The 144,179-nt window shown below is 37.3% G+C and overlaps 1 protein-coding gene across 1 annotated transcript; it reads right to left on the minus strand.

Moving 5' to 3' along the window:
* Window positions 1-41,184: 41,184 nt before the first annotated feature.
* Window positions 41,185-103,645, minus strand: LOC120780403 (mucin-5AC-like). Its single transcript, XM_040112688.1, has 3 exons — window positions 103,383-103,645; window positions 102,959-103,208; window positions 41,185-41,802 (listed from the first exon to the last, which is right to left on the minus strand). Exons 1-3 carry the CDS (start codon window positions 103,643-103,645, stop codon window positions 41,185-41,187), a joined length of 1,131 nt encoding a protein of 376 aa, XP_039968622.1.
* Window positions 103,646-144,179: the final 40,534 nt, after the last annotated feature.

Below are 144,179 nucleotides of genomic sequence, written 5' to 3' on the forward strand. Positions count from 1 at the left end.
TGAACATGCGCAAGGTGTGCGTGAAGATGGTTCCAAAAGTGCTCACTGACGTCCAGAAATTGAGGCGAGCAGGAGTGTGCCAAGAAAATTTGAACATGTGTGGAAGTGACCCCCAATTTTTGAATAACGTAATCACAGGTGACAAGTCATGGATCTTTGAGTATGATCCCAAGACAAAGAGGCATTCTTCCGAGTGACACCCGCCCGCTTTTGAGACGACAGACGGGATCTAAATAGTATGAACCGGAGAATCCCTATATGCTGTAAAAAGCGCTTAAATGCAAGGAAAAATTCAACACCGAAACGTATATAAAGAAGCTGTGTCCAAATTCAAGCCAACGGCATTCTCTTTGGAAATTGCGTCATTTACATGTACACTCTCCGAAATTATTAGATTCTTAAAAGAACTTAATGGTCGCCAAGACCGGAAAATATTATCCCAGAAATGCTATTTGAGTGACCCAATATTGCGGTAGAGGTGTTAATTCTTGTTGTTTTGCAGAAAACTTATTTCAACCTAATTGTCCAAAGCACAAATTTAAGCTGTCAACCGTACCCGACATAGCCAATGTTACGCTCGAATTTTTAAAGATTTTACCTTCTGAAATTATTAAATTCATAAAAGAACTTAATCCAAAAAAGTCGCCATGATCGAATAATATTACCCCAAAAATGATATTTGAATGACCAAATATTGCGGTAGAGATGCTATCTTTGCTCTTCAATTCAATTCTTAATTTTGGATACTGTCCAGTTTCATAGAAAAAGTCGCAGATTATCTAGATAGATAAACATAGGAAAGACCTAACACAGCCGTCTTCATACAAACCAATCGGTTTTCTACCCTGTCTTTCTAAAATATTTGAAAAAGTATGACTATCAAAGATGTATCCTTTCTTCCATGAACATAATAAAATACCATTGCACGAATTCGGGTTTCGTGAAAAACATAGTACCATAGAACTAATAAATAGAATTACTAACGAAATAAGTAAATAATGTGAGAATCATCTATGTAGACGTAGTTCAGGCGTTTGATAAGGTGTGACATCAAGGCCTATTAAAAATTGATAAAAACATTCTACCTTTAGAATTGTATAAAATTTCATATCTGATGAACGACCGATTCGGCTAGGGCACCACAGGAAAGTGTTTTAGGCTCAACTCTATACATCATATATACAGCAGATCTTCTGACAGTTAACACACAAAATAGTTAATACATGTACTGTCCTATCTTCTGATCACTGTCCTGTTTTAATAAAAATAAGTGAATAACCCATATTCGTTGATCCAAAAGTGGGTTTAACATCTTATAAAACGAACTGTTCAAAATATAAAAAATGTGTGAATAGTCACATTAATGTTGAGTACAAATTAAATACAGGGAAAGCATAATAGAACTCAATGATATAATAACTAACCCAGCTGTCTTAGCAACACCAAACAAAAGCCTAGTTTCAGAAAAAAACAGTAATAATTGCTAATAGTAAAATAAAAAGTCTTGTAAACGAAAAAAACGCCTTCCATTCAGCTTCAATTGAAATTTTCTGTAAGTAACTCGAGACTTGTGTGTTGAAATTGGTCCCGAAATGACGAGGAAAATGCTTATTGTTTTGCAAATCACCTAGAAAAGGTATTTCAACCTAATTGTCTAATAAACAACATTAAGCTGTCAATCTTACCCAACACAGCTAATGAGTCGCTGAGTCTTTTAAGACTTCACCTTCTGAAATTATTAGAATCATAAAAGAACTTAATACAAAAAAGTCGTCAGGACATGATAGTATTACCGCCAAAATGCTGATTGAGTTACCAATATTGGGGTAGGGGTGCTTTATTTGCTCTTCAATGTAATGATGAGTTTCGGATACTATCAATTTTCATGGAAAAAGTCGCAGATTATCTTGCTACTAATGATCGTGAAAAACATAGCACGATAAGGCAAATATATAGAAAAGCATTTGAGAACAGAGAGCACTGTTTAGCTAGATATATAGTATTTCTAGACGTGGCTCAGGCTGTTGATAAGGTGTGGTATGAAGGCCTTTCATATATAATATAATATATGTATTGACTTCAACTTTTGCGGATAACACAGCTTTAGTGAGCCGTAACAAATGCTACATTATAGCATCAAGTATATTAGCGAAACACTTAAGTTCTGTCGAAGAATGGCTAGCCAACTGGCGTATAAATGTGAATGAACAAAAGTGTAAGCATGTTACATTTTTGCTAAGACCAAAAATGTGCCCGGCAGTAAAAATTAACAATATTTTAGTGTCCCAAGCGAACCAAGTAACTTATCTTGGTAATATTGATATAATACAAATTGACCACGGTTGTTGAAGTCAATGATGTCAACATCATCGGCGGACGCCAGCAGTTGCTACCTCTGTTGCTCGAAGCTTAGCGCCCAGTAATGGGCTACCCCCCTTTGCGTGATGTGCGTTTTAGTCACATTCAAATATTGTCATACACTTTGGGGCCTTGCTGTCTCGTACCAACTCGCATTAACAATTATTTTATCTGCACTTTCAGAAGGTCGTTCAAGAGCTCCCTCCCAGCATAAAATTTTTAGAGTCTGTCTTCAAGCTCAAACCACAAAAGCCACTCACCTGGCTCTATACTTCCAACATCGCTCGATGTCTGTCCGGGATCTTCCTGAACTTTTCCCATCTCATTTTCCAATGCGATGGTGGTGCAAGCGATAACTTCCGTGGAAAATCAGACATCATAATGAAACTTGGTACAAGAGTTTCTTGGCGCCCCAGGGATGATCGTATTGTTGATGGACTGAATCAAACCATTGCCTACTAAATGTTAAATATTAATCTAAATCTTACATGGCGTTTCAACTTCGCTTCAAATGAGAATAAATTACAAATAATGACCCAAGCTACCATATAGCTACCATACTACTGTGGGTAAAAATTTGTAAGACTTTTTATACTATCGCAACAATGTTGCTAAGGAGAGTATTATAGTTTTGTTCACATAACGGTTGTTTGTAAGTCCTAAAACTAAAAGAGTCAGATATAGGGTTATATATACCAAAGTGATCAGGGTGACGAGTAGAGTCGAAATCCGGATGTCTGTCTGTCCGTGCAAGCTGTAACTTGAGTAAAAATTGAGATATCATGATGAAACTTGGTACACGTATTTCTTGGCTCCATAAGAAGGTTAAGTTCGAAGATGGGCAAAATCAACCAACTGCCACGCCCACAAAATGGCGGAAACCGAAAACTTATAAAGTGTCATAACTAAGCCATAAATAAAGATATTAAAATGAACTTTGGCACAAAGGATTGCATTAAGGAGGGGCATATTTGGACGTAATTTTTTTGGAAAAGTGGGCGTGGCCCCGCCCCCTACTAAGTTTTTTGTACATATCTCGGAAACTACTATAGCTATGTCAACCAAACTCTATAGAGTCGTTTCCTTCAGGCATTTTCATATACACTTCAAAAATGGAAGAAATCGGATAATAACCACGTCCACCTTCCATACAAAGGTTAGGTTGAAAATCACTAAAAGTGCGTTAACCGACTAACAAAAAACGTCAGAAACACTAAATTTTACGGAAGAAGTGGCAGAACGAAGCTGCACCCAGGCTTTTTTTAAAAATTGAAAATGGGCGTGGCCTCGCCCACTTATGGACCCAAAACCATATAACAGGATCTACTAGACCGATTTCAATGAAATTCGGTATATAATATTTTCTTAACACCCTGATGACATGTACGAAATATGGGTGAAATCCGTTTACAACCACGCCTTCTTCCAATATAACGCTATTTTGAATTCCATCTGATGCCTTTTCTGTATAATACGAGTATATATGTAAATGACGTATAAGGAAATCTCGATTATGACTTTATCATGCGAGAGTATAAAATGTTCGGTGACACACGAACTTAGCTCTTCCTTACTTGTTAATTTAAACTTTGCGCGAAAACCCATTCGTCGATTTTTTTTCTATGTTGGTTTAACTGTCACTGAATCTGTGCCATCAAAATAATAATAAGTGTTTAGTATACTCTGATTGCTACTTTCCATTGGGGGTGTTTTTTTACGTGGCGGGTCCCAAACTTGTCGCACAACCATATGCAGAGGATGCTTCGCCTTCTCACTTTAGCTCGCCTTCAAACGGATGTTCTTAGGCTACCCAGAGGATATTTGGTCAAAGACCGGAAGTCTTGAGCTGCTTTAAGCATATGTAAAAGAATGGTTTCTGGCCACTCCCAAGTGAATGGCAATCAGAGAACTTGCCTCACTTGAGTGAACTTCTACACATGACTCCATCCTCCAACTCTTAAACTCAAACTCTTGCCAACAGGTGCTTCTTCGGACTGAGTAGGCAATTGAGAAGCAAAGTCCTCTCTCGACGAGCAAAAACCAAACTCTATATGTCACTCATAATTCCCGTCCTGCTATATGGTCCAGAGGCTTGGACGATGACAACAACTGATGAGTCGACGTTGCGAGTTTTCGAGAGAAAGGTTCTGCGAAAGATTTATGGTCCTTTGCGCATTGGCCACGGTGAATATCGCATTCGATGGAACGATGAGCTGTACGAGATATACGACGACATTGACATAGTTCAGCGAATTAAAAGACAGCGGCTACGCTGGCTAGGTCATGTTGTCCGGATGGACGAAAACACTTCAGCTTTGAGAGTATTCGACGCAGTACCCGCCGGGGGAAGCAGAGGAAGAGGAAGACCTCCTCTCCATTGGAAGGACCAAGTGGAGAGGGACCTGGCTTCGCTTGGAATATCCAATTGGCGCCACGTAGCGAAAAGAAGAAACGACTGGCGCGCTGTTCTTAACTCGGCTATAATCGCGTAAGCGGTGTCTACGCCAGTAAAGAAGAAGAAGTTTAGTATACTCGTGTCTTTCTGAAGTATATAAAGTACATTCGACGATTTTTATTATGAATGAAATTATTCTACAAGAAAAATATGGAAAGATGTTCCATTAAATTCTTTTGTGAGGAAACAAATTTCTGGTGCCGAAAGGTTCATAATGTTGGAAAAGGCCTTCGGTGATTATTTTATGGCAGACTACATGAAAATTTTAATGCGCTCTGTTCTCATACCGCTCTTAATTTTTTTCTACTGCTTCGCAAGAGCAGAGCACAGCACTTCATTTCTGACTATTGCTACAGCTATCCTTTTTTACCCAACAAAACTGAGAGCAGAGCAGAGCAAATACTTTTACATTGTTCTGCCATGGCCCCCGTCAAAGTGAGAGCGGTAGCAATAGCAAAATAGAATGTTACGGAATAAGCGTAGTTTTTCAACCGCGAAGTGAAGTAATAAATAATACAAAAAGTTAAAATTTGACAACATTTCAGCTGACATTTTTTGACGGGTCGCGTTAATATCAATAATACCATGTTTCAAAACTTAAACCAAATGCAGTTAGGTTTGAATCCGTAATAGGGGCTATTTTTATGCCCTTAATTAAGAAAAATCAGTTATTGTTAAGATTTTGAGATACTTCACTTTCAATTGATAAAGTTTCCAAGCCTACCTATATGGACAGACCGGCCCAGGTATATCATAAATGTAAACAAGATAACTGTTGGGTTATATATGTATATACAAATAAATATATAGGCATACATAAATAATCAGGCATATGAGGCAAGTTAAAACTCGAGTGACTGACGTCTGTTCGTTTGTCCTTGCAAGCGATAACTTTAGTAAATATTGAGATATCGTGATGAAACTAGCTACACTTTTTCCTTGGCACCCAAGATTGTTATGTGGTATATAGTAAGAAATCACTTTAAGGTGGTTTTAGGAATTCAATTTCAATATTATCCTATGTTACAGTGCAAAAATTATCTGAATTGGGCTAACCCTTATTTAAATTCCATCTGTTTCTTTCATTTTACTGTATACAAATCAAGCACAACTGAATATATAGGCATACAATTTTGTATGAATAGAGCGTTTAAGGTGAATCATTAACATTTGAAAGTGTTTGGCCGGCATAGATCCTTACGTATTCCGAATATAACTGAGCACTTTATACTCTTTCAGTTTTCAAGAATGTCAGCTCAGGAAATAATATCAGTTGTTGGCAAAACTTTATACCAACAAGTAAAAATACTTTTGCAATTCGCAGGAATCAAAGACGACGAAATTCCTTGAGCTGCTGGCAAAATTTTATATTAAACAAGTAAGGAAGGAATAAGTTCGGGTGCAACCGAAGAAAGGGCTTAGGGTGCGAACAGAGTGGCCGCTTGTTGCCGAGCCGAGCCGACTGACGCTTATTGCGAGAACCAATGCGAGAAAACTGGTATTATACAAATTAGTACAATTAAGCGCGAACAGGTCATAGTGGGCGCCGAGCTGGTCAGAGCGCAAAGCTGGTAGAATGCGAGAAAACAGTTCCAAAGCGTATTCCAGCGCCGACTTGGCAGGATATTTTCTTAAATCACTATATAAGTGATGAAATTCTCCAAATTCACTTCGTTTATCATTTATTGGATGTTTTCCAAATGATTTTTTATTGATAAAATACTTTAAAACAGTAGCCGAAGCTAAATACTCATCATCTGACGAATCCATATCTTTTCACTTCAATTTCACAAACACGAATGAACAACAAACCCAAATGCATACATAAAACACAAATAATAGATAAAATATCAGCGCTGATTCTCGCATCCACTATGCACACTCAAACTTGTTTCTCGCATGAACAAGTTCTCGCAATAAGCGTCAGTCGGCTCGGCTCGGCAACAAGCGGCCACTCTGTTCGCACCCTTAGGCCAGGTGCAACCGAACATGTTACGAGTATACTCTTGCAACTTGCAAGAATCAAAGTCAGGGAAATACTTTAAGGTGTAAAGCCAATCATATAGAGTAAAGTCACCCGGATGTTCGAAAATCTTGTTATTAGTTTTATAGGAATTAGGCCATATTTTAGCTGAAATTTATATATGTACATATTTTAGGCACAAATATCCACGGTTATGAGTAAAACACGCTCTCTTATTTTCATTAGGATAACTCACATATTGGCCGATATATGCGGTACAAAGTCACCCGGAAGTTCGAAAATCTTTTTTTTGACATATAGACATACACTAGAGAAGGATTATCCTTTAATATCAGTTATATATGTGGGAGTGGAACCTGTGGGTCAAAGGTCCACACGTAGCGGACGTGCCTTTTAAATGCACCTCTGACCAAAACTATACGAACATATGATCAATTCGAACTACACTCGAACAATATTCGAAATATACAGTCGAGCATAGTAGACAATAGTTGACTAGGACAGAAGTGCAGAAGTATTCAGAAGTGGCAGACAAGCCGCTGCCTGACAATTAAAGTTATGATAAGTTAAGTGAATTTAATAAAATATTAAATTAATAATAAGTTGTGGAAAATGTGAATTTAATAAACAAAACTAAAATGTAAAGTGAGTTTAATAAACTATTAAATTAATAAAGTTTATAAGTTTATAATCCAAAGACTACAAATGGGGACTCAACCGAGGTGTGAGCGTGTGTGAGCCGTGCCTAAAATTAAAAAAAAAAAAATAAAAAGTGCTGAAACGATTTAAATTCAGTGATGAGTAGTACATACATATATATGCAACATTCCGAGCATGTGTACATAATGTGTACATAAGTATGTAAGATGTGCAAACGGTATATGTAAGTTTCCAAGAAGTTCAACATTCCGAGAATCAGGCAACACATCAATTGGACGATCTTCGGAGAATTTTAAAGTGAAGCGATCTTCGAGCTAAGTAAGTTTTCAAGAAGTTCAACATTCCGAGAATCAGGCAACACATCTATTGGACGATCTTCGGAGAATTTTAAAGTGAAGCGATCTTCGAGCTAAGTAAGTTTTCAAGAAGTTCAACATTCCGAGAATCAGGCAACACATCTATTGGACGATCTTCGGAGAATTTTAAAGTGAAGCGACTGTCGAGCCAAGTAAGTTTCCAAGAAGTTCAACATTCCGAGAATCATGCAACACATCAATTGGACGATCTTCGGAGAATTTTAAAGTGAAGCGACTGTCGAGCCAAGTAAGTTTCCAAGAAGTTCAACATTCCGAGAATCATGCAACACATCAATTGGACGATCTTCGGAGAATTTTAAAGTGAAGCGACCGTTGAGCTAAGTGGTATGTATTACAAAATATAGTAATCCAAATTTTGAGAAAAGGAGAGAAGCTTTCTGGGAAGTGCAGAAGTATTCAGAAGTGGCAGACAAGCCGCTGCCTGACAATTAAAGTTATGATAAGTTAAGTGAATTTAAAAAAATATTAAATTAATAATAAGTTGTGGAAAATGTGAATTCAATAAACAAAACTAAAATGTAAAGTGAGTTTAATAAACTATTAAATTAATAAAGTTTATAAGTTTATAATCCAAAGACTACATATATATCATACATTCACCGGTATTTTCGGTCAAAAGTCAACTATTGGTATTGGGGTCCAAATATTTGGTACCTAGTAGCTTGAACAGTTTTTGTTGGATTTAAACAATTTTGATCGTAAGGTGGCACTCACAAAAGATATTATTCGTGCAAAGTTGCATGCCGTTATGTCAATTATTTCTTGATGTGTGTACGAAACTGAACGAATCAAGCGGAATTTAAAATTGGGATATATGGGAAGTAGGCGTGGTTGTTGTCCGATTTCGTCCATTTTCACAATGTGAAATAAGAATGTAAGAAAACTGCCACGTCCTGCATTTTATCGAAATTGTTTGGTCGGGTTCCGAGATATGTGATTTTACCAAAAAATGGGCGGTACCACGCCCATCGTCCAATTTTCACACCAGCTCCCATAAAGCTCTCTCATGCCTTCTTGGTAGTAAAGTTTAATGTCTCTGGCCTATTAAGTTATTGATTTATTGCGCTTTTAATAATTTTTTAACAGTACCGTTATATGGGGAGTGAGAGGGGTATTCGCCGATTTCGTCCATTTTCATAATGACAGTAGAAATTCTTATATGAGAAAATACTCAGCAAATGCGGTTGTTGTAGCTTAAGTCGTTGAGGAGATATGTACATTATACTTTTTAGAGGGCGGGGCTACGTCCTCTTTTTATATAATTTTGGCCCACAGGTGCCCCTGGCTACTACGATCCCCTGTAACAAAATGCACTTTATGCTTTATGCTTTTGGTTAATGGCGATTTGTAGGCGTCGCAGTTGTCAAATTACATACGTTAGGTGCACAAAACTAAAATACTCTGTAGAAACTGGCTGAAAGAGTATAATCATATGGGGTATTCCATATCAAATCGACTACTTTTGAACCCGACCCTTTTAGATTTTGCTGAAACTTATCCATCCTTTTCCACCCTTTGAAAAACATTTTTGAGAATTTTTTCAAAATTTTTTGTCCAACTTCAAAAAACAGTTATGAATTTTTCAAAAAAAGGCTTTTTTATTTTGAAATAGCCATAACTTTTGTAGAAATTGACTTTCGGGGAACTTTTTTTTTAATTTTTGTTTTTGAATGAACTTTTCGAAAAAATACACGAAAAAATTTAACACGATCAATTGTTTAAAATAATCGGTTTTTTTAAGTAAAATCGATTTACTTAAAAATACCATATCAGTTGAATACGGGGAGTGGTTAATGAATAATATGTGATTTTTGGTCAAATCACAAGCGTCAATCGATGAGATGGCGTATTATCGTGCAACAAACGCTAACATTTATCTTCGCGATATTCGGGCCGAACACGTCGAATGCGGTGCACCAAACGCTTTAAAACTCCAAGGTAGAGTACCACATTAACGTTTTTGCCGGGTGGAACAAGTTCTTTGTGGACAATACCCTTGGAATTATAAAAACAGATCAGCATTGTCTTCACTCTTGAAAACACCACGTTTCGTCACCTGTCACAATATTGTAAAGGAAGTTTTTGACATTTTTGACCTCTTTAATGATGTCCTTTGAATGTTGGATTCTGAGCAATTTTTGGTCGTCAGTCAATTTGTGTGGAACAAACCGTTAACACACCTTTCGTAAGCCCAAATGTTCGGTCAAAATGCGACAAATCGATGTTTTGGAGTTGTTGTTTCATTAACTGAAACATTCGGTAAAAGTTTTACCAATTTTAAAATAAAATTTAATGTTGGCTCTTTGTTCGAAGCTCATTTTCACACCGATAACACAAACATACTGACACTTAAAGCGCAATAACTTCACTTTCTGTCCCTGAAATTTTATGAAATTCTCACTGGGCAATTGATAAAGATGTCAGATTCTAATGCACCAATTGACATATAGATGGCGCCACCAGGGGACGCTAGATTCAAAAAGTTCTGTTTACCTTGGAACGCACCTTGTACATACATCATAGTTTAGCACTTAGTTAAGGAACTTTATAGGTATTCGGTTAATGCCGATTTCTGGGCGTGGCAATGGCCCGCCCCATCTATGAACTCGTAATTTTTTTGGTACTAAGAACCCTCCTACCAAGTTTTATAAAAATATGCATCCGAGAGATTAAATCAAAATTAACACAGTTTACTTAAATGTCGTATATTTATATTATTTTATTAGGTATATGAGCAAAAAATCAACATGTTAAGCAGAAATCTTTATAACAGATGTATTTGGCCTAGGAGAAATATTTATGTATTGCATGTACATATAAGGTACACAGTCAAGGGAATTTTGAAGATCTTTAGTTTAGGTACATGTGAGCTAGATGAAGTAAGGAACCGATGTTTTTGACAGAAAGTCATACTGTTTCCAGTATACGATAACTTTTGACTTTCATTTTGGTGGAAAACAGATAGAGATTAGCTTGAAAGAAACCTATAAAATTTAAAATTATGAATATATGTATTTGAAGTAGTCGGGGCGATAGTTACATTTCGCCCATTTAAGATAAGAAAATAATAGCATGTGCTTACTCACTTGCTTGGATTCCACGACACTTGCTGCGGTTGGGTATCTCACACTGGTTTCCACTCAACACTTCAGATTTCCGCAAAACACCTTTGATTACTTCAATAGAGCACTTTAAGTTTATTCCGCTGACTCCCTATTGACCTCAGTTAAACACTTAGAATTTAGTTAGTAAAAACCAATTGTAATTGTTGGGTAAACCACTTTTGAACGTATGTATGTAGTGAAAATATCAGAAAGCACTTTTGAACGTATGTAGGTATGTATTTGGGAAAATTATCAGCAAACACTTTGGAACATATGTATGGAAAAATATCAGCAAGCACTTTTGCACGTTTGTATTTAAATATCAGAAAACACTTTTGAACGTTTGTATATGAAAATATCAGCAAAGCACTTTTGACCGTTTGTGTTTAGGAAAAATAACTTGTAAAAAAGAACGCGTTGTTTTCAGCATTCGCTTCACTCTTGCGGACCGCCGGAGAATATGTTGTCGCTACGAACGGGAGACGGAAAAAGGGGCCGTTGCTCGTTACTGCTGATCTTTTTAAGGGCTGCTGAGTGGCGAATACGCTGTATAACGGCATAACGGTATGATGTTGTCATGTGTTTTGTCTTCATGTGTGATGTATTCGTGTGTGGTCTTCATGTGTGGATCGTGTTGGTGTCGTGAATTATCGTCCAGGGACGTGTGTTGAGGGGACCGCGCTAACTCATCTAGCCATCCCGGCCCCCCTAGGCGAATATTAGCCTAGCAGTCGCTGTAGTTGCTGCAGCGTGGCAACAACACTGCTGAGGCCAGTGGAGCGGGGGTATGACCACCGAGGCTGTCGACGCCGTGATGATGCCTCATTTCGCCTCGATATTGTTGGAGGAGGGGCTATTAGCTTCCTTTGCCGACCCGGACGACTGGTCTGCTGCGATCTGCCCGCAGAGCGTTGGCGCATGGCGGCCCATTTTGGGGTGCGATGCAGCATAGTGTGGTGTGGCCGGTTACACAGTTGGCAGAGGGTGACTGACGTACACTCCTGTGTGTGGTGTACCGTCGCCAAACAATTAAGGCAGTGTCCGTGAGCCAGATCAACCTTCTGGCGTTGTAAGGGCTGCATGCAACGGAAAATGCTGCAATGCTGTAACCGATGAGAGCGCCGACACAGGGGACATCGGCTGCGCGGAGGTTCCGCGGCTGGTGTTGAGGGGGGTGGTAGTGGTCGCGTACCACTACGAGGAGCAGTTGCAGGAGGCCTTGCCGCTGGGCTTCGTGGCGCTGAAGCTGCCCCAGGGCGTGGCACAGTAATGGTGGACCTCACTGTTGGCGTTGGCACGCTGGGCATATCCACATCCATATTGATCTGTATAGAGAAGTTATTATAATTACAAATTTGTTGCATGCAAATTTATATGACGATTGTGCCACGGTATGTGGCAAGAATGGGTCGTCATGTAGATCGACCATTGCGGTTAGATTCGTTAGTAGTTTCGATTAGATTTTATTTGCGGGTTCATCGATTAACTATTTGGTTTTAATTTTGTTTGCGGTATTTTCGATTAATTATTTGATTTTTTAAATTTTATTTGCGGGATTATCGGCGGTTTTTTCATTATATGCGATTTCGTTACTATATGGCAGAAAGTATAGTTTCACGAGCGGTCTTGTTAACATACCGCTTTGAGTGCGGAGATCAACAACTCGCACATGACCGTCAGAAGTTTTTCTATGCAACCAAGCCGCCATTCGGTAGGGCGTAGACAGTCATCATGGATGATGACACAATCTCCAAGCTTTGGCGCCTTTTCTGGACTCTTCCACCGGTACCTTTATGTATTCTTCCTTTCATCGGCGGCTGAAATCGTGATGGAGAAGTTTTATTCTCTCCCATTGATTTAATAAGGATAGCGACCCCACGCCTGACTCAGGTATGGCCAGAATGGGTACTCCTTTGTGAAAATGCCCTGGTGTAATGGGCTGTGAAGTCAGAGGGATCTTGCGAGAGGGTTGTGAGTGGCCGTGAATTGAGAACGGCTTCAATTCCCACTAACAGTGTGGTGAACTGTTCATAATTAAATTTGTAGTTTCCAGCTACTTTTTATACTCTCGCAACAATGTTGCTAACGAGAGTATTATAGTTTTGTTCACATAACGGTTGTTTGTAAGTCCTAAAACTAAAAGAGTCAGATATAGGGTTATATATACCAAAGTGATCAGGGCGACGAGTAGAGTCGAAATCCGGATGTCTGTCTGTCCGTCCGTCTGTCCGTCCGTCTGTCCGTCCGTTGTCCGTCCGTCCGTCCGTCTGTCCGTCCGTCCGTGCAAGCTGTAACTCTGAGTAAAAATTGAGATATCATGATGAAACTTTGGTACACGTATTCCTTGGCTCCATAAGAAGGTTAAGTTCGAAGATGGGCAAATCGGCCCACTGCCACGCCCACAAAATGGCGGAAACCGAAAACCTATAAAGTGTCATAACTAAGCCATAAATAAAGATATTAAAGTGAAATTTGGCACAAAGGATCGCATTAGGGAGGGGCATATTTGGACGCAATTGTTTTGGAAAAGTGGGCGTGGCCCCGCCCCCTACTAAGTTTTTTGTACATATCTCGGAAACTACTATAGCTATGTCAACCAAAGTCTACAGAGTCGTTTCCTTCAGGCATTTCCATGTACAGTTCAAAATGGAAGAAATCGGATAATAACCACGCCCACCTCCCATACAAAGGTTATGTTCAAAATCACTAAAAGTGCGATAACCGACTAACAAAAAACGTCAGAAACACTAAATTTTACGGAAGAAGTGGCAGAAGGAAGCTGCACCCAGGCTTTTTTAAAAATTGAAAATAGCGTGGCGCCGCCCACTTATGGACCAAGAACCATATCTCAGGAGCTACTAGACCGATTTCAATGAAATTCGGTATATAATATTTTCTTAACACCCTGATGACATGTACGAAATATGGGTGAAATCGGTTCGCAACCACGCCTTCTTCCAATATAAAGCTATTTTGAACTCCATCTGATGCCTTCTCTGTATAATACGAGTATAAACATTAGGAACCAATGATGATAGCGGAATAAAACTTTACAAAAATACGGTATTTGAAAAATATGTAAATGACGTATTATGAAATCTCGATTATCACTTTACCATGCGAGAGTATAAAATGTTCGGTGACACCCGAACTTAGCCCTTCCTTACTTGTTTGAAATGGGATTTAAAGCTTTTTGCTGCTGATTCACATAAACCACCCATATGAGGAGCGCTTGGGGGGATAAATTACAAGTTAATACCTTGGGAAGCATACCTTTGTACAATTTCTGGTGAGACTTGTTTGATAAAATCCACAAACTCCTTTTCAGTGGCTCTTTTGGCTCCAATGAAGGTTTTACCATTATCGCTCATCAGTTTTGATGGGAAGCCGCGTCGCATCGTTGTCAGATTCGTCCACAGCTCGAGGTGCACTGCTTTTGTCGTAAAACAGACAAAGACAGCCACATAGCCTTTCATTAGGGTGGGAGATCTTAGCATGGAAGCCTTTATTTGAAAAGGCCCAGCAAAATCGACACCTGTAACGGTGAAAGGCAGAGCGAAGTTGCAGCGTTCCGGTGGAAGTGCTGCCATAATCTGTGTTCGCAACTTCTGCTTGTGCATAGTGCAGATCTTGCACATGAAAATGCATTTCTTTATTTGGGGCTTAAGACGGGGAATATAGAACTCTTGACGGACTATATGCTGCAATAGGCGATGTTCCGCGTGAAGCATGAGTAAGTGGATATAATTGAGGAGTAATGTGGCAAGTTGGGATTTCTCTGCTATAATTAGAGGGTGGCGTTCGTTGTACGTCAGGCTTGAGTTAGCAAGTCTACCATTCGCACGAAGCAGACCTTTCGTGTCCAAGAATGGGTTAAGAACCAAGATTGAACTCCTTTTATCAATATGTTTTGATTCTCTTAATAACGAGATATCGCGGCTGAAGTAGCGCATTTGATGGATTGAGGTGATGATTGTCAGCACTGGCTACGTGTCGCCAAGTGGCTGACCCCACTAGGTCAAGTATTTGCGACGTACGATTAGAAATGTACGTTTTCCATGCATGTGGTGGTTTTTCCAACCAAGCTAGAACTATTTCAGAATCGGACCAGAGATGCAATCTGCATTTATTCATGTTTAAGTGGGTCTGCGCCACAGAAACCAATTTTGCGAGTAGTAGGACGCCACAGAGCTCAAGTCGAGGTAGACTTAGGGTTTTTAGAGGAGCTACCTTAGCTTAAGCTACTAATAAGTGGCATGTGATCGCGTTATCGCTTTGTGTGCGCACATATAAAGTGGCACAGTATGCCTTCTCAGAGGCGTCACAGAAGCCGTGTAATTCGACTTTGTGTTCGGGGTAATAGTTTACCCACCGTGGGATTTGTATCTGTGAGATATCGTTTAGATTGCTCGCGAACTGTGACCACTTTTCTAAACGAAGTGGTTTTACTTGTTCGTCCCAGTCGGTCCCATCCAGCCATAATTCTTGTTTCAAGATTTTCGCTTGTATCATAATTGGCGAAAGCCATCCTGCGGGGTCGAAAAGTTTCGCCACAGAGGATAAAATTTGTCTCTTTGTGATGGCGGATAATGCGGAAAAACGGGTCAGATATCGCATTCCATTGTATGCCCAGTGTTGTTGTTGTACTTTCCTTTTCAAATATAAGGAAATTAGTATCCAACAAATGGTCTTTAGGAATATTTTTTAAAATATTCGGGTGATTGGCTGTAATATATTTTAAAGGAAACCCTGCGGTATTCAGGGCATTTATAACCTGTGATAAGGATTCGTATGCTTGTGGAAGACTGTGACTTCCAGACAAAAACATACGTTTGCGTTTTTAACACCTGGGTTGCCAGAGGGAATTCTGACTTGGTGTTTTCTGCCAATTCGTGCAGTGTCCGAATGGCTAAGTATGGGGCACAGTTGACGCCAAAGGTAACTGTTTTTAACTTAAAGTCGCGTAGGGGACTAGTGGGGGATTTTCTGGAAATAATTCTTTGAAAATCTTGATCGTCTTTATGTACGACTATTTGTTTATACATTTTCTCGACGTCCCCGTTGAATACGTATTTGAAGATACGCCAATTTAAGATAAGCAGCATTAGGTCTGGCTGAAGCGTGGGTCCCGTATATAAAATGTCATTCAGGGAATTTCCTGAACTAGTGGATTTTGACGCATTGAACACAACTCGTACCTTTGTGCTTTTTTTGTCTGGCTTTACTACTGCATGACGTGGCAAATAAAACGAGTAGTATTTACTTTGTATGATTTTTTCGCCAGCGCTGGCTTCCTCCATATGGTCTAAAAGGAGGTATTCTTCTACGACCCTATCATATTCTGGTTTCAGCTCGCCTTTTTTAAGTAGGTTTTTTTCCATACTTAAAAACTGTTGGATAGCAGAGGTGCGGGAATGACCTAAGGCGGGTGTGCGGGGAAATTCTGGCCTTAGTGGTAGTCGTACGACGTACCGGCCATCATCCGATCGAGTAGTTGTGGTTTTGTAAAAATTCTCCCAATACCGATCTTCAGAGGTTGTGATTGATACGGGGGGGAGTTCTTCTAACTCCCAAAATTTTCTTAATTGCGAATTGAGGTATTCGTTGGAGATTTCCTCAACTTGAGAAACCTTTTGCCAATGCTTGCTATTTATATGATAGCTTGGAAGCATGTTTGTTAATTGCGGCAAGACAATAGCTTCTGCTTGTATGCGCTCATCCGCTTTGGGGGAAAAGAGGGTAATGGGGCAGATTTTATTTGAGTTTTGAACAACTCTTCCGCCCATTCCCGTGATTTCAAAATTGGACAGTTTTGTTGGCAACTGTAGCCTGTTTTGTGCCCTAGACGCTATGAAAGATCGTTGTGATCCTTGGTCTATTAGGGCTCTGAGTTTAAACAGCTCTCCTCGGTGTTCGATGGAGACGACTGCTGCAGGTGATAGTACTCTACTGTTGTTTTCGCTATGTAGCGTTTGGCTTTTTAACGCCTTTGAGCAGCATGGTGCTTCTTGGCTGTTTTCTGAATTTGTTGTTGCAACTAAACCTGTTGCTCTTTTTATGTTTGCGCTGTTTGGGGGTGAGCTGGAATAATTGGTAATGTGTAACATCGAAGATGTCTTTTATGGCAATAAACGCAATTAAATTTGCTTTCACAATCTTTAAGCATGTGTGGATGTGATAAGCAGTTTGTGCAAAGTCTTTTTGACCTTACAAAATTGTTTCGGTCAATTATATTTAATTTCTTAAATTTCTCGCAAGATTTAAGTTTATGTCCCCTGTGCACAGTTCGCATAACGTTTGTTTGTATTGTTCAGATGTGAACGTTTGATTTTTGAAGAAGTTTCTATTTGAATTGTTGTTGCTACTGGCTTGGGATCTTTGGAAGCTTCTATTAAGGTCATGGGAAATACCTTTTGCTTTAATTAAATTTTTATCAACTCTTTCTGCGATTTCATACAGGGTAGTTAGGATATCTTGCATTTGCTGCCACGTGGGGCATTTTTCCTCGATGAGAGAGATTGTTCCCATAGCAATAACGATTTTTCTGATAATGCGGCGGTGCATATATTTATCAAAATTGGGTCCCAATTGTCTGTGGGAATATTTTGTGTCGCTAAAACCGACAAACAGTTGGAAACAGTGGATTGAAGTTTCATATATTCTTCACTTGTTTCCTTTTGAATTTTGGGCAAGTTCATTAATATCGTTATTTGCTTATCTACCAGTATTCGTTCGTTTTCGTACCTTGATCTCAGAGCTTCCCAAGCCAAATGGAAATTGTCGTCATTTAATGCGAACTGTTTTACGATGACGCCTGCTTGACCTTTTGTTTTGTATATGAGGTGATACAACTTTTGAGCATTAGATAATTTCGAATGGTTTATGTAAACAGCTGTGAACATGTCCCGGAAGGACGGCCATCTGAACGGCAGGGCGCTAACTCATCTAGCCAGCATGTACAAAATTTGGTTGAAATCGGTTAAGTAGCTTCTGAGACATATAATTTTACCCAAAGAGGTGCAGTGTCAGGCCCATTAGTTTCCAATATAATCGGATCTATTTCTATCACGATATACTGTAGCAAAAAAAAAACATGTTGTATCCCAAATTGGAGCATGGTTATCTCTCTTTTTATTTTCTTGCAACCAGTTGCTACAGAGCATTATAGTTTTCCTCATCTAATGGTTGTACGTATCACCTAAAACTAAGCGAGTTAGATATAGGTTTATATATGTGGGAACAAGTGAAGATGATGTGTTATGCTTGACGTCCAATCGCAGAAGAAATTTATTTCTTATTCGTTATAACTTAAGAGCTAGTAAGAATATAATAATAAAAGGAATGAAGGATTGAAAACATATGATAGCCCTTAGGAGTTAGGTAGAGTTGTATTTTAGGAGTGCTGCACCGAAGATTAAATTTACGCCGTAATGATCCTTCGAGGTTGCCACAATACTCCCCTCCTAGACACTCTGTGGAGTGGCGATGAAAGCAGGTTTCAGGTTGTTTACTTCCACTAAAAAGTATTTGGGAAATCGTTGAATAATTTTCTATGGTCCTTTGTATGGAGGCGATAGCGATGGTCGCACCAGATCGTCTCAAATAAAAACTTGTTGGCAGGTTTTTAACCCGGAGTGAACGAATACTTTTTGTTTCGCGTGCCAAGCGGTGTCAACTGATCGCAGATCTCGCATACATGAGCGTAGTTGTTTGACAATATCAGCTTCGCTGTATGTTGGTTTGCTATCAATGAACAATTCTGAAGGTAGTCGTAGGTTCTCGCCATAAACTAGATCGGCTGGTGCTGAATCCAAGTCGTTTTTGTATGTGGATCGTAAGCCCAATAAAATCAGTGGTAAATATGAAGTCCACTCACCATTGTTATGGCATAGAAGTGCTGCTTTTAAAGTACGATGCCATCTTTCGACGAGACCATTTGCATGGGGATCGTAAGGCGTGGTTCGAAAATGACGTGTACCCAATAGCTTTAGTAATTTTTGAAACAGGGCGCTCTCGAACTGGCGTCCTAAGTCTGATGGTATGGTTACAGGTACACCAAACCGTGAAATCCAGCCGTTTGGTAGTGCTTTGGCAACAGTAGGAGCTGTTATATCTGGTATAGGTAAAGCTTCTGGAAATGAAGGACTAAGTCGATATAGATGTGCGCGAAACGAAGTGTGGAACATCTTTGACGCTGTAACAAACTTCGGTTGTGTCGTATAGTTTTATTCCGCTGACAATGCAAACAGCAGCGATCAAAATTTCTACTATCTCGCTGGACACCAGGCCAAACAAATCGCTCTGTTACCAATCGTGTAGTCCCCCTTATACCGGGATGTGAAAGATTGTGAGTTGACCGTAAAAACGTTTCTCTAAAGTTTCTGATTATGAACGGTCGAACAGGTCCAGTTGAGGTGTCGCAGCATAAGCTTCTTAAACTAAAGGGAAGAAAGAAATTTTGTAGGTTAAGAGAGTATTTTATTTCACCATTTAAAAGATTTCGAAGCTCCTCGTCATTGGACTGGTCCTCAGCCAAGTTATCATAGTTTAAAGTTTCTGCGGAAATTGATTCGTGACAGCAGGTCAGCTGTTACATTATCTTCGCCGCTTACATGACGAATGTCGGTGGTGATCGGAGCTATGAAGTCGAGTTGAAGTATTTGCCGATTAGAAGCTCGATCAAGCTTTTATTGAAATGCGTATATCAGCAGCTTATTGTCTGTGTAAATATGACAACGGCGATCTTCGACCATGTATTGAAAATGTCGTAATGCTAAGTATGCGGCAGTCAGCTCGCTGTCGTAAATACTGTATCTTCTCTCAGCACTAGTAAATCTACGAGAGAAAAATCCTAATGGTTGTAGACTACCATCCCCGAATTGATTTAATACTGCACCAGCAGCGAAATCTGATGCATCCACCCATAAGGAAAGTTCCGCGTTATGCGAGGGATGAGCGAGTAATGAGCGACTAATGCACAATTGACCAGTTGTTCCCTACAGGCAGCAAAACTGTCTGCGGCTTCCGCTTACAAGTAAGTGGTGTAGTATCGTTTCGTCTATTACCACGAACCATATCGAAAAGGCAGGCTTGTGTCTTAAGTGCATGTGGTATGAATCGACGATAGAAATTAAGCATCGCTAAAAAACGCTTTAAGTCTTTGACGATAACTGGTCGTTTAAAATTACTTAGAGCCTCAACGCGTTTTGGGAGTGGCCGAGTACCATCTTTAGTGATAGAATGCCCGAGGAATCTTAGTTCCGTGACGCCAAATTCCGATTTTTTAACGTTGATAGTTAGGTTATTTTCCCAGAGTCGTTGGAAAACTTGGCGCAAGTGGTTTTGATGCTCTTCTTCTGAAATGGATGCAATACACACATCATCAAGATAAACAAATACGAAGTTTAAAGCATGAAAGACTTCGTTAATAAGTCTTTTGAATGTCTGTGCTGCATTCCTCAAACCAAACGTCATATGCGTAAATTCGTAGAGTCCGAAGGGAGTCGTTATCACCGTTTTACAAATGTCTTCTTTGTTTATTGGCACTTGATGGAAGGTTTTTTTTAAATCGAGTTTAAAAAACACGCGTTTTCCGGCCAAGATATTGGAGAAATCGTGCAAAAATGGCAACGGATATCGATCAGGAACAGTTACTGCATTTAGTCCACGATAATCCCGCATGGTCTCCACGTTCTATCAGGCTTACGTACCATATGTAATGGGCTTGCCCAGTTACTACTGGATGGGGTCGTGGTCGTTCGAAGACCGGTTGACCAGTGGTAATAATTCGATGTTCTACCGATGATTTCGTTGGCGAATTTAGCGGATGAGAGCGTGTGATATCACTATACTCTGCGAGAATAAGTAGAATTCACGTTAAAAGATTTTATGCTGAATATCCATTTTTTTCAATTTCGCAAACCGTTCTTAATTCGGTTTTGCGATCGAGTAGACATCTATTTTTGAGACCGACCAAAATCTCGAAATGAGACAGAAAGTCAGCACCAGTAATTGCTTGAGAAATATCAGCGATAACGAAATTCCATAAAATTTCACGTCGTAAATTTAGATTAAGTTTCAGAATCGCCTCACCGAATACAGAGATCGGCGATCCATTTGCGGCAAACAATTTCATACCGTTAGGAGAAGCTCGGGCAGTGTTGTTGCATTTTGGTATAACGGAAACGTCCGCACCGATATCTATTAAAAAATTTAATTTTTCTGACGTATCGTATGTGCGTAAACGGTATGTCTTAAAGGTTTTAGACTGTTTCTTCTTCTTCTTAATTGGCGTAGACACCGCTTACGCGATTATAGCCGAGCTAACAACAGCGCGCCAGTCGTTTCTCCTTTTCGCTACGTGGCGCCAATTGGATATTCCAAGCGTAGCCAGGTCCTTCTCCACTTGGTCCTTCCAACGGAGTGGAGGTCTTCCTCTTCCTCTGCTTCCCCCGGCGGGTACAGCGTCGAATACTTTCAGAGCTGGAGTGTTTTCGTCCATTCGGACAACATGACCTAGCCAGCGTAGCCGCTGTCTTTTAATTCGCTGAACTATGTCAATGTCGTCGTATATCTCGTACAGCTCATCGTTCCATCGAATGCGATATTCGCCGTGGACAACGCGCAAAGGACCATAAATCTTTCGCAGAACTTTTCTCTCAAAAACTCGCAACGTCGACTCATCAGTTGTTGACAACGTCCAAGCCTCTGCACCATATAGCAGGACGGGAATTATGAGCGACTTATAGAGTTTGGCTTTTGTTCGTCGAGAGAGGACTTTACTTTTCAATTGCCTACTCAGTCCGAAGTAGCACCTGTTGGCAAGAGTTATCCTGCGTTGGATTTCTAGGCTGACATTGTTGGTGGTGTTTACGCTGGTTCCAAGATGAGACGAAATTATCTACGACTTCAAAGTTATGACTGTCAACAGTGACGTGAGAGCCAAGTCGCGAGTGCGACGACTGTTTGTTTGATGACAGGAGATATTTCGTTTTGCCCTCGTTCACTACCAGACCCATTTTCTGTGCTTCCTTGTCCAGCCTGGAGAAAGCAGAACTAACGGCGCGGATGTTGAGGCCGATGATACCAATATCGTCGGCGTACGCCAGCAGCTGTACACTCTTATAGAAGATGGTACCTTCTCTGTTTAGTTCTGCAGCTCGTACTATTTTTTCCAGAAGCAGGTTGAAGAAGTCGCACGATAGGGAGTCGCCTTGTCTGAAACCTCGTTTGGTATCGAACGGCTCGGAGAGGTCCTTCCCGATCCTGACGGAGCTTTTGGTGTTGCTCAACGTCAGTTTACACAGCCGTATTAGTTTTGCGGGGATACCAAATTCAGACATCGTGGCATAAAGGCAGCTCCTTTTCGTGCTGTCGAAAGCAGCTTTGAAATCGACGAAGGTCTTTTCCAAGATTTGGCGCATGGTGAATATCTGGACGGTTGATGATTTTCCAGGTCTGAAGCCACACTGATAAGGTCCAATCAGTTTGTTGACGGTGGGCTTTAATCTTTCACACAATACGCTCGATAGAACCTATATATGCGATGTTGAGGAGGCTAATCCCACGGTAGTTGGCGCAGATTGTGGGGTCTCCTTTTTTATGGATTGGGCATAGCAGCACTTAAATTCCAATCGTTGGGCATGCTTTCGTCCGACCATATTTTACAAAAAGCTGATGCATGCTCCTTATCAGTTCTTCGCCGCCGTGTTTGAATAGCTCGGCCGGCAATCCGTCGGCCCCTGCCGCTTTGTTGTTCTTCAGGCGGGCAATTGCTATTCGAACTTCTTCATGGTCGGGTAATGGTACGTCTGCTCCATCGTCATCGATTGGGGAATCGGGTTCGCCTTCTCCTGGTGTTGTGCGTTCACTGCCATTCAGCAGGCTGGAGAAGTGTTCCCTCCATAATTTAAGTATACTCTGGGCATCAGTGACTAGATCACCTTTGGGGGTTCTACAAGAGTATGCTCCGATCTTGAAACCTTCCAGCTTATCAAGCTCTTCATACTCACGCATTTCGGCCTCTTTCTTTTTCTGTCTGCAGATGCGTCTCGCTTCCTTCTTCAATTCTCGGTATCTATCCCATCCCGCACGTGTTGTGGTCGATCGTAACGTTGCGAGGTAGGCAGCCTGTTTTCTCTCCGCTGCGGCGCGGCACTCCTCGTCGTACCAGTTGTTCTTTTGCACTTTCCGAAAACCAAGGGTTTCGGATGCAACTGTACGTAAGGAGTTTGAAATGTCGTCCCACAGTTCCCTTATGCCGAGTTGTTGATGAGTGCTCTCAGAGAGCAGGAGTGCAAGCCGAGTAGATAATCGTTCGGCAGTCTGTTGTGATTGCAGCTTTTCGACGTCGAACCTTCCTTGTGTTTGTTGGCGTGCGTTTTTTGCTGCACAGAGGCGAGTGCGAATCTTGGCTGCAACAAGATAGTGGTCCGAGTCGATGTTAGGACCTCGGAGCGCACGCCCATCTAAAACACTGGAGACGTGTCTTCCGTCTATCACAACATGATCGATCTGGTTGGTAGTTTTTCGATCCGGAGACAGCCAGGTAGCTTGATGAATTTTTTGTGCTGGAATCTAGTACTACAGATAACCATATTTCGGGCCCCGGCGAAGTCGATCAGCCTCAACCCATTTGGGGATGTTTCCTCGTGGAGGCTGAATTTACCGACCGCAGTGCCAAATATACCTTCTTTGCCCACCCTGGCGTTGAAGTCGCCAAGCACGATTTTGACATCGTGGCGGGGGCGTCTCTCTGAGACTGTTTGCCTAGCTCTAAAACCGTAGCAGCCGAGCGACCCTATAAAGGTTTCTTCAACAAAACATAATTGCACGGCTCTCGGCATTTAGTAGCTTTCGCACCGAATTTACTATGGCACCAGCAAATCGGATTGTCCGATTTACCTAAAGACGCATGGGCTCCAAGTGACCTAGATCGAGACCGCGAACGAAAATTTGATCCTTTGTAATTGAAAAGCGTATACACTTGCCTAGTCAATTCTGCTATTTCAAGTTTCAAGCTCGAAACTTCAGAACTTCCAGACCCTCTTGTGCGTAGTTGTGTCGCATCTCAATAGTTTCGATAATGGAATCTGCTATCTTTAGTTTTTCTACGGTAGCGACGTTTGTAGCAATAATTATTATAATCGCTGCTTGAACATAGGGAGGAAGTCTGCTTACCCATAGATCGTGTAAAATGCTGTCATTCAGAGTCGTCCCGGCCGCGCGTTTCATGTCGTTTAATAACTCGCTGGGGCGTCGGTCGCCTAGAACCATATCTTTAAGAACACGTTGCAGTCGCCGCTGTTGACTGTCCGCAAAATGCTCTATGATCTTCTCCTGAATGTATCTGTATTTAAAACTTGTCTGTGCAGCGTATATGATGCAGCGAAGCTCTATCAGCTTGTTAGGCGGTACACATGCAAGAACGATGTCGAATTTCCTATTATCGTTGGAAATTGAAAAAGCGCTAAACCAAAAGTCCAGAGAATAAAAATCAGCTTCGATGTTGTTTTCGGTCATTGTTGGTAGTGGTAGACGTGGAATTGAATTTGGAAAATACCCAATATTGGCGCCGGAGTACCGGTTTCCAGAAACCACATAGCTATCGTTTAGCGCGATTGCTATAAAATTAATATGTTCAATTTACCTACGGGGTCATTAGATGTGGGAACAAGTGAAGATGATGTGTTATGCTTGACTTCCAATAGCAGAAGAGATTTATTTCTTATTCGTTATAACTTAAGAGCTAGTAAGAATATAATAATAAAAGGAATGAAGGATTGAAAACATATGATAGCGTTGCCTTTAGGAGTTAGGTAGAGTTGTATTTTAGGAGTACTGCGCCGAAGATTAAATTAACGCCGTAATGTTCCTTCGAGGTTGCCACATATACATATATATATATATGTATATAAATAATCAGGATGACGAGAAATGCAGATAAAGTATATCTATAGAGAAGGTCCAACAACGGACAAGCGTGTGAACTGTCAAAAGCTAACAAAATGCGATGAGCGTGTTTCACCACAGCTAGCTAAGAAGGAGAAATCTTAACAGTGGCGCGTGAACAGAGCTGAGGATTCAATGAAAATTATGCTCAGAAATTTACATTGCTATTACAGACGTATGTTGGCCCTTTGCACATAATTCTGTATGTTTACATGCAATCATATTAACTGATATGATTATCATTTTGCGTATTTTTATGAATAAATGCAAAACTGATAATATTCTAATTAAATTATGCTATTTCCAAAACAATAATTGTAGTCAATGTACGAAAAAGAACTATTTTTTAAATATTTCTTTTGTTTGATACTATAATATAATTTCATATGTGAATATGTTCGTATATATGCTATATATGTATATATATGACATACTATAGTAATATTGTAAAAACTTTAATATATTACAATAATATTCTATGTAAATTACATTTCTTCACTTAAAGTTTCATCTAGATATTAGCACATAGTTACGTATATACATATGTATGTAGGTAGAATTCAAATTCAAATCGTGATATTATCATTTATCAGTAAAAAGTGTGCGCGCACTGCTCTATATGTACATATGTACATATGCATATGTGTACGACATTGTGGACACACAAACCAGCATACAAATATGCGTACACATGTAAATATGTCACCAACAGAAACTACAATCATTGCTTTACACAAACAACAATGGTGGCAGCCAAATAGTCGATGACCAAATTTGTAGAAAAACATACAACAACAAGATTTTCATTCATGAACGCAAGCGCACTTTCAACAGGCAAACTTGCTTCATTCATAAAAACAAACACTATCACATCTCCCCGAACAAGCCTTTGCCTACAAACGTCTTTTCGCGACAATGGCAAAAGCTAAAAATCATAAATTTAACAATTTCTGATATTTGTATGAGAAGGAAAAAGTGACAACCCCGCGAATATAAGTATTCAAATATATATTATTATAATAAAATTGACAACATAGTTAATTTGTCGATTTTCAAGTCAAGAAATGTGTCAATGAAAATATTCAATATTCCTCTGATTTATGTGTACAGTGGATCCCGATTAAGTAGTACTCCGCTTATATGAAAATCATCCCTCTTAACTGCCTATATCTTGCTGCATCTCACGGTTTGTTTTTTAAAATACATAGAAATTATTATTTTAAGTACACTCGATTAAGTATCCGCACTCGCTTATGTGCCATATTATATTTTTATTTTTAACAAACCACAAACATCTGTATCTTTGATTGTGGCACATAACCGGGATTGACTGTATTTGTCAAGGAATGTAAAAAATATTGTTACGCGGCTTGCAAAAATCTGCGTCAATATGTATGCAAGCTCATACAGAAATATACATACATATTTACACAAGTTTGTCGGTAAAGCTGTTAGAGCGGCAAGGGAAGCGGTGACAATCGGCGATCGTCCGTTTGTGTTTTCGTCACAGCTCGGATTTTCTACCAACAACACAATGTTGTCGTCGCGTCATTCTTTCGACATATTGACTCTTTAACATGAAAGCAAAAAAAAATGTGGTGTCGTGGGACACCAGGTAGGAACGAAGTTCCTTCGGATAATGTAGAATCGATACAATTTGCAAAAGAAATTTTGTTTAATTTTATGTAGGCGGTCTTGATTTTTCTCTCAAATTTCGCTGATTAGTTTTTACTTAAGTACAGATAAGTATTAAGAAAATTTAGTATTTTAAGGAATAATGAATTACATAAAATAAAAAAATAATTCAAATTATAACAAAAAAACTCTGGTTTGAGTAACTAACCTGCGTCAAAAAATATGCAACAATTCAACTCCCCATAAACGTACTTAGTGCAAGCACAATTCTCAAGTGGTGAACACAATGACTGCGACAGACTGCAGCAGCACGACAGTGAACTGAAAATGTCGTTGTGCATCTTACTACATGAACATTCGTAAGAAGGCAGGAACATAACAATGGCCGGCATGTACACAAGACAACACAGCTGTCCATTTTGCATGTACACAATATCGTTGTGGCCATACTAATACCTTTCACTTCAATGAAATTTTAATATTTTGTTCAAAGTGAAATTTTTTATGCAAAAAATTAGTAAATAGGTAAATATTTTTGTTTTAAATTATCAATTGTTATTACAAATGATATAATAGAGCTATAATAGAGCTATTTTATGCTTTTATTTGTAAAATAAAGTCAAGTTTGTTAGAGCTGTGAATAATTTTACATTTTACATATTAGTGGCATCACCACTCAACCTCCTCTTTCTATCTTCCATTCTACTGTCAACTCTACTGTCGTCCTACTGCCGTTGGCAAATATAGGAAATATTGAAGTTAGCGGGAACGACAACTGTCGGCCTGCAGTCGTGTAGTCGTGCAGCTGTCAAAATAACAGTGTCCATAAGACGTTCGTATTTTAATATTTGACTGATGTAGTTTGCAGTCTGTCGCGCTCTATGTGTTCCGCACTTCACTCAAAACTAATTTGCATACACAATAATGTTACAGATTTTCATGCCTAATTATTTTGCAAAACCTAAAGGTAGGCTATAACTAGCGATCTTGCAGCCTTTTTCGTACGGGTTATTTCTTACGGGTTATCTCTTATTATCTTATTATTTCTTTGCTATCACTTTTTTTTCAGTTAGGTCCCGCAGCAAAATCCCTATCTTCTCCAAGCCGGCCGTAAGGAGCTTCGTTCCAAAACTATGAGCCTCGCCATTGGTTGTCCGCGTCAACGGAAATTTCGCATGAAGCATTGAATGTACATACATATTTACATACATTTGTTGCATGTAGACAAATTTACAAACATTATGCGTATGGTTCTTTTATATTTGTTTACATGCACACATAATTATACATTAGGGCGGGTCGATTTAAAAATCGCCCATTGCTCTATGAAAATCATATTCTAGGGATCAAAATAAGAAACTTTGCCGAAGGAACCATACCTCTAAAACGAATTTTGATGTCCCCCAATTTGGGTCGAACTTTTGGAAAGGGGCAAATTTTGAAAAATCGCACTTTGAGCCATTTAGAGTGCTCCAATCGAGTCCAAATGTATGACCGACCCCCACTAACTTTGGACGGCCGATCCACCCATGCTAGTGGCACACCCCCTGGAACTCCCCTGGGGGGTTCCCCATACAATCATTTCAAAAAATCACCATTTTTGGCCTTCACATGAAAAAATCAGCTAAATGGCTATGTTTTTTCTTTATTTTTATTTATTTATTTATAATAATATCTATTTTTTCTCTTGAGAAATTTATTTAGTCAGAACATATGTAAATGAAAAATTAATTTAAGTGAGTTATAGAAAAGAAACTAAAAAAATTATTGTTTGAAGTCTTTTTACTCTCAAGTCTGGGCAATTTCGCACGGCTCTCTAATGTCGTCGCCATAACAGCCTCTACATTTTCCGGTATAACCCGTTTGGAAACGCTAGCTAGCAATTGAACATGTGGTTCCGTTCCTTGTATGTGTGATGGAATTTTTGGATCATTAAACGGTGGATCATCTTGATTTAAATATTCTTTCAATGTACCGTACGGAATGCTTCGCGTGAATGGTGGCTCAAATACGATATTCATATCATTCAAATTGATAATTTCCGAATAACTTGTGCAATTAAAGTTTATATCTGGTTTTTTATAAACTCTAAGTTCCATTGGCTCGTCAACATCGGTTCGATAGCGTAGAATTTTCTTGATGGCACAGTCGCCCTTTTCTTTCCTATCATCAAACAACATTGATAACAAGATATTTTCCGAATGCGCATAATATGAATTATCACTAATTACTTGATTGACAATTGCGTAAGCGAGGTTCTAGAAATCGTGACCAACCAATGAACTTGAAAAATAATGCACTGTCGTACACGACAGAGCTGTAATACTTGATACTGAAGTACATTGGCACATAACATTTAATTATAAATTCAACCAGAATTCTTAAATTTGCATCTGGATTTTCCGTTGTCACATATAATCGCAATAATCTAGCGGCCTTGGTGAGCCACCGAGAATGTACAATTTTCCCTGGTTTGATGTTAGCCAGATCCACCGGAACCACGCCGCTAGAAATTGCATGGGCCATGTCGTATAAGTACTTCGAATCGGTGGAAAATTCTTTTTTTCTGGAGCAGGGGCATATTTTGCAACTCAATTTTCTGGAAGCCGTCCACACCTAAAAATATATAATAATAAAATAATTAAAAATGGTTGACTATTATAATAAATGAGTGATAGCAATAACTTACCGGAAGAGTTTCACAAGTTTCGATTTGACGGCTCAGTTTTCCGGTTGCCGATCTTGGTCCAGTGCTGTTTGATTTATCCAAAGCTTCAAACAAATGCCGAAACGGAAGTTCGTTGAAGTGTAGAAGGCAAACAAACCAATGCAATGGTCTTTTTAACAGCAATTCGAATCGTCGTATAATTCCACCGTGTGGGATAGTGTTTGTTGGCTCACCGTCAGTGCATATTCCAATTAATGTATCCAGTGATATATTTTTATCGTTGAAAAAAACACTTAATTTGGTTGTTTTGTATTCAGCGGTTTCATGTTCCAGTCTTACGTAACCAATCAATTCAGAATTGGGTTCTCTCAAAATAACAAGATGAGGTTCTTTTACCATCCTAGTATGATACTTCCCATCAATTTTATCTATCGTTAAAGTATCATCTTTTCTGCCATCGAATGAAAACGCTAACAAATTGGTATCACCTAACCGTTTGCGAATCACTTCTTGTCTGCATTTCTACCAAGTTTTTCCCAAATTCCAATCAACTTATCTTGTACTTGAATAGTGAATGATTTATGGGAAAACTTTTTTTGTTCTGTTTTAGCACGTTCGCTTAAGTAAAAATAATATCTCAAGATATCCAGATGGGTTGGTAAATTAAGATCAGTTAAATCAGTAGACACACCAAAACAGTAACATCATGCTTGGGTATATGACTCATTGGGTTTTCGATAGTTGTTAATGTAGTTGCTTCATCTTGCGGTATAGAGGATGGTGGATTCATTGTAAACTTTTTGATTTGGAATGGTCACTTCACTTATTTTTTTTTTTGAAATACCACAATGGTTATTGCTTTAGTTCTCCTCACTTTCAGAGGTAATAAGAATGAAATGGTAATTTCAATTATATTTCAAAATTTGCCCCTACTCAAAAGTTCGACCCAAATTGGGGGACATCAGAATTCGTTTCAGAGGTATGGTTCCTTCGGCAAAGTTTCTTATTTTGATCCCTAGAATATGATTTTCATAGAGCAATGGGCGATTTTTTTGCCTCCCCACAAATCGACCCGGCCTATTATACATATATGGGCAAATGTGTGACCGCTTGGTCTTTTAACATGATATCGAAAAGTTTAATGACCAAAGCAAATATTTACTTCATTATATAAATAATGTCGTACCAAACCTATATAAAATTCATATTTAGGTAGTAATACAAATCTTATTCATTTATATATGTATTTGCAAAGATTTTATGGAATTCATCATAAAATAGCTAAATTTTAAAATATATATGTACATACTTATGTACTTTCATAACAAATATATGTATACCGATCTATAAATTGTATGCAGCATCGGTTGCGCATATTAAAAAGGGAATCTGTAAGCGTACATGCTTAAATCGGAAATAGCATAATTTTTCTCATTTAACACTGAAAATGCTGAATTCTGCTATTTTCGTGTTCCCTGATGTTAAGTGGTGAAACGCGCTAATAATTTTGTGGTGAAACGCACTCATCCAAAACAGTAAATATCCCAAAATTGAAATATCCCAAAATTTTTGACATCGTTAACCTTCTCTATAAATATACGTTCTCTGGAGAAAAGTTGAAATCTGCGTTACAGTCTTTCTCTACGTCCGTCCGTGCAAGTTGTAACTTGAGTAAAAATTAGGATATCTTAACGAAACTAGGTGTGTCGGTTCCTTGGTACAAAAAAGTTTGTAAATGGGCGTAATCGGACCACTGCCACGGCTACAAATCGCCATTACATAAAAACTCCTACCTACAGTGTGAAAATGGATGAAATTGGAAGATAACCACCCTCACTTCCCATATAAAGGTATTGTTCGAAACTACTAAAAGCGCAATAAATCCGTAACTAATTACGCCCAGAGACACTAAGTTTTAGCTCTTATGAGTAGGCTTTATGAGAGCTGGTGTGAAAATTGGACGATGACCATATTTAGTACAAAGCATTCTATATCTCGGAACCCGACTAACTCTTTTCGAATAAATTAGGTATGCATAATTTTTCTAATATTCCTATGTTACAATGTGAAAATAGACGAAATCGAACTACAGCCACGCCTTCTTCTCATACTCGTACATATAACACAACTTAAAATTCCATTTGATTCTTTCACTTCCTAGTACACAAATTAAGAAGTAATTAATATGACGGAATAAATTATACAGTAATAATTCCCTTAAAGTAGGGCATCTCTTGACCAAAAATTGTCCAAATCCAACCAAAAGACCCTAGGTACCGAATATGTGGACCCCAGTGTCTGTAGTTGACTTTTGGCCGAAAATATTGGTCAATGTGTGAGATTTGTGATTAAAATTCAGGGGTAATCCTTCTCTGACAATGGTATGTCTGTATGTCAAAAATTGGTGGAATTGGGTCAATACGTCCCTATATACCTTATATAAAGATTTTCGAGCTTCGAGGTGACTGATTTGGTGATTGGATTTACATCTTAGAGTATTTCCCTGGCTTTGATTCTTGTAAGTTGCAAGAGCATTAAATGTTGAACTTAGCCCTTCCTTACTTGTTTAACCGTAGAACCGTGATATACATAGCTATACAACTTAATCACGTGTCTTGGGCACTAACTGTCCAATAATGTATTTTGTATGGAAATTTAGACACCTAAGACTTTGTTTTTTATAGAAACACCAATATTTCGCTTGTTTATGCAACTAATTTAATGAAACTTGTGTTTATTGCTCTAAACAAAGTGTTTTTATTGAAAAATCAAATAAAGTTTCAATTTCGAACTGTTCAATGGCCTGAAATTTCTCGCTGTCTATTTGTTGCATTTTGATTGGGTTTAGAATTTGTTGGAGTATTTTTCGCATCTTAATCATTGCCTGAGTCCGCATCAGCTTCGACATTGTATTTTTTAAAGTGGCGCTTTTTACACGTCCTTATTTAGTGTTTGATGTATGTCGGAATAAATCAATGGTCACAAACTGCTGTTGTTGACCATTATGAACTGCCAATGCAGAACCCGTTTAAAATTTATCATGTCCATTGCAATTTTAGTTGTTGAATACATTTTTGTTTTGCATGGGTTTTGTAATAGCTTCTGCGCTAGCTCCATAGAGAGTTCTTTTTAAAATATTTTGCGCTTTTTAGACTTATTAGTGTTACAGATAGGGTGACCAAGAACAAAAAGCTTGAACACTGCAAGTCCAGCAATCCAGAAAATCCACGTAGTATTTTGTCAAAAGTATCAAAACCCCCTTTATGCTCATTGTAATTATGAATGACATGTGGTTTTTTTGTTCCAGGATTTACATCTTCGCTGACATGAGCAGTTGAAAGCACTAGCACGTGGATGTAAATAGTTTTGGCAGTTGCGGCTTATTGCCTCTAATTGTGCCCATCAAGGTGGTGTTCCGCAAAAGCAAATCTTCCGCCAAGTTATAGCTTGTGAAAAAGTTGTCCATCGTAATATTCACACCCCACTCCAAATATCGGTTACTGAGTTTCCGGGAATGTATTGGCGGAAACTTCATCGGTTTCATGTTGAAAGTAACTGCTCATCAACTATCATTTCTTTACCTGGGACGAATAGTTCGTAGTATCTCAGCGTGAGCCCGGGAATCGTCAAAGCCTATAAAATGGATCCTTAGCATGACCTAATAATGGCAGTTCCGATAGCCGTTTTTAAGGTTTTGACCACCATAAGGATTGATTGTTCCTTCCCTGACCATAATTTTTTCTCCACGATTACTCTCAATAGCTGTATTTGCGCTGAGCATTATCATTTAGAATATCTTCGACCATCATCATCATCGCTATCATTAGCATTGAAATAATTTGAAATATTCTGATCTTCTTCCTCCGTCTATTCATGCCGTAAGTTGGCCAAATAAACCACCAATTCTTCACTAATTTCAAAAAATTATATTTGTCGTAACTAAAATGAACTGTTCACTTGAACATCTTAGAAATGCACAATAATCACCAAAACCGTTAGAAAATTACACTTCTTCATTCAAAATATATGAAGAAATATTATGGGCACTGAGTGTCCCAAGTCACGTATAGCTACTAACCATATGAAACGCCCTTACTTTCTTATTATAAGAGCTGTATATGTGGAGATCACCACTCTACTAATTATAATAAATACTCCTAATTTTTATTTGTTCTGTACATAATAGTTATTCGTACTATACTTCTTAAGTTTGCCATTTTATGTAATTTATCCTAAAACTTAAAGAATGTAAGAATGTTAGATCAAAAGCACCAAATTGAAATATAGTTCGTCAACGACCAGCTTAGTACCGCATCACCACCAAATTGGTGTCAGAAGAGTAAAAGTTTAAATAATGTAATGTGGAGATCACCACTTCTAGATTTTTGTGAATTGACTTGCAATACATCTAGAGGGTTTGATGTTTGGTTAGAATTAAAGACTGGTTCTTCATTGTAACTTGGTTTGAGGCGGTCGATTGAAATAACGATGTTTTTCCCTGTTATTTGGATTGGATTCTACAAATAAAATCATAAAATAGCTCTATTATAGCATTTTTAATAACAATTGATAATTTAAAGCAAAAATATTTACCTATTTACTTATTTTTTGCATAAAAAAATTTCACTTTGAACAAAATATTAAAATTTCATTGAAGTGAGAGGAATTAGTGTGACCACAACGAAATTGTGTACATACAAAATGGACAACTGCGTTGTTTTGTGTACATGCCGGCCATTGTGTTGTTGCTGCTTCTCACAAATGTACATGTAGTAAGATGCACAACGACGTCAGGAATAAAGGGATGTTAAACTTATTCCAGTGTGAGAGCGCCTCAAAATTAGCGTTTTTTATAACATTTTCCATTATGGCCAGATTGAACAAAATAACAATTTTTGGGCATTTATCAACCCAATACCCAACATTTAGTACGAATAAAAATTACTAAATAGTGGTTATTTATGGAGGATGGAGTCATGTGTAGAGGCTCAGGAGGATGGATTCATGTGTAGAAGTTCACGCAAGTGAGGAAAGTTCTCTGATCGCCATTCACTTGGGAGTGGCCAGAAACGATTCTTTTACACATGGCTCAAGCAGCTGACTACTTCCGGTCTTTGACCAAGTATCCTCTGGGTAGCCTAAGAACATCCGTTTGAAGGCGAGCTAAAGTAAGAAGGCGAAACATCCCCTGCATAGGGTTGTGCGCTGGGTTTGGGACCCGCCACTTAAAAAAACACTCCAATGAAAAACCAACAACAGCCTCGGATAAGAGACCCCCCTTTTGATGACGACCATGGCAAACGAAATAAGGACTACGAATTGAGGGCATGCACCTGAAATGTCCCGTCCCTTAATTGGGAAGGTGCCGCTGCCCAGCTGGTTGATGTCCTCGTAAAAACAAAGAGTGACATCACCGCCGTCCAAGAAATGCGATGGACGGGACAAGGACAGAGACGAGTAGGTCCTTGTGACATTTACTATTGTGGCCATACAAAGGAGCGCAAGTACCACACTTGAATTCGTGGTGGGAGAGAGACTCCGTCGCCGAGTACTATCTTTCACTGCGGTGAATGAACGTCTAGCCACAATCCGCATCAAAGCGAGGTTCTTCAACATATCGCTGATTTGCGCCCACGCCCCGACGGAAGAGAAGGACGATGTGACCAAAGATGCCTTTTATGAGTGCATGGAGCGCACTTATGAGAGCTACCCCCGCCACGATGTCAAAATCGTGCTTGGCGACTTTAACGCCAGGGTGGACAAAGAAGGTATCTTTGGCACTACGGTCAGTAAATTCAGCCTCCACGACGAAACATAACCAAATGGGTTGAGGCTGATTGACTTCGCCGGGGCCCGCAATATGGTTATCTGAAGTACTAGATTCCAGCATAAGAAGATTCATCAAGCTACCTGGCTGTCTCCGGATCGCTAAACTACCAACCAGATCGATAATGTTGTGATAGACGGAAGACACGTCTCCAGTGTTTTAGATGTGCGTGCGTTCCGAGGCCCTAACATCGACTCGGACCACTATCTTGTTGCAGTCAAGATTCTCACCCGCCTCTGTGCAGCAAAAAACGCACGCCAACAAACACAAGGAAGGTTCGACGTCGAGAAGCTGCAATCACAACAGACTGCCGAACGATTTTCTACTCGGCTTGCACTCTTGCTCTCTGAGAGCACTCGTCAACAACTCGGTATAAGGGAACTGTGGGACGGCATTTCAAACTGCTTACGTAAGCTGCAACCGAAACCATTGGTTTTCGGAAAGTGCAAAAGAACAGCTGGTACGACGAGGAGTGCCGTGTCTCAGCGGAGAGAAAGCAGGCTGCCTACCTCGCAACGTTACGATCGACCACTACACGTGCGGGATGGGATAGATACCGAGAGTTGAAGAGGGAACCGAGACGCATTTGTAGACAGAAGAAGAAAGAGGTCGAAATGCGTGAGTACGAAGAGCTTGATAAGCTGGCCGACAGGGGTAAATGCGGCGGCTTACAGAAGGTTTCAAGACCGGAGCATACTCTTGTAGAACCCCCAAAGGTGATCTAGTCACTGATGCATAGTGGGAGAAATGGTCACTCTAGCGGCGCTTTAGCGCAATTTTTAAACTCAGAATTCTCCAAATTTTGTCTGTTTTATTGAAAATTTATTTCCTAAAGGGGTCTTTTCTGTTTTCGTTTTTGTTTTGTTCCAAATATTCTTATATCTGTGAGCTTTCGCATTTAACACATAGATAAGTTTTACACTTACGTTTTCACTCCGGAAAGAAGATTCTCTGTACACAATGCGTTGTTTTTTAAAAAAATGGGATCACAATTTTATTTGATGAAATGACGAATGATACAATACCACTCTCCCTGGTCGAACACCAGTGGAGGCGTGAGACTTATGTTTACACAATTAGATAGCAGAGACACCTGTAACTTATGTTATTAGATGTGGATTGAACTGCTGCGCCGAAGGACGCCAGATGCAAACCACAGAGATGCCCTCCGCTGCGTGCGCCGAAGATCGCCAGATTTAAGGATGCCCTCCGCTGCGTGTCGAAGATCGCCAGATTGAAAAAGGATGATTTTGAAAATGTATAAAGTTGCGTAGATTGCGTGCCGAACACGAAAACGATATAAAATTGCTTTGATAGTGTGACGAATATGAAAATGTACAAAGTCGCGTGAATTGCGTGCCGAAGATGAAAAACTGATGTAAAATTGCTTTGATTGCGTGCCGAAGATGAAAAAACTGATATAAAATTGCTTTGATTGCGTGCCGAAGATGAAAAACGATAGATGGAAACTCGAAGCTGCGTATAGCAATGTCCGCCGATGTTATTCGCTCAAAAGTCGTGATCGAAAAGGGACGCTTCTTTTAGGACGAGCCCTTTTTTGCTCGTTGGGCTGTGGAGAGTTATGGTGGGTTGATGTACGGCGTTTTTTTTTTTTTTTTTTTTTTTTTTTTTTTTTTTGTTTTCGGAGGGGGAATCTTCTAAAGATACTGCCAAGGTGAGATTGGTAGCATGCACGATTCATATTGTTCGCTAGAGTACACCTCTTTCGGGATCACGCCCAGACAGTGTTAAAACACTATGCTGGACTTGCGAAACAGTATGCCTACGTACTAAACCCTTAACTCCGGCTTTGCTGTAAGCTTGTATTCGGACCTGCGGGACCGCCGTTAACGCTACTTCGCGGGACCAAGCTGGGCGATAACTGCCTCTTCAATACCTACCTCCAGGGTTATTCATGTGGTCTTATGTCTGCGCTGCCTTTCTTTTATTCTGAGTTCTTGGAGCGCTATTGCGCAGTCCACTCTTTCATTTTAACCACACCAGTTGTGATCGCAGCATGTGACTAACTATGCTGTCGGGCGTCATCCTTTCATTTGTTAAGTTTTCTATGGTCTCTCTCTCCACTGCAAACCTCGTGCAGAAGAAAAAGATGTGCTCTGCGTTTTCTGCGGCATTTCCACAGAACGAACAGTGTGTTTCGTCATCATGGCCAAATCTGTGCAGGTATTCCCTGAACCTGACCAGCCATGGCGATAAGAACTGCGTTAAGTAGGAAATCTGTCTCCCCGTGTTGTCTATCAATCCAGGCCGGCACATTCTTAATAAGCCTGTATGTCCATCTTCCTTTGTCTGCCGCGTCCCATTGCTTTTGCCACTCCTCGAGACTTGTCTTCACTCTCCTTTTTGCGCTCGTCAGCCGTTAGAGGCGCCCTATTCATGGCTTTTGTTTTACAGTGAACTCTACTTAACTCAGAGGCCATTATATCCGGTGGCATAAGGCCAGATATGATAGCGCTCGCCTCGTGCGACACCGTTCTAAACGCACAGGCAACTCTAAGGGCGCATAGCCTGGACACCAGATTTGGCCATATTGACACAGGTTTTTTGACGAAGGGGCTGTCCCCATATCGGAGCTGCATACATAAGCATTGATTGGCTAACTTTAGCCAGCAAAGCTCTCCTCCTTTGACTTGGGCCACCAATGTTTGCCATAATTCTCGAAAGGACCGCAGTCACTTTAGCCGCCTTTCCACAGGCCTTTTCAATTTGCGCCTTGAAATTGAGCCTCGTATCGATCATAACGCCAAGGTACCTCAGTGAATTTTTGCGTTACAACGTTAAATCCATCAATGTTCAGTGTGACTGTTTCTAGCCTTTTCCTGCTCGTGATGAGCACTGCCTCTGCTTTTTTCTCCTGCCAGCTGAAGCTTAGTACTCGTAAGCCAGTCTTTGATTTTCGACACGGTCTCATTGCATATGTTTTGTATCTGGAAGAGCTCTTTAGCAACGATCGTTACGGCAATGTCGTCCGCATAGCCAATTATCTGTGCTTCTTTTGGCAGCGGTAATCGTAACACCCCGTCGTACAGCACATTCCATAATAGTGGGCCTAGTACGGAGCCTTGTGGTACTCCACCTGTCACCATGTAGGTTTTTGGACCTGTATCGGTATCATACAGCAGTAGTCTGTCAGACAGATAGCTGCTAATTGTCCTCAGAAGATACCCCGGTGTGTTTCTTGCCTCTAATGCCCTCAGTATATGTGGCCAGGATGCAGAGTTGAAAGCGTTTATATTTTTGTACTGCTCACACACTATCGCCACCTCTACCTTTTCCTCAAAGATTGTTTGCTTCAGTAGATCTTGAGCAGCTTCACAGTGATTTAGATTAATTTGGACTACTTTCATTTTATCTTTTTGCACGCCGCTTGATATAGAGGACACTTCCAACTTCCTATCCGGTGACCTGTCTCCTTTTTCCCACTGCTTTTGCATGCTGCACTACGACGGGCTTTATCACATTCCTTTGCGAAATGCCCCTTTTCACCACACTTAGCACAGCATTTGCTTCGATCATCCTCGCTCGTGCATGCCCCTCGCCAGATGGCCTTATTCCAGACACCTGAAACACTTTCTGAGGTTCGGCTTTTCCGCTTATTCTGCAAACCGTCCATCAATCTTGATCTTATGGGCGTCAAGCAGCCGTTTTGAGTCCGCTGCGGGAAGGCTGATGACTGCCGTTTGCGTGCCCGCGTACGCCTGTCTCATGGTTTTGATTGCTTTTTCGTCAAAGGAATTTAGCTCTTTGATTTGTGATCGTATTGCCCACCGCTATGTCTTCTTTAGTGGTTATTTCGTCCAAGTCTCGGATCTCCACTGATACTTCGTGGGTTAGGGCTCTTATTTGTGCTTGGTCGCCCAAAACCTTGCATATCTCCTTTTCGTATGCTCCTGTGTTCATCTGGGCCTTCTTCATTTCTAGAAGTATTTCGCCTTTTGCCGTCTTCCGGATCCTCGAGACGTTTTCTCCAAGTTCTTTCAGAGCATCATCCTTTTTCACGGCTCTAAGCATATCGCTGTACGACATATTACCATTGCGGGCAATGATAATTGCATCGGGCCTCGGACGTGGAGCAGAAACCGTCTTCTTATTCTTGTTTTGTGTTTTTTTTGGTTTCACCTGTGTCCATTCATTTCCCTGTTCCTCTGCCTTCGGAATGTTTCCTTCATTCCTCTTCACACCAGTGGTCCTCTTTTTGGACTTCCTCTTCGGCTGGCTTTCTTTTGGGGTCTTTCGCGTCTGCAGCTCGTCCTCACCCGGGGCCTTTTTGGAGTTGAATCCACTCTGTGTGCCTCTCAAGGAACATTTCGCCTGGTAACTTTAATTTTGTTATACTCGCTTTGGGCGCGTTCATGGGCTTCGTGTGACAGAAGTTAGCAGATCCCGGATCTGATTGTTGATCGATCGCTGAGGCAGTTTCATTGCTTCCGTTAGCCTCTTGATCATATCCCCCAATTCAGCCATAATGTCCCCTTCTGGTTGCGCTGGTTCCGCTCGAAGCGTGCTGTCTTGCAGCGCTGGTGGCGACGATCTCCGCTCTTTCAGGCCTTTCCACGGTGAGCCCCTGTTTCGGTGATCGCATCAATCTTGGTGCGCGTCTAAAGGGATCAGCTCCGACGCAAAAACTACTCGGCGTTCTCCTGGATTGTTCCGCTTCTGGTGTGTTTGACAGGGCTTTGAGTGCCGTAGCTCATCAAAACAGTCTTGAACTACCGCTGCTTTTGTTTTTGTTTTCTTTGTTTAAAAAATTCTCCATTCGTTTGTTTTTATACAGCGCATCGTGTGTAGGGGGGCGGGCCGAAATAGACAGGAACGGGTGTACCCTCGGAAAACCATGCTCCTACCCCCAGAGCGTTCCTGAGGCCTGTCCTTATTCGCTTTACTCAGTCCTGGAAAACACGGACGGACCGGCGCTCGCCCGGGGCAACGCAGGCTACTACCCCTGCGCCCAATGCACACTCCCTGACCAGGGACCGAAGTGGCTGTTTACTGATACACCACGCAGCTGACACCTCGGCAGAGCAGGCTCACATCACCTTTTCCATCCTACCAGCGGAAGACATCGCTGTCAGGATAACCAAGGACTCCCAGTGCGCCGCGCTGTGTACCGGTCAAGTTGTAATATCAGCCGCACCTAACATGGTGAACAGACGCTGACCAGGAGGCCGCCCATTATGGGTCCGTCGCGCCTGGATTTGATTTTTGTCACTCATGTCCAAACATGATGAGGGGACACATATTTCTGTGTGGCGGTGTCGATTCGCCACAGTCACCAGGAGCTTCCAGCGGATCTGCTAGCTTTTGTGCCGCATCCTTCACTCCTGCCGCTCCTCGTCGGGGATTGCTTATTCGTTTTGACTTATTTCGCGACTAACCTGCTACTACAGGCCGTTCGGCTATCCGCGACCTGCCGACCCCCCCGGTAGCTTAGAGCTTAGCTAGAGCGCCCAAAGTTTGTGTGCGTCCGTTTGTACGCGCCGGAGGACTCGCCTTCAGTGCCGACCGGATCAGTAGCACCGACCACCCAAGCGGTCAATTAAAGCGCTATCGCAATGGTACAGCCCACACCCCCAGCCAATTGACTAGAAAAAGGTTACTCTATTGGCCGCCGGACGGACCGATGTCCCCGTAACGGTCCTGAGTCAACCGATGTGGCCCTGCACCGAATTGATCCGTGGGCTTAAAAAACTCGATACTACGACCGCTGGTCGGCCCAAGAAAACGCAGTCCCCAGTACTGGTTCAAACACCAGCACCCTTTTTGGACACCCCCTTCATCGGGGGACACCCCCTTCATCGGGAGACACCCCCTTCATCGGGGACACCCCCTTCATCGGGGACACCCCCTTCATCGGGGACACCCCCTTCATCGGGTACACCCCCTTCATCGGGCCACCCCCTTCATCGGGGACACCCCCTTCATCGGGACACCCCCTTCATCGGCGTGTATTGGTGTGTGTGTGTGGGTGTAGACTGCTGCTTCCAACGATGTTGACGATGAGTGTGGTCTCCAAATGTGGAGAGTGTGCCAGCGTTGCTTTTTGATCGACAGAGTTGCTTTATGCGTGGTGTGTTGTGGGGTGTAGTGCTGTATGAGGGCGGAAGGCTTAACTCATTTAGCCATCCCGGCCCCCCTAGGCGAATGTTCAGCCTAGCAATCGTTGGAGTTGTTGCAACGTTGCAACAACGTTGCTAAGTCCGGACTTGCGCCGATAGTGTGGCCGTTGACGATGGCGCCTGATGGGTACTGCGCTTCGCGGACGCCATAGACGGGGCTCAGGAGGTGGTGGCGGTCTTCGTCGTCGTGCCACACGGCTGGATTGCTGCGGTCTGCGAGTGGCAAGTGGCCGACCAACCTCACGTCTTGGGGTGCGGTGGAGCAGCGTGTGATGCTGCCTGCCACACATTTTGCACAATGCCCCAGAGTCACAGTCCTCCGTCGCGTGCGTGTGTGCCAAACAATTGTTGCAATGCCCATGCGCCTGTGCAACCTGCTGCCGCTGGATGGGTGACATGCCCTTGAAGAGCCCGCAGTGTTGCAGTCGATGGGGGCGGCGACAAAGGGGGCATCGTGTGCGATGCGGCTCCGCTGGTGGTGACGGTGTGGGTGCCACTGCTCGTGTGCCATTACGAGCTGCAGTTGACGGTGCTGATGCGGTGACTGCGCGAGGCGCCGGTGTTGGGGCAACCACTGGACGGGGCACACTGATGGCCGATCGCAATGTTGGCGTTGGAGTGGCCATGTTTTCTGCATCCATGTTTGCCTGTATGAAGAGAAAGTCGTGTTTAGTTGCAATTCATTTCTATATATTGAAATAGTGCGATTCGTAACCAACTTTATTTGGTTTGTCAGAACTTAGTAATCTACCCATTGTTTTGTAGCATCTTTATGATTTATCATATGTGCGATTGATTTTGGTTTTAGTTATTAGACGGATTTTTCAATTTCTGCGTGTCGGAATTATTGTACGGATTGTTTATTCTGTGCATTTTCGTTATTATCTGCGGTTGGTAAGAAGCATAGTTTAACGAGCGGTCTCGTTAGAGTTCCGTTTTGAGTACGGAGATCAACTACTCGGATATGACCGTCGGAGCCGCGATGAAGCTTCTCTATGCGACCAAGCCGCCATTCTGTAGGGGGGAGACAATCATCGTGTATTAGGACAAAGTCTCCAAGCTTTGGCGCCTTTTCGGGAGTTTTCCAGCGGTACCTTTTGTGAAGGTCCTTTATATACTCCTCCTTCCATCGGCGGCTGAAATCATGATGGAGAATTTTGATTCTTTCCCATCTATTTAGTAAGGAAAGCGACTCCACGCCTGGCTCAGGTATGGCCAGAATGGGTGCTCCTTTTAGAAAGTGCCCTGGTGTAAGAGCTGTTAGATCTGAGGGATCTTGCGAGAGTGTCGTCAATGGCCGTGAATTGAGAACGGCTTCAATACGAATTAATAATGTTGTGAATTCTTCAAAGTTAAATTTGTAGTTTCCAGCTACTTTTTTAAAGTGGGATTTAAAGCTTTTTACCGCTGATTCCCATAAACCACCCATATGAGGAGCGCTTGGAGGAATGAACTGCCAGTTAATGCCTTGGGGAGCGTACTTTTGTAAAATCTCAGGTGACACTTGTTTGATAAAGTCCACGAACTGTTTTTCAGTGGCTCTTTGAGCTCCTATAAATGTCTTGCCGTTGTCGCTCATGAGCTTTGACGGAAAACCACGTCGTCCGACGAAGCGAGCAAATGCCGCGAGGAAAGCCTCTTTTGTCAGATTAGTACACAGCTCTAGGTGTACTGCTTTTGTCGTAAAACAGACAAAGACAGCCACGTAGCCTTTCATCAGTGTGGGAGACCTTAGCATGGACGCCTTTATTTGAAAAGGCCCAGCAAAATCGACACCTGTGATTGTGAAGGGCAGAGCAAAGTTGCAGCGTTCCGGTGGAAGTGCTGCCATAATCTGTGTTCGCATCTTTTGTTTATGCATAGTGCAGATCTTGCACGAAAAAATGCATTTCTTTATCTGTGGCTTGAGTCTTGGGATATAAAACTCTTGGCGGACTATTTGTTGCATGAGGCGGTGTTCTGCATGTAATAATAGTACGTGGACATAATTGAGATATAATGTGGCAAGTTGCGATCTCTCTGGTATAACAATGGGATGGCGTTCGTTATACGTTAGGCTTGAATTGGCAAGCCGACCATTTGCACGAAGTAGACCCTTCGTATCTATGAATGGGTTTAGTACTAAGAGTGAGCTCTTTTTGTCAATCGGCTTCGATTCTCTTAGTAACGATATCTCTTGGCTGAAGTAGCGCGCTTGAGTAGATGCGATAAGAGCAACCTTTGCTTTTTGTAAGTCTAGGTGCGTCACTGTATCGCCTTGGGAATATGCTGTGCGTATTCCCTTAATTCTAAGTTTGAGTCGCTCGATGAATTTGAACATGTAAGCGATCACCCTGAGGGCCCGGGGTAAGATGAAAATCTCTCAAGGATGTCAGTATCATCCAATGTTGTGTGAAAGGAGTCGATCTTTCGACTTTCTGGGGCAATAATGTTGCGCATGGGCGATTGTGGCCAAGAATCGGGAGATTCTGTCAACCATCGGGGGCCATTCCACCAGAGGGTGGTGGTGGCAAGGTGCAGAGGTTTGCACCCTCTTGTACCTAGATCAGCAGGATTGTCAGCACTGGCTACGTGTCGCCAAGTAGCTGATCCCACTAGGTCAAGAATTTGAGACGTTCGATTGGAGATGTACGTCTTCCATGCATGTGGTGGTTTTTCCAACCAAGCTAATACAATCTCGGAATCGGACCAGAGATATAATTTATTTTTCGCCATATTCAGTTGGGTTTGCACTATGGATGCGAGTTTGGCAAGTAGTAATGCACCACATAGTTCTAGTCGTGGTAGACTTATGGTTTTTAGAGGAGCCACTTTTGCTTTTGCAACTAGTAAGTGGCTTGTAGTCGCCTCGTCACTTTGTGTGCGAACATATATAGTGGCGCAATACGCCTTTTCAGAGGCGTCACAAAAGCCGTGTAGTTCGACTTTGTGCTCTGGGATATAATTAACCCATCTTGGGATTTGTATTTGTGTGATATCTTTTAGATGTGCTCGCGAACTGGGACCACTTTTCTAAACGAAGTGGTTTTACTTGCTCGTCCCAGTCGGTACCATCTAGCCATAATTCTTGTATCAGGATTTTGGCTTGTATCATAATTGGCGATAGCCATCCTGCGGGGTCAAAAAGTTTTGCCACAGAGGAGAGAATTTGGCGTTTTGTAATGGCGGATAGTGCGGATATGGACTCAGTTGTGTATGAAAACTGGTCCGATATCGCATTCCATTGGATGCCCAGAGTTTTGTTGTACTCTCCTTTTCGAAAATAAGGAAATTAGTATCCAACAAATTTTCTTTTGGTATATTTTTTAATATAGTTGGGTGATTTGCCGTAATCTTTTTTAATGGAAACCCTGCGGATTTGAGGGCTTGGATCACTTGTGATAGTGATTCGTATGCTTGTGGAAGACTGTGACTTCCGGACAGAATATCGTCTACATACGTTTGTGATTTTAACACCTGTGTTGCCAGAGGAAATTCTGACTTGGTGTTTTCAGCCAATTCATGAAGTGTTCGAATGGCTAAGTATGGGGCACAGTTAACGCCAAAGGTCACTGTTTTTAGCTTTGAAGTCGCGTAGTGGACTACTGAGGGATTTTCGGAAAATAATTCGCTGAAAATCTGGATCGTCTTTATGTACGCCTATTTGTCTATACATTTTTCGACGTCCCCGTTAAATACGTATTTGAATATACGCCAGTTTAGAATGAGCAGCATTAAATCAGGTTGGAGCGTGGGTCCCGTAAACAGGATATCGTTTAGGGAATTCCCGAGCTAGTGGATCTTGAGGCGTTGAAGACAACTCTTACTTTAGTTGTTTTTTTATCTGGCTTTACTACTGCGTGATGTGGCAAGTAAAATGAGTAGTATTTGCCATTGATGTTTTTCTCGCAGGGGCTTACTTCCTCCATGTGATCTAAATGGAGGTATTCTTCCAACACACCATCATATTTTAGTTTTAGTTCACCTTTTTTAAGTAGGTTTCTTTCCATACTTTGAAACTGCTGTATTGCAGAGGTGCGAGAGTGACCTAAGGCGATTGTGTTGGGAAATTGGTGTTTAAGTGGTAGTCGTACGACATACCGACCATTATCTGATCTAGTAGTTGTGGCTTTGTAAAAGTCTTCACAATACTGATCTTCTGGGGTTTTGATTGAAATGGGGGGGGAGTTCTTCTATTTCCCAAAATTTTCTCAATTGGGAATTGAGGTACTCATTCGAGATTTCCTCAACTTGAGTTGTCATTGTTGTGACTGGTTCCGTAACTAGTCCACTTAGGATCCAACCGAAAATAGTCTTTTGTGCCAACAGTGTGTTTGAAATTTTCTCAATACCTTCGAGTATTATTTGAGGTATGAGATCGCTGCCTAATAGAAGGTCTATTTGAGCGGGGTGTTGCAGTTGGGATCTGCTAACTTAAGGTGTGAAACCTTTTCCCAATGCTTGCTATTTATATGATAGCTTGGTAACATATTGGTTAATTGCGGTAAGACTATAGCTTCTGCTTGTATTCTTATATCCGCTTGGGGGGAAAATAGGGTAATGGGGCAGATTTTATTAGAGTTTTGAACTACTCTTCCGCCCATTCCCGTAATTTCAAAGTTGGCTTGTCTTGTTGGCAGATTTAGCCTATTTTGTGCCCTAGACGCTATGAAAGATCGTTGTGATCCTCGGTCTATTAGGGCTCTTAGCTTAAACAGTTCTCCTCGATGTTCGATGGAGACGACTGCTGTGGGTAGTAGTACCCTACTTTGATTTTCGCTGTGTAGCGTTTGAGTTGTTAATGCCTTTGAGCAGCATGGTGCTTCTTGGCAATTTTGAGAATTTGGCACTTCGGGATTTGTTGTTGCAACTAAACCCGCGGCTCTTTTGATATTTGCGCTGTTTGGGGGTAAGCTGGAAAAATTATTAATATGAAGCATCGAATGGTGTCGTTTATGACAATAGACGCAGTTAAATTTGCTTTCGCATTCTTTGAGTGTATGCGCATGTGACAGACAGTTTGTACAAAGTCTTTTAGTTTTACGAAATTGTTGCGGTCGATAATATTCAATTTTTTAAATCTCGCAAGATTTGAGCTTATGCCCTCCTGTACATAGTTCACATGATCGATATTTATTCTGTTCAGATGAGAACGATTGCGTTTTGAAGAAGCTTCTATTTAAATTGTTGTTGCTATTGGCTTGGGGCTTGTGGAAGCTTCTATTGAAATCTTTTTGAATACCTTTTGGTTTACTTGTATTTATTTTTTTGTCTAAACCCTTTCTGCGATTTCGTACTGGGTAGTGAGAAAATCTTTCATTTGTTGCCACGCTGGGCATTTTTACGTGATGAGAGCGATTGCTCCCACAATAATAAAGACTTTTCTGGTAATGCTGCTGTGCATATATTTACCAGTATAGGGTCCCAGTTGTCTGTGGGAATATTTTGGGTCGATAAAATCGACAAACAATTGGAAACAGTGGATTGAAGTTTGATAAATTCTTCACTGGTTTCCTTTTGAATTTTTGGCAAGTTCATCAGAATTGTTATCTGCTTATCGACCAATATTCGTTCATTCTCGTATCTTGATTTTAAAGCTTCCCAAGCCAAATTAAAATTGTCGTCATTTAATGCGAACTGTTTTACTATGATGCCAGCTTGACCTTTCGTTTTGTATCGGAGGTGATACAATTTTGTGCATTAGATAATTTTGGGTGGTTTATGTAAACGGCTGTGAACATGTCCCGGAAGGACGGCCATTGTTCACAACCCCTTATGAAAAATTTCTGTGTCACATGCAGGCACCTTGAGGTGGATGCCTGAACTTGCTTCTTGACTTTGTACTTGTGGCATCTCTACTCGCGGAAGTGGGTAAGGTGCAATTGCTTTAATTAATTTCAATTGATCTGTAATCATTGCTTTCGTTTCTTCAAATTGGTCTAGAGGCAATTTTCGTATTTAAGCGTAAACCGAGGATTTAAAATTTTCTGGTAGATCTGAATCATCAGATTACTACTATTGCGTCATAAGAAACTTCCCGGAGACGTATCCAAAAATTGTCCAGATTTTTTTCCTTTTAATTTCTAATGCCGATTCAGAATTATCTTGAATTCGGCGAAGATGAAAATCGAGTGCAGTATTTTATAAAACTGTCCTCTCAGCAATAAATTTACTGGATACAATGTCTTTCCCCTTGTTTTTGTTTGTGTAACACCTGCTTTTGAGCGTGTAGCTTCTGCAGGTGTGCATGGACTTTTTTTCGTCCGAAAATCATTTTTGGAACTTTCAGAAGATGAGAAGATTTGGATTCTTTGGAATCTGCGTTCATTTAGAACAAATAAATGAACAAGGTTAAATAATTTTCTTTTTCCGTGTAAAATGATTGAATTTGAATCGAATTGCTGATTGCAAGCGAAATTTCTGGCTATAATAATATTAAAATTTTAAAAGTTTTTGTTTTATTTTATTTTGTCGATCGGAATAAATTAAATAACGCGTTCGTTTTAATTAATCTCGAAAAAGCATAAAAGTATTAACGAATTTATTTATTATTATTTAATTGCTAAAAATGCAATATTTATTTTATTAATTTGTTTAGTGTTTTTAAGTCTTATAGGGTATACCTATAGACGAATCCGTTTGTATGTATGTACTTGCAACTGAGTGCTCATATAAGAGATCAGTGTTTTTTGTACATACATATGTATACGCAATCCTGCTTGTATTTGCTTGTAAAGCACAAGGGGTATTGCCGAAAATGTGCCAATTTGGACTTTGAATGTGTAAATTAAATTGTTCGTAATTATTGTTTATTTACGTACTCGTAAATATATATTTTAATACTTTATACTTTTTCTACCGAACCGTTTAATAAGTATATAATATTTTTTAGGTACCCTCGTGAAATTATAATTTACGCTACGTACATATATAATTATGTGGAAGTGTATATGCAAACGTGCATATATTGTTTATTAGTGGAGCAGAGCGCGGATAAACGGATTTGAAAAATGAAATAAACTGTATGTGCACTTCGGCTTACAATGTGCACTCTCTTTATTTCCGGTAAGTACATATGTATATGTACGTATGTATGTATGCGATGTACGTATATGTTCTCAAACAGTTGAGTTTATAGTATATAAATGTACGTATGTTCAAAATGGTGCATATATGTATGTAAATATGTAGTTTCTTCCTATTCGGTTTTCTGTACCCTTTTCTTTTCTATATATACTTATATACAATATATAATTGTTTTTGTTTTTTGCCTTTTGGTTTGCTTACTTATTTGAGGCGATCCTGCTTATTGCTTGATCAAGCATAAGGGGTATCACCGGACATATTTATGTGCAAGTAAAAACTTGAAAAATTTTTTTTTTTTTTTTGTTTGTTTGTGGAAATTTTATGTTTTAAAACACGAAGGTAAGCATTAGTGGCCACTAAACAATCTTTATATATTATATTTCGATATAAATATACAGTACATTAATACATATGTATGTATATAAATACATATGTATAAATATATGTAAATAAATATATTAACTGTGATTCCAAACAGTATTATTTGCGGTATTTCGGTTTTAACCGAAAGTTAATTTGACCGCTTGGCAACCGGTGTCTTTTTATTTTTCTTTTGCAAAGGCAATAAAATAAAATGAGAATAACTTGATGAGTTATTCTATGCAAATAAAATACATTTGACGCAAAACCTTTTTTATGGTACAGAAATTGAAATAAAATACATATATAATAATAAAGGAATCGATACGACTCACTTTGTTATCCGTCATGGGATTTTGGGGATTACGTTGTATGTATGCGATGTACGTTGTGCCAAGTTTTTTCTTTCCGCGCCCGTTTTTTGTAACTGCTTAGTTTATTTATTTATTTATTTTTTTTTTTTTTCCGCACTGTATATGTGTATATGTAAGTGTGTTCTTATTTGATTTTACTTATGTATTTTTTTTTTTTCAATGTCACTGCACTTGTGCCTTTATTATACATACATATGTATATGTATATTGTATATACATCCTTTTCCTCTATGTTTTCTATAATTTCACTCTTTCACTACACTTGTTCACTTTGTCACCAATTGTAATTTTTTTGTAAATTTTAATATTTTTTTTTTTTTTTTTTTTTTTTGCTATTTATTTCACTATAGGGCCATTCAGGGTGGCTCTCGAAGGACCATAGATAAGTTTTACACTTACGTTTTCACTCCGGAAAGAAGATTCTCTGTACACAATGCGTTGTTTTTTAAAAAAATGGGATCACAATTTTATTTGATGAAATGACGAATGATACAATACCACTCTCCCTGGTCGAACACCAGTGGAGGCGTGAGACTTATGTTTACACAATTAGATAGGAGACACCTGTAACTTATGTTATTAGATGTGGATTGAACTGCTGCGCCGAAGGACGCCAGATGTAACAGGATGCCCTCCGCTGCGTGCCGAAGATCGCCAGATTTAAAAGGATGCCCTCCGCTGCGTGTCGAAGATCGCCAGATTTAAAAAGGATGATTTTTGAAAATGTATAAAGTTGCGTAGATTGCGTGCCGAACACGAAAACGATATAAAATTGCTTTGATAGTGTGACGAATATGAAAATGTACAAAGTCGCGTGAATTGCGTGCCGAAGATGAAAAACTGATATAAAATTGCTTTGATTGCCGAAAATGAAAAACGATAGATGGAAACTCGAAGCTGCGTATAGCAATGTCCGCCGATGTTATTCGCTCAAAAGTCGTGATCGAAAAGGGACGCTTCTTTTAGGACGAGCCCTTTTTTGCTCGTTGGGCTGTGGAGAGTTATGGTGGGTTGATGTACGGCGTGTATTGGTGTGTGTGTGTGGGTGTAGACTGCTGCTTCCAACGATGTTGACGATGAGTGTGGTCTCCAAATGTGGAGAGTGTGCCAGCGTTGCTTTTTGATCGACAGAGTTGCTTTATGCGTGGTGTGTTGTGGGGTGTAGTGCTGTATGAGGGCGGAAGGCTTAACTCATTTAGCCAACACATGTTTTAGCAAGTGCAATAATTACTATTTACTTATTTTAAGTGCAATTTTTGTTGAACTGAAAAACTTAAATATAAAATTTTTTAATAAGGTTTGTGACTTAATTATTATTATTTGGTATGTGTTAAATAAACAAAAGTCATTGTGGTCTGTTAATATATGTTTTAGATCTTTACAATGGAAAAAGAAATTGTCCTTTATCAAAGTGTTTTTATACACATGTTTTTATCCAATGTTCCGTAGAAAATAAGTGTGGTGGATTCGATGTGATTCGATTCAATGTTTGTATAATTTGTTAAAATATGTTGTGGTCTACGTCTTGTCCAAGGGCAAGATGAAATATCTCCTGTCATCAAACAAACAGTCGTCGCACTCGCGACTTGGCACTCACGTAAACACCAGCAACAATGTCAGCCTAGAAATCCAACGCAGGATAACTCTTGCCAACAGGTGCTACTTCGGACTAAGTAGGCAATCGAGAAGCAAAGTCCTCTCTCGACAAACAAAAACCAAACTCTATGAGTCACTCGTAATTCTCGTTCTGCTATATGGTGCAGAGTCTTGGACTGATGAGTCGACGTTGCGAGTTTTCGAGAGAAACGTTCTGCGAAAGATTTATGGTCCTTTTGCGCGTTAGCCACGGCGAATACCGCATTCGATGGAACGATGAGCTGTACGAGATATACGTCGACATCGACATAGTTCAGCGAATTAAAAGACAGCGGCTACGCTGGCTAGGTTATGTTGTTCGGATGGACGAAAACGCTCCAGCTCTGAAAGTATTCGACGCAGTACCCGCCGGGGGAAGCAGAGGAAGAGGAAGACCTCCACTCCGTTGGATGGACCAAGTGGAGAAGGACCTGGCTTCGCTTGAAATATTCAATTGGCGCCACATAGCGAAAAGAAGAAACGACTGGCGCGCTGTTGTTAACTCGGCTATAATCGCGTAAGCGGTGTCTACGTCAATTAAGAAGAAGAAGAAGAATTGCATTAAACAGCAAGGAGAGCAATTTTATCGCAATATTTGGGAACTCAGTTATCATTTTTGGAGTAATATTATCGTGTCCTGTTGCCTTTTCCGGATTTAGCTCTCTTATGATTCTAGTAACTTCAGAAGTAGATACGAGCGACTCGTTAGCGGTATTGGGCAAGGTTGGAAACTTAAAGTTGTTCTTTGGGCAATTGGGTTGAAATAACTTTTTTAGGTGATTTGCAAAGTAAGTTGCCTTATCCTCATCATTACGTGCCCAATTACCATTCAACTGTCTTAGAGGCATGTTGGAATCTACTGGTGGCTTGAAAAACTTTTGGGCTTTCCAAGTGGAGGTTTGCTTGCTAGAATTTGAACATAGTTTCTTCATATAATTTTCAGTGTTGCGTTGTTCCTTGCGTTTAAGCGCTTTTTTTTTACTTACGTACAGCAGATTTCAGTTGAAACAGAGTTGAAGGGGAGCGACTTAACTGCCATTCACGGCTAGCTCGCCTTTTCTCATTTAGAACTTTTTCTATTTCATTATTGGTGATCTTTCTAAAACGAACTGGTATATTTTTTCTTTTTGGTGTTGCCAAAACAGCTGCATTAGTTATTACATAATTTAATTCTCCTATACTTTCATCAATGTTTCTTTCTGTATTTATTTTGCAATCAATATTGATGAGGCTGCTGATATGTTTGCTATACTTAAACCAGTTAGTTTTATGAAATGTTAGAGAAACTTTTGGCTCTAATATCATGGGCTGTTCGGATAACTTATTAGTACAGGTGAATGATCAGATGATAAGTCTGTACATGTATCAGCTGTCGTAAGCTATCTATCTATATTTTTGACTTTAGCAAAATCTATTAAGTCTGGTATTTTTTTTTGTTTTGTATCACTGGGCCAGTATGTCGGCTTACTAGGAGATATTATATCCAGGTTATTATGCTTTCCAAAAAGGTTTTTAAATTCGCTATCTGTAATTGTAAAACGAGGTGGACTGTATATAGCCGTAAGGTTTAAGTCAGAACCCCGATTATTTAGGGATATTGTTGTAGCTTGTAACCGTGGTGTAGCATAAGATTCTAAAGCATATTGGCTTAAACGATTTCTAAACAACACTGCCGTGCCACCATACGCTTTTCCATCTGGATAATTTGTACCATGATTCTAAATTCCGGTATATTAAAATTATTTTTATTTATTAGATGAGTTTCTGATATAAGAATTACATCTATATTTTTTCAGTCAGAAATCTAATGATTTCTAATTTATGATGGTTAACACCGTTAGCATTCCATATACAGATATCACTGGTAAACACTGATTTTGTTACATGAACTTTGTTATGATTTTTATTTATGTTGGTGTACCCTCATTAAAAATATATAATGGTTTTGTTTCTATCACATCCAGTTTTCTTTTGACAGCTACATATTCATTTCTGACCTCATGTACGTTTCTTTAATTACATAACTGCATTTAGTCGACTGTCTAACTATTGTGTTTGCTAAGTTACATTTTATTTACATTAGTTATATCGTAAATATGAAACGAAAGTGTTTGAACAACCCGGACAACTTTTGTTACGTGTGTGGAGAATTAACTTTTACATCTCAGCGTCGAAATTTCACATCACTAATTGAACAGTGCTATTTAGACTATTTTGGTTTTCCTGTGAGGAATCAAGCCAAATCCTGGGTTCCACATAAATATTGTGTAACGTGTGTGAGGCTCCTTTTAGGTTGGGCTAAACAAGAACCTAGACATTTGTCATTTGCTATGCCAATGATTTGAACGGAACCAAAGGATCATATAAGTGATTGTTATTTTTATTTGACTCAAACAGAAGATATTACTACCAAATCCAAACGCACTATCCAGTATCCAAACTTGCCTTCGGCCTACCCATCCTACAAGGTTCTCTGTCGTGCACTTTACTTGAAATATTTCTTTTTATGTTTTCTTTTACCCCTACCACTGGTGGGGGGAAATAAAATATATATGTAAATAAAAAGAATGTTTTCTGCTGAGATTGTATTTCAAATCTAATTTTATTTTGATATTTTCCTTCCTTATACAAGTTTACACAACACTTGTTACTTAAGTATCGACTTACAACTTCCGGCACGTGTGACCGAAATGCACCAGAAAGTGCATGGTCAGCGTCTGCACTACCTGTTGTGCAGCATAAGTTCCACGCCACTTATAATTATTAAAGTTATAATTAAGTATAAATATTGAAATTCGGTTAAGCTAACTTCAGTTTGAAAACTCAAATAAAGCTACGCGGTAACGCTGCCCCAATGCAGCTGCGCTAAAAAAAATATATTTTTTTAGTTATTTAATAACTAAAAAGCTTAACTGACGCCCGAGCTAAAAAGTCATAAATAATAGAGAAAGAAAGGCTCCCTAGTAGCATAAAGCAAACTGGAAGCACTAGTTGCTAGCCAGCTCTATTCGCGAGTTTCTAAATACACGTGAAAAACAAGTAAGGAAGGGCTAAATTCGGGTGTCACCGAACATTTTATACTCTCGCATGATAAAGTGATAATCGAGATTTCATTATACGCCATTTACATATTTTTCAAATACCGTATTTTTGTAAAGTTTTATTCCGCTATCATCATTGGTTCCAAATGTATATGTATATTACACAGAGAAGGCATCAAATGGAATTCAAAATAGCGTTATGTTGGAAGAAAGCGTGGTTGTGAACCGATTTCACCTATATTTCGTGCATGTCATCAGGGTGTTAAGAACATATTATATACCGAATTTCATTGAAATCGGTATAGTAGTTCCTGAGATATGGTTTTTGGTCCATAAGTGGGCGAGGCCACGCCCATTTTCAATTTTGAAAAAAAGCCTGAGTGCAGCTTCCTTCTGCAATTTCTTCCGTAAAATTTAGTGTTTCTGACGTTTTTTGTTAGTCGGTTAACGCACTTTTAGTGATTTTGAACATAACCTTTGTATGGGAGGTGGGCGTGGTTATTATCCGATTTCTTCCATTTTTGAACTGTATATAGAAATACCTGAAGAAAACGACTCTGTAGACTTTGGTTGACATAGCTCTAGTAGTTTCCGAGATATGTACAAAAAACTTAGTAGGGGGCGGGGCCACGCCCACTTTTCCAAAAAAATTGCGTCCAAATATGCCCCTCCCTAATGCGATCCTTTGTGCCAAATTTCACTTTAATATCATTATCTATGGCTTAGTTATGACACTTTATTGGTTTTCGGTTTCCGCCATTTTGTGGGCGTGGCAGTGGACCGATTTTACCCATCTTCGAACTTGACCTTCTTATGGAGCCAAGGAATACGTGTACCAAGTTTCATCATGATATCTCAATACTTAATAAAGTTACAGCTTGCACGGACGGACGGACAGACGGACGGACAGACGGACGGACGGACAGACAGACATCCGGATTTCGACTCTACTCGTCATCCTGATCACTTTGGTATATATAACCCTATATCTGACTCTTTTAGTTTTAGGACTTACAAACAACCGTTATGTGAACAAAACTATAATACTCTCCTTAGCAACATTGTTGCGAGAGTATAACAAAAGACACACAAAGTGTTATCTGTTAATTAAGAAATCCATGACAATGTGCATAAAAACGCGGAGATATTATGAATAAAATTTAAAGCAAAACTAAAAACGACACATGTAACAAATACCAAACAACTAAAAGCGTGTAAAAGTGAAAGAACGAACAAAGCAATAATACAAACTTAATGATGTGTGAAAACTAAAAAATATCGAAAGACTGCTTAAGAAACTAAATCTGCAGAGAGTTAAAGAAAAAAACTTAGAATAACAAATTGAAGAGTGTGGCAAACTGCAACTTGCTAAGCTTAAAATACACTTAAGTTCAGGGATACAAATCATTTAATTTTTAATGAAAAAAAATTTAATTAACAAACTACAAAAATAATACAAAACACAAATTAATAGAATATAATAACAATAAAAACATAAATAAAAAGCGAGCAATTAATCATCGTTGAAGGTAGCAAGCGGTGTGCGTGAATTAAATATTAATGTGTGCGTGCAACAAAATACGCTTAAATGTAAATTAAATTTAATGCAACAAAATTTTGTGGAAGCAAAATCAACGCATATTGAGAGGCAGATATTTAAGAGGCGAATTGCAGCTCAGCAAGTGGAGATATCCGGCCCAGCAGCTAATAGGAATACTATTGGTAATAGCAGCGACAACAGAATTACCAACAATCCTGTAAGTGGAAGCAGCCTATAATAACTACTTAGAATTATATTAAGAATATTAATACATATATTATTATACAAGTATATACTAAGAATATTAAAAATATACAAATGGCGAACGCCAATAATTTAATCCGCCCTCCAATTCTTCCCCCAATTCGGCACCTAATACCCCTCAGACATCCCAAAATACACAATTGAGCATGGACGACCCGTCCAAGCTCATAGCTAGTATAGCTTCAGATATAGTAAAGACACAGGGACCGCAAGTGGTACATGCGGCATTACACCCAAATGCAATTGTAACCGACATTACGGACCAAACAATAGACATAGAGCATAGGAACAACTTAGGCGAATTGGACAGGATACCTGCCATCGTAAAATGTCTAAAAGAATTCTCTGGCAATCTAGGAGAATTCAACTCGTGGAAAAAAGCGTAGATAGAGATTTAGCTATATACGCACCTCATAAGGGGACACCGAAGTATTACGGAATTTTAAGCGTAATACGTAACAAAATCATAGGCAATGCCGATGCGGCATTGAAAGCATACAATACGCCACTTGATTGGAAATCAATTTCCAAATGTCTAATTACGCATTACGGTGACAATCGCGACTTGTCAATATTAGAATATCAAATGACCACATTGATCCAAGGAAATAAAACAGTTTCAGATTTTTATCAACAGGTGTATAGCCACCTTTCATTGATACTAAATAAATTGGGTTGTCTCGATATGGGCATGCTGACGCAAGCATATAGAGACAAAGCATTAGATACTTTTATAAGAGGGCTTAACGGAGATTTACCTAGACTATTAGGAATATGAGACCCGGCAGACCCGCCGCAGGCTCTTCATCTCTGTTTAAAACTACAGAACAAAAACTTTCGTATGAATCATGCGTACAATGGAAAACTAGTACAGACTCCACCCTTACCTCCAAGAAGGAATTTTCCACAGCCACAAAAGCACCAATTTTATCCCCAGATAGTTCATTTACCCCCAACCACAGCGGACAACTTGGCAACCAAGGCAACATCAATATAACAATTTTCACTACGATAATAACCCCTCAAGACCTTCGAAACCGCGGCCACGTCCAGAGCCCATGGACGTCGACCCGAGCATACACTCTCGTCACGTTAACTATGTAAACAGACAACAAGGAAGCGAGCACTTTGGCAAGAGGCTACAACAATTTCCGAATCAAGAGCGAAGGAAGGAGCAACGAACATTTTACATTAACACAACGTCACAGGAAGACGGGCAATTTGGTGAACCAAGCGATATCCATTTTTTAGAATAATTAGCTCTTCGCTCTCCTTCTTCGAAGTAAAGGCAGAGAGCGGCAGAATTTTAAAATTTTTAGTAGATACAGGTTCCAGTAAAAATTATGTTAAGCCAGAGCTGGCAAAAAAAAGAATCCAAAACGACAACCCCGTTTTTGCAAAATCTATTGCGGGAAATTTAGAAATCAGAGAACACACTTATGTTCAACTTTTTAACTTTAAAGATAAAATTATATTCTATCTAATGCCACTTCTTAAAACATTTGACGGTATTCTAGAGAATGATACCCTTCGGGAATTTAAAGCCATTATATATACTGGCGAAAATTACATGAATTTAAGTAACGGCTTTAAGGTTCACCTCAAACAGCTCCCCTCACAGCGAGTGAACGCAATTAATGTTGATGAGGGAAACCTCTCAGAAAATCAAATGCACACGATGGAAAACATCGTAAATAAATACCCAAATCTTTTTTCCGAACCTGACGAAAAGCTAACTTATACAACAAAAGTTGTCGGACAAATTCGGACAACATTCGATTCCCCTGTTTATACAAAATTCTATCCATATCTTGCAGCATTGAAACAGGAAGTGGAATCTCAAGTAGAAAAGCTTTTAAGCGACGGTATAATTAGACCATCTAGATCACCGTACAACTCCCCAGTGTGGATTGTACCAAAGTAGCCAGACGAGGCAGGAAATAAACAATACCGTATGGTCATTGATTATAGGAAATTAAACAAAGTAACGATCGCGGACAGATACCCCATTCCGGAAATTACAGAAGTAATTTTTCAACTAGGTAATAGCAATTTCTTCTCAGTTCTCGATCTTAAAAGTGGTTTTCACCAGATTCCACTAAAAAAATCTGATATAGGAAAAACTGCTTTCTCTATCAACAATGGGAAGTACGAATTTACTCGACTACCATTTGGCCTAAAAAATGCGCCATCTATTTTTCAACGCGCATTAGATGATATATTAAGAGAACACATAGGGAAATGTTGCGTGTATACCGACGATATAATTGTTTTTAGCAAAGCAGAAGAGGAACACTTCAAACATATATATAAGGTGTTTGAAACATTAGAAAACGCTAATATGAAAGTGCACTTAGGAAAATGTTAATTTTTCATAAAAGAAGTAGAATTCTTAGGATATGTAATCACACCGGTTGGCATAAGAACCAACCCAAAAAAAGTTGAAGCCATTTCAAACTTTCCACAACCACAAAATTTAAAACAACTTCGCAGCTTCCTCGGCATGTCAGGGTACTACCGGCGTTTTATAAGAGATTACGCCAAACTTGCAAAACCCCTAACATCTCTTTTAAGAGGGGAAGACGGTCGTACGTCAAGGAATAAATCTACTAACATAAAAATAAATTTGAATTAGGAAGCGATATAAGTTTTCATGAAAATAAAAAAATCCTTCACCTCAGAGGACATCATCCTCACGTAACCGGATTACAGCAAAGTATTTGAGCTGACCACGGATGCGTCCAACTTCGCCATAGGCGCAGTATTGTCTCAGTCAGATAGACCAATAGCATTTTTATCTATGACATTAAGCAAAGCGGAAGAGCACTATGCCGCAAACGAAAAAGAAATGTTAGCCATCATTTGGTCATTGAATTAATTTCGTAATTATCTGTATGGATAGGCCAGAGTAAAAATATTCACCGATCACCAACCATTAACTTATGCGTTAAGCAACAAGAATGCTAATAGCAAAATGAAACGCTGGAAGGCAATACTAGCAGAATACAGTTATGAAATGCACTATAAACCAGGTAGAACAAAACTCGTGGCCGACGCACTGTCAAGAATTTCACACCAAGAATCAAATTTGCATACGCTATCAATAGCGACAAATTCGGATGACAGCTCATCCCACAATTTAATATACTGCGTAGAAGCACTAATTAACGCGTTTAAAAACCAAATATTTTTAAATAAGGATGTAACGTCAACATATCAATTTGAAATCATATTTAATAAACTGCATCAAAATGGAGGAGCACATTATGGGCAAGATTCAAGAAATTTACCCCTTACACTTTGACAAATATAAGATTAGGTTTTCACAGTTCCAAGTGGAAGACATAACAAATGAGGAAGAGCAAGAAAATATTATTATAAATAATATTATAAATAATAATTATAACATAAGAGAGCGCATAGAAATTGCAAGCAGAATAAGATACAAATTTTAGAAAAATTCTATTTTCCAAGTATGGCGAATAAAATAAATAAGTTAATAAAAAAAATGCGTTACTTGTAAGGAGAACAAGTCCGATCGCCACCCATCAAAACCACAGCTACAAGCCACACCCATACCTAATTTCCCTGAACAAATAATCTACGTAGATATATTATTGATAGGCAAAAAGCTAGTTCTGACAGCAATGGACAAATTCTCAAAATACGCTATTGCGAAACCCATTAAATCAAAGGCAGCAGAGGATATTAGGCAACCTTTAAGGGACATTCTCTTCTTCCTTGTACCGGAAACATTGGTAATAGATAATGAAAGATCCTTTAACTCAGAGTCCATCAACTTTATGATAGAGAACGAATTTGGCACCAAAATATATCGCACCCCCCCAACCCCCTTACACAAGCTGCTCGAACGGTCAGGTTGAGCGCTTTCATTCTACTCTACAGGAGATTATGCGTTGTCTGCAAACAGAGAAAACACACCGATCGTTCCAAGAACTTTTGGAACAATCAATCAAAGAATATAACTACACTATTCATTCAACAACGGGAAAAAACCCATTTAAATCTTCTTCGGAAGACTGGTCAGTAGCGACCACAGGCTAATAGAAGAAGAAAGAAAAGAAACTCTTTCCTACCACAATAAAAACCGAACGCCACCCGAACAATATTTTGAAGGAGATGAAATTTTTGTTAAGATAAATAAGAGATTAGGACTAAGACTCATCTAGATTTAGAAAAGAAATTGTCGCGCAGAATTATAATACCACCGTTGAAACTAAAACAGGCAGGATTGTTCACAAAAACAACATAAAACAATGCTAAGAAGAAAAAATTACTTGCAGGTGGAAAAACCTCGAAATAGAGAACCTACAAATTTATCTCATCCTAATTATATTGGCACCCACTACAAAAACCCAACAATTTGACGTTCAGGACTTGACAAACAATAATGGATATCTACCAATTAAGACAGGAGAAGTAAGGACAATTAACCATTATGATAAAGTCCTACATTTTATCAACTTAACCAAATATGAGGAAACACTTTCACTTATTTCGGACAACATTAATACACTAAAGACAACTATCTACTTTTGAGGACAGACAATTGCTTGACACAACTCAAAAAAATTTCATTTTATTAGAAGCGAAGCTAGAAGGTTTACACCCACAATTTAAATCTAATCGAGGTCTCCTTAATATCACAGGGAAAGGATTAAAATACATAGCAAGTACCATGGACAGCGACGACGAAAAAGAAATTAGCGACGCACTTACACAATTGCATAAAAGCGAAAGAACAGATGCACAAAATATTAATAATTTATTATACTTTAGCAACCTTATTTCCGGACAAATAAGCAACGTTACGAATCATATAAATAAGCAGCAAATTATTGTGAGTAATTACATAAACGAACTTAAAGAAACAGCGCAGAATAGGATTAAGACTTTGGAAGACGACATTCAATTCATTAAACATACCTGTCAGGTTAACAACGATATATCACGTGGACGACATTGGACAGATAATTTTTTCAAGCAAATTAGGCATAATACCAACAGATATACTGACATCTACAGCAATAAATCTCATTACCGATTTCGAAAGCTGTAGCCACATAAAAACAGCAGCACTTTTCCAGGATAACACGATCATTATAACCGTCCTCATACCCCAATATTCCAACAGCATCCTATCCCAAATCAAAATTGAACCCCTTCCCAATATAAACAATAAATCATTAATTTTAGACAAATACGATGTACTAGTAGATGAAGATAATAATATGTACAATGTAGAAATTAAGGATATTTGGAGAAAAATTTAGTTAAAGAGAAGGATCAATGTTTAGCAAATATACTAAAGTTTGAAGAAGCAGCTTGTAAGCTCAGAATTTGTAATGAGCAATCTGTAAATGAAGTGCTACCAGGCATCCTAATATTTAAAAATTTTCAATCAAAAATTACACAAAATTGTAATAAACAAAATATAAAACAAAGAGGAACTTTTTTAATAAAATTTAAAAATTGCGAAATAAGCGTATTTAACATTATATTATATGAATCCTTTGTATTACCAAATGTTATAAATAAAATTAAAGAAAATACAAATTTTGCTAATAAAGAATTAAGACTGGAGACAATGTATGTGAAACAACTCCAGCATGAAAACAATATTGAATTTTTGATAAATAAAAGCGACAGTTCCTCAATAATTAGCTTAAGTTCTGATGTAATGATAATTGTAATAATTATAATCGTTATACCATTTTTATATAAAAATTGTCAAAAAGTATATTTGTCACCTGGATCTAGTGCAGAGGACGTAGTAAACGTGCGGAAAGGTCCTTTTTTGCAAATAACAACGGCACACCCTACGATCAACACCGATTGGGGACAATCGATTTAAGAGGGGAAGAGTTAACACAACACTTGTTACTTAAGTATCGACTTACAACTTCCAGCACGTGTGACCGAAATGCACCAGAAAGTGCATGGTCAGCGTCTGCACTACCTGTTGTGCAGCATAAGATTCGTGGAAGCGAATCACGCCACTTATAATTATTAAAGTTAGAATCAAGTATAAATATTGTAATTCTCTTAAGCTAACTTCAGTTTGAAAACTCAAATAAAGCTACGCGGTAACGCTGCCCCAATGCAGCTCCGCTAAAAAAAATATATTTTTTTAGTTATTTAATAATTAAAAAACTTAACTTAAAGATACATTTTTTAAAACTTTCTTAAATAATTAAATATGTGTGTATGTGTGTATGTTCGTATGTATTGCAGATTATTGTTTATGCTGCTTGATATGTTTTATGCTACATGGGGTTGTTTTCATGGGTACAATTTAATACATGTTTGTGTGTGTGTTTAATGTAATCTCATCTGTAAATTTATGACTTGTGTCCCCATGCATTTTTATTATTATTAGATGTGCATTGCATGTAAATGCATTATGTATATATGTATGTATATATGTATATTAATATATAATTAGATATTTATTTTTAGTAGAATTTCGGCTTTGCTGATAAGTAAGCAAGTTTAATGATATTTGAGGTGTCTAGGAACCTATTTTTCAGAGGACTAAACGAAAAAATTTTTTTTTTTATCCACCTTAAAATGCATTGATGTTTGACGATGAATATCTCGCAAACGCTTAACTTAATCGAAAAATCATAAGATACCATATTTATAGAGCAGTAAATTTCCTACAAAACTATGAGTTTCATCAATCATAATAATTTTCTTCATTGAGTTATAAAATTCATAAGAAATAAAAAAAATTCCCAAAAATAATCAATCTTTAACTGTTAATATCTTTTAAACGGTTGGGTTTACGAAAAAATCATAGGAAACCTTTTTTGTAGAGCATTAAATTTCCTACAAAATCTAAGGAACAAGATATTTTTTCAAATAGTTGGAAGCGAGATATAAATTTTTCTTTCTGATAATAAGAAAAAAAAGAAAACTGTATGTAGGAGGACCTTCCCGTTACAATTGAGAACTCATGCTTGGAGAGGCTTTCTTAGAGGTTTTTTTTTTGAATCACTCTAATGTAGAGTTTTCTTGAACGAGTGGGTTGGACGATACGGCTCACCTCAGAAGATAATCACAAACCAAGGAACTCAATTCGAATTAAAAATGTTTCAAGAGATTTTACTAACATTAGGTACTCAGCGTGAACGAACATCACCGTATCATCCACAAACAAATGGATTGATAGAAGGGTGGCATCGTTCATTTAAAAACGCCATACTAGCCACCGGAAAAGAATATTGGGTAGATAATTTAGGACTTACTCTTTTAGGACTACGAAATGCCGTTAAGGAAGAGTTAAAAGCGTTCGCAGCCGAAATGTTATTCGGAACCGCAACCCGATTACCAGGCAAGTTTTTTACTACAAAACCAAATATGCTGCCGAACTCTATTTTTGTTGAAAAATTACGACATCATCTTCAAAAAAAATTTTACAATCGAAATAAAAGGCAAAAAAATCGTTATTTCAATCGACCGCCTCAGGCCAAATTACAATATAGCAGATGAAGAACCAGTTGTTAATTCTAACCAAACATCAAACCCTCTAGATGTATTGCAAGTTAATTCACAAAAATCTGGAAGAGGGGTCACTCTACACTAATTATAATAATTACTCGTAATTTTTATTTGTTCTGTACATAATAGTTATTCGTATTATACTTCTTAAGTTTGCCATTTTATGTAATTTATCCTAAAACTTAACGAATGTAAGAACGTTAGATCAAAAGCACAAAATTGAAATATAGTTCGTCAACGACCATTAAAGTGTTAGCAACGACTCGCTTAGTACCGCATCACCACCAAATATACATACCTAAAATTTTGTCATCTTATATGTAAATTTATAGTATATCACTATGCTGAAAATCGGTCAAATTGCCCAAACCCCCGAAATTCAATATCAAAATTAAGAATGGGCGCTGAGTGCCCATCTCACGGTTTAAGGTTAATTTCGCTTAAAAGACCTCTTTGGATGACTGATTCCGTCTATCTGAAATAGGTGCCACGGATCACGTGTACTAAATATCATCAGGATAAGTAAATATTTATCGCTTACACGAACCGACACATGGACGGACGAAAAGGGACAAACAGTCGCTCGGAATCCATCTCGCCTTGTCATCCTGATCATTTATAACTGTAAATCTAATTCAATTAGTTTTAGATGTTACAAACTACCATTAGGGGAAACAAAATTATACTACTCTATAGCAACATGTTGGGAGAGTATTACAATTAAAGTCATAACAATACTAAATGTAATAAAACTATTGTTATTTACGCAATATTGATATGAGGTTCTTTATGTATATCGGGTTAATCTACATACATACATATATAAAGAGATGAACTCAAGGTCTTCGTAACCTTGTCTTGAATAGGAATTACGTGTAATATGTACTTATCAAATATAACAAAATCTAAATGTATACCAATCACAGTAATTTGGTTGGTTGATTATAAAAATACTTCTGATTTCTGCTCGATATAAGTTGTAAATAGTTATACACACCCCCACAACACATTTAGTGTAAACATTCCATTCGGCCATTTAATGCCATAGTATGAAGAATTAAAACCGTTAAAAAAATTAAGCTCAGCTATATTTGAAATCACTATAAGTGTGATAACGTCAAAGGAAATTTGGGTACAAAATTTTAGTTTAACTGACAGTCAAATTTAAAAAAAAAGACAACAAACGTGTGGCATGTATCTCTATAGTACATTTCATTCGCAACAATTTCTTTAAGGGAAATATGAACCTCTCTTTAAAGATAGATAAAGATTCTAATCCAATTTTATTATTCATTTTCAAGATAGTTACTTTTTTATCTATTAAAGGCAAACGAGGAAAACAAAAGACATTATTAAATGCAGCCTTTTGGTTATTCATCGGATGGATTACACATTATGTACCTTTTTGGACAATGGGCCGCATTCTCTACTTCCATCACTATTTTCCAGCTGTAATATTTAACTCAATGTTGGCAGGTAAAATCATGAAAATATTTGTTAACTTAAAAATACGTATATTTTTTACTCAGCTTGATTTAAATTCTTTCTAACAATTTATTGTTAGCTCGGAGTGTAAAAGTGTTTAAACTATTTTAATTTTTCGAAATTATGTTTTACATCGAAGACTCCCTCTTATATAGAATCCCAAAAAAAATCAAACTTGTGTTTCTGCTCAATACTTTGCATTAGACTTAGAAGTACTTATATTAAGTTATCGTCATGACAGAAAGTTACAAATGATATTGGATTAGCATATAACAAATGTAAAAGTGGTGTAGATACATTGATAGTTATGTTCTGTTACATTTGCAAAAGAAAAACAACAACAACACGTTGTATCTAGCAATATGATACACATATCGGCTAACCGAACATTTCATATTCGTCCAACTGCAAGAATCAAACACGGGAAATACCTTCAGGTGTTGGCAAAATTCTATTTCAAAAAAACTTCCAAAAGAATTCAATATTCATTTTTCGACAGAACTGAATGGTTTAAAATCAAATTTGGGGAAAATTTAGAATAGCATTCCCGGATTTCGGGGATAAAATAGGTATCAGTAGAAAGGGGACGTTCTCCAGATCACGAAAATATATATATATAGTTGCCGCTGACTTATAGTTTTAAAGATATTTGCATTTAAAGTTGAAAAATTGACAACTTTTACATTGATAATTTGTATATTGTGAGTAACTTTTTCACTTATATTATGCACTTTTCACGTACTACCACTTCACTATAACGTTTCTGCATATTAATTTTTTTAATATTTGTTGTAAATAAAGCTTTATTTTAATTATTTTATTTTAGTTACAATTCTCTGCATTTGCACAAGCGCGGCGCGAAAAAAAATAACCATGGCAACCCTTTTCTTATTGTGCAAATGCAGAGAATTGTAACTAAAATAAAATAATTAAAATAAAGCTTTATTTACAACAAATATTAAAAAAATTAATATGCAGAAACGTTATAGTGAAGTGCTAGTACGTGAAAAGTGCATAATATAAGTAAAAAAGTTACTCACAATATACAAATTATCAATGTAAAAGTTGTCAATTTTTCAACTTTAAATGCAAATATCTTTAAAACTATAAGTCAGCGGCAACTATATATATATATTTTCGTGATCTGGAGAACGTCACCTTCCCAGTGATACCCATTTTATTCCCGAAATCCGGGGATGCTATTCTAAATCCCAGCCTCAAATTTTTATCTTATTAACTTATAATACTTATTGGGGTTAACATTCCCTTGAAATTTTTATGTTACAGATTCAAAATGGGCGGAATCAGTCTACAACCACGGCTTCTTTATATAAAACATTTTTAAATTCCATCTGATTCTTTCACTTCACGGGATAAGACTTTTCAGAAGCAATTTCTGTAGAGTATGCCACCTTAAGATCAAAAATTGTTCAAATTCAACAAAAATTGTGTAAGCCCATAAGTACCGAATATGTGACTTCAGAACATATAGTGGACTTTTGGCAAAAAGTGTCGGTCTACATATGTGTAAAATGTGTGGAAACCGATAACAGGACAACACGTGGTGGACACACTTACTAATGACAACCAACTTAACAAAATATGAGCACAGTCATCAAACAGTCACTGCGCGAATTATACTTCATTTACAAAGAAATCAAATTGAATTACAACGAGGTGACGTTGATGGTAATCAAGAACAGACTGCTTTATTTTATTAAATTGACTTAAAATGAAGTTTATTCTAATTACAACTTGCTTATTAATATTATTAACTTATTTTTAACATATCATTGCTGAATAAGCATACTTTTATTACTTTCAATAATTCTTAGGGAATTTACTTGTTAAATTAATTTTTGATTACTTTATTTGTTTAACCAAATTGCAAAAGCCGGAAATGGTGTTAAGTTGTAATTTGCTTTAACAGTTCATTGTATTTGTCAAATGCATTATCAGGTGTTTTTACATACTGAGTCTTACATGTAACTACTCCCCCCTTTATAGTAGATTTCTGCCGCATTGTTTTATTTAATATTATTTTTATATATTTGTGTTTTTTGATAATGACAGTAGCTACTATGTAACATAATTGTAATTATGCTTAATATGTTGCAAATATGAGCTATTTTCGTATGTATTTTCGATTTAAAAATGTTTTCTATATTTGATTTATGTTCTTCTACTATTTCGTCAAAATTCTGACTATCTTTATATTTTATAGTTGCAATATTTTATTTTATATCTTTAACAAAATTTGAGAAACAAAAGTCATAAATAATTGAACAATTATTAAACCTTATTTCATAGTTTCCACTTATTAATGGTAGTTCTTGATTACGTGTATTATTAATTTTTAAAGTGTTTGCGCTTTTAACAAGAATTGTTTTTATATTAAATTATATTATTTCGAGTTCTTTACATTTTACAAGATTACAATTATTTCTTAATATACAATGTTTGCTTATTTTCATTTCTTCTAATGATTTACTATCTTCAGATATTATTGTTTCATTTTTGTAAGTAAATATTTCCTCTATTTTTGCATCTATTTCATTATTTTCTCCGTTTGGTATTGGTATAATTTTTCGTATTTTTACATTTTCAAATTTTTTTGGTATTTCTATTTCAAATACTAGAAATGTATTATTAACATTTACTGTTCCTAGTTGTAGATATTTTAGTTTATTATAATCGATATTATATTTTACAATTTTCCATATTTAGCGGATACAACGTTTTCTTGTATATGTTCTATTTTCCTTTTTAACAATTGAATTTTTGTGTATTGATCCAAATATATAGTTTGTTTATATTCATTATATACATACATATAAGCTTTTTTATCGAATTAAGTTCTTTTTCAATTTTTAATCTGTCATTTTTAACAATTTCTTTTAAATTTATTTTAATTTGTTCGTTAAATGAGTCATTCATTATGTATGTATATGTTGTCTGTCCTCTTCGTCCATTGTTCCAAAAAGCCATTTTGACATACTGCCAATTTCATTAATCAATCCTCTTTTATTTCTAACTCTAACTGGCATAAGTGTCAGTAGTTTATTCCTTATATCTAACAACTCTCTTTATAGTATTTCTTTATTCTCTAACTTCATCAAAATTATATTATCGATCATAGCATTAATAATATTTTCTAATTGCTGAATGTCAATCATATGTAGTACTATATCGCTATCTTTTGGAATTGCCTGATCTCTAATCTGTACATCTATGAATCCATTTTGTTCCTTTATTTCTGTCAAAACCATTGTCCCGTCACAATGTCGTGTCATTAAAATTATTACCGTCAACATTATTCAAATCTGTAAATTTTAGAGGTCTTTTTATATTTCTAGTATGGATTTTTTCTAAGTTTTGTTTTCTATATTTACGCTGTTCCTTGTGCCTAACTGCTTTATAATTTTTTATAAATCCTTCTGTTCTTTGTTCTGTATAGTCTTCCCTGTTCCAATTCAGTTGTTGATTGTCTTTTCTTTTGCTGTTTTAAATTTTTTCCTACTATCTCTTTATCTACTTTATTGTTAAGTACCTCTTTGGGTGTGAATTATATTGCAGAATGAAATCTATCATTATAATTTCTAATAGCTTTTTGAATTAGCTGCTTAACTGATACATTTTTATTTAATTTATATAACATTCTATATTTTTCTGAAATTGTATTATGGAATCTTTCAATGTCTGCATTACCCTATGACTGTTGGGTTTGGTTAAATGGAGTTCTATATTTTCATTATTTAAAATTTCCCTAATTCTTGTAGCATTAAATTCATTGTCAGCTACTATTTTCTTCGGTTTTCCTATTTTGGTAAAATAGTCTTCTAATTGTTCGATGAATGTAATGTGATTTCTATCAGTTAAAGTACATACATATATGCTACTCCATATTTGGAAAATTTTTCTATAATTGTTAAAAAATGGAATCTTTTTATTAGATAGGTGTCTATGTGGATTATTTCATTATTCTTCGCAGGCGTTTCTGTATGAAAAAATTTTTGTTTAATAGGTCTCATATCAAATTTTACTTCTTGACATTTTTCGCATTGGTTAATTAATATTTGTATTAACTTCCTAATTTCGGATAATAAATTTTATTTCTAAGTTGATTATACTCGTATGTTTCTTGTATGCCCGAATGCATACTTTCACTTCTGTTTCTATATCCTGTGCTCTTTATAAATTATAATCGCTTATCATTTGAAAACATTTCTATTAGTTTATCTTGTACATACTATATTGTACTGTCGCTCAGACAGTTTTGAATAAATTCCTACCTCTCCTTTTGTTATATATTTTTTAAATACAATAGTTCTGTTTCCATGTAATTGTTTTAGTTTTTCTGTCTTGTTGTTTGTCAAAATAATTAGTTTTATATTTATTAACTATCTCCTTCTTGACATAAAAAAGATCTTGTAAATTTTCTTCTGCTGAATGTATTATTTGCATTGATGTATCGTCATCTAAATTGTTAACTCTATTTAGGTCATGCTCTGAAATTCATTCTCATTTTCTTTTATCATATCTTCATTATCCTGTATTCTGCTAAGAAAATCTGCTACTCTGTTTTCTTTTCCTTATTGTATATTCGATGTCAAATTGATATTCACCAAATTTTAACAACCATCGTTGATGTTTTGGTGGCATGTCTTTACCTCTATGGTCTAAAGTAGTTTACGCTCCAAATAATTGCTAAAAATTCTTTATCAGTTGCTAAATAATTTCGTTCATGATTATTTAAGGTTCTTAATGCATAACATATTGGGTGTCCTTTTTGAGATATAAATGCTCCTATTGCATAATTTGATGCATCTGTAGGTAATGTAAATATGTTTTCAAAATTTGGATACCGTAAAATTGGATGCGAGCTTATTCATCGTTTAAGTTTTTCGGATGCTTCTATAAATGACGGATCTTTTATATTAGTTCGGACTCCTTTTTTTAGATGTTTTGTTATTGGTTGTGCTACTTTGACGTAGTCCTTGACAAATTTTTTATAATAACCTATTATGTATACCTAAAAAGCTCTTAATCTGTTTTTCCGTTTCCAAATCAGGCTTGTATCTTAGCTTCAGCGCGCTCTTGATTTCCGTCCAGTTGTCAGGGTGCGGTAGATTTATTAATACGTCTTTTACCTCCCCTTCTATAGGCCTGTAGTATACTGCCCTGGTGCCTTCCTTTTTTACTTCCCCATCTCTTATGTTTGACAGCAGATATTCGATGCTGCTCACGAATGAATTTATTGTTACTTCTCCTTTTCCCGTGAATGTGGGTATGTGTTGAATGTTTTTCATAATTCGTTGAAGGCCATTTTCATTGGTTGCTTGACGATGTTGGAGTTCGACATATGCTTGTCGAAGTTGCTCCAATTGCTGCTCTCTTCTGTTCAGTTGCTCGATGAGCTCTACGTAGGGTATTTGAATCTGCTTTTCTTCCATTTTTCTGTTGTTATCGAATATTTGTTGCTTCGATGTTTTGATTTCGATGGTTTTCCTCGTTACCTTCTATAATTTTGGTGACTCCACGCTTTTGTTTTTTTTTTTTCGTGTTCACTGCAAAACTTGTTTTTTTTCGGATATTTTCGGTGGGTTAACGCCTTTAACTTAAGGTCGTTTTCACTGCGAAAAAAATTTTTATTTTTGTTGTATCCTGGAAGGTCTGGTCAACTTCCTGAGGATACAGATTCGCAGGATTTGTTTAGGTGTTATAGTTAGGTTTATCACTATCCTTGTAATAATTTTTTCCAAGGATTACCGACTGCGCCAATTCTACTTTGCATCGCGGTGAACGGGTTTTTAAAAAAGTCAAAGAAATCAAATTGAATTACAACGAGGTGATGTTGCTGGTAATCAAGAACAGACTGCTTTATTTTATTAAATTGACTTAAAATGAAGCTTATTCTAATTGCAACTTGCTTATTAATATTATTAACTTATTTTTAACATATCATTGCTGAATAAGCAAACTTTTATTATTTTCAATAATTCTTAGGAAATTTACTTGTAAAATTAATTTTTGATTACTTTATTTGTTTAACCAAATTGCAAAAGCCGGGAATAGTGTTAAGTTGTAATTTGCTTTAACAGTTCATCGTATTTGTGAAATGCATTGTCATGTGTTTTTACATACAGAGTCGTGCATGTAATTCGCGCGACACTACACCAGCATGAATATCAAAACCGTTTTGGTTTTGCTACAGCAGATCTCACCACAAGTAAATACACGATCAATCAGCTGGCACCATCAGGTGATTGCGCCAGCATGCTGGTGTAGTGTATTGGGCGCTTTACTTAAGCGGACGGAGAATTTGTAATAAGAAAACTTTAAGGGGGTATTCTGGTCTAGGATTTTGAAAAAATAAATTTTTTTGCATATTTTGAAAGTTTAGACTTTCAAAAATATGACGTCGGAAGGCTTTTTCAAAATTCGACTTATTTTCGGAGATACAGCCGATTTTGTGACGTGGTGTCCGTGTTCACTAGAATTGTCTCCTAAACTTTAAACGCGTTTTTCTCGAAACTACTTTTTTCGGGTGGTTGACATGATATCTCAAGTTCTACTAAATAGATTCTTTGAAATTTGGTATATATCTTCTTTAAACAATGCTCTATCGTGTCTGCCTTGGATTTCCAAACATTTTGATTTGAAGTATTTTTAAAAAATTCGAAAATGTCGTAAAAATCGGGTCAAATTTTTTTTTTTTCAAGTCGATGTAATTTTGTTATTATTATTATGTTTTTTGTTTTTTTGAAACTGGTCAACCCGATAACGACATCCTTACTAATGAAGAATCTTTTTGTTTTTTGTGTTTTAGATTTCTACAAGGGTTAAAATCACGTCAACCAGGACGCCCCGCTTTTTTTCTTGCAATTTTTTTTTATATTATTAAAATGTCAATAAAAAACATTTTTCATTTTTTTTTACATAGTGAGTTATATGCAGGTATAAGCGATTTCGCTATAAAGGTTAGGACTCAATCGCTTAACAGATGTTCATGAAAATTTCCTGCGGTAAATTTTTTGTGCTAGTATGCACTAAAGAAATCTGGTACTAATTTTTAATAAATTTTTTCAATAAAATGCGTATTTGGCAATCCTTGTTTTGCGAAGAAACAATTATTCAACGATTTTTTCATTACGGAAATAATCGTTAAATTAATCCTAAATTTGTTAAAATCATTATTATAAAGTATAGTTCATTTTGAAATGTTGTATACAATTTACCAATCATCAACAACATTCCTTAAATCGCAATGAAAATATTTATGTTACTACCTACATACGTACATACACATTGCACACAAAGTTTATTTTCTTTGTTTATTCATCTTGCTCTTCTAATGTGTTATCATTCACAATGCGTAACTAGATGTCAAAATTACTTGAAGAAACAATAAGAGGATTCTCTTGCTCTTGCAAGATTGCAGATTGCAAAAATCCTATACCGAAATATACAAGGGCACGAGAGCACCCATTGCAGAATCTAGTGATATAGGAACGGCTGATTCGATCAATTTATTGTAAATGACTATTATGCATGGCTATTTTGAATTGGCCCACCATTTGCATTCATTCTTAACAAAAAAACTGTAACAAATCCTTATAATTTAATTGGAAATTACAAAATCTATTTAAAATTTACTTTCCTCAACAATTTAACGTCAAAATATGTATTTAAGTAAAATGACAGCTAGCACAGGGTTGCAATTATTTTTTTACGCGCCATTGCACGATAATAAACATGGGTTTTAGTCTGACGTGTTTTACAGCCCTTGCAAATAATTTTCTGCGTATGTTTGTTGTTGTGCCGTTGCAATAGGTGGAAAAATTTGCAATTAGTGCACCGTGCAAGGGTTTTGCAAGAGCAAGAGAATACCCCTAATGTATTTTTTCTTGAGCAGTTACTTAAGACCTGGATACGGACCTTAATGCTTAAAATCTTATTAGAGTACTGTAGCGGTAAGGCAATTTTGGATGGTACAGTTGAGGCAAATAAAATGAGGTCGCATAATTTTATAATTATTATACTTTTATATTATAATTCAAGCGCATTTTAATTTATTTTATAATCGCATTCGTCTTGAAATATTTTAAAAGGATTTTCTAAATTTTGTACTTTAATTTGATTTACGTTTAATCAAATTAAATTTTTGTAACTTTTCGCATTATAATAATAATATTTTGTACTAGCTGACCCGGCGAACTTCGCACCGCCTAATTATTGGAGGCATATTTAGTAAGTCACAAACACACGACACGATACTTTTTTAATTTTATTGAAATTTGCTGCTTTTAGATTTTTAGGAATATTAAAGAATTATAGTATAGATGCACAGCAAAGAGACGTTAACATTTCAAATGACATTTTACCTTAGATCATTTTTTTTGAGTGAATACTGACAAATATTTACACTATAACTATCAAACTACATCTGTCGTTTTTGTTTTTTATACGATGGCCATGGTTAGGAAAAGAAGAAGAACTACATCTGTCATCGAGAAAATAAAGAATTCAAACAACTATAATATAGATATAGTGAAGCTATATATCCCTCAACTCCTTAAAATGCATTGTCCGTTTTGTAAAAAGTGGATGGAGCGGCAGAAAAAAATAATAACTGTCCAGATTGTATTAAATTATTATTAAGATGCGACGAATGCTACAACATAATCGCTGTTACCTTCAGATTTTGTACCAAGTGTGGTAAGAATGTAGAACGAATAATACGCGTGAACAGAGCAAAAGTACAAAAAAATATATTAAAGCAAAAGCTGCTATCTAAACCAAAACACGTTTCTACAATGCCATTTTCATCATCTGAGGAGACATTCTGTGAATTAAATTTATCGGCCGAAGGCATACAGGACATTCAAGTTATTGAAGACAGCCAAAAGCCCAACATCAAGAATGTTCTGGTAGATATTGATGTTATTGAAGACAGCCAGCAGCTCAACATTGATAATGTTCTGATCGAATCAGATTTGTCCGAGTCGCCTAGTACTTCCACCATATTATCATGTCCTGGCGAGCCAAGTGCTTCCCAAGTAGATGGAGCCAAGTTGATGGAAATAAAGAGTTACTAATACACGTTGACATAAGGATTTATTTATATTAATACACTTCATATACAAAAATTTAAAATTTTCTTGGATGTGCTCGTTTCTGGACTGTGAACATGATAAACAAATCTTTGCTTAAATTAAATACAACACAGTTATGATCATATACAGTTAACTAATATAGTGCTTTCTGGTAGACAATATTTTTAGTTTTTTTTTGCGGTGCGTAAATATATAAGGATGTTGGTTTTCCGACACGCGAACACGCAACGTGTAATTGTCCATGTGCGAAACAGGGAAACTCCAAGTTTATTCCGCAAACTTGCAACGATTGGCCTTGCGATTTATTTATGGTCATCGCAAACGCCAGACGCACGGGAAATTGCAACCTCTTAAAATCAAATGGCAAATCCGTTGGAATCATAGGTATTCGTGGGATTAAGACAACCTCTCCTTTATATTTTCCTTTGATTATTTTAGCTTCGATGATGTTATTCATGAGTTTCTTCACAACCAATCTCGTTCCATTGCAAAGTCGAGGTTGATTAATATTACGCAGCATGATGACAACTGACCCTACTTTTAATTTCAAATTATATGGTGGTAGTCCAGGCAAGTCCAATGAATTTAAAAATTCTGTAGGATAGTTGACTACGTCATCATGGTTTGTGGCCGTGTCAACTGATTTGTACGTAAACAACTCTCCTGGAAGGAAATTGTGAATGGTAGCATTGAGATCATCGACATCTTTGGTTTTTGCTGCCAATATTGCTCGTTCACTTAGCCAATCGTGGTTATTATATTGTTGTTTAATTTCCGGAAAAACACGCTGAATAAGCTCCTTTTTCGATTCTCTGAAGTGACAGAAATCTGTGGGAAAAGTCATTAATCCGGTCGAGCTGTCAACTGCGACCTTACCATTGTCAATATCCAGCAACTGCTTCGAAAACACAGTCGCAGTTTGATCTTGTTGCAAAAACACTCGCATGTTAGTAGTTAATTGTAGTGTCTTTACGTGCCACCACAAATTTGATGATTTCAGACATGCGTTTATTTTGTCAGCAACAGTCGATCGAGGAATTACTGGAAGAGTCTGACGAAAATCACCTGATAACAGTATCATAGCTCCACCAAAAATGTTGTGGTTATCACGTAAATCTTTTAACGTCCTATCTAGTGCCTCCAGCGACCTCTTATGCACAATGATTCGTCCCAAATTATCAATATGCATACTTGGAGAGTCTTCGCCATAGCGATATTTTTGGCAATGTTGCAAACTGGCGTTTCGTTGATATGCATGTTTAATGGTAATTTTAAGGCTGAATGTGCAGTTCGTCCGCCGTCTAATAAAGTTGCTGCTATTCCAGATGAAGCCAACGCTAGGGCTACCTCATTTTGCGATCGGATCTTTGCTAATAGCAATAAAATTGGGAACGTTTTCCCAGTACCCCCAGGAGAATCAAGAAAGTAAATCCCCCCAGACCCACTGTTTACAGCTTGTGTTAAACGATCGTACGCAATCCTTTGTTCTTCGTTCAATTGCGGAACAGTTGTGCGAACAGCTTCGGTCATAGCTTGAGTATCGTACTGGAGTTCTCTTTGCAACTCATGGTTTAATGCATCTTGCATAGCGCGATTGGGTGCTGTCAGGCCCAAACACGACAATACTTTATTTGCCATCAACAAACACATATCTTCTATTATGATCAATGTGTCATTGTAAATCTCTGCCGTAATTTCCAATGTAGGATTCAAAGTTTCACAACGCACGCGATGCAACACATCCTCAGACATGTCATCCCTATATTTCATCCACAAATCATCCGGATTTGAGGGGAAACATGTCGATATTATAATCGCAAATATTGTGCGAATTTGATGCGGCGATGAAGATATCACGGAATCCTTGAGCGTATCATCCCAATGCGAATCGTTTTCAAGCAACCGTAATAATTGACACGCCTCACGGTAAGTCGCACACAGATGTCCATCAACTGTTCGCAATTGTTGAAAAGATGTCGGACCAGGAACATTCACCAATAACAATCTAAGATAATAACATTCATCGTTATTAGGATGTACTGTATATATACGGCCTATAGCATCTGTGGCAAATGCATTTTCATATCCTTCAAGTGGTGTTCCTTGTTTACGACGCTGAAAAGACTTCGATGATGCGTTCCATGTGTAGTAGCGCGGCATATCAGCATACAGCAAAGTGCGAGCGAATTGATCAGTTGCACAAATTGAGAAGAAACCTGTCAATGTGGTCACAGGTGGACGTGCCGCTCTATCCACAGCGTTGTTTGGGTTGAAATACACTCGTTGTCCATTTTCTAAATGAACTGCCAAATGCAATACAGTGGGATGTCTTTCATGAAATGCAAACGAAAATATGCGCCAAATAGCCTCATTGCTGCTTACATAGCGACCCATCTGATTGTGAGACACTTCATCATTTGTGTTTGTTACTGCGAAAATGGCCATGTCGCTAGCTTTGTTAACATATTTACATATGTACTTTATGGATTTCACAGAGTTACAAAATTCCACGTTGATGTGAGCTTCAAAATTTTGGACAATATGGGCGAGAACGGCACAATCCAACGATTGTCTACATGAAAATCTTGTCCTTTTATCTTGACATCTACAGATCGTCCACCGTCCTCAACTGATCGCCGACGATACAATGGGTAACCATCGATTCCCGATATGGTTTCAGCAAGCAAGTTTCTCGGGTACCGTTTGGAGCACTTACCGTCGATCATACAGGGTGATCTGTTGTTGAAATCTCCGCAAAGTCCATGTATCATGTGTTTAGTTACTATCGTATGCAATTTTGGGTCAACCGTTTCATCAGGAATTTCGGCTGAAATAATGGAATCAATTTCTTCTGGCCTTATTTTGTCAACCATCCAGACTAATATATGAGCATGTGGCAAACCACGCTTTTGCCACTCAACAGAGTACATCCAACAACGTACTTGGCCATACACACGATGCTTTGTAATGAAATTAATTAAAGATTTTAATTTTTGCTTGTGAACTCTGGCTGTGATGTCATGCCTATCAAGTGGTGTTTGGTTGTGTAGCAGTTCTTTTTTTATTTCAATCCATTGTGGGTTACAGGTGAATGTAATAAATAGGTCTGGACGGCCATACTTTCGAACATAAGACATCGCATCTTGAGCGTACTCGTGGGCTTCCGATGTAAGTGGCCGGTAAAATTGTCATTCTTCCTACATTATTTACATTGCCGTCAGCATTGATTGCATCGTGAAGATGAATGTACTCTTCAGATCGAAGCTGCTGTTGGTTAAGACAGATGTATGTCAATCTTTCAGTCTCATGTCCACTGCTTACTGATGAAAGAGCCGTTGACATATCAAAATGTGATTTACTTCACCTTCACGGATCATGAGTCTGTATGCATAATAATTCATGACACTGACTTTTTTGTGTGTATCAGCACTTGGAAGTACATATGATAAAAAAATACATTTATATATTGAACATATAAAATATTTTATTTTGTATAATCTAATTACCTGTTGTTGGATTAACCATTTTGATATTAAAATGGTACCCATCTTCTCCCTGCCAGAAAATTAATGGGTATTGTAAAGCATCATAAGCTCTATGCGTTTCATATACACGTTTCAATTCATTGTTCCGGCGATGAAGTACAATATCTCTTGATTGCAAATTCTCTCCAACAACGACAATAGCCACTTTATCTATTGTCGGTGAATTAAACCTCCTTGCATGCTCTCCAGCAGGTGTTTTGTCGGCTCTTATTACAATATTATGGCTGTCTGGTGGCATCCGATCCAGTGCCATTCTGAACATCTTCACTGATTCATTATTCTCGTGAAGAAATGTTTGCAGTTGTTTGACAATGATTCGCTTGACGGTTGGATTATGACCACAACGTGTATCAACTTCCACATCTTGATTGCCCATAAAATAAATTTGCAAAAATTTATGATCTGCATCTGGCACTGGCAGCATTGCCCCCAGTAGGTGATGAATTTGTCCTTGTATCTGTAATTGTTTAAGGACTGGTTATATTAATTGTGTAATACAAATTAGAATTTCACTAAAACAATTATGGTATACTACCTTGAAAGTAGGCATGAACCCGTCTTGTACTATATGCGTTGCACCAAACGATGTCATTTGGAAGCAATTATTATATTTTTGGAAGTTAGCCAAGAAGTGTTTAGACTCACTTTCCATCCCATTAACTAATGAGTGTAACGGTTCAGGTGGTGGAACCAGTTGAGGCAATTGTACATTGCCACCAGCACAACATAATCCTGCAGGTTAACTACTGTACTTTAATGCTTTACGATGTTGACAAATGATTGACATTTCTCCAATCGTCACAGATTTGTCGGCACTATAATCAAATTTCGGATCGTAGGAAAATGCTCCTCGTTCGAGGTTTACAGGAGCATTGCGTCTGCGGAATCGATTAAATTCGTTATCCCGTGCTCGCTGCTGTTGTGATTGATGTGCACGAACTCGTTCCATTTTCCCCCCTATCCACTTGATAGTTATTTACTCTTGAACGCAATTCTCCCATACTTGTACGACTGTTATCATTATCAGCATCTCGCTGGTCATTAGTGCGGTTGGAGCGTAAAGTAGCTCGTTGCACATTTACACGACTTCGACGACCTATGTCAGGTCGTTTTCTTTTCCTCGGCATTGTAAGCAGCGAGAAGAAAATCATTTTTAGCAGTATTTCAAGATTTCTCCAATTAAATGTTTCTTTTTTTTAACATGAAATGACAAAATCAAGGATGTTAAAGTAGGAGCGCAGCAAAAAGTCTCTAAATGTATGTACAAACAATGTAACGTTCGGATGCACGTGCTTTTTACATGAGATGACAAAACAATGGAACGTTCGGATTCACTTAATACTTTCTTATTTCTCCAATTAAATGTTTCTTTTTTTTAACATGAGATGACAAAACCAAGGATGTTAAAGTAGGAGCGCAGCAAAAAGTCTCTAAATTTATGGGCAAAACAATGTAACGTTCGGATACACTTATTACAGGGCATCTCGACAGGATAGAATTTATAGAATACTAACTGTTATTGCCATTGCCAAATCTGTATGTGGGCATTTACTATCATGATATAATCATTTGCGCAAAAGCGTAGGGTAGGTAGGTTTGAGATAATGTAGCGTATCTTTTGAACTCTTGAAATAATTATTTTATCATTTGCGAAATGCCGTCGGGTAGGTAGCTGATGTAGGGCACGTTTTGATAAATATCCTTTTGTTTACAAATGTATTTTTGGAAAAAATAAGATAATAACAAAGGATAAAGATCCTTTTTTTACAAATGTATTTCTGGGAAAAATAAGAATTTATATTTTTGGACTACTATATAATAATTGTGACATAACTTTTATATACCAATTAAAATAATAAATTTAAAATGAGAAATGATATTTTGATTTATGCTTTTATAAGTTTATTAAATTTAAGACTTCCCAACCCAATTTGCATAATATTTCTATAAATTAACAATATTATACTAAATATTAAATGTTATTTTGAAAATGTACAGTATTTTTATAATATAACACAACCGTCTTAACTCGCTCTTCTAATTTTCATATTACGGAAATTAAAAATGCCGTCGGCATATGTGGAAATGGAATATGTTGCCTCTTCGAAATTTTCATATAAATGAAAACTGCGCTGTTAAACTGCTGAAGAGACAGCTTCTAGCTTACGATATATGGCAAACTATGTAGTATTCTATATCTAGTAAGCAATGAGCAATGTGGAGTTTGCACAGGCAGAGATGCCCCGTTATTATAATAAAAGTATTTTTGAGAGTTGGTAACACTGTAAGGTTGGCACCATCAAACATGTCAACACATTAATTATATTTATATTTTGAAATTAAAATAATAAATTTAAAATGAGAAATGATATTTTGATTTATGCTTGTATAGGTTTATTAAGTTTAAGACTTCACAACCCAATTTCCATAATATTTTTATAAATTAACAATATTAAACTAAATATTAAATGTTATTTTGTAAATGTACTTTATTTTTATAATATAACACAACCGTATTAACTCGCTCTTCTAATTTTCATATTACCGAAATTAAAATGCCGTCGGCATATGTGGAAATAGAATATGTTGCATCTTCGAAATTTTCATATAAATGAAAACTGCGCTGTTAAACTGCTGAAGAGACAGCTTCTAACTTACGATATATGGCAAACTATGTAGTATTCTATATCTAGTAAGCAATGAGCAATGTGGAGTCTGCACAGGCAGAGATGCCGCGTTATTATAATAAAAGTATTTTTGAGAGTTGGTAACACTGTAAGGTTGGCACCATCAAACATGTCAACACATTAATTATATTTATATATTTCGAAATTTGAAATTGAAATTTAAATACACGATGTTATGAGCAAAGTTGATATTATGTTGTCGATTCAAAAGCCTTGTTTTAATGCGTTCTTCAATTCGAGTGGAACTGAGAGTACAAATACTGTCAAATGTTTGACAGCAAGTAAGTGGTCAACTTTTATATGGGAAAATTGTCGTTTTACTCTATCTTAATCGTAATTTTTCCTTATTTGCTCACCGTTTAGACCTACCCTGGACTACGACAAACATTTTAAAACCAAAGTCAGCTCAATCGGCCCAGCCGTTCTCGAGTTTTAATCAGACTAACGAACAACAATTCATTTTTATTCATATAGAAGAAGATAGATTGATATTGAATTTTTATGAGCATTGTAAGACAACGGACCGTGAACAGATTTTAGCATTGACAGTGGAAGAACTTAGGAAAAATTTTGAAAAGTTGGGGTTAGTAGCTAGTGGACGAAAAGCCCTAGGGCAGGACAGATTGTATGATGGGTGGTTTTGTCATCTCAATGGTTATTGACAACATACTATCTCTGAATACCAAGTTACAACTCGTTAATGAGTGTGATTTAAGTTATTACATCGTAATAGGGAAAGATATCCTGAAGCAAGTAAATTTGATTTTGACTGAAGAAGGTGTTACATTTTGCAAGAAAAAGCCGAAGCAGACAAAGGAAGTAGAGACAAACTACAGAAGTGTTTGCACCATAGAAGTTCCATCTGAAGCGAGCGGAGAAACAGTTGGGGCCATAGGACACGTGGACGTAGTTGATGAATTGCGTGGACACAGTGAGGTGTCGAAGGGTGTTATGAAGGAACACATGATGAGTGTTGTAGGCTATGACTTAGCGGAGGTGGTGCTGGAGAGCACGAGAGTGCTGTGGGAGGACTGCGTAGGCATAGCGAAGTGTTGAATGGTGCCATAAATAGATAGATAGATAGCGAGCCCAACGGGGCCGTTATAAAGAACAGTATGGAACAAAATAAGAATCGTATCGGTGAGTTGATTAGAGAATTTGTAGATATTCATCTATTATTATAGTATGAGTGAAGCACCACACAACGATTTTCAGCATCTCAGTATTATAAAGGTGGTTAAGATAAGTAAGTTAATAACCGAGTATCAACCATCAAAGAACGTGAAATCACCTGTGAAGATGAAAATTATATTGAAAGATGAAAGCCAGTAAACGAGGGGCCGAGGCGGGTATGGTTAGAGAAGGGGTCATTAAAGCCAGCACATTGGAATACACATCACCCATTGTACTCGTACCTAAAAAGAACGATGTAAAGAGGATATCTTGCGACTATAGAAGACTGAGTGCAAAGATACTTAGGGACAATTTTCTTATGCCATTGATGTATGAAGTAGTTGAGTGTTTGCAAGGTGCTAATATACATACTTTATACGACGCATGATTTAGTGAATGGATTTTTTTACGTGTCTGTAAGTGCCAAGTCCACAAAGTATACGTTATTAGTTACGGGAAGTTGACAATATGAGCTTTTGTTTGGAATTTGTAATTCACCAGCAGTGTTTTCAAAATTCATTCCAGCCATATTCAGAGAGGGATGCAATCATGATCGCGTGCATGGATGACGTAATAATTCCCTCCATGGACGAATTCGATGGTATCAAGAATTAGAAATTGTGTTGAGAATAGCTGTGGCTTGTAGATTCCGAATCAAATGGAAAATGTGTCAATTTTGGTGAGGAAAGTCGAGTTTCTGGGTTACATCTTCCAGAATAGCTGCATAAAAGTGTCCGAAGCGAAGACGAACGCCATCAAACATTTCTCGCTGCCACGAGATAAAAAAGCTATGCAACGATTCCTTGGACTGACGTCATATTTCAGGCGATTCATCGAAAGTTACGCCACAATTGAAATCAGACGTACGATACGAACTACATGATGAGCAACTAGCAGCATTTCGGCAACTAAAAGCAGCACTAATCAACGCTCTAGTTTTAACATTGTATAATCCGGAAGCGGTAACGGAAGTAGATACAGACGCTTCGAAATTTGCATATGTTGCAGTACTATGTATTGCAAAGGAATAGATGCAGTATATGAGTCGGAAGGTGAAACAATGTGAGGAATTTTAACACTCGCAATAACTCAAAGCCTTAGCTTCGTTAGGCATTAAATTCCTAATAGTAACCGATTAGAACGCGTTTGCCATGAAGATGAAGAAGCGAGACGATTCATTGAGGGTTTCACGCTGGGCAATGTATCTGCAAGATTTTGATAATGGAATACAGCATCGAAGTGGCACTAAAATGAGGCACGTAGACGCATTAAGGAGAGTTTCCTGTTTACTCATGGAAGACTTCTTGCAACATCGATTGAAGCAATCTCAAGAAGAAGATAATTGGGAAGAGCTGTGCGGAAGATTTTGGAAAAGGACGAATACGAAGATTACTTTATGAAATACGGTATATTACACAAACATACCACCAAGGAATTGATTGTGGTACCCACACTCATGGAGAAGTAAGTGAAGAGGATGGCACATATACATTTCACATTTGAAGGCGATAGCATCTCGCGTAATAGAAAGCTGTATATCGAAATGGAATTGTTGAAGAAATGTTATACTTATTAGTGGTGATTCTCGACACATTCTTCAAATTTATTTGGCTTTATCCAACAAAGACCACGGGAGCAGAGGCGGTAGTTGGTAGATTTAGGAAGCAGCCATCGGTGTTTGGAATTCCGAGGCTTATTATTAGCGACGAAAGTTCAGCATTTACGTCTTACCTTTTCAAAGAGTGTTGTGAGAAAGAAGGTATTTAGCAATAAACAATTGCCACGGGTGTTCCAAGGGAAACGGAGAGGTTGAGCGAATACACAATCGCAGCGAAAGTCCGGGTGAATTGTATAAACATATGGAACGCATACAACATACGATAAATAACACTCCTCGTGGCACAAAAATATCGCCGTTTAAAATATTAACTGGATTAGAAATGCGTGTGCCCAAAATGCCGAATCTGCAAGAGCTTTTAAAAACTTGGCTACAGAAGAAATCGAATCAGAGCATGAAAAAAGCCCTCCAGCAAAAAAGAACCAATCTCGATTAAAAGAGGAAAATTACAAAACCTATAATAATCGACACTCAGCTGCAGTTGAGTACAAAATACAAAAGCTAAAACCAAAATATCTTGGACGGTATAAGATTATTAAGCAGTTAAAATAAGGCAGATGCAAAGTAGCGATAGTTGCAGATCATGAAGGACCTGGACGTACTACTACCGTCGCAGAATTCATGAAAAATGGAATTCTTCTTTCGGATCGAATGAAAGAACAGGATGGCCAATTGGAGGAAGCGATGTCAGAACAACACGTAGTGGACCTACTTACTAATGACGTCTGATCTTTGACAACACGGAAACGAGCACAGTCACTGCCCGCGACACACTTATTTAAGCGGATGGAACATATGTAATAAGAAAACTTTAATTAAAAGGCGATCCTACAGATATATACTTGAAATTCAGGGATAATCCTTTTCTAATAATGGCATGCATGTATGTGTGCCACAAATGGGTTCAATCGGGTCAATGTTTCTCTTAGCAACCATAAATCATATAAATTAAAGGATCGTGTATCTTCTCTTAAGTAAAAACTTCACCTAGTCCTTATATAACTAATATCAAAATTTTAAAACATCCAACAGACTGTACTCCATGTGATTGACGATGTTATATGCGAAAATCAATGTAGTATATATCTACATAATCTGAAAGCACTTTTACTACACTCATTTATGTAGGTACAAATATCCAACAAACCAAATCGATAGATTAAATGCTCAAAAGTGCAGATGTTTCATTCGATGTGCCAGAGCTCGCATTATCGGGGTGAAAACTGATCCGTGCTCGATGTTTGGTTTTACTGATTTCTTGAAAAACAACGGGACTGACAAATGTTGAGTCAAGTTCATCGATGCACTGTTGCTTCACGTCGAAAGTTGTAAAAAATAGCCGAGTTGAATATTTAAACTAACTATAAACAACACAAATACGTTCTGAGCACGTACGTATAACATTAAAAATGTTATTATGAAGTTGTGAGTTGCCGTATTGGAGCTCTGTTGCCAAATCCCGAATTATAAAAGATAAACTGCGTATGTAGTATATGAGGGCTTGGGTAATTCGTAATCCAATATCACATATTTTCGGCACAAACTATAGTGTATCTTATATTATACGGAAGTTAGAAAGTCTTATGTTAAGTGGTGTATAAAAGATAGAGGTAGATTGAATAGTAGAAAATTATGAAGTTTTATATAATATATCTTACAGATTAACCAATATTTCCAATAAAAAGTAGACAACAGGAACTATTACCGTATATTTGATACCCAGGGGCTTGAATACTTTTGATTCATTCCATACATTCGTTGATTCTTAATATGTATATTGAAAAGTGAAAGAATCAGATAGAATTTAAAATTGTGTTATATGCGACATAAGAATGTCAAAAAACAAGGTCTGTTGCAAAAGAAACAGAATTTTTTAAACACAACTTTTTCTGGTGGCGCCACCTATTGGTGGGTATATGAAATAAAAAGTCTGATCTCTTGTTGACATTTCGTAAAAATTTTAAGACAATTGGATAACTACAATCGATGCTCAGTCACCGACTATCACTCGTATCGAGCACACGTGTTATTTTTCGCCGTCCTTTTTGCGCTTGATTTGTTAAGTGAATACTCAGTGTTTTTGTTCTTTTAGTTGATCTTATTGATCAAATCAGTACTTTCTAGAATAATGTAAAATATAGTGGACACAAGTTTATAGTGTGAAAAATAAAAAAAACAATGGCCCCCGGGCCCCCCAATCTTGGGGATAACAGATTCGCCCTGCTGGCTTCTGATCCCCAACCAAAACGGAAAAAAATAAAAAAACAATTTGAGCCCTTTCCCAGTCTACCAGAAATACAAGTGAGAAATCCTAAATACGTTATCATATCGTCCGTTGACATAAATAAACCAATAAATAGGTATAATTGTTTTGCAATTCATTCTGCATTAAAAATAGTATGCAAAGAAATTATGAAAATTATTGAATTACGCGACGGAAGTCTATGCTTATTATTAAAAGACAAATCAACCGCTGAAAAGTTCATTCGTACTAAATTTTTACACGGTGTCTGTGAAGTGAATGCAAAATATCATGAAAAGTCAATTATACTAAAGGAACAATATATGCCCCATACTTAATCGATCTAAGTGAAGAAGAAATCATTAGTAGATTATCTGACCAAGGAGTTGTAGGAGTATACAAATTCTCCAAAAACATAGATCGAAAACCAAAACATACCGGAGTCTGTCTCCTTACTTTTGACAAGTATCAACTTCCCAACCACATTGATGTCACTTTGCATTCAGTCAAGGTTAGACCTTATTTCCCTAACCCCATGCAATGCAAAAATTGCGGTAAATTACATCACACTGCGAAACGCTGCAAAAACCCAAAAATGTGTGAACATTGCAATCTAGCCCCCCCCACAACCCTGACGTGTGCACACGTACAATGTGTACAAATTGCGCGGGAAATCATCCATCTTTTGACAGATCTTGTCCGAAATTTTTGCAATCGAAAGAAATATTAAAATTACAAGTACAAAACAAATGTACAATGAAAGAAGCGATTAACATATATAAAAATCAAACTCCATCAATTGTTGGTGGCCCTTCTTTCGCATCTATTGTCAATAACCCAATAACAAATAACAACCAAAAACACACATTAAAAGAAACAACTCAAAGCGTAAGCCAAAAAACCAGTTCAAAGCTTACTCTAGATCAACAACAAAATCCAACATCAAACATCATCTCCTTTCCTCAAATCCCAAACAGTGATAACGGACTTTACGAATTCTTATCACAACGTATAACCGAGTACCAAAACCTTCTACCTGCTCAAAAAAACAACGAAATTTCTTCCCAAAACAACAATCCAACAGAAACCAATAATACCTCAAATAGCTTTACCTACAACAACTACAACCAACAAAATATCAGCATCGAAAAAACAATAAATCCGAACCCAATTGCTTCACCCAATTCTCCTTTCACTAATCCTTCTTCCCATGCATACAACAAATTACCTTCACTAACTAATAACCAAGACCCACAATAATAGATATTTACACATATATAACAATATATAATACTCCTACAATTGCCTAAGTTATTTTTTCAATGATTTCAATTTTGCAGTGGAACATCCACGGATATTTTAATAATTATCATGAATTGCAGCTAATTATTGAAGACTTGAAACCTTCAGTTTTATGTTTACAAGAAACACATTTACGTCATAATATCTATCCTAAACCTCCAAGTAGCTACAATGGATATTTTTACAATAACCCTCAGTGCCAATCCAGCAAGCAAGGTGTGGCAATTTTGGTAAAAAAGAATTTACCACATAAAATGGCTTTCACGGATAATACCTTACTCACTATCGCTATTGAGATACTAATCAACCCGAAACTAACAATTATTAATACCTACATACCACCTAAACAAAATTTCTCCTCCTCAGATATCTTACACATTTTGAATACACCACAAAGTCATGTACTTTGGATGGGTGATTTCAACTCATGGAGCCCGATTTGGGGTTCCCCTTTATCAAACGATAGAGGTACAAAAATCGAAGATGCTCTATTATGCAGTAATCTCATAGTTTTAAACGATGGCAGTTCTACACACTTCTCCACCCATCAATCTTTCACTCATGTAGACGTCACCATATGTTCCTCAAATATTTTCCTTTATGTTCTTGGAAGGTCCTTAGTGACCTTGATGGTAGTGATCACTTCCATTTGTTGACAGAAATCGGGTTTCACGCAGAAACGCCAACAAAGAAGTTCAAACCAATATTTCTAACCAACAAAGCCAATTGAAAGAGTTACAAAGATCTTTGCTCATCTATATCTAAAAAATATATTATTTCTAATAATATCAACCAAGAGGCTGCACATATACGGAAAATAATATGTTCGTCAGCACACCACACCATAGCTCAAACCAATAATACATATCAACACCGATATAAGCCATGTTGGAATAGTGAACTAGCAAATCTTAGATCACTAAAACGCAAAAGCTGGTATAAGTATAAAGAAACACGTAACCTTCTAGACCTTTTAACATATAAACGCGACAATGCTATTTTTAAACGACAAACCAAAAAGGCAAAGAAAAATAGTCTGGAAGAATTTACTGAAAATATCAATCCGAAAACCTCTCCTCAACAGGTATGGCGAGACATAAGACGCTTGTCTGGCGGGAAAAAACCTAACACAATTAATTGTTTGAACACCCAATCTGGATTAACAAACGACCGAAATATCACAGTGAACGCGTTCGCCTCGTACTGGAGCTCCTATTCCTGTGACTCTACTTTTACTAAACAGTTTGTGGCTGAAAAACAAAAATATCTAAGCCATATACTCCCACCTAACGACAACCTTAGCAATTCAGCGCTAAATGTAGAATCAAATATTTCCAATGCCGAATTTGATGACGCAATTTCCACCTCCAAGGGTAAAACGCCTGGTTTAGACAGGATTTCCTATGACATGCTAAGACACATCCCGCAAGACGTTAAAAATAGAATATTTACTCTTTAAAATAAAATACTTTCAGACGGTATATTTATATCCTCAAAGTTGGAAAATAGCTGAAATCATTCCAATACCTAAACCTGGGAAATCTCCATCAGAAATCACGAGTTATAGACCTATTTCACTGCTATCTTGTTTAGGAAAAGCCTTGGAGAAAATAATCTCCAAACGATTGATGTGGTACGCGGAGAAAAATAGACTTATCACTCACAACCAAGTCGCTTTCCGAAAAAACCAAGGTACAATAGACGCCCTTTTACTACTTGCTTAAGCTTAGACTTTGAAAAAGCTTACGATCGTATCGGTCTTCACAAAGTTCTGAAGCAAATAGCAAATTGGAAATTTGGACCGAAAATATACAATCTCCTCAAAAATTTTCTTACAAATCGTAAGTTTCGGGTTAAAGTTCACAATAGTTTTTCTCACTGTTCTCCGCTAGAAAATGGAGTTCTTCAAGGTTCTCCTTTATCTGTAGTCATATTTTTAATTGTATTTAACGAAATCAGCCAGATACTTTCAAACTACCAAGTCGACCATTGTATGTATGCAGATGATATTCTGATATTTTCAAAACATCTTGATTTGAATAGCGTCAAACTAACTTTTATGGAAATACTTAATGATATATCTAATTGGTCTCTCACATCTGGCGCTAAGTTATCATTAGATAAATGTAACATCTTACACATCTGTCGTAAAAGAAACTGTAATAATATTAATATCACATTTAGGAACATAAGTATATCTACTGTTAATGATATTAAAATTTTAGGACTTATTTTCGACTCTAAGTTTAAGTTCAAAAAACATTGTTTATATATAAGAAAAAAACTTTTTGATAGGTTAAATATAATTAAGTTCTTATCTTCACGACATTCATTCATTCATCCTAGAACACTAATTAACGTCGTGAGATCTCTAATTTTATCGGTTATTGACTACGGACTACCAATCTACGGGCATCATGCTGGCAGCGATTTGAAAAAGCTCTATGCACCTTATCACATGGCAGTAAGACGTAGCCTAACGGCCTTTCCAACCTCCAGCACCATAAGCATACTTGCTGAATCCGGAATGCCACATATAAACGAAAGACTGAAGTTTAACACATTGCAGCTAATACCAAAGGTATATCTAGGCATTAACGCTAATTTTCTCAACGACGTACGGTCGGCCACACGACGCAAACGAACACTCAAGTTCCCTTCAACTATACATCTTGTTCTAAAGTACGTCCATGAAATTGATATACCCCTAACACCTAAGCCTTCGAAGATTAGCAAACACCCACCATGGGCTCTTCCCTTTTCTGTTATAGAAGACAAATTAATGAGATGGAACAAAGCTTCCACGAATGGTGAGGTATACAAACAACTCTTTATGTATCGTGAAAAAGTGCTCATTTCAGAAGGATGGAAATTCATTTACACAGATGGCTCCAAAAACTCCACAACACTGCTTATGCAGTGGTTTCGGAGAACTCGAAAATTATTAAAAAGGGGTTACTTTTATCGCCATGCTCGGTCTTCACCGCTGAAGCATACGCCATAAAAGAAGCTATCCACTGGTCATCACTTTGCAAACTAAAATTTGTAATATGTACCGACAGTCTTGCAACAATCACAGCCGTTCAAATTACATCCAACAGTAGTCCTCTAATCAGAGAAATTCGGGACAAATTAATTGTGATGGCCAAAGAAAAGTTAAACTAATGTGGATTCCAGGCCACTGTGGCATTACAGGTAACGAACTCGCTGATAAAGAAGCAAAAAACGTCACTCGTAGTCCATGCATTTACGTGAAAACTTACGAAAGCAACGACATTTTGCGATTCGTAAGAAACTACTTAAAGCTTAAAGCGAGAGCGGCATGGGATTCATTTGACAACCGCTATCGACTCATAAACTCCGATCATAGAAAAGCTTCATACCCTTCCGTATGCAGCGTCCCGGAGATCAAAATTTTCACACGACTTCGCTTAGGACACTGTATCTTAACTCACCAACATATTCTGGATCGGAACATAATGCCTGGTTGCCGGCTATGCAACAGTTCACCAAACTCCGTAGAACACATATTAAACCTCTGTCCTACGCTTTGCAACATACGACGGGATTTCATCGACACCTCTCCTTCGAAACTTCTCCTAGAACCAACAACTGCCAACATAAAAAATATCTACAATTTCATCTCCAGAGCCCAATTAAAGCACCTTATCTAAAATCAACCTAATGTCATTATCAAAGCTTTCTATATATTTCATACACTACAACTTAAATTTAGGTAAACTTCTGCTCATAACTACTTCTAATCATAAGTATCCACATTGTAAATATCGGGTGATTTTTTAAGAGCTTGATAACTTTTTTTAAAAAAAAAACGCATAAAATTTGCAAAATCTCATCGGTTCTTTATTTGAAACGTTAGATTGGTTCATGACATTTACTTTTTTGAAGATAATTTCATTTAAATGTTGACCGCGGCTGCGTCTTAGGTGGTCCATTCGGAAAGTCCAATTTTGGGCAACTTTTCGAGCATTTCGGCCGGAATAGCCCGAATTTCTTCGGAAATGTTGTCTTCCAAAGCTGGAATAGTTGCTGGCTTATTTCTGTAGACTTTAGACTTGACGTAGCCCCACAAAAAATAGTCTAAAGGCGTTAAATCGCATGATCTTGGTGGCCAACTTACGGGTCCATTTCTTGAGATGAATTGTTCTCCGAAGTTTTCCCTCAAAATGGCCATAGAATCGCGAGCTGTGTGGCATGTAGCGCCATCTTGTTGAAACCACATGTCAACCAAGTTCAGTTCTTCCATTCTTGGCAACAAAAAGTTTGTTAGCATCGAACGATAGCGATCGCCATTCACCGTAACGTTGCGTCCAACAGCATCTTTGAAAAAATACGGTCCAATGATTCCACCAGCGTACAAACCACATCAAACAGTGCATTTTTCGGGATGCATGGGCAGTTGGACACTGGTTTCAGGACATTTCAGCTATCCAAAAGGCGACGACCGATATTCTCAAGAGCATTCCGAAAAATGACCTTAAACACTCATTTGAAATGTTAATTGACCGGTCTAAACGCTGTATCGAAGCACAAGGAAACTACTTTGAATAAAAAAATATAACTTTTGAAAAATATAAATTTTTTTTTAACAGTCCTGTTTCTTTTGCGACAAACCTTATAGTACTACCTACTGTATTTAACTGAAGTCGTTTTGGGTTTTCGCCTAAATGTGGGCTGTGTCAAGCGTATTGTCAAATGTTGACAGCGGCTCGTATAAAGCCCATATAACTGCTCGGTTAAAAATTAATATAAACGTTATCTATCTACGCATTAGATTTATTATTTAGCAGTTTTTAACCGAGCTGTTATATTTGTATATGGAGAGAATAGGATTACCATCTGGGTTCATCCATTTTGTCAGTGTCTTTGGGGTTGCTTAAGGAATGTGTCCTAAAATAATTGTTTATAATTGCTTGATTTGTTTAGCAGATACATATGTATGTACATTAAATTTCTTAAAAGTTGTCAAAAAATTTAACCCACAGATGCCCCTTGAAAATTCGATAATCTCTGTCAATTACAGTTCTAAGCATTAAATTAAGACGGTATACTGAAGATCGCAGTAGTGAGCGACACCTGCGTTCTATTATGGCAATAATTCGAAATAAGTAAGAATGAGTACTAACCATGCCTATAGAATACATAGGTGGTTATCTGGTAAACTACTAAAAGTGCGATAAAATACAGAATAAATGAGCCATAATCGTTAATCGGTGTAAAAATTATACGATGAGCATAGCTGTAACCTAACATTTCAGGAACTACTGAAGAAATTTGAAAAAAAAATTTGGTGTATGCGATTATTCAAACATTCCTAACACACATTCAGCGAAATCGTGCCACAACTACGCCTATCTCACATTAAACAAACTTCTCAATTCAATAAAAAGGAAATAAAAAAAAATAATAATAATAAAATAATAATAAAAATAAATGAAGTTATCACAATAAAGTTTAGCAGAACCAAGCCATTTTTGTACCGAACATATTGGCCCACCTGTGAGGGCTGCTATTAAAATTTTAGGTAAACTTTTTTATTCCTCAAAATTTATGTTGGCCCTCTCATAGTAATCTCTTTGGCCCCAATACACTTGTGCCTACGATTTTTCCAATACTAGAAACAGTTGTTAAAGTCAGTTTCCGCAATAGTCTTCAATGCGCGCAGTGAATCACATATAATGACTTCAATTGACTCCAAACGGTTTCTCCGGAGCGGCACGATTTTGGTTGAATATTTGGCGAAAAACTTTCACTCAATTTTAGCTAGTTTAGGCACATAGATACACTAATAACAGTATAACACGCTCCTTCGTTTTCATTGAGATAACGTACATAGTGACTGATGTAAACTGTATTAGGTCGCCTGGTAGTTTTAAAATCGTTGTATTAGGCTTAAGGAAATTATTGACAAGATTTAACCCATTTTTGACACACAGACATACAATTGTCAGGAAATGGTTATTTCTGAATTTCAATTATATACATATCTCACACATTTTTGGAAAAGTCAATTGTAGGTACTGAGGTGCGTACAGTTTTTGTTTGGTTTATTCCTTGTTTAAATCTCATATCGCTCATATAAAGAATTTTGATCCTCTGGTTGACGTTTCCCACATTAACACAAAATAATAAATTTAGCGTCTTCGGTCGAGATAGTATCACGTATCACACGTATGTTTTTTATTTAAAGGTGTTTTTAATATAGTTTTATCTGACGGGAAATACATTATGGCAAAAAATTAAGCTTAATTCCCTCGAGACATTCATATTTTATTGCAGAGTTTTGTTACCAACTGAAGGATTTTTTTTTTGATTCTTGCGAATTGCAAGAGTATAAAATGATCAGTTGCACCTGAACTTAGCCTTTTTATACTCTTGCAATCTGTTGCTACAGAGTATAATACAAGTTGCGTTCCAAAGTAAACAGGACTTTTTGAATCCAGCGCCCCCTGGTGGTGTCATCTATATGTCGACTGGTGCGTTAGAATCTGCTATCTTTATCGATTGTCCAGGGAGAATTTCATGACATTTCAATGTCAATATGTTTGTGTTATCGGTGCGAAAATGAGCTTCGAACAAAGAGCCAACATTAAATATTGTTTTAAAATTGGTCAAACTTTTACCGAAACGTTTTAATTGATGAAACAATTTTATGGCGATGATTGCCTATCCCGTAGCAGAGCGCACGAGTGGTTTCAACGTTTTCAAAGTGGTCGTGAGAACATAAATGACGATCAACATGTGAGTCAATCCATCGAAACTTTGCGTGAATTCATCAAAAATCAGCCGAAATAAGCATTGAAATTCATGGACATGGAAATGAGCATCTCCAAAACATCGATTTATCGCATTTTGACAGAACATTTGGGCTCACGAAAGGTGTGTGCAAGGTTTGTTCCACACAAATTGACTGACGATCAAAAATTTCACAGAATCCAACATTCGAAATACATCATTATTTGACCAAAAATTAGATTTTAACCATTAACCACTACCCGTATTCAACTGATATGGCACCGTGCGACTTCTTCCTTTTCGTAAAAATGCATTTGCTGATGAAAGGAAAGCGTTATGCAGACGTAGAGGCCATTCAAAAAGCTTGAACTGGTATACTGGGGACCATACCGGCCAACGAACTAAAACACTCGTTCGGCATACTTTTGGACCGTGCAAAAAGCTGTAGTAGACTATTTTGAATAAAATAAATTGATTTTGCCGAAAAAGCATTTGTTCTGCTTATTTTCAAGTCCTGTTTAATTTGGAACGCTCCTTGTATTTTTGTTTACCTAACGGTTCTACGTATCACCTAAAACTAATCGACATAGATATAGGGTTATATAGTATATATGTGTATATATAAATGATCAGGATGACGAGAAAAGACTGTCTGTCTGTGCGTCCGTCCGTCCGTGCAAGCTGTAACTTGCGTAAACATCGAGATAATCTCAATGAAATTGTGTATGTGGGCTCCTTAGTACAAAAAAATTTCGAATTCTTAGATGGGCGTAATTGGACCACTGACACGCCCACAAATCGCCATTAACCGAAAACATATACATAAGGACTATACCGAAAAGAAACTGTAGACAATGTTTTATTTGTAACGTAACGGATTTTATTATTTTTTGCTTGTAACTTTTTTTAATAACAAATAGAAGAGTTTTTATTCAATTTTATTTAAAACTAGTAAAAAAACATATTCTCTTAATTTATGCCGAATTTTCCCTTTAATTCCATTCATTAAATTCAGCACATCTCTTTTATAACATCAGTACTTGCCTTGAGCCAGTTTTTTTTTTAATTCGTCGTCGTTTTCGGCAACTCGATGATCCTTTTTTAAGTTTTGCTTGAACATTGCCAAATACTTCTCTATCGGAAGAAGTTGGAGGGTTCTCCTCTTGTTTAACAAAATTGACATTTTTATCCTTCAACAAAGCCAAAGTGGAGTGAGCGTAGTGCACTGTGGCTAAATCTGGCCAAAATAATGTTGGCACTATGTGTTTTTTATAAAATGGTATTAGGTGACGTACAACTTCCCTAGCCTTATTTTCCCTATTTTTATTTGTCGTTGACTTTGGGAATCTTTTGTTTTTATAAGTTTTTAAATTAATTCTTTACTTCACTCTTTAAATCATAGTAGCACTGGTTTTAGCTTTTTTCGCCAAATCGCGCACAGACCAATGTCTGTTTTGGTTTATTATGGCCAACACCTTTGCTTCAAGATTTGGATCACTAGGGCCTTTTTTTTGCCAGCTTTCTGTATGAAATCCCTTTTTCGGTGTAGTAATTGTGCACAATTTGCCTACGCACGTGTTCTTTGATTCGAGCCATCACGAAAATGATATTACATATTACGTAGAAAGAAAAAACAATAGAAGCAGAACTGATCATGCTTTCTAACGGTACTTACTGCAATGCGATCAAACGGCTACTTCCTGAGAAATATTGAGTTGAGAGTGTGCAGTTTCCTTTCGGTACAGTCCTTATGTAAATAGCCATAACTAAGCATAAAGCTGTAATTATGTACAGAGCATCTCGGTATCAAGGGTCACTTGTGGGATTTTTTTTTAAGTGGGTCTGGCCCGTCCTCTAACAAGTTTAATGTACATACATAACTCCTAAACCACATAAGCTACAACAACCAAATTTGCTGAGTACAAATCTTATAAAAACTTCTACCGGCAGTTTGAAAATCGATGATTTTTGAGGTTAATCCCGCTCACACCCCATATATCGGTACTGTTGAAAACTATTAATAGCGAAGACACAATGAAAGAATCGGATGAAACCCCATCGACAATAACAACACAACGTGTATTATGCAAATATGACTTGATCCACTTCAAAAAGCCAGAGTGAAAACCTAAAGATAATTATTTTTTTATTAGAATATTGTGCGAAACTTTAACAAAGGCGTTAGAGAAATCTGTATAAACACAATCTACTCGAAATCCAGCAGAGAAAGTAGACATAGAATAATCACTAAAAACAGCTACATTTGATACAGTAGAGCGACAAATAGACAAACCCATGCTGATTGACGTTAATGATTGATTTAACTGCACAGAATAAGTTAGTTTTAACAGAGCCAACGTGCTGATTGACGTTCATAACTGATTTAACTGCAAGGAATAACTTATTTTTAACGGAGATCTCCAAAATTTTGTAAGTGATAAAGATTACGATTCTTTTGGCGCCACGATTTCAGGGTATAATCTGAAAGAGGATGATTTCTGGATTAAAAATGTATACACATATACCCTTCTCGACGTATAATTTACGAGATATTTGTATTTAAAGTTCCACAATTTTATATGCAATTCACTATCATTTTATTTTTATTTACATGACATGACAAATACGAAAGTTGCCACACATTGTGTTTTGAAAAAATTATCAAAAAATTTTCTGTTTAACATATATAGAGAAAATAGTACAAATGGTTTTTGTATCATATGTTATTTGATAAATAAAGATAAAAAAATAACCCTGGTTGGTCCATCACCGGGATGTACATAGTTCTTTTGTGTCGAACTACTTTCTGCACTGGCGGCATTCGGCCGCTCTTCAAAATAAATAACACTGGTCGGTCCAACACCGGGGTGTTCATAGTTCCTTTGTGTCGAATTACTTTCTGCACAAAAGGAGAGTAATACTGAAAAACTGTGCATTCTATTATAAGTTTTTTCTATTTGTTATGATGTTTTTACATATATATAATCTTGTCAATGCTAAATAAAATTTAAGTTAACGAAAATCGTTAAAATGTTAAATACATTTTTGATTATTTTTTCAGGACACAACGTATGGCAACACTGCTATTTGTCATAAATGTAAACATACAAATCTCTTGAAAGTTTGAATGTGCAAAATAGTTTTTAAAGTATATGTATATTCTTAAAAAATACACAATTAGTGTAAATTTTGGATATACAGTACTTGTCCAATAAATTACGAACGAAAACAAAAATTTAATATTTTTAATATAATTTAATAATATTGAATATGATTCAATACAAAAATATGATAATTTACGTTTAATGTATATAGCATATAAAAAATAATTTTTTTTTTAAATACGCCACATATTTATGTTTTTATTAATGATTAACGTTAGAACTCCAGATAATTTTTTTGTTCGTTCGTAATTTTGGACAGGTACTGTATTTGAATGTGTACAGTGTAATTAAATATATATTAATTGAAAAATATGTGAAAAGTGGTTTCAACATAGTGAAATAACGAGCATTCTTCTTCTTCTTCTTAATTGGCGTAGACACCGCTTACGCGATTATAGCCGAGTTAACAACAGCGCGCCAGTCGTTTCTTCTTTTCGCTGCGTGGCGCCAATTGGATATTCCAAGCGAAGCCAGGTCCTTCTCCACTTGGTCCTTCCAACGGAGTGGAGGTCTTCCTCTTCCTCTGCTTCCCCCGGCGGGTACTGCCTCGAATACTTTCAGAGCTGGAGTGTTTTCATCCATCCGGACAACATGACCTAGCCAGCGTAGCCGCTGTCTTTTAATTCGCTGAACTATGTCAATGTCGTCATATATCTCGTACAGCTCATCGTTCCATCGAATGCGATATTCGCCGTGGCCAATGCGCAAAGGACCATAACTTTCGCAGAACTTTTCTCTCGAAAACTCGCAACGTCGACTCATCAGTTGTTGACATCGTCCAAGTCTCTGCACCATATAGCAGGACGGGAATTATGAGCGACTTATAGAGTTTGGTTTTTGTTCGTCGAGAGAGGACTTTACTTTTCAATTGCCTACTCAGTCCGAAGTAGCACCTGTTGGCAAGAGCAATCCTGCGTTGGATTTCCAGGCTGACATTATTAGTGGTGTTAATGCTGGTTCCTAAATAGACGAAATTATCTACAACTTCAAAGTTATGAATGTCAACAGTGACGTGAGAGCCAAGTCGAGAGTGCGACGACTGTTTGTTTGATGACAGGAGATATTTCGTTTTGCCCTCGTTCACTACTAGACCCATTTTCTGTGCTTCCTTGTCCAGCCTAGAGAAAGCAGAACTAACGGCGCGGGTGTTGAGGCCGATGATATCAATATCGTCGGCATACGCCAGCAGCTGTACACTCTTATAAAAGATGGTACCTTCTCTGTTTAGTTCTGCAGCTCGAACTATTTTCTCCAGGAGCAGGTTGAAGAAGTCGCACGATAGGGAGTCGCCTTGTCTGAAACCTCGTTTGGTATCGAACGGCTCGGAGAGGTCCTTCCCGATCCTGACGGAGCTTTTCGTTTTGTTCAACGTCAGTTCACACAGCCGTATTAGTTTTGCGGGGATACCAAATTCAGACATCGCGGCATAAAGGCAGCTCCTTTTCGTGCTGTCGAAAGCAGATTTGAAATCGAAGAAGAGGTGGTGTGTGTCGATTCTCCTTTCACGGGTCTTTTCCAAGATTTGGCGCATGGTGAATATCTGGTCGGTTGTTGATTTTCCAGGTATGAAGCCACACTGATAAGGTCCAATCAGTTTGTTGACGGTGGGCTTTAATCTTTCACACAGTACGCTCGATAGAACCTTATATGCGATGTTGAGGAGGCTAATCCCACGGTAGTTGGCGCAGATTGTGGGGTCTCCTTTTTTATGGATTGGGCATAGCATACTTAAATTCCAATCGTTGGGCATGCTCTCGTCCGACCATATTTTACAAAGAAGCTGATGCATGCTCCCTATTAGTTCTTCGTCGCCGTGTTTGAATAGCTCGGCCGGTAGTCCGTCGGCCCCTACCGCTTTGTTGTTCTTGAGGCGGGCAATTGCTATTCGAACTTCTTCATGGTCGGGTAATTGAACGTCTGCTCCATCGTCATCGATTGGGGAATCGAGTTCTCCTTCTCCTGGTGTTGTGCGTTCACTGCCATTCAGCAGGCTGGAGAAGTGTTCCCTCCATAATTTAACTATGCTCTGGGCATCAGTGACTAGATCACCTTTGGGGGTTCTACAAGAGTATGCTCCGGTCTTGAAACCTTCTGTAAGCCGCCGCATTTTTCGTAGAATTTTCGAGCATTACCCCTGTCGGCCAGCTTATCAAGCTCTTCGTACTCACGCATTTCGGCCTCTTTCTTTTTCTGTCTGCAGATGCGTCTCGCTTCCCTCTTCAATTCTCGGTATCTATCCCATCCCGCACGTGTAGTGGTCGATCGTAACGTTGCGAGGTAGGCAGCCTGTTTTCTCTCCGCTGCGACACGGCACTCCTCGTACCAGCTGTTCTTTTGCTCTTTCCGAAAACCAATGGTTTCGGTTGCAGCTGTACGTAAAATACTTGAAATGCCGTCCCACAGTTCCCTTATACCGAGTTGTTGACTAGTGCTCTCAGAGAGCAGGAGTGCAAGCCGAGTAGAAAATCGTTCGGCTGTCTGTTGTGATTGCAGCTTCTCGACGTCGAACCTTCCTTGTGTTTGTTGGCGTGCGTTTTTTGCTGCACAGAGGCGAGTGCGAATCTTAGCTGCAACAAGATAGTGGTCCGAGTCGATGTTAGGACCTCGGAGCGCACGCACATCTAAAACACTGGAGACGTGTCTTCCATCTATCACAACTCAACTTTTTCATTGGTATTGTTTTTTTACGTGGCGGGTCCCAAGCCCAGCGCACAACCCAATGTTGGGAATGTTTCGCCTTCTCACATTAGCTCGCCTTCGAACGGATGTTCTTAGGCTACCCAGAAGATACTTGGTCAAAGACCGAAAGTAGTGAGCTGCTTGAGCCATGTGTAAAAGAATCGTTTCTGGCCACTCCCAAGCGAATGGCGATCAGAGAACTTTCTTCACTTGCCTGAACTTCTACACATGACTCCATCCATGACTAACGAGCATTACTTTTACAAATTTTTGAACTTTAAATAAAAATATCTCGAAAACTATGAGTCTGAGGCGGGTATATCCGTATACATTTTGTAATCCTTAGGACCACCTCAATCCATCCGTACCATCCGTACCGGCGCCAAAAGAATGGTAATATTGCCAAAATTGCATATAACCGATATCTACTGTATATCAATTTTGTTTTAACTCTTACTGGCTTTATTAAGATTAGTTTTGTCAATTAGATTTCTACTTTTTTGATACATTACGTTTACATATACGTCTTTTAAAACCTTCAAAAGTTTGAAATAATTTTACGCCTATTTTCGATAAGAATCCTGAGGGTAATGATCACGTGACGTTTGCGCAGAACCCTAATCATTACTGGAAAACTAAGTTTTTATTACTAACAAGCCCATATTTATCTGAAGACATGAATTGAATGCATTTTGAATAATTCAGGGGCTTCATAGTTGAAACAGCATTTTGTTAAGACAGCACAGCCAGCATGAGCCCTGTTACTTGGATAATTGAGGCGAATATATCATAAATTTTATGCTCGTGCAATTAGTTGCTACAGGGTATTATAGTTTTGTTCACCTCACAGTTGTACGTATCACCTAAAACTAAGCGAGCTAGATATAGGGTTATATATATATAGTACATATATATAAATGATCAGGATGACAAAAAAGTTGAAATCCGGGTGACTGTCTGTCTGCCCGTCTGTGCAAGCGGTAACTTGAGTAAAAATTCAGATATCTAAATAAAACTTGGTATGTGGGTTCCTTGATACAAACCAAATTTCGAGTTCGTAGATCGGACCACTGCCCCGCCCACAAATTACCATTAACCGAAAACATATAAAGTGCGGTAACTAAGCTTAATAAAAATAATTTGGTACAGAGAGTTGTAGTGACAAGGGGCACCTATGGGAATTTTTATACTCTCGCAACAAAGTTGCTAAGGAGAGTATTATATTTTTGTTCACATAACGGTTGTTTGTAAGTCCTAAAACTAAAAGAGTCAGATATAGGGTTATATATACCAAAGTGATCAGGGTGACGAGTAGAGTTGAAATCCGGATGTCTGTCTGTCCGTCCGTCCGTGCAAGCTGTAACTTGAATAAAAATTGAGGTATCATGATGAAACTTGGTACACGCATTTCTTGGCTCCATTAGGTTCGAAGATGGGCAAAATCGGCCCACTGCCACGTCCACAAAATGGCGAAAACCGAAAACTTATAAAGTGTCATAACTAAGCCATAAATAAAGATATTAAAGTGAAAATTGGCACAAAGGATCGCATTAGGGAGGGGCATATTTGGACGTAATTTTTTTTGGAAAAGTGGGCGTGGCCCCGCCCTCTACTAAGTTTTTTGTACATATCTCGGAAACTACTATAGCTATGTCAACCAAATTCTATAGAGTCGTTTCCATCAGGCATTTCCATATACGCTTCAAAAATGGAAGAAATCGGTTAATAAACACGCCCACCTCCCATACAAAGGTTATGTTGAAAATCACTAAAAGTCCGTTAACCGACTAACAAAAACGTCAGAAACACTAAATTTTACGGAAGAAATTGCAGAAGGAAGCTGCACCCAGACTTTTTTGAAAAATTGAAAATGGGCGTGGCCTCGCCCACTTATGGACCAAAAACCATATCTCAGGAACTACTAGACCGATTTCAATTTCGGTATGTAATATTTTCTTAACACCCTGATGACATGTACGAAATATGGGTGAAATCGGTTAACAAACACGCCTTCTTCTAATATAACGCTTCTTTGAATTCCATCTGATGCCTTCTCTGTATAATATATACATTAGGAACCAGTGATGATAGCGGAATAAAACTTTACACAAATACGGTATTTGAAAAATATGTAAATGACGGATAATGAAATATCAATTATCACTTTATCATGCGAGAGTGTAAAATGTTCGGTGACACCCGAACTTAGCCCTTCCTTTCTTGTTTAATTAAAATTTTATTATCGCATTCTTGCTTGTTGCCCAGGAATTGAAGAATTCTCTGCAACGTGGCTCATTGCCGACTCTCCAAATTTGTTTCATTATTTTTTATTTTCTTTTACATTGTACGAATTATTTTTGCAATAAGATTTGGCATGACCACATTTCTGCCATCGATAGCATTGCACAATGTCTTTAAATTGGCGAGGTGTCTTTACCATCCATTTCTTTTTTGCTGCCGTAGACACCGCTTATGCTGTTAAAGCCGAGTTAACAAGTACACCCCAGTCAATCTTTCTTTTTGCTATTTGGCGCCATTCGAGATACCAAGCGCAGGCAGGTCCTTTTACACTTGGTATTGCTGAACGTCAGTATAGATCAAAATGTAAATTTTGATCTTCTGCTTGACGTTTTGCACATCAACTCAATACATTAAATAAAGGCTTTCTGCTAAGATTGTATCAGACATATCTCTGTTGAGGGCGATTTTACAATAGTTTTTGCTGACAGGAAGCAATAGTAAAAATAACTTAATAAAATACCAAATTTGATTGTAATCTATTCATGATTTCGTTTATAATCAATGTTGAAATTCTTGCCCAACATCTTTTTATACTCTCGCAACAATGTTGCTAAGGAGAGTATTATAGTTTTGTTCACATAACGGTTGTTTGTAAGTCCTAAAACTAAAAGAGTCAGATATAGGGTTATATATACCAAAGTGATCAGGGTGACGAGTAGAGTCGAAATCCGGATGTCTGTCTGTCCGTCCGTCCGTCTGTCCGTCCGTCTGTCCGTCCGTCCGTGCAAGCTGTAACTTGAGTAAAAATTGAGATATCATCATGAAACTTGGTACACGTATTCCTTGGCTCCATAAAAAGGTTAAGTTCGAAGATGGGCAAAATCGGCCCACTGCCACGCCCACCAAATGGCGGAAACCGAAAACCTATAAAGTGTCATAACTAAGCCATAAATAAAGATATTAAAGTGAAATTCGGCACAAGGGATCGCATTAGGGAGGGGCATATTTGGACGTAATTTTTTTGGAAAAGTGGGTGTGGCCCCGCCCCCTACTAAGTTTTTTGTACGTATCTCGGAAACTACTATAGCTATGCCAACCAAACTCTACAGAGTCGTTTTCTTCAGGCATTTCCATATACAGTTCAAAAATGGAAGAAATCGGATAATAACCACGCCCACCTCCCATACAAAGGTTATGTTAAAAATCACTAAAAGTGCGTTAACCGACTAACAAAAAACGTCAAAAACACTAAATTTTACGGAAGAAATGGCAGAAGGAAGCTGCACCTAGGCTTTTTGTAAAAATTGAAAATGGGTATGGCGTCGCCCACTTATGTACCAAAAACCATATCTCAGGAACTACTTCACCGATTTCAATAAAATTCGGTATATAATATTTTCTTAACACCCTGATGACATGTACGAAATATGGGTGAAATCGGTTCACAACCACGCCCTCTTCCAATATAACGCTATTTTGAATTCCATCCGATGCCTTCTCTGTATAATACGATTATAAACATTTGGAACCAATGATGATAGCGGCATAAAACTTTACAAAAATACGGTATTTGAAAAATATGTAAATGACGTATAATGAAATCTCGATTATCACTTTATCATGCGAGAGTATAAAATGTTCGGTGACACCCGAACTTAGCCCTTCCTTACTTGTTAATATCAAGTTTTGACAACACCCAAAGGTATTTCCTCGACTTGGATTTCGCAAGTTGCAAGTTTAGAGAATTTTCGGCATAGCTTTGATTAAACTCGAAAATTAATAATCTCAAGTGAAGGTTTCAGATTTTTTTAAATGTCAATATGCCTTATTTCAACTTTTTGTGGTGAACAAATTTTAGTGAAATAAAGAGGATAATGTTGCGTTATTTCGGTCTTTTTCCCAAAAATACATTTATCTATTAACAACATAATTGCCAGTTAAGTTAGATATTTAGAAGTCTTTTTTTTTCGAAAAAAATCTCGCGGCACTTACCCTTTGTGTTGGCGAAACGAATTCAAAACGGGATACTTGTGGTTGATACTCGTATGTACGTGTTGCCACAACGCTGCTCAGCCCCGTAGACCGACGAGGTGGTGGTCCAGCCTGCCGACGCCGCAACGAGGTTCCGCTTTGCTGGGGTGCGCCACGAGCTGCGGGTTGGAAGCGGGGTATGCGGCCGCGCTGGATGGGTGGCCGATTCACTTCGCGTGCCGCGCTGCTATATAGCAGCGTGTGATGCGGCCTGTGGCATATTTGGCACAGCCCTCGTGACTCACACGCTGCAGTCACATGTGTATGTGACAGGCAGTTATGGCAATGCCCGTGGGCCTGGGCAACTTGCTGCCGTTGCACGGGTCGTATACCCCGAAACATGCCACAATGGTGCAGACGGTGTGGGCGTCAACAGATGGGGCACCTTATCTGACGGGTCTCCGAAGTCCTCGATGTGATCGGTGGTGGTCGGGTGCCACCACGAGGCGCGGATGCAGGTACCGCTGCAGGCGCGGTTACCGGTACAGGTGCCGGCGTTGTTGCCGGTGCGGTTGCTGGCGTGGTTGCCGGAGCAGCAGCCGATGCTGTTGCAACTACCGTTCGGGGCGCTGGGGCAGACCCGTTGCGTGGCACATTGGTTATCGCCCGAACGGTTGGCGTATTTGCAACTGGCGTATCTACATCCATGGTAATCTGTGGTAAATGAGATGGTTTATTATACATATCTGTCATTGTAAGTTGATATGGGCAATCGTGCCACGATGTGGCGTGAATGGGCCGTCGTATTGATCGACCATTTTTTTTTAGTTTTCTTTACGGTTTGCTATTTTTACGTACGGTTTGTTATTATACTCTCGCAACAAAGTTGCCAAAGAGAGTATTATAGTTTTGTTCACATAACGGTTGTTTGTAAGTCCTAAAACTAAAAGAGTCAGATATAGGGTTATATATACCAAAGTGATCAGGGTGACGAGTAGAGTCGAAATCCGGATGTCTGTCTGTCCGTCCGTCCGTCTGTCCATCCGTCCGTGCAAGCTGTAACTTGAGTAAAAATTGAGATATCATGATGAAACTTGGTACACGTATTCCTTGGCTCCATAAGAAGGTTAAGTTCGAAGGTGGGCAAAATCGGCCTACTGCCACGCCCACAAAATGGCGGAAACCGAAAACCTATAAAGTGTCATAACTAAGCCATAAATAAAGATATTAAAGTGAAATTTTGCACAGAGGATCGCATTAGGGAGGGACATATCTGGAAGCAATTTTTTTGGAAAAGTGGGCGTGGCCTCGCCCCCTACTAAGTTTTTTGTACATATCTCGGATACTACTATAGCTATATGTCTACCAAACTCTACAGAGTCGTTTTCTTCAGGCATTTCCATATACAGTTCAAAAATGGAAGAAATCGGATAATAACCACGCCCACCTCCCATACAAAGGTTATGTTGAAAATCACTAAAAGTGCGTTAACCGACTAACAAAAAACGTCAAAAACACTAAATTTTACGGAAGAAATGGCAGAAGGAAGCTGCACCTAGGCTTTTTGTAAAAATTGAAAATGGGTATGGCGTCGCCCACTTATGTACCAAAAACCATATCTCAGGAACTACTTCACCGATTTCAATGAAATTCGGTATATAATATTTTCTTAACACCCTGATGACATGTACGAAATATGGGTGAAATCGGTTCACAACCACGCCCTCTTCCAATACAACGCTATTTTGAATTCCATCTGATGCCTTCTCTGTATAATACGATTATATACATTTGGAACCAATGATGATAGCGGCATAAAACTTTACCAAAATACGGTATTTGAAAAATATGTAAATGACGTATAATGAAATCTCGATTATCACTTTATCATGCGAGAGTATAAAATGTTCGGTGACACCCGAACTTAGCCCTTCCTTACTTGTTTTTATTTACGATTTGTTATTTTCATTTACGGTTGTTATTTTTAACGGTTGGTATTGGCGTATTTCTCGGTTTATTATATCGCGATATTATCGGTTCGGTTTTTTCGGTTTTCGGATTCGCGATCATCGGAAGTTGGCAGAAAGCATGGCTTCACGAGCGGTCTGGTTAGCGTTCCGTTTTGCGTACGGAGATCAACGATTCGTATGTGACCGTCGGAGCCGTAATGTAGCTTTTCTATGCGGCCAAGCCGCCAATCGGTGGGGAGTAGACAATCATCGTGAATGAGGACACAGTCTCCAAGTTTAGGCGCTTGTTCAGGAGTCTTCCAGCGGTATCTTTTATGGAGATCCTTTATGTACTCGTTCTTCCATCGGCGGCTGAAATCATGATGGAGAATCTTAATTCGTTCCCATCGATTTAATAGGGATAGCGACTCCACGCCTGGCTCAGGAATGGCCAGGATGGGTGCTCCCTTTAGAAAATGCCCTGGAGTTAAGGCGGTGAGATCTGGGGGGTCTTGCGATAATACTGTGAGTGGCCGTGAATTGAGAACGGCTTCAATGCGATTTAATAACGTCGTGAACTCTTCGTAATTGAATTTATAATTTCCAGCAATTTCAAAAGGGTAGAAATGGGATTTGAAGCTTTTTACACCTGATTCCCATAAACCGCCCATATGAGGAGCGCTTGGAGGTATAAATGGCCAATTGATACCTTGAGGGGCATACTTTTGTACGATGTCGGATGACACTTGTTTTAAAAAATCCACAAATTGCTTTTCTGTGGCTCGTTGAGCTCCAATAAAGGGTTTGCCATTATCGCTCATGATTTCGCACGTCGAGCGACGAAGCGAGCAAATGCCGCGAGAAAAGCCTCCGTCGTCAGATTACTACATTGCTCAAGATGTACTGCCTTTGTCGTGAAACATACAAAGACAGCCACATAGCCTTTCATGAGAGTAGGAGACCTTAACATAGACGCCTTTACCTGGAAAGGGCCAGCAAAATCAACACCTGTTGTGGTGAAAGGCAGAGCTAAATTGCAGCGATCCGGTGGAAGTGCTGCCATAATCTGCGTTCGCATCTTCTGTTTGTGCATAGTGCAAATCTTGCACGTGAAGATGCATTTCTTGATTTGCGGCTTAAGACGGGGGATGTAATACTCCTGGCGTACCATATGTTGCATGAGGCAATTTTCGGCGTGTAGCATTAAGATGTGGATGTAATGGAGGAATAATGTAGCAAATGGTGACCTCTCTGGAATTATTATGGGGTGGGGTTCATTGTATGTTAGGCTCGAATTAGCGAGCCGACCATTGGCACGAAGCAGACCTGTCGTGTCCAGAAATGGGTGTAGAACTAATAGTGAGCTCTTTTTATCAATCGGCTTCGATTCTCTTAGTAGTGATATATCGCGGCTGAAGTAGCGCGTTTGTGTATATGCTTTTAGTGCGACCTTTGCCTTTTGTAACTCTAGGTGCGTCACTTTGTTGCATGGGAAATTATGTGATCCTTTTACTTTGCTTTTGAGTTGCTCGATGAATTTGAACATATAAGCAACTACTCTGAGAACTTTTGGAAACGATGAAAATCGTTCAAGGATGTCGGCACCCTCAAATAATGTGTGAAAGGTGGCGATTTTTCGACCTTCTGGTGCGATAATGTTGCGCATGGGGGATTGTGGCCAAGAATCAGGAGATTCTATCAACCATCGGGGGCCATTCCACCAGAGAGTGGTGGTGGCAAGGTGCAGTGGCTTGCACCCTCTTGCACCTAGATCGGCAGAATTGTCAGCACTGGCTACGTGACGCCAAGTGGCTGATCCCACCAGGTCAAGTATTTGAGACGTTCGGTTAAAAATATACGTCTTCCATGCATGTGGTGGTTTTTCCAACCAGGCTAGTACAATTTCGGAATCGAACCACATATATAGTTTGCTTTTTGTCATATTTAAATGCATTTGCACCATGGCTACTAATTTTGACAGTAGTAGTGCGCCACATAACTCAAGTCGTGGGAGACTTATAGTTTTCAAAGGTGCTACCTTTGCTTTTGCTACTAATAAGTGGCTTGTGGTCGTGGTGTCACTTTGCGTGCGCACATAGATAGTAGCGCAGTATGCCTTTTCTGAGGCGTCACAAAAGCCATGTAATTCGACTTTGTGTTCGGGGTAATAGTTTACCCACCGTGGGATTTGTATCTGAAAAATATCATTCAGATTGTTTGCGAACTGGGACCATTTTTCTAAGCGAAGAGGTTTCACTTGTTCGTCCCAATCGGTTCCATTTAGCCATAGTTCTTGTATTAAGATTTTCGCTTGGATCATAATTGGCGAAAGCCATCCTGCGGGGTCGAAAAGTTTCGCCACAGAGGATAAAATTTGTCTCTTTGTGATGGCGGATAATGCGGATATTGACTCTGTAGTATATGAAAACTGGTCAGATATCGCATTCCATTGTATGCCCAGTTTTTTTGTTGTACTTTCCTTTTCAAATATAAGGAAATTAGTATCCAACAAATAGTCTTTAGGAATATTTTTTAAAATATTCGGGTGATTGGCTGTAATCTTTTTTAAAGGAAACCCTGCGGTATTGAGGGCATTTATAACCTGTGATAAGGATTCGTATGCTTGTGGAAGACTGTGACTTCCAGACAAAAACATACGTTTGCGTTTTTAACACCTGGGTTGCCAGAGGGAATTCTGACTTGGTGTTTTCTGCCAATTCGTGCAGTGTCCGAATGGCTAAGTATGGGGCACAGTTGATGCCAAAGGTAATTGTTTTTAACTTAAAGTCGCGTTGGGGACTAGTGGGGGATTTTCTGAAAATAATTCTTTGAAAATCTTGATCGTCTTTATGTACGGCTATTTGTCTATACATTTTCTCGACGTCCCCGTTGAATACGTATTTGAAGATACGCCAATTTAAGATCCCGATCCCGTGGGTCCCGTATATAAAATGTCATTCAGGGAATTTCCTGAACTAGTGGATTTTGACGCATTGAACACAACTCGTACCTTTGTGCTTTTTTTGTCTGGCTTTACTACTGCATGATGTGGCAAATAAAACGAGTAGTATTTACTTTGTATGATTTTTTCGCCAGCGCTGGCTTCCTCCATATGGTCTAAAAGGAGGTATTCTTCTACGACCCTATCATATTCTGGTTTCAGCTCGCCTTTTTTAAGTAGGTTTTTGCCATACTTAAAAACTGTTGGATAGCAGAGGTGCGGGAATGACCTAAGGCGAGTGTGCGGGGAAATTCTGGCCTTAGTGGTAGTCGTACGACGTACCGGCCATCATCCGATCGAGTAGTTGTGGTTTTGTAAAAATTCTCACAATACCGATCTTCAGGGGTTGTGATTGATACGGAGGGGAGTTCTTCTAACTTCCAAAATTTTCTTAATTGCGAATTGAGGTATTCGTTGGAAATTTCCTCAACTTGAGTTGTCACCGTGGCAACTGGTTCCGCAACTAGTCCACTTAGGACCTATCCGAAAACGGTATTTTGCGCCAGAAGTGTTTTGGTAATTTTCTCAATACCTTCGAGTATTATCTGTGGTATGAGATCGCTGCCTAATAGGAGATCTATTTGAGCGGGTGTCTTGCAGTTTGGGTCTGCTTGCTTTAGGTGTGAAACCTTTTGCTTGATAGCTTGGTAGCATGTTGGTTAATTGCGGTAAGACAATAGCTTCTGCTTGTATGCGCTTATCCGCTCATCCGCTTTGGGGGAAAAGAGGGTAATGGGGCAGATTTTATTTGAGTTTTGAACAACCTTCCGCCCATTCCCGTGATTTCAAAGTTGGCCAGTTTTGTTGGTAACTGTAGCCTGTTTTGTGCCCGAGACGCTATAAATGATCGTTGTGATCCTTGGTCTATTAAGGCTCTGAGTTTAAACAGTTCTCTTCAGTGTTCGATGGAGACAACTGCTGTTGGTTATAGTACCCTACTGTGATTTTCGCTTTGGGGGGGGGGGGGGCGGTGGGCTGGAAAAATTGGTTATATGTAACATAGAGTGATGTCTTTTATGGCAATAAACGCAATTAAATTTGCTTTCGCAATCTTTAAGCGTATGCGCATGTGACAGACAGTTGGTACATAATTTTTTCGTTCTTACGAAATTGTTTCGATCGCTTACATTAATTTTTTTGAATTTTTCGCATGATTTTAGTTTGTGACCTCCTCTACAAAGTTCGCATGACGTTTGCTTATATTGTTCGGACGTGAACGATTGATTTTTAAAAAAGCTTCTGTTTAAACTGTTGTTGTTACTAGCTTGGGGTCTAATGAAACTTCGATTTAGGTCGTGTTGAACGTTTTTGGTTCTGACCGTCTTTTTATCTACTCTTTCCGCAATTTCGTATTGGGTAGTTAAGAAATCTTTCATCTGCTGCCACGTTGGGCATTTTCTTCTCGATGAGAGTGATTGCTCTCACAAAAGTAACGATGTTTCTGGTAATGCAGCTGTGCATATATTTACCAGAATGGGGTCCCAATTCTCAGTGGGAATATTCGGTGTCAATAGAACCGATAAACAATTTGAAACCGTGGATTGAGGCTTTATGAATTCTTCACTGGTTTCTTTCTGAATTTTTGGTAAATTCATTAGTATCGTCACTTGCTTGTCGACCAATATTCTCTCGTTTTCGTAACGTGCTTTAAGAGCTTCCCAAGCAAAATTGAAATTGTAGTCATTTAATGCGAACTGTTTGACTATTACGCCTGCTTGACCTTTGGTTTTGTATCTGAGGTGATACAATTTCTGCGCTTGTGATAATTTAGGATGGTTTATGTACACAGCTGTAAACATGTCCCGGAAGGACGGCCACTGTTCATAACCACCATGAAATATATCTGTGTCGCATACTGGCACTTTAAGATGAATGCCTGAATTTGCCTCTTGGGCTTGTCTTTGTGGCAGCTCTACCCTCGGTTGTGGAGTAGGTGCAATTGCTCTTAAAAGCTTTAGTTGATCAGAAATCATTGCTTTTGTGTCTTCGAACTGGTCTAGGCAGTGTTCATACTTGGTGTATGCCGAGGATTTAAAATTTTCCGGTAGATCTGAGTCGTCAGATTCTACGATTGCGTCATATGCCGCTAGGAGACGTGTCCAGAAATTGTCTAAATTATCTTTTTTGATTTCTAAGACCGATTCAGAATTGTCTTGAATCGGTGAAGATGAAAATCGAGTGCAGTATCGTATCAAACTGTCACTCTCAGCAATGAATTTTGTATAAGTAATATCTTTACCCCTCTTTAGTTTTGTAGCACCTTGCTTTGAGCTGTAGCTTCAGCCGGTGTACATGGACTTTTTTCGTCTGTAATCATTTTTGGAACTTTTAGCAACTGAGTTGTTTTAGATTCCTTTGAGTCTGAGCTCATTTAAAAGATGTATATAATACATAAATCAAAACGTCTTAGTGAAAACTAGACTTGTAGATGTTTTGAAAATATTTCGTATATTAAATGTTGAATAGAAGACTCTTTTGTATACAAGAGTCGCAAAAAAATCAATAAAACCGATGGGTTTTTGATAAACCGAGAATCAAATAATATTTTCGTTTATATATTGTATATATTTATGTATATGAAAATATAATAAGAGTTTTGAATGAACTTGATATGACGAGAAGCTTTACGTATTTGATAGTGTGTGTAATCGCGAACTCTTTTAAGTTAATAAGAGTTTTGAACAAAATTTTTAGACGTGAACTCTTTTAAGTAAATAAGAGTTTTCCAGTAAAATATTACGCGTATGCAGAATATCGCTTAAATTTGATTTAATTATTTATTGTTTACCGGAAACCTTTTATAGGGTATACCTATAGGTGAATATTTTATTTATTATGTGCTAATGAGCGCTCGTATTAGAAATCACTGCACTTTGTACATATGCATGTATGTACATATGTATTACGCTTTTGTATTTTACACAATCCTGCTTGTTTTGGTTGATCAAAAATCAAGGGGTATTGCGGGAAATATGCCAATGTGGACTTTGAATATATTTTATACGCAATCCTGCTCGGTTTTGGTGAAAACCAAGGGGTATCGCGGAATATATGCCAATGTGGACTTTGAAGCAATGAGCGTATCTACATATGAGACAATACACTTTTGTACAAATATTTATTTATGAAAAGAAAATTGTTATGAAAAAAATCTTTTTGTTATAGAATTTGTACCCGATGTCGATCGGGTATACTTTTCAGTATATATTGTATATATGATATTTATATGCGCCCGTATGTGCATATATATAAGTTAACACAACAGCTCATAAAAGCTATGCCAATTGACAAAAACAAATTGGCTAAAATAGTTACCCATTTTTGCACGCGCATCCGCATAAACTGCTGACACCAAATAAATTTGGAGCGCTTCGATCAACGAACCTTACTACTGCAATTCGGCAATTCTTGGGAAAGCTGAGATCGCTGGGAACAATAAATAATAAACAGGGTAATTCGGCAAATCAACAAATATTGCACATGCAAGTGCAACGTGACTTGTGTGCAGAAATAGGTTTCATTAAAGTTAAGAATATTATTGTAATTTAGATTTTAATCGTTTGTAAAAGAAGACGGTCAATAAAGAATAAAGACAATGGACGCGAGTCCACTTGTTTTTTAAAAATAAAAATTATGAAAATATAATTTAACTTATATACGCACGTATGTAAATATGTATATACGTTCGTACGAAGAAAACCACGAAAGAGAATTTACCGACCACAGGTAATTTTCTCAAATTAACTCGTGTTTATGTATATGTAAGTATATACATATTTATAATCGCGCCGCATATACAAGTGTATGTATATACGTACATATGTTCGCAGAGATAAGAAGCCGCGAAAAGAATTTAATAGTCTTTAAATATTAGATATAAATGTACATATGTATATGTATGTATATTTGAAATATGTTAATTAGAATCTATATATTATTCTAAGACAAGGCGCTTATTTCCAGAGATCTACAAAACGTACAGAGACAAATAATACATCAAATTAAAGTGTGCGTTCTGAAACTTTGCACAAATTTTACAGATTTTAAATTCATTGAAGCACTTTTGATATATTTGCGTTTAAAGTTCTTCAATTTTTACATTAAGCTAATATAAGCAGCGCTTCTACAGAAAAGAGCATATATGTAAGAGAATGAATAATTACAAATGCTTCTGTCATTTGCTTTCGTTACACACATACCCACATACGCGAAGGCGCAAGTGCGAAATCTAACAACAACAATGTTGTCTGCTTGGTAGCAAAATGACAATAAGCATAGATAACTTGATACGAGACTCTTTGGTTCGAGAGGGAGCTGTCAAAACTCGCATTTTTTATAACATTTGCCAATGATGCCACTGCTGAAAAATATTAACTTGGGTATTTAATAAATTATACAAAACACTAAATTAAACACTTTGAAAATGCATACATACATATACATATATGTAAATGCTAAAATGCAAAATCATTAATTAATTTACATAAACACTTATTTTGCCAAAATATGTTCGCACAGTTTCATTTCACACTAATTTCGTCAAGTAATTATAGCGCTGCTTTTTCACTAACTGCTGGTCGACAGCACCCTGATTGTGTTTTGTTGCCAGCTCAGAAAACAGATCAGCTGCAAGCGAGAGAGCAAGAAAAGAGATTCTAATCAAGTTATCTATGACAATAAGAGAATGACGAATATTACAAATTACAAATGTTTGCTTTGGCATGTGCACTGGTACATACATACATAAGCATGCGCTAAGGCGCTATCTACGATTTGACATGCGCTCTCTTCTATGTTGCACGAATATGTATGTACGAGCTAAGGAACACTGCGCTTTGACATGCGCACTCTACTTTGTTTTATATTCACACATACATACTTACAAACATATGTATGTATATACATATGTATGGGCGAAGACGCAAGTGCAAAATCTAACAGAAATATTGTTGTCGGCGTTATTTTGATTAGAAGTGTTATTGCGTTAGGTAAGCTTTGAGTCAGTTCAGTTTTCTTCCAAAAGTCAAGGCGACTATTACCAGCGAATACATACAAACTACATCGAATTTCAGTTCAGATTCAGATTAATTATTAAAAATAAAATGCCAAACCAAAGGCGAATTAGACGAAAAAGGAGTTTAACAGGTCGAAGAGAAGAGGTGAATGTTATAGATAAAACGGAATTTTTAATTGTTAATGTATGTATGTGTATGAATTGACCTGTTTTAATAGAGCCGTAGTCATGCAGGATCTATGGCAAGTTATTTCAAAGCTGCCCTAAACTCCGTAGTTCTTCCGGAGTATAGTTCGCTTGGGGGTTTGACTAATATATGTTTACACTGTACAGCAAAACATTCCGGAAGTGAAAAGATACCTGTACTTTTCATTGTTTTATATTCGTAATATATGTATATACATACTTATTGTCTTAATATTTGGTTGAAATTGTTACTAGGTAAGAAATGGCTTTACGACATGTTGTCATGGCGGAATAGTTAAACTTCAAGAATTACGTGTACCTGAGTTTTTGAAAGCTGTGTTAGAAAATGATTTGAGCTCTTGGCGGGGACACTATTTGGAGAATATTCGGCAGCTAAATAGTTCGTTTGCTTTTGCATCATTCGAAGCGAAAATTGCGGAGCCTACAGGGCGCGGACCATATTGCTTCCGAATACATGGATCAATATATCATAGGGTAGGTCCGGGTTGGGGTCAAAATTCTGCTTTTTTGGAAATTCTGCATTCATAATTCCGGAAGTCGGGACACCGGGAATCAAAGTTATGGAAGTCAATATTCTGGAATTCAAAATTCTGGATAACGAAATTCTAAAGTGCAAAATTCTGAATTGCAAAATTCTGAATGGCAAAATTCTGTAATTAATGATTAAAAATGCGTGTTGATAACAAACAAGTGCGCACTTTTTTGTTATCAACACGCATTTTTAATCATTAATTACAGAATTTTGCCATTCTGTAATCATATGCTTTATTGTCTAGTAAGTAGTTTTTTACAATTGCATGATTGTATTTGTTATTGTTATTCCTTTGTTTGTTGTTGTTCATTTACTTTTTTGTACTACTATGATTGTATTTGTTATTGTTATTGCTTTGTTTGTTGTTCTTCATTTACTTTTTTGTACTACCATAATGATTTAGTTTACTATGTACCTACATATACATACATATATGTACTGACTAAGCAATGTGTTACTGCAATTTCATTAATAAAAACGTGCTAAATATTTTGTGAAATGATGGAAAATATAACTGTGGTGAAGTCTAATAAAGGAAAAGACATGTTAAACGTCGACGGCTACTTCTTCTATGTATTTGGAACGAAAAAATAAGAAAACATTTAACTGGACTTGTTCTGAACGAATTAAAAACAAATGTACCGTGCGTATTGTCACACAATTCGATGGCTGTGAACATGTTATACGAAAAAAAAGAAATGCATCTATTTGGTCTTTATTTGTTAATAATGTTGTGTTTTGTCTTTCCGATAAACATGTTTGAATTTTGGAATCATTTTGGAGGTTATGTTTTGTTTATGTTATATTATTATGTGAGTATAAGCAAATTTATATAAGATACACGATTTGGCTCAAATTTTGGGAAAAAAATTTCCAGAATTAATTCTGGAAAACGTAAATTCCGGAATTATGAAAAACCAGAATTTTGAAATGCAGCCAAAAAAGGCGAAGGAATTGCGGAATTCCGATTTCCAGAATTTTGTCGACCCAGAATTTTGATTCCGGAATTTCGACTTCAGAATTTTGATTTTAGAATTTTGACCGTTTCCCGGTAGGTCCATTGCATGCAGATCATCCTTCAGAATCCTCCTACGCCCAGCTGTTTATTCTTGACACGGATCAAGCAACTGATATAAGGGCACAACATAATTCAAACTGCGATAGGTATTTGCTGAGAGAAATCCACGAAATGCTTTCAAATATTAACCTCTTGGCAAATGAGTATAAGCATATGGCGCAGGTTGAACGCGAAGAGGAACAGAGGACCAGAGAAGAAAACCGCAATGCTTGCCGAATTAGCATGCTACTTTTGCTTAGATCGATTATTACGTGATATTCACCAAAATGAAATACCTTTTGGTGGGCAGGTTATTTTTTTAGGTGGTGATTTCAGGCAAGTTCTTCCTGTGGTGCCCAATAGCTCACGCGCCGCTATAGTTGGTAATTGTTTGAAACGGTGCTCACTTTGGAAATTTTTTAGGTGTCTCAAACTCTCAACGAATATGCGTTCTAAAGAATCCTTATACAACAGTTTTCTTTTGCGTGTTGGAGAAGGTCGATAGCTCTCTCCAGAGTCGAAAATCAATATACCAGAAGAGATAATTTTACTAAATGAAAATTTAGTGGATTGGGTATTTCAGCCTCAGTCTGGTGTTATTAGTCAACACCATTTGAAGGATCGGGCAATTTTGTGTCCAAAAAATGATCACTGTACGATAATAAATAGCGAAACAGTAAATATGTTGCCCGGTGAAGAAAGGGTATATTATAGCGTGGATACTGTCGTTTCTGAAGATCCTCAAGAGCATGTCAGATTCCCTACAGAATTTCTAAACTCCCTTAATTTCAGTGGAGTAGTAATCTTAATACATATGAAGGGTTGGTCAATGGGACTCGCTTGATAGTAAAAGCACTACATTGTAATTGTTTGGAGGTCAAAATTTTAACCGGTGAATCACAAGGGAAACAAATTTTATTGCCCCGTATAAATTTACAGCCCAGCGAATCAACACTTCCTTTTATTTTAAAGCGTCGCCAATTTCCAATAATTGTAGCATTCGCAATAACAATAAACAAATCTCAAGGGCAGACTCTAGCAAGAGTTGGTGTTTTCCTCAAGGAGGATTGTTTTACGCATGGCCAGCTGTATGTCGCATTGAGTCAATAGCGGTGTATGTATGTAACAGATATGTATGTATGTATGATAGACAATTTTATTTGCGCATATGCTTTTTGATTGTTTTTTTTTTGTGATTGCCGTTGCCTATATTAAGCAATCCTGCTTATACTTAATTAAGTATAAGGGGTATTGATGGAATTACTGCAAGTAAATACTTGAAAGTTTTTTTTTTTTGTTTTTACTGGTATTGGGATGATTTTTGTGTTATAACACAACGGTAAGCATTTACCGGCAATCACTAATCCGCTGTATACATTACCAAACTGCTTTGTTAGCGGGTTTTCGGTTTTTACCGTAAAATAAACCGAATACAGAAAACAGTTTGGAAACGGTTTTCAAATACTTTTCCGACCGGTATTTTGGTCAGACCGCAGATTTAATTTTCTGATATTAAATCATACATACATACATATGTGTATAAAAATTGAAATGAAACGATACAATTCACTTTGCTTTCCGCCAGGGGCTTTTGGGGATATTGTGAGTTTACGTATGTATCTGATGTGTGGGTGGTGTGCGTGCGCCTGTGGTTGTGCCTGCTTGCTTCTTCAGTTCTCCTGTCCTTTTGTTGCTGGTATTGCGGCTTGTATTTTTTGCATTCCTTTTTTCCTTTTGTTTGTATGTTTTATGTCACTCCACTATCACCGTTTATATGTATATATGTATGTATAGGAGGTGATAATTTTTTCGTTTACTCTGCTCTCTCTCACTTCACCGCACTTTTTGTTACCTCTCCTTTTAGTTATTATTATTTTTTCTTTTTCGCTTGTGGGCCGTTTCAACTCACTGTCACCTTACATACATACTCGTATATGTATTGTATGTGTATATTAATTTTAACACTGCACTTTGTCACCTCACTTTGTTTAAGTTTTATACAGCACTCACATGCACACGTAATGTGTTTTATTCTTTTTGGTTTAATCTTTTTGTAGATATGAAAACAAAATTTTTTTTTGTATGTTGGCTTTTATTTAAACCATGTCACACCCGCTGGTTTTCGCAATTTTAACAAAAACAAATTTGTTTTTTTTTTTTTATATGTATCCAACAAAGGGTTTCCTAACTGTGTCACTGTTATAAAGAATACTATTTTCAAAGAATACGAATATTTATTAATTGAGTTTTCCAAAGAGTTGTTTGTCCAAGTGCATTTTCGCTAACGAAAATGCAACAGTTAATAAAATGTACCACTATGTACCACTAATTCCACTAACGAAAATGCAACAGTCAACAACTCCGAAGAATTTTAATAATTTGTATTTATTGTTCATTCAAGTGCATTTCCGCTAACGAAAATGCAACAGTTAACAAAATGTATAATAACTTTATTAACTTTGTATTACTTTGCAAAATGCACAAGACACATTTCCTGAAATTTTACGCAAGCATTTATTTTTAAGTTATTGCAAGAAAGCAAAATATTAGTATTTAAGAAAGCACAAAATAAAACGGAAGGCTGATTATCGATTAAACCTTCAACTCAGTTGTTTAATTTGTCGTTGTTCATCACTTCGGTGAAAAAAGTGGCGCAGTTGGTAGGATACCCGTGTATCCTTGTGTGTAAAAATTTAAAATCAAGTTACATAAGAAAGGATATTGAATATTTATATATTCGTAACGGGTAGAAAAAAAAAATAAGAACAACGAATCCTTTAAAACATACAAAATATTTTTGCGAAAACGGTAAGTGAAAGTGACATTTGAACTTCATAAGATTGAAGAACGAATAATTTAAAACATACAAAATATTTCTGCGAAAACGTTCAGTGAAAGTGACATTTGAACTTCATAAGATTGAAGAACGAATCTTCTAAGCATACAAAATAATTTTTGCGAAAAAGTTTAGTGAGAGTGACATTTGAACTTCATAAGATTGAAGAACGAATCCTTTAAAACATACAAATTTTTCGAAAATAATACAAAAAGGGGGTGAAGAGAAGGGTAAAAAAGATTTACTCTTATCGATGATAATTTCAGACAACAACCGAAATGTAAAGATATACCCATATTAACAACTCATCAGAAACCAACTGCATATCCTAATCAACTTTAAACTCAAAATAGTGACAATATTTTTTCCATCCTTGGAAACACATCCAGATCAACTTCAAACCCAACACAGAGCCAGACAGACAGCAATATAATATTCAACAACAACACCAGAAACCAACTGCACATCCTAATCAACTTTAAACTCAACATAGTGACAATATTTTTTCCATCCTTGGAAACACATCCAGATCAACTTCAAACCCAACACAGAGCCAGGCAGACAGCAATATAATATTCAACAACAACATCAGAAAGTGAGAATCCGATTAACTATATTAGGGTAAAGGTGGGTAATATGGACCACGTGGGTAATATGGACCACCTAGTTATCTTGAATTTCAGTTGTTAAATCCTCCGTTATTGTCGTTTGATTTCTTCGTCTATTCGCGCAAGTTTAATCAGTTTCAATTTACCGCTCAGCAAGTGCGGATATTCGAGCAATAGTGATTTTTGTAAAATAGTGGTTGCTGATAATTATATGTGCGTAAGCGAATTTTACTTTTTTACTTAAAATTTATTGTGGAACGAATAAATTGACAAATAATGTGTATTAAATAAAAACTTTTTGCTAATTTTGAATGGTTATAGTTTAATAAATATAGTTCAGATTGGAATTAAACTCAGTTATATCGCCACCACATGTTGGTGTAATATGGACTACCACAGTAGAGGCTAATATGGACTAATGGTCCATATTACCCGCAGAACAATTCTTACTCTTTTAGTTCGATTATCTTTAAGTTTATTAAGATCTTATTAATGTAAGGATATGGCTCCTGGTAAGCGTAAACATTGGAATACCGAGGACATGAAAAAGGCGATCACAGCGGTGCGATCTAATACCTGCGGTTATCTGAAAGCAGCTAAGATGTACAATGTCCCTAAGTCAACTTTAATAAGGCTAGCGTTAAAGAAAGACACCGAAATCGAAAAGGTCGTAAACACTAAATTAGGGCGAAAACCAGTTTTTCCTGAAAATTTTGAAAAGATGTTGGTGGAGTACGTTTTGACAATGGAATCGAAACTATTTGGTCTAAGCAGAATGGATGTTAAGTACTTAGCCTATCAACTGGCTGAAAAAAATAATATTATGCACCCATTTTCAAAAGAAAATCAGTTCGCGGGTACGGATTGGCTGCGCTTGTTTTTAAAGAGGAACCCAAATTTAGCGTTCCGCTCTCCGACGGGAACTTCATTGGCAAGAGCACGAGGTTTCACAAAAGATAATGTGAATACCTTTTTTGATATCCTTGAAAAGGAAATGGACAATTTTAATTATTCAGCCAACAATGTTTTTAACGTTGATGAAACAGGCATAAGTGTCGTTTCATCAAAATTAACCCAAGTATTGTCAAGGAAGGGTAAAAGGCAGATTGGTAGCCTTACTTCTGCAGAGAGAGGATCTACGATAACAACTATTGTTTGTATGAGTGCAGGTGGAATATTTGTTCCACCACTATTTATATTTCCACGAAAGAAACGCTCAGATTTGTTGCTAAGAGGAGCGCCGCCTGGATCAATATACGAATGTCATCAATCCGGTTGGGTTCAAACATACATTTTTACAATATGGTTTCGACACTTCATAAAACACGTCAAACCATCAGCAGCTTCACCAGTATTGCTCGTCTTGGATGGTCATTCGAGTCATACAAGAAATATTGAGCTTCTTGATTTGGCTAGAGAAAATCACGTATCTATCGTATCCATCCCTCCACACTCAAGTCACAAAATACAGCCGCTAGATAAAACTTTCATGGGACCTCTTAAGAGTTATCTTTCGGAAGAAATACGTGTTTGGATGCGTTCGAACGGCAGAGCTTTGACACACTTCGATATGGCAGAGCTATATGGAAAGGCCTATTTGCGAGTTCAGAGTGGAGAAATCGCAATTAATGGATTTCGCACAACCGGTATATTTCCTTTGAACCATGAGTTTTTAGCTGCGGATGATGTATCATCGCATTCTCCTCCTCGAGAGTTTGAAAGCGCTTATGAAGTACCAGATGAAATACTAAATAACGAAACCATTGTAGAGAGTCCGCATCCAATAAGCGATATTTGTAATGAAAATGTAAATCGTTCAGTTCTAAGTGAATTCGAAACCAATTCTAGGGTCATAACACCGATGGAAATATCTCCGGTTCCTATAAAAAAAACGAAGCCTTCCAATCGTGGCAGGCCAGCAGGAAAGTCCACGTTAATAACATCTTCGCCTTATAAAAAATCTTTACAAATTTCGTTGGAGAAAGCATCGGAAAAAGAATCTCTGAGAAAAACCAACAGACGACGGGATATTGATTCGAATGAACCCAGCTCTTCCAAGGGAATTATCAAAAAACTAAATTTTGCAAAAGAAAAGTGTACAGGTAAGACTGCTTAAATAAAGATTTTGATTAAATTTTTAAAACTTTCGTTCCCTATTTTTATTCAAGAACCCAAAAAACACCAAGATAATCCTAGTCAACCCAGCACTTCCAAAGCACTTATGAAATCAATAAATTCAGCAAGAGAAAAAATGTTCAGGTAAATCAAGGTTTTGATTTGACATTTGTAGATAACATTTTATTCTTTATTTTCATATCAGGAAAAAGGAAGAAAACAAATTCCTCATCCTCTTCGGACTTGGATGACAATTACAGTGTCCGGGACGAATCTGACGGTGAAATTTTAGAATTTGTAAACGCCGGTGAGAAAGAGGATTCGAAATGCCTAAATTTCTCTACGTTTTATTCGGAAGATCGGTCTGGTGAAATATGGGTTCAATGTGTCTCTTGCAAAAATTGGAGCCATGAGGAATGTGCTGGTTGTGAACAAGATCTCTTTATATGCCACATGTGTACACAATAATCACTTCGGCTAATATGGACTACCTGGTCCATATTACCCCCCAATATTTTTTTTTCGCGTTTCTGGGTATTTTTACGTTTTTTTAGTTTATAATATATTTTGCGTTTGGAGTTATTGTTTCACAAAAAAAAAATAAAAATGAATTGTTTTTTTAAGTTAATCAAATAAATTTGATTGTATTATTACATGTATTTGGTGACTTATATACCAAAAAAGGATTGGTGGTCCATATTTGCCTACTTTACTCTATATATTATTATTATTATTATTAACTGTATGTAACTGATAAAATTAGCATAGAGTAAGAAATTGAAAAAAAATTAAAATATACGTCTGGAAAACAAGAAATCAAGAAGTTGCAAGAGTTCCTACATAAAGTAACCCTGATAAAAACCCAACCTATAAAAAAAAATGAAATAAAATGGCAGTACCAGCTCAAAACATTCTTACTATAAACCCTTTAAAATATCTTAATAACTTACCTGAATTCTGTGGCGACTCAAGAGACCTGCAGACATTCACCACACTTATTAACCGAATACACCCACACCTACAAACATATGACGAACTGTCCCAACTAGTTTTTTCGGACTTAATAAAATCAAAGCTAAAAGGAAGAGCAAGACAGGCAATAGAAATAAACTGCCACGCGACCTAATGGACAGAGATTAAAAACATACTACAGAATAATTTCGGGGATAGACGTTCTTGTGAAGAACTCTTTGACGAATTACGAAGCGTCACCTTTAGAACAAACACTTTAGATTTTTACAACGGTTACACAGGTTAAATAACAAATTAGTAACCATTTTAGGAGAAACCGAAGCAACTAGAGAGAGTGCGATGAACAACAAGCGCACTGCCCTCAATATCTTTAAAAACAAACTTCCTGAACCAATGAAATCAATCCTTTTCTGTAGGAACCCAGAAGACTTGGAACATGCTATGGACATACTGTTCCAAGTCGGGTACGCATATACAGGGAACAATAACGTGAACAACAGCACAGAATTTAAAACTCATTCAAGTAATAGGAATATTGACTATAGAAACAATACACAATACAATAAAAAAGACAGTAGGAATAGAACACAATACGGAAATTCCCAACAACTATTCAACAGAAGGAATTTCCAACCAATGCCCCAAAATAACGGAAGAAATTACCAACAATCCCAGCCATACCAACAAGCAAACCCACAAAACGATAGTCCTCAAAACCCATCCTTCCAGAGACCAAATTTCAGAAACCAACCGGAACCTATGGACATAGGAAAAATAGAAGTGGCTGAAAATTTTCAGGAATCAGCCTCAAGAATAAATTACCATTTATAATAATAAAAACAAAGATAGGTTTTATAAGACTTATAATAGACACAGGCGCAACAAACTCCATTTTAAATCCGGGTATCTGCGACCCCAAAAGAATTCATCCAACTAGCCCAATTTAATTAAAACTCTCCAACATCGAATTTACGTTGACAAAAAGGCAATAGTACCCATGTTCGAAGAATTTAGCGACATTGGAACTAATAAACCAATAGAGTTTTATATAATAAAATTTTATAACTTTTTTGACGGTCTAATAGGTAACGATATATTGAGACCACTAAATGCCTGTATCGATTATAAAAAGAACGAAATAAAGATCGGTAACAAGACACTCCCTATGCACTTCGAAAACGAAAACTTAAATGAAAGAAAGATAGTAGTACCAGATGACTCTGACCTAGTATATTATAAGGAATAAAACAGCGGAAACATTGTAAGAGAGGGAATTTTAAATGTAAGAAATCAAGAAGCAAAGATAAACTTACTATCTGAAACCAATCGGGTGACTACGCAAAAAGTAGATCACGAAAATTTTAACATAATCGAAAATAAAGAATCTAAGCCATTGGCTGACCAAATTAGAAAAGGGCACTTGAACCCCGAGGAAAGGTCACAATTGTTGCAAATAATAAAAGAATATCGTAATATTTTTTACCAGGAAAATGAAGGACTTTCATTTACTTCAGCAATAAAACATAGAATTAGAACTACAAACAACATACCTATATTTTCTAAGTCATATAGGTACCCATACGTACATAAGGAAGAAGTCACAGATCAAATCCAAGAAATGTTAAAAAACGGGATAATTAGGAATAGCAATTCTCCCTACTCAGCCCCAATTTGGATCGTGCAAAAGAAGGCCGATGCCAGCGGGAAACCAAAGTGGAGACTTGTAATCGACTATCGTAAACTGAACGAAGTAACGATCGATGACAAGTTTCCCATTCCGAACATAGACGAGATTCTTGAAAAACTGGGAAGAAGCCAGTACTTCACTACACTCGATCTGGCGAAGGGTTTCCACCAAATCGAGATAGAGGAAGAAGACATCTACAAAACTGCATTTAGTGTCGAAGGAGGGCACTATGAATTTCTGCGAATGCCTTTCGGACTAAAAACAGCCCCTGCAACGTTCCAGAGATTGATGAATAATCTACTCCAAGATTATATCAACAAAATCTGCCTAGTATACCTGGACGATATAATCATATTTTCAACATCCTTACAGGAACATATGAACTCACTTAGACTTATATTCGCAAGATTATAGGAGGCAAATTTAAAAGTCCAGCTAGATAAATCAGAATTTCTAAAAAAGGAAACAGAGTTCCTTGGGCACATAATTACAACGGAAGGAGTCAAGCCCAATCCTAAAAAGATAGAATGCGTTGTTAACTTCCCAATACCCAAAACAGCAAAACAGATCAAGCAATTCTTAGGGCTCACAGGCTACTACAGGAAGTTCATAAAGGACTACTCGGCTATAGCTAAACCAATGACTAGGTGCTTAAAGAAAGATTCACAGATAAATATAAATGTCTCGGACTACGAAAAAAGTTTTAACACCCTCAAGACCCTACTAACACATGATCCAATATTAACATACCCAGACTTTTCTAAAACATTTACATTGACAACGGACGCGCGTAATTACGCTTTGGGAGCGGTACTTTCGCAAGATAATCATCCAATATGCTACGCCAGTCGCACCCTTAATACGCATGAAACAAATTATAGCACAATAGAGAAGGAATTATTGGCAATCGTATGGGCTACAAAATATTTTAGGCCCTACCTTTTTGGTCGTAAGTTTATAATAGAGACAGATCACAAGCCACTGACATGGCTCTTTTCTATAAAGGAACCAAATTCAAAACTTGTTAGGTGGAGATTAAGATTATCTGAATACGATTATGATATTAGGTACAAGAAAGGAATAAAGAATAATAATGCCGACGCTTTGTCAAGGATTGAAATTGAACCCAGCATTAATACACTAGAGTGCGACAGGGGAACGATAAAAAGTACTACTTCACCAATTAATATGTTTAAAAATCAAGTAGTTATAATGAAAACTACCTCTGGATCATTAAGAATAAAAAATAAATCTGTTTTTAAAAATAAAAGAAGAATAATTTCTATGAAGGAAATGGAAACAGTAATTACAATACTAAAGAATCATTTTAATTCAACACAACTGAATGCTATTTTTATCGAAGACGAATTTTATACTATGTTTAAAACTGTTTACGAAGAACTATTTTCAAATAACCCAAATTTTAAAGTACTTAGATCTACACTCATGACGGAAGACATAGAAGACGAAAATCGATTAACTGAAATTATTAAAAACGAATAATATAAAGAATTAATTACGCGAATTTACAATCCTAAATTAAAACAAAGGATAACTCAGTTCATAAATAACTGTGAAATTTGTAACTTGAAAAAATACGATAGGAAACCCCGAAGATCCTTTACAAAATTACAGAAACTCCATCCAAACCTCTGGAAACATTACATATAGACGTATTTTATACTTTGGGTAAGAAACTTTTTATGACAGCAATTGATAAATTTTCGAAGTTCGCGTTAGCATTTCAAATAAACGGTAGGAGTTGGACAGAATTTAAAACAAAACTTTTGCTGATAATCAATACTTATGGGAAAATAAATAAAATTGTTGTGGGTAATGAACTAGGCTTTAAAGCTATACCGATGCAAGAATTTTTGAAAAAGGAGAACATAGATATTCACTATACTTCCAATAGTAACCATACGTCTTACGCCGACATTGAGAGACTACACAACACAATCAATGAGCACATACGCTTGTTAAGGCACGATAAAGAAAACAAAGACGAAAGTATAGAAGATAAAATGATAAGAATAATAGGTTTTTTTTTTATCTTATAAATTCAAAGAAAGAAAAGTACATTCAGAAGTTAAATGAAAACCGGAAGGATATAGAATTAGAAGGCGCACCAAATTACATTAGAGAGATAAGAGGGGGTAAAAACCACAGAAAATACAGGAAAATTAATGCTGAAAAAATAGATGATGACCACTTACAGATAACAGAAACTGGACATAAATATTATAAAGCTCACGTTAGACCTAAGAAGAAATACCAAGACAAGAGTAACCCCAAAATCAAAGCTACATTTAAATAAATGTAATTTTTTTTATGATTAAATGGATCATAATGATGGCAACACTTACCCCAACATTCAAGACTCAAACCATCGACCTACAGGACGTATCGAACAATAATGGATACATACCGATAAAAACAGGAGAGACTAAAACTGTTGAACACTACATAAGAGTGCTACACATAATAAACACCACAGAATACGAACGAACTATGGAAATAATCAAAACCAACATTGACATCCTAAAGATATCCAGCAGCGAATCAAAAAAATTAATAAATACAATAAATAAGAACTTTATGCTATTAAGAGCAAAAATAGAAAACCTTAACCCCACATTTCCGAAGGAAACGGGCTCTCTTAAACATTATAGGAAAAGGTCTAAAATTATTGCAGGTACAATGGACAGTGACGATGAAGAACAAATAACTAAAACTCTTAAATTACTACATACGAACGATGAAAACTTAACTTACGAAATGAACAAACTAACCTATATAAACAATGTCATGAACTCCCAAATCCAGAATATAACTAACCACATAAACTATCAGCAAAACATTATCGGGGACTACTTAAACAAAGTCAAGAATGTTATAGGGAATAAAATTTCAACCATATAGGACGAGATAACATTTATAGAGCACATATACCAGATTAACAACGACATCTCACTCCTACGGCATCACGTAGACGACATAGGACAGATTATTTTCTCCGGGAAACTGGGAATCATCCCCACAGATATTCTCAGCCAAACCGAACTCGAATTAATCACAGACATCGACAGTTATACTAATATTAAAGTAGCCATAGCACTTCACGAAGGTAATATTATAATAATTCTCTCTATACCACAATATTTGCAAGATTCACTATCCGTGGTGACATTCGTACCCATTTCTGACAAAACTAATACATCCATAAAGGTTAGCCACTCTGATGTTCTCATAGATTCAGAAAGCAATATTTATAGCCCATATATTAAAGATAATCTAAAAAGAAATCTTATAAAAATTAACGATGATTGTTTAAACAAAATACTATACTTTGAAGAAGCTAATTGCAAATTGCAAACATTAAATACACAAGAGATAAGCGAAATAATTCCTGGAGTACGAATTCTTAAACATTTTAACAGCACAATATCCCATAACTGCAACAAAGCTAAATTAAACATTTCAGGAAATTACTTAATCAAATTCGAAAATTGTGAAATAAACGCGTTAAACAAGACTTTTACAAATGTCAAAATAAAAATACAAGACAAGTTTATTCTACCTAATATCATTACAAAAATTAAAGACAATAGTAATACAACACTAGCAGACATAAAAATTGAATCTTTATATCTGAAGTAAATAGAATACGAAGAAACACTGGAAAATATACTATATACAGATAAGAACTCAAAAATACTTAGTTTTGGTATAGATATCTCAATTATTATATCAATATGTGTATTAATTATTTTTATATACCTCTTTAAGAATACAAAAACATATATTCCAAATGTACAATTAAAAAATGAAACTACTATAAACAAAATTGTGTTCTCTCGAACTAGCCACTTTTTCCGATAAAAAATTAATAATAGGTGTCAGGTTCACTTATTCGTTATCTGTGGGCTGATTAAGTTATTATCCGAATTTGACCATTTTTAGACGTGAGATGGTATACCTTAAAGGCACAGTCAGTCAAAGGAAATTCGAATGAAAATGGTGAAGTGAATTCTAAGATGTAGGATTGCACTTAAAAATCTTCCCTTATTTATTTTTATATAAGATTAAAAAACGTCTTTAACATCGTGACACCTCGGGGCACTTCAATTTAATCCAAATTATATGCATCAATATCTAAAAATCATAAATAATTTATGACATAAACATACATTTTTAAAATGATAACAAAAAATGATACCAAATTAAAAAAATACTCATTGAATTTTCGAGCTAAAATTCTCCTTTGCACATCTAAAGTGGCTATCAGCTGCTTCTGTCACACAGCAAATCATCTTTCTACGCAGAGTTGCAGGTCAAATATACCAATGTCTTCTTCTCCATCGAAATAAACCTTTATAGCCGATACAGACGAAGAAGAGCTTGAACATGGCTATTAAAGAAGAAAAAGTAGAGAAAGTTATAAACGCTCAGCAGATTCTTCACCGGATGTAACGCTGAAGTATTCGAGTCCGGATAATTCAGCATAGGATAAAAAAGCTATAAAAGTAAGTCATCGCCCTCCGTAATAATATCAGAAAATTTTAAACAACTTTTGTTGCGTTACTTGATAAAACCAGAAAAAGTTCTTACATGTGAGCCTGAAAGCATTGTTAAAGATCTTCCAAAGCAAGGCTTTAATGTTACGACGGCCATAAATAAACTTAGTATAAAACAAAAAAACCCATTAAATATATATTAAATAATCTAGTTACACAAAACCTGCCGAACTGCCGCCAAACTGCAATCAGGATCACCCTGCGAACTATAGGGGATGTGAAGTGTCAAAACAACTTGAAAAAATTAAAAACGCGACCGAGAAAAATAAAGAGCATAACCAACAACCAAAACGCTTAAGTACAACCGCTTCTACTGCTCCTCAGAAAGAAGGCAATAATGTAAGTCAGCAACTCGGAAAATCTTCATTTGCCAGCATAACTAATGCCCGGTTTCACAGTGCATACTTAAGTAGTGCCCAAATAATATCTTAGCTAAGCATTGTTGCAGACTGAGTAGTCGTTTGCGTTTCACAGTTTTTATTATGATATATGGCAACGTTATAGGCATCATATGTTTTACAAATGTCATCCATAAAAATATATTAGAAATATTTAAATTATAACCGACGATACATAAATTTGCGAGCAAATTTACATCGAGAATGGATGAAAGCAACGAAAAAACCCCGAATTTCATCGCTACTGAGTCGGAGCACCTTCTGGAAGTGATGGAAAAGTATAAAGCTGTCATCGAATGCAAGCGGACAGACACTTGCTCGAAAGCTAAGAAAGATGTCGCTGAAAACTCAAAACAATTCAAAACAAAAATAAGCTGTTACTTAAGCACAGCTTAAGTTTCCCATTTTCAGTACGTAAGCATAACTAAGTATGGACTGTGAAATCGGACATAAAGGTACAAATCAAGTTCAACAACAAATAGTATATCTGATATTACCGGTAATTTTTCGATAATTTTCAACAAGCTTAATAAGCTACAAGAGCAAAATAGACTTACCCACGATAGTCTTACTTAACTAGAGCGATAGCACGAAAATAAGGCACAAATATGAAACCCTTAAAAATTATGACCTGGAATGCAAATGGTTTGCTCAAACGTAGAAAAGATAGAGACATTAGTCCTTCGCGAAAATATTGACATTTTCGCCGACTTCATGTCTACCGACAAGCCGACTTACTGGCCTTCCGACACAAGATCACCTGACGTGATCGACTTTTTCATTACTTGACAAATATCCAAGACCTTCATTACCATGAGAAATGGATTGGACTTAAATTCAGACCACTCCCCCGTATATCTAATCCTAAATAACCATCTAAAAGAAATCGACATACCGCCTTATCTTTCTAATAGACATACAGATTGGGAGTATTTCAAAGTTATGCTCGACATACATTAATTATTGATGAAGTTCATACATTTACGAAAACTTTTCAAGAATCGGCTTGGAAAAGTGCTCCTGTGTGTACTTGTATACTAAATATCCATCAGACATTTTAGATCGTAAATACGAAATTAACGTCAAACAAAAATACATGCGTCCGCCGCCAAACTGTACAATCGCTACATTTGCAGATGATACCTGCATCATTACGACCGACAAAGATGAAGCTGAGTCGTCAAACAGAATGCAGTCTTCAATAAATTAAATTGTAGAATGGGCACAGAAAGGTTACATTACTTTAAACTAATTGAAGTCTATCCATATACACTTTACTAACAAAAGTGCTCCGTATATCCCCTTATAATGTATATTGGGAATGAAGAATTTCCGTACATCAGCTCGGCGAAATATCTTGGTATGACGCTGGTTGCAAAGTTGAAATAGAAGGAGCATATACAAATAAAAGTTTCAGAACTGAAACTAAAATACAACAAAATAAACTGGTTAATCGGCAGGAAATCGCCTTTAACAACATTAAATAAAATCCTAGTCTACAATCAATCTTTGAAATGGACATACGAAATTCAACTATGGGGGTGCACTGCATCGTTTTACATTACATCGAAGCGATGAAAAGATTCCAAAACAAAGTTCTGCGAAAAATTATAAATGCCCCGTGGTGCATACGTAATTAAGAAATTGAGCAAAATATTGCTTGTTAGTTTTCATTTGTCATTAGTTGCAATTTGAATGAAATGTAAACCATAAGTTTATTACGTTTCAATAGAGTATCATGGAATGTTTGTCGAAGCGTATGGTGATGGTTTTCTTTCCGAAGCAACATCGAAAAGGCTTTCAACAGTTCAGAGATAATCATTTTGATGTGAGCAATCAAGAAGGTGGAAGATCACCAAAAAAGTTTAAAGACGCCGAACCGCAAGCAATATTTGATGAAGATGATACTTTAGGACAAAAATAAATGGCAGCTATGTTAAATGTTACACAACAAACAAGTTTAGATCATCCCCATCCAAAAGTGCTGAAAATGGATGTCTCATGAATTAATTGAAAAACAAATGGAAAAACGAAAAAACTTTTGAGAAATTTTGCTTCAAAAACACGAAAAAAAAATCAATATTTTATCGAATTGTTATTGGCGACGAAAAATGGATTTATTTTAAGAATCTTTAATGGAACAGATCAGTTCGGTAAGAAAACAATGCTCTGTGTTTGATGAGACCAGAAGGGTGTGGTATATTACGAGCTTGTAAAAGCTGGTAAAACTTTTCACATTAATCACCACAGATAACAAACGATTAATTAGAATCATGTATTCATTGAAAAACGACCACAATGGGCCAGAAGGCACGGTAAAGTATTTTTGTTTTACGACTGTGCACCTGCGCTCAAAGCAAAATCGGCTCAGAATATGACCAAAGTACTTGGCTGGGAGCAGCGACCCCATCTGCCGTATTCACCAGACTTAACCACTTCCGATTACCATATAAAACTTCGATTACTACGCAGAACTTGAAAATTTAATGCATGATTGCTTTGATTCAAAAGACGAACATTTCTACATATTATATATAAGGTGCTTTCCAAGGTAAACAGAACTTTTTGAATCTAGCGTCCCCTGGTGGGGCCATCTATAAGTCAATTGGCGCATTAGAATCTGCTATCTTTATCAATTGTCCAGTGCGAATTTCATAACATTTCATGAATTGGAATTGAAGTTATTGCGTTTTAAGTGTAAGTATGTTTGTGTTATCGGTGCGAAAATGAGCTTCGAACAAAGAGCGAACATTAAATCTTGTTTTAAAATTGGTACAACTTTTACCGAAACGTTTCAATTGATGAACTCAGTTTATGGCGATGATTGCCTATCCCGTAGCAGAGTGCACAATTGGTTTCAACGTTTTCAAATTGGCCGTGAGGACATAAATGACAAAAATCAGCCGAAATCATCATTAAAATTCATGGGAATGGAATTGAACATCTCCAAAACATCGATTTATCGCATTTTGACAGAACATTTTGGCTTACGAAAGGTGTGTTCGCGGTTTGTTTCACACAAATTGACTGACGACCAAAAGTTGCTCAGATCGATCGACGATTGTGACCGATTATTTGACCAAAAATCACATTTTAACCATTAACCACTCCCCGTATTCAACTGATATGGCACCGTGCGACTTCTTCCTTTTCGGAAAAATGCATTTGCTCATGAATGGAAAGCGTTATGCAGACGTAGAGGCCATTCAAAAGGCTTGCACCGACATACTGGCGGCCATACCGGTCAACGCGCTAAAAAACTCGTTTGACATGCTTTTGAACCGTGCAAAAAGCTATATTGAAGTAGAAGGAGACTATTTTGAGTAAAATAAATTGATTTTGCCGGAAAACATATTTGTTGTTTTTTTTAAGTTGTTTTGGAACGCATCTTGTATATAAAATTTGTGAAAATATATAGCACTAAGCATATAATAGTTTCCGTTATTCTAGCAAACCTTATTATATTAATGGTTTACTGAAGATGAACAGAGTTGTCGAAACCTTGGTCTAAACCTCAAATCCCTAACATATGAATTTTGATCTTCTGATTGACGTTCTGCACATCAACGCAATATATGTAATATATATTCGGTTAAATTTATGTCAGATACATACATATTTCATTTGAGGATGCTTTTGATATAATTGGCGGGAAGTAAAATATAGTTATAAAACCGAGTCAATGACCTACATAGCTTAATAAATTACTAAATTTGATTGTAATTCATTCACGATTTTGTTAAATATTGAATGTTGAATTTTTTCGCAAGATTTTTTAATATGAAGTTTCATCAACCCTTCCATGGGTTTCTCCGGCTTTGACTCTAGCAAAGTTACAGAATTTAACCCTTCCTTGTTGCTTTGATATAAAGTGGTATCAACATCACAACTCTGAAACTTTCAAATTGCGAAAATAAAAAATTAGGCCTTCCTTACTTGTTACTTGTGTTACTTAGTTAAAAAAATTATGCAACTGATGTAGGTTTTCTTGAATTTTGGTTGTATCTGATGAATAACAATGAAACATGTAGTAATTATGATAGCGTGAAAAAAAATTAATACCGAATTTTTTGATAATGCGTTGTTTTGTGTTTTGGCAGACAATACAGATATACTATTATCAGTTCCCTGTGTTGATTTAATATATACTAGTAATAACCCCCGATAATCGGGGGACTCCGTTAATTAAAATGAAAAAAGTAAAAAACATTTTTTTTATAAAAATTAATTTATTCAAGTACTTCATGGAAAACTACATTCGTAGTGGTTTTATTTTGGTCGTAAGTCTTAACTTTGATATCTTGAGAAGATCGTACTCGACTCAATGCGACATACAGCTGGCCATGCGTAAAACAATCCTCCTTGAGGAAAACACCAACTCTTGCTAGAGTCTGCCCTTGAGATTTGTTTATTGTTATTGCGAATGCTACAATTATTGGAAATTGGCGACGCTTTAAAATAAAAGGAAGTGTTGATTCGCTGGGCTGTAAATTTATACGGGGCAATAAAATTTGTTTCCCTTGTGATTCACCGGTTAAAATTTCGACCTCCAAACAATTACAATGTAGTGCTTTTACTATCAAGCGAGTCCCATTGACCAACCCTTCATATGTATTAAGATTACTACTCCACTGAAATTAAGGGAGTTTAGAAATTCTGTAGGGAATCCGACATGCTCTTGAGGATCTTCAGAAACGACAGTATCCACGCTATAATATACCCTTTCTTCACCGGGCAACATATTTACTATTTCGCTATTTATTATCTTACAGTGATCATTTTTTGGACACAAAATTGCCCGATCCTTCAAATGGTTTTGACTAATAGCACCAGTCTGAGGCTGAAATACCCAATCCACTAAATTTTCATTTAGCAAAATTATCTCTTCTGGTATATTGATTTTCGACTCTGGAGAGAGCTCTCGACCTTCTCCAACACGCAAAAGAAAACTGTTGTATAAGGATTCTTTAGAACGCATATTCGTTGAGAGTTTGAGCTATTGGGCACCACAGGAAGAACTTGCCTGAAATCACCACCTAATAAAATAACCTTTCCACCAAAAGGTATTTCATTTTGGTGAATATCACGTAATAATCGATCTAAGCAAAAGTAGCATGCTAATTCGGCGAGCATTGCGATTTTCTTCTCTGGTCTTCTGTTCCTCTTCGCGTTCAACCTGCGCCATATGCTTATACTCATTTGCCAAGAGGTTAATATTTGAAAGCATTTCGTGGATTTCTCTCAGCAAATACCTATCGCAGTTTGAATTATGTTGTGCCCTTATATCAGTTGCTTGATCCGTGTCAAGAATAAACGGCTGGGCGTAGGAGGATTCTGAAGGATGATCTGCATGCAATGGACCTACCCTATGATATATTGATCCATGTATTCGGAAGCAATATGGTCCGCGCCCTGTAGGCTCCGCAATTTTCGCTTCGAATGATGCAAAAGCAAACGAACTATTTAGCTGCCGAATATTCTCCAAATAGTGTGCCCGCCAAGAGCTCAAATCATTTTCTAACACAGCTTTCAAAAACTCAGGTACACGTAATTCTTGAAGTTTAACTTTTCCGCCATGACAACATGTCGTAAAGCCATTTCTTACCTAGTAACAATTTCAACCAAATATTAAGACAAAAAGTATGTATATACATTAGGGATTCAAAAATTTTTTTTTTTATTTTTTCAATTGGTACTCGCAAAAATAGGTTCCTAGACACCTCTTAGAAAGCCTCTCCAAATATGAGTTTTTAATTGTAACGGGAAGGTCCTCCGCCTAACGGTTTTCTATTTTTTCTTATTATCAGATAGAAAAATTTATATCTCGCTTCCAACTACTTGAACAAATATCTTGTTAATTAGGTTTTGTAGGAAATTGAATGCTCTAAAATATGATCTCTTATAATTTTTTCGTAAACCCAACCGTTTAAAAGATATTAACGGTTGAAATTTGACTATTTTTGGAAAAATTCTTTATTTCTTATTAATTTTATAACTCAATGAAAAAAAATTATTATGAATGATAAACACATAGTTTTGTAGGAAATTTACTGCTCTATAAAAATGGTCTACTATGATTTTTCGATTAAGTTAAGCGTTTACGAGATATTCATCGTCAAACATCAATGCATATTAAGGTGGATCAAAAAAAAAAAAAATTTTTTTTTCGTTTGATACTCTGAAAAATAGGTTCCTAGACACCTCTAAGAATACCTCTCCAAAAATCTATTCATAATAATTTTTTTTCATTGAGTTATAAAATTAATAAGAAATAAAAAATTTTTCAAAAATAGTCAAATTTCAACCGTTAATATCTTTTAAACGGTTGGGTTTACGAAAAAATCATAAGAGACCATATTTTAGAGCATTCTATTTCCTACAAAACCTAATTAACAAGATATTTTTCAAGTAGTTGGAAGCGAGATATAAATTTCTCTATCTGATAATAAGAAAAATAGAAAACCGTTAGGCGGAGGACCTTCCCGTTACAATTAAAAACTCATATTTGGAGAGGCTTTCTTAGAGGTGTCTAGGAACCTATTTTTGCGAGTACCAATTGAAAAAAAAAAAAAAATTTTTTTTGAATCACCCTAATATACATATATTACGGATATAAAACAATGAAAATTTCACTTCCGAAATGTTTTGCTGTACAGTGTAAACATATATTAGTCAAACCCCCAAGGGAACTATACTCCGGAAGAACTACGGAGTTTAGGGCAGCTTTGAAATAACTTGCCATAGATCCTGCATGACTACGGCTCTAATAAAACAGGTCAATTCATATACATACATACATAAACAATTAAAAATTCCTTTTTATCTATAACATTCACCTCTTCTCTTCGACCTGTTAAACTCCTTTTTCGTCTAATTCGCCTTTGGTTTGGCATTTTATTTTTAATAATTAATCTGAATCTGAACTGAAATTCGATGTAGTATGTATGTATTCGCTGGTAATAGTCGCCTTGACTTTTGGAAGAAAACTGAACTGACTCAAAGCTTACCTAACGCAATAACACTTCTAATCAAAATAACGCCGACAACAATATTTCTGTTAGATTTTGCACTTGCGTCTTCGCCCATACATATGTATATACATACATATGTTTGTAAGTATGTATGTGTGAATATAAAACAAAGTAGAGTGCGCATGTCAAAGCGCAGTTTTCCTTAGCTCGTACATACATATTCGTGCAACATAGAAGAGAGCGCATGTCAAATCGTAGATAGCGCCTTAGCGCATGCTTATGTATGTATGTACCAGTGCACATACCAAAGCAAACATTTGTAATTTGTAATATTCGTCATTCTCTTATTGTCATAGATAACTTGATTAGAATCTCTTTTCTTGCTCTCTCGCTTGCAGCTGATCTGTTTTCTGAGCTGGCAACAAAACACAATCAGGGTGCTGTCGACCAGCAGTTAGTGAAAAAGCAGCGCTATAATTACTTGACGAAATTAGTGTGAAATGAAACTGTGCGAACATATTTTGGCAAAATAAATGTTTATGTAAATTAATTAATGATTTTGCATTTTAGCATTTACATATATATGTATGTATACCTTTTCAAAGTGTTTAATTTAGTGTTTTGTATAATTTATTAAATACCCAGGTTAATATTTTTCAGCAGTGGCATCATTGGCAAATGTTATAAAAAAATGCGAGTTTTGACAGCTCTCTCTCGAACCAAAGAGTCTCGTATCAAGTTATCTATGCTTGTTGTCATTTTGCTACCAAGCAGACAACATTGTTGTTGTTAGATTTCGCACTTGCGCCTTCGCGTATGTGGGTATGTGTGTAACGAAAGCAAATGACAGAAACATTTGTAATTATTCATTCTCTTACATATATGCTCTTTTCTGTAGAAGCGCTGCTTATATTAGCTTAATGTAAAAATTGAAGAACTTTAAACGCAAATATGTCAAAAGTGGTTCAATGAATTTAAAATCTGTAAAATTTGTGCAAAGTTTCAGATCGCACACTTTAATTTGATGTATTATTTGTCTATGTACGTTTTGTAGATCTCTGGAAATAAGCGCCTTGTCTTAGAATAATATATAGATTTGTTTTAATTACGACTATAGTAACGTTCATATATACACACTGATATTTATTAACACTTTTCTCACTACTTACAGGTGTTATGTTTAAGTATGTATCAAGCCACTTGCCGAAATGGATGCAGCATACACTACTCGGTGGAATGATATCGGGACTAGCCTATAGTTTTAAATTATTCTCACCCCTTGCCTACGGTATGAGCGGGCCCTTGTCAAATGAACACAACTCCACAATGTATGGACTTAGATGGCTTTCATCATGGGAATTTTAATAGCGATTTTCATTTGGCGATTACTGAGGGTGACCCATAGATAATACTACTACTACCATTTATATGATTTATATCACGCAGTTAGATTATAACTATAAGTAAATGAAATATAGAATTATTGTAAAGCCACTTGTGTCAGTTTACAAATAAAAAATGGATCATAAATCATTTGGTATGCTAATAACACATTGTTTTTTGGGGGAAAATACTGTTGAATTTGGGCTCTGCACCAGGAAAATCAACCGTTTAAAAGAGATTTACTAAGTTGGAATAAGGCGAAATGACCACCGATAAAAATGAAGGCAGTGGGCGCCCTAAAGAGGCGAAACTCTGTGCAAAGTGGATGCCTCGCACGTTCATAATTGACAAACAAATATAAAGAATTGCTGATTCTGAGGAGTGTTTGAGTCCTCTTTAATCGCAATAAAACCGAATTTTTGCATCGTTGTGTGACAAGAAATACGGCTCCATCATTTCACAATGGAGCCCAATCGAACGACATTACGTGGCCTGCACATGATGAACCGCTCTTCATGCGTGTAAAGACGAAAAAGTTGGCTGGTAAGGTTATGACATCATTCTTTTGGGATGTACGTGGTATAATATTCATCTACTAATTACTGAGCCAGATATAATCCATTGCACTGTGCAGTTAGTTTCCGTTCTATTACTATATACTACTCCAAATATTTAGCAATTGTATTATTTTTGAGGAAGGATCAGTTTGAAATAGTGCGCATATACTTCAACGTTTCCGTTTAAATATTCCTCGCTATAAAGCTCCTATAATAAACGCGGCCGATCGTTGCTAAATTTAAAGTGCTATAGGGGAACCGCGGCCTCTGACGAGCTATTTATAGGCATGCTGCCGCCGCCCCGGCCGGCAGGTACCGCCGCAATTTTTAAATCTGTAATATCAAAAATATTCATATTGTATTAGTTAAAATCGCTTAGCCATTATTTTTCGTAAAAAGTAAAAGATAAAAAATTGTTGTTGTGGGATATCCATAAGAGATAGACATATATCATCGCGAAGTTTTCTGTGGACCTTTTCAATGTGTACAATACTTAATACATTATTTTGATAAATCTCGTAGGGTTCAGCCTCCGTTTGCAACGTAAGCGGGAAAAATTTTAATTGTTTACGACATCACATTAGAAACAGTATTTCTTCACTATTTAATGGATGTTTTTATACATATAAACCTTCCTCTTCAAAAATTACCTTTCTTTTATACTATTGGGGTACTCCGAACGTGTCATAAAGCATCGTAAAATCATAAAATCATAAATTTTTATACTAGTTTAAAAAATTTGTTGGATTGCATACTAAAATAAGTTTACGCGAATACAATTCTGACCGCTATGTTTTCGGATCGTTATAACTTATAACTTTATAAGACTTCGTCGTGCCCCTATATATATTGATATATACTATATGTTGATATATGGACGCATTTGTAAGAAAAAAATACATACTACAAATGTATATTGTGAGCTCACAATATATCATTTCGTTTCTTTTTGTATATGTATGTATAGTATATACTTTCGATCAGAAATGGCTCCAGTTTGCTTGAGAAAACAGAGTTCAGTTCAATTTTGAGTTATTAAGTCACAGTGGATTGACGGGATATTTTTTTGTATATGTATGTATAGTATGTACTTTCGATCAGAAATGGCTCCAGTTTGCTTGAGAGAACAGAGTTCAGTTCAATTTTGAGTTATTAAGTCACAGTGGATTGACGGGATATTCCTCTGCGTTTTGAATTATATTTCTTCAAACGATATAATATACATATGTATTAGGGCGGGTCGATTTAAAAATCGCCCATTGCTCTATGAAAATCATATTCCAGGGATCAAAATAAGAAACTTTGCCGAAGGAACCATACCTCTAAAACGAATTTTGATGTCCCCCAATTTGGGTCGAACTTTTGGGTAGGGGCAAATTTTGAAAAATCCCACTTTGACCCATTTAGAGTGCTCCAATCGAGTCCAAATGTATGACCAACCCCCACTAACTTTGGACGGCCGATCCACCCATGCCAGTGGCACACCCCTGGAACTCCCCTGGGGTTCCCCATACAATCATTTCAAAAATCACCATTTTTGGCCTATACATGAAAAAATCAGCTAAATGGCTATGTTTTTTCTTTATTTTTATTTATTTATTTATAATAATATCTATTTTTTCTCTTGAGAAATTTATTTAGTCAGAACATATGTAAATGAAAAAATTAATTTAAGTGAGTTATAGAGAAGAAACTAAAAAAAATTATTGTTTGAAGTCTTTTTTACTTTCAAGTCTGAGCAATTTCGCACGGCTCTTTAATGTCGTCGCCATAACAGCCTCTACATTTTCAGGTATAACCCGTTTGGAAACGCTAGCTAGCAATTGAACATGTCGTTCCGTTCCTTGTATGTGTGATGGAATTTTTGGATCATTAAATGGTGGATCATCTTGATTTAAATATTCTTTCAATGTACCGTACGGAATGCTTCGCGTGAATGGTGGTTCAAATACGATATTTCTATCACTCAAATTGATCATTTCCGTATAACTTGTGCAATTAAAGTTTATATCTGGTTTTTTATAAACTCTAAGTTCCATTGGCTCGTCAACATCGGTTCGATAGCGTAGAATTTTCTTGATGGCACAGTCGCCATGCGCATAATATGAATTATCTTTAATTACTTGATTGGCAATTTTGCGTAAACGAGGTTCTAGAAATCGTGACCAACCAATAAACTTAAAAAATAATGCACTGTCGTACACGACAGAGCTGTAATACTTGATACTGAAGTACATTGGCACATAACATTTAATTATAAATTCAACCAGAATTCTTAAATTTGCATCTGGATTTTCCGTTGTCACATATAATCGCAATAATCTAGCGGCCTTGGTGAGCCACCGAGAATGTACAATTTTCCCTGGTTTGATGTTAGCCAGATCCACCGGAACCACGCCGCTAGAAATTACATGGGCCATGTCGTATAAGTTCTTCGAATCGGTGGAAAATTCTTTTTTTTCTGGAGCAGGGGACATATTTTGCAACTCAATTTTCTGGAAGCCGTCCACAACCTAAAAATATATAATAATAAAATAATTAAAAATGGTTGACAATTATAATAAATGAGTGAGAGCAATAACTTACCGGAAGAGTTTCACAAGTTTCGATTTGACGGCTCAGTTTTCCGGTTGCCGATCTTGGTCCAGTGCTGTTTGATTTATCCGAAGCTTCAAACAAATGCCGAAACGGAAGTTCGTTGAAGTGTGGAAGGCAAACAGACCAATGCAATGGTCTTTTTAACAGCAATTCGAATCGTCGTATAATTCCACTGTGTGGGCCAGTGTTTGTTGGCTCACCGTCAGTGCATATTCCAATTAATGTATCCAGTGATATATTTTTATCGTTGAAAAAACCATTTAATTTGTTGTTTGTATTCAGCGGTTTCATGTTCCAGTCTTACGTAACCAATCAATTCAGAATTGGGTTCTCTCAAAATAACAAGATGAGGTTCTTTTACCATCCTAGTATGATACTTCCCATCAATTTTATCTATCGTTAAAGTATCATCTTTTCTGCCATCGAATGAAAACGCTAACAAATTGGTATCACCTAACCGTTTACGAATCACTTCTTGTCTGCATTTCTCTTTTCCCTGCGAACTTTCGATTTATCCATGATGAGAGGTTTCCCATGCTTATATTTAATTTTAAAATCGTGCAAAAGAGCGGTTCCCAATGCTGATGCTACTCTGTCAGGCACACCAAATCTGTCAAATACCAAGGCAAAGTTAAAACAATCGTATCTCTCTGTGTATTGTGAACTTGTGCTTCTATCCATATCTTCTTGAACCGGTGGCGGTGCGTATGTTGAATCATCGGGATCTTGGTATGTTGGCATTGATGACATAGACGTTGCTCCTTGCTCTTCAGTTTCCATCATAAATGTATTCATTGTTAATCTTCTCTGATTATGCCGCAGCCGCATGTACATGGAGCTGCCTTCAAATCGCATTTACATGTTCCAATGTAAAAAATTGTTTCCAGAGATTTTACATACTCTGTAAATTGTTGGGTGTTGTTTATTCTCTTGATTTGCTCTTGATACTTGTCAAGCAATTTATTCAATTTATTACATACACTTTTTTCAGCATTATTTCCATACCAAGTTTTTCCCACATTCCAATCAACTTATCTTGTACTTGAATAGTGAATGATTTATGGGAAAACGTTTTTTGTTCTGTTTTAGCACGTTCGCTTAAGTAAAAATAATATCTCAAGATATCCAGATGGGTTGGTAAATTAAGATCAGTCAAATCAGTAGACACACCAAAAACAGTAACATCATGCTTGGGTATATGACTCATTAGGTTTTCGATAGTTGTTAATGTAGTGCTTCATCTTGCGGTGTAGAGGATGGTGGATTCATTGTAAACTTTTTGATTTGGAATGGTCACATCCCTTATTATTTTTTTTGAAATACCATAGTGGTTATTGCTTTAGTTCTCCTCACTTTCAGGGGTAATAAGAATGAAATGGTAATTTCAATTCTATTTCAAAATTTACCCCACCAAAAAGTTCGACCCAAATTGGGAGACATCAGAATTCGTTTCAGAGGTATGGTTTCTTCGGCAAAGTTTCTTATTTTGATCCCTAGAATATGATTTTCATAGAGCAATGGGCGATTTTTTTGCCTCCCCACAAGTCGACCCGGCCTAATATGTATATTTTTCAAAATTTATTTACGATTTTAATACCGACCGGGTTAGCAACATTATCGATGGAAAATGAAGTGACACAAGTTTTTAGCAATAAAGCAATTGTTTCTGATTTTTCCAAATAAAGGGTACATAATATTCAAATAATTATCTTTTTTCTTGTACTGCTAATTATACAAATTTTTTTAGAATTATGACCCCATTACGGTTTTCAACCCAACTTCATTTTGGCACTACCAGCAGCTCTAGTTGAACATTAAGGTGGGTCGATTCCGGACTTTTTTCGTTTCGGGATTTCTAATAGTGCGGAAAAGTTGCCTTAGTACTTCCTGATTCCAATGCAACTTTTTGTTTTGAGATCGGATTGCATCTTCAACCCCAACACTGGCCTTGAAATTTCGGAAATTCGCCTAAAATCGTGAAATTGTCTACCTATTATTTGTCACGTCATTTGCTACCTATGTGATCATGGCCGTACGACGAACCGTTCCCGAGATACGAGCGAAAAGGCGGCGCGCCACAGCGCAAGGTGAAAATTGTTGCAGCTCTCAGCTAACCTGTTTTGGTCACCCAGAACCCACCGCGTGGAGGTGGCTGCTCTTCGGGTTCCTCCCAAGCCCAAGCCAACCAACCAACCATATGTCAGGCTTGTTTTAGTCTGAATCTGTGTCAAATTTATTGATCAAATCAGATTTTGTACTAAACTTTTGCACTTGTTGCCTAGTCTTTTGCACTTGTTGCCTAGTCTTTAGAAGTTTTCGAATGTCAAGAATAGATTCTTAATCGACTTCAACTACTGAAGATCGATTCCGAAAAATTGATTATTTTACGAGAAAACTCGATTTTCGAGTAGAATCGGAATCGAGTTTACCATCCCTACTGGTAGCCATCGCGTGCACATAGAATAACCTCCGCACAATAACCACCACAAAAAAAATGATTATTTATTTTTATTTATTTATTTATTTATAATAATTCATATAACAAAAAGAGTTTTATTATATAAATACATAAACGCAGCACTGGCTACGAGGCCTTCAGCCGTCTTGTAATTATAACAAGGTGAAAAATTCTATTTGCTAAGGGTTAGTAAAAATGTAAGTTTCTTAAATATATTTTAACAAATCGTTGGTTTTTGATAGAAGCGGTGTTATCGCAAAGGGGGCAAATGGATGGGCTTTTACCCGATAGTAAGTGGGCGTGTGTTATGATAGTGTGTCCAATCCTTAATCGAGTATATGTCTTCATTGCGCTAGTTGGAACTGTTGACGAGTAGATTATACGATTTCTGGCTGGGTTTATGACCGCGTAGTGATGTTTAAATGTTTTCCATTCGCTTGCGTTTTTTGATGCCTTTTGTGCTTAATAAGGTTAAGAATGTCTTGCTTGGATGAGACGTAGTATGTTAAGGCAGGAGTCCTGGCTACATTTTTTCGCAGCAAGGTCTGCAAAGTGGTTGCCTGTAATACCAGCATGGCCAGGGATCCACATTACTTGGATTTTCTGAGGGGCACCAATGACCGCGTCCCTGATAACTTCTATTATGGGATTGCGATTGGAAGGAGACGTTATTGCAGACATACACGATTTGCTGTCTGTACAGATGAGGAACTTTCCTTTAGTCTTTTTTGCGTAATTAACTGCATGAAGGATAGCAGATCCTTCAGCGGTAAATACAGAGCTCGTTGAGGGAAGAAGCCAAATGCAAATAATTTCTCCTGTGGCAGTGACAACTGCTAACGAAGTAGAATCGATGGACTTGGAGCCATCCGTAAACAATAACTTCCAGCCATTATTTGTGTAATTAGATTCCAGTTCAGCAAAGGTTTGTTGAAAGACTTCGTTTGATGTGTTTTGCTTGGACAAAAACATAAGCTTTTTCTGTAGTATTTTATCATTGATCAGACAGGGAGGATGTCGAGTGGTGAATTTGCGTGTTGCGTTACGTAAAATATTATTTTCTGCAGCGAAACTTAAGCATCTCGAAATAGCCGATTGTATTCTTGGAATTTTTCTTTTTTTCGTGGCATGGGTGATAGTTGTATTTAGTAATGGGTTGGTGTTCTCAGCCGTTTTCGCAAGAATTTGAAGCGAAGAATCTATAATTTTATTTTTGAATAGTTGGTAAACCAGATTCAGCCATTATCGTTTTTATTGGCGAGGTTGGAAAGGCCCGGAGACTTCGCCGTATTGCGCAATGGTAAGGTGCATTTAAAAGGTTGATACTGCTTTTGGAGCAATTGCCATAGATGGGGAGCCCATAATCTATTTTTGACGTTAGCAAAGCTCTGACAACATTGACTTGCGTGTTCGAATGAATAAATGAATGCTTAGACGAGAGATATTTAACAATATTTAATCGTGACATTAACGAGTTTCTGACATATTTACAGTGAGCATTAAAATTATAATTAGAGTCAAAAATTAATCCTAGTATTTTCAGTTGTGTTTTACATTCGATGTTAGTTTGGTTGTGGGTTAGTGAAATACCGTTGCAATTTTGCTTCCTACATACATGAAGGATATGTGTTTTGTCTAAGGAAAGTGAAGCACCAGACTCCAGTGACCAAGTCTCAATTCTGGCGAGTATATTAGTAAATAAGGATTGAGCTAAATTAACGTCAGAGACTTTTGTGTAGATTAGGACATCGTCAGCATAGATCTGGTGCTCAACTCCTATGTAATTTTTTATCATCCTACTAATATCATCGAAAGCAATGATAAAAAGGAGGGCTGAAAGAGGTGAGCCTTGCGGCGTACCATTAGAAAGCGGAAGTGTTGAAGAAAGAAAACCATTTACGTTAACTTTGAGTTTTCTGTTTGTGAGAAAGTCAGTAATAAAACGTATCATATTCTGGCCTATTTTCCATTTTCTAAGTTGTCGGATAATAATATGGGCTCCAATTTTGTCGACAGCTCTGTGAAAGTCCAGAGATAGTACGGACACGTGGTTTTTGCTGGACAAAGCGTTAGTAATGAAGTAGTCTAGTTGGATTAAAGCATCTAACGTGCCTTGACCTTTTTTGTAGGCGACTTGATTCGGTGATATGAACTTGTTTCGCTGAGTATACCACATCAAGCGGTTAGCCACGATCTTTTCCAAAATTTTGCCCATACATGGAAGGAGGGAAATCGGCCTATAGTTAGCAAGTTCATCGGAGGATTTGTGTGGTTTAAGTATTGGTATAACACAGGACGTTTTCCAAAATTGGAGGTAGACAC

Source organism: Bactrocera tryoni, unplaced genomic scaffold (genome assembly GCF_016617805.1).
Source record: "Bactrocera tryoni isolate S06 unplaced genomic scaffold, CSIRO_BtryS06_freeze2 scaffold_25, whole genome shotgun sequence".
Classification (NCBI taxonomy): Eukaryota; Metazoa; Arthropoda; class Insecta; order Diptera; family Tephritidae; genus Bactrocera; species Bactrocera tryoni.

What these genes read in the sequence shown, in the direction of transcription:
- LOC120780403 (XM_040112688.1), bottom strand. Translation starts at nt 103,645, where the DNA reads ATGGATGTAGATACGCCAGTTGCAAATACGCCAACCGTTCGGGCGATA. An exon ending in TCGGAGACCCGTCAGATAAG is followed by an intron (nt 103,209 to 103,382) that starts GTGCCCCATCTG and finishes AATATGCCACAG; the next exon opens with GCCGCATCACACGCTGCTAT. An exon ending in TCGTTTCGCCAACACAAAGG is followed by an intron (nt 41,803 to 102,958) that starts GTAAGTGCCGCG and finishes CTCTTCATACAG; the next exon opens with GCAAACATGGATGCAGAAAA.